General features: G+C 47.8%; 3 protein-coding genes across 3 annotated transcripts; 1 reads left to right on the top strand and 2 right to left on the bottom strand.

Annotated features, from left to right (window-relative positions):
* The first annotated feature begins 493 nt into the window (after window positions 1-493).
* Window positions 494-87887, top strand: LOC100678171 (protein O-mannosyl-transferase TMTC1). Its single transcript, XM_031923123.2, has 15 exons — window positions 494-1268; window positions 23339-23516; window positions 34103-34176; window positions 36704-36835; window positions 37317-37389; window positions 44102-44205; window positions 63339-63528; window positions 68625-68746; window positions 68835-68999; window positions 69707-69820; window positions 79259-79399; window positions 80532-80731; window positions 81068-81203; window positions 84755-84887; window positions 86355-87887. The coding sequence occupies exons 1-15, from the start codon at window positions 901-903 to the stop codon at window positions 86577-86579; spliced, it is 2355 nt and encodes a 784-aa protein (XP_031778983.1). The 5' UTR covers window positions 494-900; the 3' UTR covers window positions 86580-87887.
* Window positions 57861-58724, bottom strand: LOC100678201. The gene has a single exon (XM_003424611.5). It carries the CDS (start codon window positions 58368-58370, stop codon window positions 57948-57950), a length of 423 nt encoding a protein of 140 aa, XP_003424659.2. The 5' UTR covers window positions 58371-58724; the 3' UTR covers window positions 57861-57947.
* On the bottom strand, window positions 65996-66749 carry LOC100302002 (venom protein M). Its single transcript, NM_001161558.1, has one exon. The coding sequence runs from the start codon at window positions 66741-66743 to the stop codon at window positions 66186-66188; it is 558 nt and encodes a 185-aa protein (NP_001155030.1). The 5' UTR covers window positions 66744-66749; the 3' UTR covers window positions 65996-66185.
* Window positions 87888-121896: the final 34009 nt, after the last annotated feature.

Raw genomic sequence — 121896 nt, 5'->3', positions numbered from 1 at the left:
GCGCCGGTAATCTTTTATAATCTCGTCTAATTACTCCCCCTGATTAACTGCGATTCTCATTAACTGTGCTTTAAACAGACTGCCTGCGCGCGCGCTCGAGAGTTTTTACTACCGCGCGCCGCGGAGCTTAAACGCATTATTATAACCGGTTAGCGCCGAACTCGACCATATATTGCGGGATTACGCGGCATCGGAATAACCGTACTGCATCTCGAGAGTTGATTTCGCACGGCAAGAAACAACGTCTGCATACACGCGTGAGCAAACAGCAGTATATCCCGATATCCCGAAGCTGCAGAGCGCGGAGAAAGCTCGTCTCTCTCTCGCGCGCGCGTGACACTCACGGCGGCGGCGGCGCCGCAGCGAAGGAGCGGGACGACGAGAGAGGGAACGCGAGCGATCGCGAGCCTGCGCGGCGCAGCTCGCTTATGCGCGGGCGCGGCTTTGCGGGTCAGAGTGCGGAGCGCCGGGTATATAACCGGGCGGGTGCTTGCGCGCCTCAGTGTCTCGTGTAACGCGCTCCCGCGCGCCTCGCGTCCTCCTGAACCGCAGCCGCCGCGGCGCTGTTTACCCGCTGACTCTACACCTGATATCGCGCGCGCGTGCAGTGTACGCGGATCCGTGCGACACGTGCGTGAAATTTCACCGCCGGTAACGAGACGTTGCAAAAGTACAGCCGCGCTGTAAGGCAAGATTGCCGTGTGCGAGCAGCGCAGGGATAGAATGTAGGTCGAGAGCTTGCGGCGGGCGATACGCGCATACACACACACCAGTGCGTCGGGTGTGATATCGCTGCACTTCCCTGCAGGCGGACTTGTTACAAAGATGCGGAAGAGATTCGCCGACGATCGGCGCTCGGCTGCTGCCGCCGCTGCGAGATAACGTCGCAACAGCACCGGCATGAAGAGGCGCAACAACTACTACCAGCAGCAGCCGGCTGGAGGCGGCTGCTGCTGCGGACACCGCAAGTCCAGCTCGAGGGCGAGCTCGAGCTCGAGCCGCGGCAGCAGCAGCTCCGACGTCTCCTGCGCCGGCGAGCCGCCCAACTGGTGCATCTATGCTGCTGTCGGTCTCGTCGCTCTCGGAGCCTATCTCAACGCCCTCGGGGGCGACTTCGTCCACGACGACATACCGGCTATCGTGAGGAACAAGGACGTGCTGGCGCAGAGCTCGCTGCTCAGCCTCCTCAAGGACGACTTCTGGGGCACGCCGATGCACGACCCGGCGAGCCACAAGAGCTACAGGCCCCTCACCACCCTCACCTTTCGGTTGGTTCCCTCTCAGCATGCATTATGTAACTTTTTTTTTCCATCTCCCGCGAGTGCGCGACGTAATATACGCGCTGACCCGGCGGAGAATGTCGGAAGTTTCACGCGCGCGTACAAAGCTAAGCGGCGACTTTTGTCCGTCCGCCTCCCTCGACTCGAACTCGGGAGGACAATACGCGACACTCGAGGTATTTCAAAATGCGCGCAGAGCCGAGCCGAATCGCAGTACGCCTGCGATTGATGAAAAGCGGCTCGGAGTGTGCTCGAAGAATCGAAGAGTCCATACATCGCGGAGATATACGAGAATATTTAACGCGTCGCGTCCCCAGCTTGCAAGCTCGCAAAGTAGATGCAGTGAACTGCCACGCAGATGCATTGCAGAGAGATGCATATAACGGGCTCGGGACGCGTCGGCTCGGCTAATACGGCTGGCTCAGCAGCTGCAGCAGCCATGCGACTCGCTTCCCAGACACGAGGGTTTGATGCATGGACGGCCGTTTGCCATTTCTCGCTCGCGCGCTGAGATAACTGCGCCGCTGCATATTGGCGGCCCATCGGCTCGATCCATCACGCAACAAGACTCCGGGGCATCGCTCATCCGCTCGATGCTCGCTATACACACACATATACATGTGCGTATATGGATGTACTGGCGGGCCGCCGCACCGCGAGCCCTCTCCGCTTTTCGCACGCGCCTGTAGCACCTCCTCTAAGCTTCGGTTGTTAGCGCTGTTCTGTAATGCGCTGAGCTCTCGTGCTTTGGACGATGGTTCTCCAGAACGAGAGGGCCGCTTGAATTCGAGGTGGGACTTCGTGCGCGCGCGAGGGGGGAGCTGTGAATTATCGGAGCGATTAATTTTGCTCGGTCGTTAACGCGGGCTCGAGGGCGCGGCGTAGAATATTGGTGCGAGATCCGCTCGGCCCAGACTCACCTTGGATTTTCTCGACCAGCTACGATTAGCCGTGGTGTACGATGTGTATATTGTTGCTCACGTATACACGCGATATTATCAAAACGCCGTTCGCGCGGAACTGCCGAGCTCTTGTTATTAACGAGGCATCGACGTACTTACAAAGTTTGGGTGGCTGGGAGGCAGCTGAATCGTAAACTTTCGTATACAGCTCACAACGGAGTTAACGATTAAACCAATAGATAATTCACAAACGGTAGAGGATTAATCGTAATTATTATTCGTGTATAAGTAAAATCGAGTAACGTCCTTTAAGCCAAAATGTTTCGTCCACGACGCCATTCAGCGCTCGCTGCTTCGCAAAGAGGTCGAGAAAATTTTAATTTGACGAGAAGGACTTTCTATTTCCACACACACACACACAGCCTCGTATATAATATTTAAAAATCGACGCTCGCGCGCAAGAAACCCGCGGTAAGTGCATGTACTTCACAACTGCGAGAAAAAGAGTAAGAGCTTTGAAACTTTTTTCGCTCTTAATGAAAGCGCTTGGCTAGCTTTACGAACCTTATTTACTCTTACCCATGTGAAACTTGAAAGACTCAGCGGACGCGTGTATTTGCATGCTCGAACGCTTCAATGCGTGCTCCGGAGCAATTATCGTGAGAAAAAAAAGCTTTTTTTGGGATAAATGTCGAAATGCCATATGAATATTACCTCATCGTCAACTCGAAAATCAGTGAATTGGACTGCTCGTGAAAACCTTCGTCTTTGGATGATGTAACGAAACGTTTGACCTCCATCGTTGATCGACATCGCATAGATGTGTATTTTTGAAAAGCTGTGAAGTGAAGGATGACCCACATTCAGAGCAATGGAAAACAGAACCGGCGATTTCACAGAAGCATCAAAAGCTTGAAATTTTCATGCAATTCACATCGGGCTGTGCACAGCGTTATATACAGTTGTAGAGCTCTTTGACAACTCGGCCGCAGCTACCGTTGCTCGGCCAATGTATATATAAATGAAAATCTCATTGCAGGGTCCGTCTGAATTATGCATCAGCACTGGATACACCCGTCGCTTTTTTCTTCGTCCGTTTCAGTTTATTTCTCGCTCGGCGCGACTAAGTCACCGTGTATTATACCGTCGCTCTTTTTCGCCATCTCTCTCTCTCTCTCTCTCTCTCTCTCTCTCTCTCTCTCTCTCTCACTCGCTCCTTTGTGCTCGCGCCGCTGTCTCCCTCGACTTTTCTTCGCAGCGCGCGCGCGCGCGACCCTTCTTGACTTCATCTCGTTATCGACAAAGCGGCCAAGGTAAACAGAGAAGTAACGAGTCTGCAACCTTTGCTGTATGTCGAGCATTCGCCCGTCTTCCCTCGGGCCACTCGAGCTTCTGATCTCCCGGCGACCGGTCGAGAAAGAGAGCGGCTGTATTTTGATACTCTCGATAGATTTCCGTCCTTTTTTTGCGTTGCTCCAAAATCATCCTGCCTCTCGGATGTTTGCTCGGGATCCTTTCTTCACGATAATATTACGCGGCGAGCGTTCGCCTGGAATATACGAGTTTTTCGTCCCTTTTCCTTGGCTGGTAGCATATTACTTTCTTCTTACTGCATCGGCGCGTAACCATTTCGACATGGTTTGGAATGTGTTCTCTCAGGACGTTATATATACTTTCGGCATTCGGCAGTCTGAATTGATTTCGAAAATTCGAACGCGAGACTTATAGAGCTACCATTATATCTGCAGCAGGGAGAGAAGAAACTACGTCGCAGTAAGGAGAAGTAGCTGCGCGATCGGCTTTCCGTCAAATTGCCACTCGAGAGCGAGTTGAGAGAAGCGCCTAATTTGCCGCATTTTCAAATCGTCGAGTCTTTTTTCGCCCTTACATCGCGTCTATAGGTACGAGAGGTATATACACGTGTACAGGCTTGGATATAGATCGACGGGTGTCGGCGTCACTTAGCGTTGCGCCCGACGCGGATGATTCCGGAATTTCGGGCCGACGCGCACGTCACTCCGAGTTTGCCCGGAAGCGCGTTATATCAACGACGAGTACGCGCTGATGGCTCCGGCGCCCGTGTAATCCCGCGCCCGTCGCGCGAATTCCGCGGCGCACGTACGCGCGCTGCTGCTGCTGCTGCTGCCACCTCGAGCTATAACCCTCGTTAAAACTCATTTCAACTCCGTCCAACTTTTATTATATAAACTTCGCCAGGACGCCGGGCCACTTTGCTTCCCACTTTCCTTTATTTATACAGCGCTTTTATTTTGCATAAATATTGCCTCGCGGTTGACGCGCCGCTGCCGTGCTCATGATCGTTGGAGACGATGGTCAACGGGAGGATGTAACGTGTGTATGTGTGTGTGTAGGCGATCGCATTTCGAGAAAAGCCTCGGCCGATATAGCCCGCGGGCAGCCGAAGCCTCGACCAGCACACGTCCCTCTCGTTCTCCTCTTACGAAATCGATCGCAATCTCGACTTTGTAATTCGCAGGATGAACAGCCATTAGTGGCGCCGCTGCCCGCAGGGGCCGGGTATCGCTTCCTCGGCGATTTAGCGCTCGCGTTACGCGCGTTACCTTGACGACAATCAGCCCTGCATAATTCGCCCGCTCGCGCGCACGAGCTGCATGTATATTCTTCGCGTGTAATATGCAGGCCGCTATAGCCGCGAGCGAGCAAGACCTTGTGAGATAATTGGCCGCGCGCATAATTTTCACGCCAGGCTCTCGTCAGCGCTACACGTCGCTGCCACTTCAATTTCCTCTCTCTCGCTCCCGGCGCACGTATACGCCCGCGCTCGCGCGCGCGTTATATAGCCGATCACTTTTCTCTACCTCTCTCACGATCCGCAGATCATTAGAGTATACCGATGCCTTATATTGCTTATTTGGACGTTGCTCGTTTACACATTACGCGGAATTTCAAACATCAGTCGATTCGACGTGCGCGATACCGCGGCTGAACGTTTTCGGAGAATCGCATTCAACTCTTGTGCGAGATTATATACTTGGAGTGTTTTTGAAAAATCGCCATTATACCCGCACGGATGATATCCCACGTGAAAGCTCGATCGATATTGCCAGCCTATTATGCATGTGTATTATGCATCCCGAGTGTCCAATTACTCTCTCTCCGCAATCGGTTATACATCCGTCGAACAAAAAATTCCTTTTCGAAAAATACAACTCGAAATTTCTAATCAACGTTGCAAACCGCACTTCACGGCAAGTGCGGCCTGGTGTGTAACAAAAGTCTCGGCTCTTCTTTTTTCTTCTCTGCAAAGCGACACAGCAGCGACATCCCGCACCGCGGACACGACACGCCATGCGGCGCTTGATACAAGGCGCATCGCTCGGGCCTAAAACTGCATCAGCCGCACGCAAGGCCATTCAACACCGGAGCGAGAGAAAGAGCTTGCGGCGGATGTACCGCGCGCTCGCTCAGCCCCTGCACTGGCGTGTCTTTGTTACATTAATGCGCGCGAGACTGTGTACGCAATTTACCTCGTCGTCTAGCGACTATACACTCTTTTTTATTTTGCCCCCGCTCGGCCGCGGCCTTATTGGAGTCATTATATATATATGTTCGGTGTAGTGCTGCTGCGTGAAAACTCCCCGTCGATCTTTATTGACGCGCCAAGTTTTACGACTCCCGGGCACACGTACTTATACACACAGCCGCTCGCGCTTATTTACGTGTACGCGCGCCCGTCTGCTTAATTGGAGATAGTAATTGCGCCCCGAGCGTATATATATGTATACAATGAATGCGGAAAATTGCCCCTTCTCGCGAGCGCGCGCGCATACTGTCGCGTCGTCACTCTCTGTGTGGATGTGAGCAAGAGAAGCATCGCTGCTGCTGCTGCTGCTTCTGCTCCTGCAGATGGTTAATTACTTAATTATACGAGCGCAGGAGGGGGCGTAATTAGCTGCGGCACCGCACACGTGATTGACGCTGGCTTACTGCGTATGTGTGCGCCGCTGTTGCCGAGCTGAGCCGTATGAGACTGCGAAAGTATATACTTTGTCTTCTTTAATCGGTTTTTGATTTATGGATTTCCTTGTTTTAACATAATACAATACTCTCGTTACTCTCGTTATGCTACGAAGTAATCGTTCGTTTTGTCTTGCGACCTTCGGGACAAAATTCGGGACGAGGCCAAGACAGAGGAGCAAGACACTATTCTCGAGTCTCAATTGCAGCAAACGTCCACACATTACGAGCAATATCGCTGCAAACCGAGCTGTTTGCGCAAATACGCTGCGCGTTTGCCGTGTAATTCAATTAGTGTATTTGTCCTCCGCGTCCTCCTTGCGTCTCTCTCTCTCTCTCTCGCTCTCTCTCTCTCTCTCTCTCTCTCTCTCTCTCTCTCTCTCTCTCTCTCTCTCTCTCTCTCGTCGATGAAGGCATACCCGCATATACACCTATAGCTACGTCTGCGTGTATTCCCGCTGCAGCGGTTGAAATCAAGATATTCTCCCGCACTTAACGACGCCATTTTTCAGTAGCGCCCCTCGCTCGGAGCAGCAGCAGCGACGCAGAGAAGAGAGAGCGCAATCGCGAGATTCATGGGGCAACTTTCGAGCGCGGTCTAGCTTTTTGCCGGCTCGCGGATAAGGAAGGGGGCGAAATCAATTTGGAAACAATCAAGGAGCAGCAGCTAGTTTTGCGCCCGGCGCCGACGCCCACATACACAACTTCCGGGCAAAAACGGCGAGCAAGCGGCAATTTACGTTTAAACTGCGCGCGGCCCGCGACGTAATCTGTTCAAACTCCCGCTGGCGAACAATGCCGCCGTAGTATAGCGAGCGCGCGAACGTTATCTCGGGGCGATATTTATCAAGGCGCGGCGCCATACGCGACTTCCCAGCTTGTATATTAAAACAGCCGATCGGCCGCATATGGCTGCGATTGCGATCCGTCTCGCGAAATCGATACGCGCCGGACTGGAGTGCCACACAGAGTGAGAGAGAGAGAGAGAGAGAGAGAGAGCACGCGAGAGGTGCCCTTTTAGGCTTCGGTAATTGTTTTTGCGCCCTTCTCTCTGTCGAGCAATTATCGGGCCGGCGCGTTTGAGGCGCCGGGACAACGCAGCGCACGGGCTGCGCAGATGCAATCTGTTATTCCGAACAGTGCACGCTATGTATATACCCGGCTTATTCACGCTCGGAATCCCAGGGATTTCTCATATACTCGTTGCGGCGCGCGGAATCCATATTTCGATGCATGCACACGCCGAGCGAAGCGCTCGCTTAGAGCGGCCTTATAAACGAGCCCTATGTATGCACGCTCGTGTATGCGGGCGTGCTTGAATTTCGCGCCTCTGTTGTTGCGCATCTTTGTCGAAATCGGATTTTCACGCAAGTGTCCGCGGATAGCCTGGCGTAATAACCGACGCGCCCACGGCTCGTTGAAATCCGCGAGAGGAGCACAAGTGCAGCGCGCGTGCTCATCGTCGCCGATATCGATCGCCGGCGCGCGAAGGATATATTTTATCCGAGAACGGTCCGACTCGCGCTGCCGTTCTATTATTCAGCCGGGTAAATATCGGCTCGCGACTACGGCGACGCCGCGACTGGGTTCAATGGACCTCGTCGATGGAATTATTGACCGACTTGCGCGACAAGTTACTATACGAATAGAAAGCTTCGACTCTGCACACATATCATTTCGTGGATCGAGACGATACTCGAAACGCGCGTGTGCTGGAGAGCGCGAAAAATAATGACCGGTCGTTCGCGGCTTCCCGGAATCCCCGATAATTGGATGTCGTAATTGCTGGAATCGTTCCCCGCACCTCTCTTCTGCGGTATCGGACAGTGATTCGCGAGCCGTGCGCGCGATACATCGCTTATTCGCAAACTGTGCAGCGCTCGCGCACGTACACACACGCGCATACGTGCCCGCATTGAGTTTCAAGGCTCGTCTAGCAACTTTTTATATTCGCCGCTGCTGCTGCTCGCTTATGTTTCTCGCGGCGAACTAATGGAAAATTAAAAGTTCCCAGCGCTCGATCGGACTTTCGCTGCAGCGGGCCGAACAACATTTGTTAATAGGGCGTGAGGTTTTGTTTTGTTATTTTTTCGAGGCCTACACTGATTTATCATATACGTGTTCTTCCACGGCGGCGGGTACAGTAAATATCCATTAAAAAGTTTCGGCTGGCGCGCGAGCGCCGAACTATTTGGCACGTTTCGCCGACGCGCGAGAACTTATTCCTGCGTTATGCTCGTTTTGCGCGCTTGCACTCGCTGGCCATTATCGCGCCTCTCTAAATCTCTTAGAGTGAAAAATCACTCTAAACCAGTGATAAATCACTCTAAGCTTTCCGCCAAAATTCAGTCACTCAGCTTCGAGTAATTCCTAACTTTTGAAAAGAGTGATATTTTCACTCTTTGCCATGGGTAGGGTGGTTTTAGATTTGCAGGTTATGGTTGAGGTTAGGTATTGCAATTACATTCGAGATGATAAAAAATGTTGGAGTCTAGAGCATCACACGCATCTAAAGTTTCCTAAAAACACAAAATATTTGTTATTATTGTTAATGTCCTAAACTAACTTCTTTATATGTATGCACGTATACATGCACATTGCATACGTATACACATATATGTATGTACATACGAATCGTAAATATATATTTTATAGACTTACTCTTTAAAGAGTGATCAAACAAAGACAATAGAAATCACTCTACAACGAGTAACCTATAGATAGTGATTTAATAGTTTTCAATCGAAGGCGAGTCATTCTATGAACTACTCTTTTTTAGAGTGAAAAAATCACTCGAACAGATTTAGAGAGGCGGTACGTGGGAAAAAAGTTCGAGTCATTTGCGTATTTTTTTTTTCCATACACGTATGCACGTCGGGGCTTACTCGTACTTGGATGAAATTAATCGATCGATCATATATGCGCGATAATAAGTAGGTTAATCTGCGATGTAGCTTAAATAATTTGATACGATTTATCAGCGTGAAAATTACACGATGCTTTATTGCAGGCACTTCATTATTTGCGTGCACTCAATCGGAAACATAATTTTAATGTCCTTAATGAATTTTCCGCTCGTCAAAAAACGATCCAGGCTCGCGTCTGACCAAACTCGCGCTCATCTACTTATACATCGCCGTCGAAGAAATCTGCGACAATAATGTATACTCGTATCGATGCGCGAAAAATTCGGCCCATCGGCATTCCCAGAGCGCGGACGCGTATATCCGGCGAACTTGCCCAATAGCTTGTTAGCGGCTGTTCGAGGCGGAAACAAAGCTCTCCGGATACTAGCCTCGAGCCCGCGTCGACAAAGACCGAACTCGAGGAAAACAAAGACGCGCTTTCGCGCCATGAAGCCCGCAACAATCCGCTCTCTCATTCTATCACCCTCAAGAGAGAGAGAGAGAGAGAGAGAGAGAGAGAGAGAGAGAGAGAGAGAGAGAGAGAGAGAGAGAGAGAGAGAGGGGGGAGAAGCATCTCTCCTTCTTGTAGGTACGCAGCAATCGAGTAGCCCTCTCTCCTGCATTAGGGAATCCGCAGCGGGCTTCTCGCTCTCCCTGGCAGTTCGTAGTTAGCCCGACGCTCTTTCTCTCTAATTAACTGAAAATTACCTGCATTGCGGCCAATGCCATTTCACGGCCGGAGGATATCGCCCTCGCACATACTGCACCCATACGTGGATAAAGTGAATGTGTGTATAACAGCGCGCGTATACGTTCGGCCCGAGACTTGGCTCCCGTTCGGCGCGTCAGTTACGACTTACGACTGCAGTACAATTAGCGCGCGAGCGACTATCGACTCCCGGCCGTTCTCTTCTTATTTCATCGGCGCTTTTTCACTGACTTCCGCAGGCCCCGCCGCGTAATTGATGCGCGTCTCGCGTTGATTAATCGCGAGCGTCTTATTCTTCTCTCCGATACGCTTTGTCCAGAACGAAGGAAAATGAGTTCCGCGGGGGCGAAAAAGAGAAACGTGCGCGCTACTGCTGTAAAAAAAGAGAGCCGCTTTAAGTTGACCGCCGAGCGGGAAAGGGAGGGAGAAAAAAGTGGCCAGTCCGTCGGATGAACTTCGCCGGCGGGACGTGAGCTCGTGTCTTTTATTTTCAGCCGTCGTGTCTCTACGGTCGAAAGTTGCGCGGAGGAGCTGCTTGTTTATCCCGGACACTCTTGCGCGCGCGGCTCTATACTGCTGCACAGCAGCTCGATCGTTAGTTTTCACTCTTGATTTTCTCGGCTCGGCTTTATATAGCTTGTTCGCCTGCGCTCGTCAGTGCGGCAGCGGCGGCTCTCTCTCTCTCTCTCTCTCTCTCTCTCTCTCTCTCTCTCTCTCTCTCTCTCTCTCTCTCTCTCTCTCTCTCGTCGAGGGAAGAGAGGAGAATCTTGCGGAGACTCACGCGAGCGTACGTGAAAGCTTTGCTCGATGCGGCTTCCGCTCGAGATTCGAGGAGTGTATAAGTGCTCTCTTTTATTTTTCGATCGAACGGTAAACGGATGCGCGAAGTAAATGTCGCTGTACAGCCTCGTTTCACCGTGCTTTTAAATAAAATTATCGAGAGCTGCGTACTGGATTGTCATTTCTGTGAAGTTTACCGCTGTTTCTGCTCTCGTAACAGAATTCGAAGAATCACCTTATAGCAAAACTCCTCCCCCCACACATAATAGCAATAAAATCGCCCGTCCCCTTCCGCATTATATAGCGCACGTTCTAGCTCTCAAAAAATACCCGAAAACTCCCATATAAATCGAAGCCCGCAAGCCCATTACCCATTATGAAAATATCCCACCCTTGGCGGCGAACGCCCTTCTGAAAAACTTTGCCCATCGGCTTCCCCGACCACCGACCGACATATATGTACGTATATACTTGTTGCTCGCGTTCTCGTCGACGCTGAAATTTACGCCCGCGTTCAGGGGATGAAGATTGAGGAGCGACGCGCGGCTTTCGCTTTATTGCTCTCTCTCTCTCTCTCTCTCTCTCTCTCTCTCTCTCTCTCTCTCTCTCTCTCTCGTGCGGACTGAATGCACCCTCTCATTTTTCACGGGGTCCTTGCGCGCAATCAGGAACAACAGTAGCGCCGATATGCGTCGAGGAGCAAAAAGTACGTCTTCGCGCGGGGGAATTGATTGCGCGACGCGCGCGAGCTCTCATTAAAAACTTTGCATTCGTGCAAGCTCTCGCCGGGTATTGAAAGCTCGCACGTCCGAATCAGGGCTAGCTAGAGCACTGTTTATAACACGTAGTGTGTGTGTATGTGTATGAATCAAGCGTTTTCATTTTGCCCTCATTTCCCGCCCGCGCGCACGTCGACTCGTAATTCTCCGTCGGACCATTTATAATAGTTCTTCGCTCGCTCTTTCATTTTTCATGCTCGGCTCTACTGAAATGCATGCGCGCTCGTAGTTTCTGCGGCTCGTTCGGAGAGCGGACAAAGCCGGGGCTCAATCTTCGCGGAAAAAGACGCCAGCTGGGTTATGCATAACGGCGGGCTCTATTAACGCGAAACGACGAGGGACCAAAGTTCTTGGCTCGCTCGCTAATTTGACGAGTGTCAATGCGGCAGAATACAATGGGGGGAAAGTCTCACTGAGGAATTATACTTCTAATTAACTGCGCGCGCGCGTTAATATGATAATGGCTTTTAAATATGACGGGACGGTCGATCCATTATTCGGATAATACGAGATTCATTCGCTCGCCGCTGGCTGATAGATTTCGATTTATCCCGCCGAACTGTCCCTGCAGGGGGTCACGCTTGAAAATCAATCGCTGCAGCGTCCGATGCCCCTGTTTCAAAAATAGAAGAGGCGAAAAGTGCCCGACGCTGCGGCTCGAGCCTGACGAGTCTTGACTTTTTCGTGATTGCGCGGTGAACACACACACACACACACAGCGTCCCTTTCCCGCGCATGACAACTTTTGATAAGTCGCCCGGCAAAAGCGGGAAAAAAGCATCCGAAAACGTGTCCGACGCTTTATTTTCGTTGCCGCACAGCCCTCTCTCTCACTCCGTCACAAGCGCTCGGGCCGAAAGAGAGACGTAACGAATCGCGTGGCCTTTCCTCTGTCTCGGCGTTTCCATTTGCCTTTGTCGTCGTCGCAGGCATGCGCGACGAGGGCTGAGTAATTAAAATGTTTCTCGCTGTCGTGGACGCGCTCCGTGTCGAGCTCATGCTTCTCCCACGACGACGCGCGGAAAATTCGCGCCAGCTTGCACGGACAGTCCTCTCTCTCTCTCTCTCTCTCTCTCTCTCTCTCTCTCTCTCTCTCTCGCTCTCTTCGGGCTGACGATCGCATGCGCCGCCGAGCTTATTTACATAATAACGAGAGGGTCAGCGCAGCAGCGGCAGCCAGGGCGCGTCTCCGGCTCTCGCTTCTTTGTCTCATTACAAAGCGGGCCGCGATTCTCTCGCTTTTTTCCTTTTATCTATTCACCTTGAAATTAGGTCGGCTCTCTCGCCGGCCCGCGAACGGAATACGAAACGAAGCGGCCGCCTCGAGAGTAAATTATGCCGCGCGGACACAAAAGGCGAAATGATCGCGAGAGATAAGACGACGGCGGGACGTACGGAAGGAAGGTATAAAAAGGTGTGCGCGCGCCCGCGCAAGCCAGGTCGAGAGAGAGAGAGAGAGAGAGAGAGAGAGAGAGAGAGAGAGAGAGAGAGAGAGAGAGAGAGAGAGGAAGCGAGCAGATGTTAAGTCAGCGTCTTCAATTAAGGATAATCAGTAAATTAGAGTAGAGACTCGGGCGCCGCTTGTTCCCTTCCTCTCTCCCTCTCCCTCTTGGCCAGGGCCCGCTTACCCGAGATACGGCACGAATTCTACTTCCGCCTCCGCGCGACATTTGCATGCATTAGAGCTTGCAGCGGAGCTGCTATCTCCGCGGAGCGAGCGAGGCCAGCCTGAATCCGAAGCGGCACCGAGACAATTTAGGATCACGCAAAAAAGAGGCGGGGGGAGGCAATCCTAGCGCGAAATCACGCCAGACCTGTGTGTGCCACTGCCGTGTTTGCAGGAGGAGAAGAATTACACGCGGCTTATCTCGATTGACCCGAGCGGAGAGAAACAGTGCGTAACGTCGGCGAATTATGCACGATTTTGCGTGACTCTCCCTTTTTCTTTTTATTATACACGCGGCGCTCGAGTCCCGCGGCGGCACAGTTTCAATATTTGACGAGAGTGAGAGAGAGGAAAACTCGCTGGAAATTACGACGAGACAGAGCCGGTCAAACATTTGCGTCGCTTCGCTGGCAATTAGATTTCAAATAAAAGGAAATCGCGCGCGATGATTGTTAAGTTGATGCGCCCCGGGCGGTATAATGCTGTATAATATACTCGCTCGTGAAATCAAGTATGCAAAACAGCTCCGAATTGCGTGTGCGCTCGTATAATTTCACGAGGGCAAAAAGACAATTCCGGATAAAAGGCATAAGCCCGCATTCGGAGCGGAATATCGCACTTTTAACGGATGACGAATGGCTCTCGCGCTCGAGACTTGGAATTCCTCGAAGACACCCGTCAAAATGCGCTCGGAGTAATAGCGATGAATGCCGTGCTATATACGCATTATATCCGCTGCTGAAGGGTACAAATAGTCGTCTCGTCATTCATGCGCTTTCTGCCCTCTCGTCGCTCGCTATATACTCAGAGTGAGAGCTGAGAGAGAGAGAGAGAGAGAGAGAGAGAGAGAGAGAGAGAGAAAGAGAGAGAGAGAGAGAGAGGGATGTAGAGACTCTTTTCCGCCGACAAACGCGTCTTCTTAATAGTATCACTGTGCGCCTCTCTTCTCTCGCCGCCGTTGAGAATTGGCAGAGCGAAGGGAAATAAAGAGAGAAAGAGAGGGAGAAGGAGGAAAATGAATGAATTATAGCGGCCCGTACACGGAGAGATTGCGTATACACAAGACGCTCGCAATTCGAGAGAAAGCTCTAGACAAGCAAAAGCGAGCGAGCAAAAAGGACGAAAGCAACAACGACGAACGAAATTTATCGCCAGGTGCACACTTCCTCTCCTCCATTTTCCCGCGATTTGCGCCTGCGGAGCTTAAGAGCCGCCGCCGCTGCTGCTTCTGTTTTTCCTATTTGTCTAGTGCCCCCCGACGGCGATTCTTGGATTAAGCGTTCTACAGCTTGTCTTCTCTTTCTCCCCTCACACACCCTCGCTCTCGGGCTTAATCCTTTCTAACCGGTTCTACTCGCGCACTTTTTTTTTCTCCCCGTCTTTTCGCTCGCTAAATCCGATAGAGATTAAGAATTACGAGGTAATCCGATATGTATATATTTGTATGCATGTGTATAGCCGTGATTTATCGCGATCTTTTAATAAACCAACGAGACTATGACGAACGAGCTGCGCGTGTGCAGCGGCGCGGCCGAGTCGAATCGATACTATACACGACGTTTACGACAACTTTCGACTCCCAGGAGAGAGGGACTCTAATCTCGCGCCTTCTTTCCACCATTAGCGCCACTCAATCATCGCGTGATCGATTGTGCCGGTGCGTGGTAGAGCCGTATCAGCGAATCGAGCGTGCGGACTATATACTTTACGGCACCACTTCGTTAGGATCGCCAAGCGGAGAGGAAGCTATCCCCTCCCCCCCACGAGCTTGAATAATCATCTCCGCAAGCTACAGTCTTTAAAAATATCCGCGGAAGACAAGCGAGAATACTCGTATTAATTCGGAGAAAGCTGCTTTCTTTTCCGACAAGAGTATACATATAGGAGAGCCTCTCGCGCGCGCGCGCGAGATTGAGAAAGTTTTTAAGCATCGGGTTTATCCTGCGCGTGAGAGGCTCGCTGCGGCTTGCGCTGCGCACAGAGAAAATCGCGGCCGAAGAACGACGATCCATCATTCCTCGCGCAGCAGTCGATTCGCTCGTCTTTCACTCGGCTCTTTATTTCCTATAATCTTTCTTGATAAAACGGGGCTGCTATTTTGAGCGGACGACGTATATATACATACACAACGGCTCTCTTCTTATTTTCCACGCCTTTTCGCGGAAACGTCATTTGGCGTCTTGAATAATTACCGTGGCGCGGCTGATTGATTTTATTTAGCTCATTGCGCCTTTCGGTGTTTATGCGCGAGCTGTCACTACCCGCGCGCTTTCGCGCCATCAGGAATCGCTGCGAAGATACATTTAATAAATGACCTCGTTCGAGCTGTGAATCGAATCGAAATGACTGCGGATCGCGTGCGCGCGATGGATATCGACGAGTTCCGCTTCGACAGTTAAAATTTTAATAAAAACGCAAAGTCTTTGCGGCCTTTGAATACAGGAATTGAATAGGGAGCAATACTGTGAGCCGAGGTAGAGAGAGAGAGAGAGAGAGAGAGAGAGAGAGAGCAGCTGTTTAGATATTGATTGCGGGAGCATGTACGGCGCTGCATCTCTCTCTCTCTCTCTCTTGCGCGCGCGCGCCCGCGCATTTGTCGCGGGCGCACACGCGTATCTGGCAGTTCGTAGGAGAAGAAGAAAATGAAATCGACAGCGCTGCAGCGCGAGCAGATATTCGCCATAGGACCGAGCGAGAGAGATCGTGATATAAGATGTGTGCCTCTCGACGGCGTGCGGGTGTGTATAGCGGCTGACAAGACAACCTTCGTATTTTCCGTAACACGGATAGAACGGGTGGTAAGAATGGCGAAATTGCGAGCTTTGTTCATGTCAGGAACCCAACTTTACTCCTCGCGCGAGCGCGCAGCTTTGTCGTCGTCGTACTCGTCGTAGTCGTCGCGGCATCGTTTTCTTTCCTTTCATTCGCGCTGCTGCAGCCTCGTTCTCCCTCTGTCTTTGTTTTCTCTTTTTCCGCCGTTTTTCATTACCGGCGCACGAGGTGCGGGTACCGCAAAAAATCCTGATTCTCAGCTCGTTGTTTTTCCTCTCGTCCGCGAACACGCGACGACGATGAGTATACGCTAGAGAGAGTTCGACAATGCGAGCGGAATTCAACGTGGAACCGATGCGAATGCCTCTCCTTCTCTCTCTCTCTCTCTCTCTCTCTCTCTCTCTCTCTCTCTCTCTCTCTCTCTCTCTCTCTCTCTCTCTCTCTCTCTGAGGCTCGCGCGGGTTTTCCGACATTTTTACCCGAGCCAAAAATGCGATTCGGCCTGGATAAACTGCGAATGACTCGCTCCGCGACGCGAGCTTGCGGGTTCGCCAAATCATCGAGAAAATTCAATTATCGGCTCGCGGAATTCAAATAGTCCAGCTTGTTATACGCAGCAGAGCGTTTTGTTTGGCTGTGTGATCGAGGCTTGGCCAGAGTCTCTCTATACCTTTCGGCGGAAATCGTCAAGTATTAAAAAGACGCGTAAATTGCATGGCGGTTGCGCACCTGCTCGCGCAATCATCCCCATACGCGTGTTTCTACGGCGATGTAAAACTTGCCGAACACGTAGACACGATGTATTCGTGTCCCGTTATACCAGGCGTCCAACCGATGGCTCCTCTAATGACGCCACCACGCCGGTTTATCACGTCTCGGTATAAAGCTCAGAATTTTGTGAAAAACTCACTTCCTACTTGCGTCTCTCTCTACAGTATAGGGTAATCCGATCCCCCTTTTTCTCGGCGCTCGTGAATTTTTCAGCAGGTGCGGCCGGGAATTATACAGCCCGGTGATTCCGCGTCGCCTTGTAAACGCTTTGTTCGAGTTTTTCCCTTCCCCGCGCAACTGCGTCCGTGTGCGCTCGCAGTGATATAAATAAGCCGCGCACGGGTAGACTGTAGTCGACTCGTAATGCCGTTATACCGCGTGCGTTGGAAAAAAGCTCGCTCGCGGCCGTAATCGGGAGCAGCTCTTTTAATTGGATAAACGAACAATCGTTTGTGTTCAAAGAGCGTCGACCACTCGCGGAAATATTTTTCAATAAAATTTTTCCAAATCCCGAGCGAGGACAATCCGGCCCAACGGCGTTATTCTTTCCCCCGGTATCTCTCGGTCAAAATATTTTTACGTGCGCAGATACACCTTTATACGCGCGTGACGCCGGCAAAATACAGAGCTTTTCGTGGCGCATCCGATAAACTGCAAAGTTCGGAGCCGCGTGTAAGAGAAAAATAAAAGCAAGTCCCGGACTTTCATCGGCTGATGCCGCAGAAGAGGCGGAAAGATCACTCGAAAGATGGTATTGTAATATAACGAGAGTCGCAAAGTGCGCTTTGATACTCACGGGAGAGAGGCGGCTTTATCTCCCGAAGAGCAGCCGTAGGATCTCCTGGGGCCCCTCGTTGCCAAAGCTCGCGAGAAAATGCGTGTCGCTTTCTCGCGCGCCTGCGAAGAACGCCATTAAGCGTATTGTTTTTCTCCCTGCTGTCTCCATCGCGTTTCGAAAGATAAGATTAGAATCCCCCCCTCTTTTACTCCCGCCGTCTCTTTATAATCCGAAAGCTCTTTGTTCGCTTATTGGTCCTTTTTCCGTTGCGAAATTCTCGCGGTACACTGCGGCGCGGAGACATTCGGAATATTCGCGGGGGCGTTAACGCGCAGTCATGTATATAGGGCGGAGCTGTGGGCAGACCGCGCGGGGAGAATAATAAACCGAGAACTGTCCGGCGCTCTGTAAATATTCGAAATTCTCGGGGTAAGAAACGTGACCGAGGAAGAATTCGAAAAAAGGCCTTCGGGGGGCAGGATTCTCTCGGACCGGGGGTACGACGTCGACGAGGAGGAGAATATGAGCAACGCGACGAGTCGTGCTCTTTGAATATGCCGGGCACGCCGAAGCCGCCCACCCGCGCTCCATGTAGCCGGATATATCTATATGTATAACATGCAGGCCGGGAGAGCTTTTCTAAAGTCAACTCTCTGGCCTACTAAATATTATGCGTTCTTCAGCTCGCGCATGCAGAGCGTTCGTATTGTTTTCCGTGACTGGACTATATAGCCTGTTTCTCGCTGCGTGTACGCGTATATTTATACGCTCGACCGATTGTTTCGCGCTATTTCGTACTCGAGCTTTTTACCTACCCGTTTTATGCTGCATTGTCGGGCGATATCAAAGTCCTCCTAAATTCTCATATACAAACGAAGCTGCTAATTACTAATTCGTCCAGTATATATTTGCTGATTAATGAGCACCAACATCAGAGAGGGGTATATATAGCGAGCGGAAGGAAAATTAAACACGGAGCTAACAAACTTCGCTAACTCCGTACATCCACGCGCGAGAAGAAAAAATGTTGAATTAGCCCGGCGAATTCGGGCATCAATCATCGGCCGCGAGTTTTTCGAGACGCGAACGCACAACGACTCTTTGTAAGGGCTGTCCGCTTGCGCTCGACTGAGAAACAATGGGCCGTGAGATGGGCGTGTTAGCCGTGGCTCTCAAACACATTGAATTATAATTCAAGCGGGTCCATATATATATATATATACACACGAGCGGCTTTGTCCATCAGATCGGGGCTCTGACGTCCCGTATTAATTCCCGAGGTGTAAAAGGTGAGAGAGAGAGAGAAAGAGAGAGAGAGAGAGAGAGAGAGAGAGAGAGTCGGAGAGCTAGCGGAACACGCGTGCGCCGACTGAGGCAATATCGCGCATCGTCTAGTTCTCTGAGATGGCGTGAATGATGAGCGATCGCTGTACGTAGTCGAGCTCGAGAGAGGCGCTCTTTTTTCGGGGATCGAAAAGTGTGCAGGAATACGAGTAAATCATTGTGTTACAATACCGAAGAGCCGCGTTCCGGCGGCTTTGTGTCCGATATTTCGATGGATAACGACAAGAGGGTGAGTGTATATAGATAGCGGAAAGCTCGGAGGATCGTCGCGAGGGTCCGCGCAGGGAAGCTTTATTGGCCTCTCCTCTGCTTTAAAAATGACACACGAGGGGCTCCCGCCTCGATTGAAATTCCAATTGTCCGCGACGAAAGCCGCATTGTTTTCCCCAGCCCTGATCCAGCCTCAAAGAGGGATGGCCGCGCGCGTAATCCGGAAACCCCATCGAAATTTGCTCGTCCACCGAGCTCGAATCGACAAGCGGGATATAATACGGAAGGCAGCGACCAATCAATGCCACTCGAAAATCCACAGAGCGATATCTGTCCCCCTTCTCGGAACACCTACATCCGCTGGGAGGGTCAATCCGATCGCCGCCGCCGCAAAAGATCGAATTGACAGAGTTAGGGTGGAGGCCGAGACCGAATTCCGGCCAATAACTTCGGAAAACCGAGGACGATGACGACCGCTTGCTCCGCGCGTGGGATCCATCCATGTGCGTGATATATACATAATTGAGCTTTCCGTGGCTCGCGGTGGTTGAAAACTTCCGTAAATTGCTACTGCAACGGCCATTTTTTCTTTTTAACGAAGCCGTGTGAAAGTTGGTCAAAGCGCTTTCTTTTTTTATTCCACCCCGGAGGAGAGCTGCGCACATTTTTTATAAGCTCATCGTAATAAAGTCGCGCGAGCTGTACACGCGCTGATAAAAAGAGAGGGGTCCGACGTACCGCGCGAGAGTACAAAGAGATTCCGAAATATACGAGCAGCTCGCGCAGGTAAGCCCTTGATCGATATACGCCGGCGGGCTATATGTACGAAGCAGCCATTAACGTCGCGGCGAGGCGGAATGGGCCTCTTCCGGCAAATTATTAATTACCCATCGACCAGCAGCGCTCGTCGGAGATAAAAGCCATATCGGCCGATTTCGCGTATATATACGCGTTCTGTTGCTCCTGCTGCTTCGAGCAAAGGATAGCTGATAAATCTTTCAGGCGCAGCTCGTCCCAGCGCGAGCGCGCATTATACCGACGACGCGTATATCCGAACACTGCTCGAGATGGAAACTTTCCTCGACGCGATTGCCTGTTGATTCTGCTGCTTCTCGCGCGGCGAATTTCAATAAACGCAATCAATAAATAATTCAACGACGACGAAAGCGCATACGGCGTCGACTGCCACTAGGGCTTCTCGAGACTTTAAATCAGCGAGAGAAAGAGAGCGAGAGAGAGAGAGAGAGAGAAGAAAGGAAGCCGGATCTCTCTCTCTCTCTCTCTCTCTCTCTCTCTCTCTCTCGGCGTGAGCTGTATACATAGGATATTTCTCCGCAGGGATACGTATAGCAAAACTAGCGCTGCAGCTCTCTCGGTGAAAAGAGCGGCGACGTGCGCCGTATATCTATACGCGTGTCCTCAAGCTGGAAACGGATGTCCTACGAGCGCGTATCGACCTTTCTTTACGAGAGAAAAGGAGCACCAGTGGCAGCAGCGGTATAGCGCGAGGTGGAAAAAGCGCCACGCCCGTCATGCCTAACACACGCACGTACAGAGGAACGTCTCGCGCGCGCTTCCGGTAATTGGGAGGGAGTAACGCGCGAGGTGGAAAAACATGGAAGAGGGTGGCCAAGTTTAAGCATAAAAGCTACGCACATAAGAGAGTGAATGAGAGGGATATAGGCGAAAGGGCTAGCCGCCACCGCGGATAACGAGCCAACTGCGCAAAGGGAGGCTGAGCTTTCGAACCACTTTCGCGAGCAAGAGCCACGATTTAACGACATCGTCCGACTTTAATGCCTCGTTACGGCGACGAATGGAGAGTAGCGGGACATGCAGCTCGAATTACCGGTCAAGGTACGCTTTTTTAGACGGGCTGATGTATGCGACGAGGACCACTCGCGGCTGCGTTATCCAGCGGAATTTTGTCTCTCGTGCGGGAAATAAACAAGCGCCTCGAGTAGCTGAACAGAAATAAAAAGCCGGCATCGATCCGCGCCCGCGCACACACGTTAAAATGCAATATTCGCTGGGCTGCCTATAACGCGACGGAATACGGCTGCTGTGTGTAGATTGAGAGAGAGAGAGAGAGAGAGAGAGAGAGGGTGCGGGCGGATGCGCGCTGCGAAAGTAATTTTATTCTTCCTGGCGTAAAATGTAATCTTCCATGCGCGCTGGCTGCTACGTGCGGAATACCTTCGTTTCGCGACTCGACGCGAGAGAGAGAGAGAGAGAGAGAGAGAGAGAGAGAGAGAGAGAGAGAGAGAGAACGAGTCGGGGGCTACGTGACGTGTGTTTCGACGGGGCTATAGCGGAAAAGGCGCTCTTTCTTTTTCGGCGTCCATTAGATTGATTAGCTTATTGCCAATGAGCTTTCAATTAAGTTTTAATTTTCCGTTTATACGATGTTATATCGATGATGCTGCGGCTCGCGCTAGATCATCGGGGCGGCCTTTTAATTGCGATATTTAATACGGAACATAGTTCGAAGCGTGCTCCATCGGAAACCTGGATGATCGATTCAAGTCGTTACGATAACAGCCCGCATTAATGCACTTCCGCACATGTATACAGCTATAACGCACACGCGTATAATAATAGTGGGCTAGCATCCGCGCAGAGCTTTAAAGCCGACTTTATTTAGGTCCACAAAGGCACGCGCCGTGCGAAAAAGTAGAGATTCGTCCGACGGCGGCAATATAAGAAAGCAGCGGAATAGCCATATAGGTGGACGAGTAGAGGGAAAAGGAATCACGAGTTTTCCGCGTTTCCGGCTCGGAGCCGCCTCGAATCCTTGACACCTGGAAGCGAGCCAAAGTCGAAAGCCCCCACTAGCACACGACCATCCTCTCCTGCACACTGCGCTGTACAGAGAACGAAGAAGACGGGGCAGCGCAGTGCTGCAGAGAGAGAGAGAGAGAGAGAGAGAGAGAGAGAGAGAGGAGAGAGAGAGAGAGAGAGGAGAGAGAGAGAGAGAGAGGAGAGAGAGAGAGAGAGAGAGGAGAGAGAGAGAGAGAGAGAGAACGTCGACCTTACGTGTGCGCGCGCGCCACGTCGACGGCAGGCGTCCAAAATTATTGCAACGCTGCGTCAGCATGCTACGATGTTTGTTTTCGTCGGAGAGCACTTCCCCCTTTTCTCTCTCTAACTTTTATTATCTCATCCCTTATTATTCTCCGCTCGCCCCGTATTTAGCTGCGACGTTTCTTCTCCCGCCGAGGATTAACGGCCGCTCGACAAATGTCCCCCGGCGAGCTTTATTTCCTTTAGAATTCAAATAACGAGGCAAGAGCGAATCGCCGTCATTGGCGAACAAGGAAAACGCGTGCGAGGCGAAAAAATAGAAGCAAACGCGAGAGAGAGAGAGAGAGAGAGTTTCTAAATCCGATTAAGTCGAGTTCGTCTTAAGCGGCTTTAGCGTCAAGCGTTCAACTTGGCAACTCGTCGCCGGCTCGCAAGCTTCGACGCTGCTAACGTTCGCCGAAAATTTGACAATACTTTACAGCTCTGTATATAATGTATACAAACCCCATAGCGACTGAAAGCACTCCGCGCGTTTTTGTTTTTTCATTCCTCTCCCTCTCGGTTTTCTCATATCAAGCTCTTGGGAAAAACAAAACTCGCGCACTCGAGCTTTCAATTATCGCGCCGACCGTTCGAATCAATCGTTTACGCCAACTATTCATTAGGAGCGCGCGAATGCACTCTTGGCAGCTCGGGATTGGAGATCGGCTGCTGGTCCTCCCGCCGCATTCGAATTAGCGTCAGTCATCCGGAATTCTATTATCCGACGCTGCAGCGGCTGCAGACTTAATTTCAGAATGTGTATCGCGCGTTTGCTATCACCTCCAGTTTCGCGCAGCTTTTAACGCGATTAAACGTCGTCGCCGCCGCCGAATCGTGTGTACTTTTTTCCCTCCTGCTTGACTACCACTGCTTCAAGGTTGGTCGTTTGGGAAATTATTTTCTGCGTAGGCATATGCGTTGGCGTCGTAAGGTGCGGCTGCCTGAACCTACTGCGAGGTTCACTGACCAGGCATACGCGCAGTAGAACGAACCAAATATGGTCAGCCGTGCGGCTTTTGATGCATTCACCAGGCTCTGGTTGAGAATAATAGCTTGCGAGAATCGTGCAAGTCTCCGCAACTCAGAATTCGATACTGCTCTCAAGCTTGTTTAGATTGGTGCAAGTAGTGCGAACGCGATACGGTCAGAAAGGTGTCGCTTGATGACTTTGTAAACAGTAGCAACAACAGTGGGGGCAGCTTTTGCTGCCACTCTATATTTTGACCGATAATGCACTGTTTTGCTTGCAATAAACCGTTCGAAAGCTTTTATGCAGCGAAATATTATATACAAGGCGCAAACAAAATATCACGTAAATCAGTGTTAATCAAACGATAATGAAGTTTACAGCGAGCCTTGTGATTTTGTGATTTCAGATTGAATTACCTGGTGGCTGGGCTGACGCCGTCCTGGTACCACGCGACGAACGTCGCTCTGCACGCAGCTGCCTGTATGCTCGTTACCCGAGTGAGCCTGGCTGTGGCTTCGCTGCGCCCTGGATTCGCTGCCTTGACCGGTCTTCTTTTTGCTGCCCATCCGATTCACACTGACGCCGTAAGCTCAACTTTCATTCACTCCCAAACATTTACACTAATTTCATTACCTCCTCCCTGCCCCCTATCTTTCGCAGTCTCTCTTCGTTCGCGCGCGATTCTATCCAGCCCCGAGAGGAGATATAGGGAGGAAACTTTACGATATTTATCTTCATTTACATATTCGTATTACCTTATTTCACGCTGGGCTTGTTTTATTTTTCGCTCTAATTGTGTTTTCCTTCGCCCGCGAACTCCATTTCTTTCAAGAGCTTGTCAAACACACAGAGAGTTTGCTTTATCGGATTTTCCGAGAAAAAGAATTCAGGATTAAGTATTGAATTTTCATCCCCTTTGGGTTTTTCAACGATTTTGTGAATACTGGACTGGGTGAGATTACACAGTTACCGCATTAGATTGAACTGAAAAAGAACAACGTACATGCATTGAAAGCATCGAATTTACCTTTCGTCGTAACATTATCCTTTACAATAAAAAAAAAAGCTGAATAAATCCTGACGCACAGGCATAAAAAAATATCTCCGATCATCGTCCATCCTGCAAGATTTATTTTTCCAATCAAAGCGACTCTCATACTGGCAAAGTAAAAGAGGAAAAACATACGCGAAAAAATAATGGACGTACACACAGGCTCGCCAATAATTGGCTCGCGTGCGCTTCTTGATAGGCTTTCGCCTCTGGAACAAAGCCTCGAAATTAAAGCAGTGCCGGCGCCGCCTCGCGCGGCAACATACACACACACACACACACACACACACACACACACACACACACACACACGGAGTCACGCAGTATAATCGATCGAGATCGTGGCCTGACACATCGGCCAATGTTTACAGTTCGACGTTCTCACCGACGAGCTATCTGCTATTTCAGAGGATGTGCTGCGCAGCAGCAGTATAGCAACAGTCACCTGGCCGATAGAGTATAAGGCTCCAAATCTGTCCTCTGGGTACACAATGCGCCAGCTATTACAATGGATTAGGGAGGCTGGAGCCGAGTGAGAGAGAGGGAGAGAGGTAAAATATCGCGACGTGTTCGGTTTGGAATTCTCATTCGAACGCGAGCGACAGTTTTTTACTGCTTTAAACAGATCGACCGTCTGATTTTTCCGCTACTTCAGCAGATTACAGCACTGCCTGAATTTTCAAAGAAGCGATGGACACAGAGTAGCGCCATCAATTGGATAGGCTGCAAGCACGTGGTGGCCATCCCCCCCCCCCCCCCGAGACGTGCGCGCTCAGTCCACCAATTTCAGGGACTCGTATGTGCACATGCACGCGTATATAAGGTAGCTGCGCCGTTAGATGGTTCGAAGGCGGGGAGGCAGGTCGTTTCGACGAGAGGATCCGCTGCTAGTATACACTACGTTGGCAATGTGTTGTCACATCATTGCTCATGCCGGACTCGAGCGCGGCTTGTATACTCCTTGTCGGGATCAGTTTGCGCTCACGCTCACCTGGGCAGAGGGCTGGCTGGTGCTGCTGCTGCTGCGCACAGGGTAGACCGGCCGCAGACTGCACGGAAGAGCATCTGTTGACGGAAATGATCAAGTTACCCGGCGAAGGTCGTTTGCTTGTACGATTGAAAGGAACGACCTTAATTAAGTTGTAGCGCAGGCATTGTGCTGCGTTGAAGATACTCGAGGGGCCCTTTCGCTTGCGATTGGGATACGCGCCTGCATGAATCGTACATGAGTTTGTTCTCGCTGTAAATGTACGCTAAACTACTGGGTGTGTTTGTGACGCTATGATAGCTTCACTCATCTAGAATGTAGCGATCGATTTGTCAATTATGATAAAAGTCGTCCCGACCTCGAAGCATCGGCGATATTGGATTAACGCTCGGTTCGATAAACTCGTAAAAGTTTCACAATGAAAACATTGACGGATTCGTCAATAATCGTAGAAGTGTCTCATGGTTAATCGTTCGTGAATAATCAGCCGTCGCAGAGTTAAAAAGGCACGAACACAAACGGTATAATAAAGATGTTGCCTTGGAAAGCTACTGGCATGAATTTTGATGAACGTTTCACTATACACTGTACATACTAATGCGTGGCTGGAAGCTCATTTTTCAAAAGACCTCTCTCTCTCTCTCTCTCTCTCTCTCTCTCTCTCTCTCTCTCTCTTTCTTGCGCACTCTGGCAATTTCGCGAAAAGCCAGAGGGCTGCAGCGATTCATCGGGTTCATCCGATCGTCGCGGCAGACGTTACGCGAGTTATTTCATGCCTTAGTCCACTCGGAAAACATTTATACGAGCCGCCACAAGCTCGACTCTTGTTTTTCAATTCCCGCCGAGCCGCAGATAAAGAAGGGAGTCGAGTTCCGAGATATTAGCCATTGTCTGTCGGGCTGGGGGAGTCCACGCGAATTATGCAGCAAAGCAAAACGGCCCGCAGTAAAATGAAGATGAAGGGCTTAAACGCTGGTCACAGAGGCTCGTTTACAGCTATTGTCGGGGGCGAAGTTTGGACAATGAGGGAGAGCGCGCGGATGTGCAGTCAAAGACCGGCACGTCGAGGGTGCTTCAAGCTTCGAGCTGTCGCTGGTTACTGCGTAAAGAGTGAGACGAAGTTAGAGGGAACGATGGACTGATCCGCCCCTCCTCTTCCTCTTTGCTTCGTTTCTTTGTGCAACCACTTTTGACTCTGCGAAAATTCTACTATCATTCAATAGTAATTACTATCGTATAAATATAATCCACTCATGAGGCGACGCGCGAAGATTGGGAGAAAAAGAGACGTCCAATCGGAGATTTCAATCAGTCGGGGCGAGCGCGCGCGCGATCGAGGGCAATAAAAGTCGCGCGCTAGTGGAGCTTCTTTGTTGCGAGAGAGGGAAAGAGCCGAGAATGTTGATTACGCGCTTAACCGGCTCGTAAAACCCTCGTCGATCTCGGAAGAGACGCGGAGAGAAAGTACGCAGTCGTCCGCCGAGCGGCTAAAGGATTTAACGCCCACCGGAAGTATGTACGTGTGAGCGTGCGTGTCTGCGTGTCTCTGTGTGCACATCGTCTAGTTTCTCTGAGCGCAGGGCAAAAGCTCGAGAGTTGCCTCCTTGACTGATGGCGACGGCGGTAGCTGCAACCGCAGCGGCAAAGCACTGCAAACGCGTACGCACGGCTTCTTTTAGCATCTCACGGCTTACTCTCGGCTCCTCCGGCTCTCGGTGTGTGTGTGTGTGTGTTGCTGAAGCTGCCGTCGGGATGAGCTGGCTCGAGTGCGGAGGAATGCAAGCTCGGCTTGCGTCGTTATTGGATGGGGGGACTTTCTTTATTCGAGGGGAGTTTTTTTGCGACTTTACTACTTGGTTAGGGATTCGTCGCGCGACGCGCGGTCTTATATCGCTCAATTATAGGAGTGCAGTGAATTTTGACGGTTCCGCCGCGGCAGAGAGCAAGTTTAAGCGCGCGAGGTCACCGCAGAAGCCGCTTAAGTCTGAAGCATTCATACGTTGCGTCAGTCTTAGATAAGTCTCTGGCTCTCCCCCCTCTCCCGCGCTACTTGTTTAATATGTACGTAGATACAGCGTTGTTCTGTCAAGTTTAATTGAAATCTCTCGGATTTCCCAAGAGCACCGCTCGCACGTCCGATTGTTGCTTAATATTTACTCGCGCAGCGCACCTATATATGCTCCTTCACTTACGATTCCACGCCAGCGTATTGCAGCCCATTTCGCGCAGCCATGAAAATCTAAAACGCGCTCTGTGCTGGTCCGAAGTCTCTCTCTCTCTCTCTCTCTCTCTCTCTCTCTCTGCCCATATAGATATACATCAGTGAAGTTGGGCTCCGAAATAGCGAGAAGAGAGAGAGAGAGAGAGAGAGAGAGAGAGAGAGAGAGAGAGAGAGCTGGAGTGAGATAACGAACGGCCGGAATTCCTCGAAAGATGTAAATTATTTGACGGGGCGAAAGCGAGTGAGAGGGTGAGAGAGCGAGACTCAATCTAGCCGGAGAATTTTTCCCTCGCGCGTTTACGCTCCGTTGAGCAAGCTACGTAGTCGTCGTACCTTCATTATCGCCGACTATCGATTAGGCTGCCGCCGGAAATGCTCGCCCGGGTTAACAGTGCGGCAGTTTAAAGTGATTTATCTCTGATTTATGGAGCTTACACATATATATGTATAGACAGAACTCGGGAAGAAAAATGCCCGCAGCTTCCTCCTATAATTTGTGACTACACCCGCAGCGAGCGAGCTGCGCAAGCTCCGAAATGGAAATTCACGTGCGACGCGCGTAAAGGAAGCCATATAGTTTTTGATTGTTCCGCGCGCTATACAGCGACATGCGCTCGTACACAAACTCGCGAGAGCGTCTTTGCCCGCGGGCTCGTCAAAGGAGATCTTTCGTCGCTCGATGTATATGAATCTTACATTTTGCAAGAGGGTGAGAGAGAGAGAGAGAGAGAGAGAGAGAGAGAGAGAGAGAGAGAGAAAGAGAGTGAGAAATTCCGGGGAAGAAATAAAGAGCCCAGGAATCCCGCGTATTATTTATTCAGCCTCGTATAAATAGAAGCGCTTCGCCCCGTATGCGCGTGCATATATATCGATCACTCGGCTCTCTCTAACCGCTGGAATTCGCCGAGAGCGGAAAAATCTTAATACTTAACGATATGTACACAAAGACCGCGCCCGATCTTCCCCTCTGGCTTCCTCTTTCAAGTAAATAAGAGGAGAGCTACGCGCGCGCTCGGTGGTTAGGTCGTCTCTCGCACAAAAGAGACAAAGCGTATATAAGCGAGTTAGCCTCTCGCGGCAGTAGCGGTGGCTCTGTGTAAATGTTTGAGCCCTTTATAATGACGCGCACGCTCGAGAGAGAGAGAGAGAGAGAGAGAGAGAGAGAGAGAGAGAGAGAGAGAGAGAGAGAGAGAGAGAGAGAGAGAGAGCTTAGGCTTGTAAGGTATACGTATATAGCTAGAGGAGTCCACATTACGAGCTGATAGGATCACCCTTCAAACCGCAGTTGAATCGACTGTGCGCTCTGCACCCTTGACGCCGCTCACGGCTTTCTCTCTACCCTCTCTCTCTCGCGAGGCCCTTTAAAGCTGATATGAAGCTGTACAAGCTCGTGTCGCTGCGCTTACCCGCCCTCCACGTCGTTGCGGCAGATACGACTGCTGCAATGTACACACTTCTGTGCGAGTCGTGCTTTTTTTGCCCTTATACTGCCGCTAAGTGCAGTTCGCTCAGCGCGAATTATGACGCGGCTTTACTAATTGCGCGCAGGAAACGCTTGTGGCTTCCGATACGTGATGTTATCTCGTTGAATGGATTACAATGAAAATTATAAAAAAACTACTAAGTTACAGTTACATTCGTTCTCGGTAGCGATAAGAGCTTGCAGAACTAACGCGTACCAACTGACGAGATTTCCTCAAATTAATTTGAATGACCTCTGCCCGCCTACACTCATATTTCTCGCGATGGCTGCGATTTCCGTGCGAAAATTGTTCCAAGTTCCAAGATTTCTGCGCTAACGAGACAAAAAAGCTCGTGGAATGCGTTATACGCCGGGGAGTACCGGTCATAAATAGCCAACTCCTGGCAACTGCTAAGAGGAAGAAAGAAGACGAGTTTCACACGTGATACGTACACGCCCTCGATTGCGGTATTGAGAAAAAGAGAGTGTATGTGTGCGCACAGCGCGGCGGCACTCGACGCGACGTTCAGTTTCTAAACCTTTAAGCTTTCGCCACAGCACGGACAGAAATTGGCTATAAATAGAAGTCGGGATATATATATATATAGAAAGAGAGAGAGAGAGAGAGAGAGGTCTGCACAAATGGCGCAATAGTGCAGCAGCCGCATGGACGTTTCATTAAATGATATTGCCGGCGACTTTTCGCTTGGAAAATAGTGTCTTCCTCTTACTGCGAAGCACCTCGACGAGAAGAATTAACGCGCCGCCGACGGCGGCAGAGGGACAACCGCATCCTTATATCTCGAACTCAATATCGCGCGTTATTGTGGTGTGCGCACGTCCGCGCAACGCGTAAGGCTCGAAACTCTCTCTCTCTCTCTCTCTCTCTCTCTCTCTCTCTCTCTCGTTTACCGCTTTTTAATCCTCGCGCACTCTCCTTCCCTCCGCGGTATCGGAAAATTATCCAAGCTCGCTTGCGCGCCTTTTTATTTTTATCTCGTCCTTTAATCCGCCGAACTTCAGAGTGAGAGCGGCTCTTTTTCGGCTCGCCCAGCCACTACTTTTTCTTCTATCCTTCTTTCAGCTTTATTGTTCGCGAGCATTTTTCCTCGCGCGCTGTAAAATCCGAACTCGAAAAGGAATGGAAGCGCCGGCATAAAATTCAAATTTCGACGAGAGAGAGAGAGAGAGAGAGAGAGAGAGAGAGAGAAAGAGAGAGAGTAGCGCGCGACTGCTTTATTGCGGTTTTTACGGCCGCGCCTATACTCGCGACTAAATTTAATTTACGAGCGCGAGCGCGCGCGGGGGAGCTTTGTAAAAAAACGTCTCAATTCTATATATCGGCAAGCGCTCGTCGGCGGTGCGGAGCGAAGTGTGTATACGTATTTCCTTTTACTTCCACATACGCGCGAACGACGACGCGTACGGGCTGAGAAAACAGAATCGTATAACGGCCGAGTGATATATATACACACACACACACACACATATATATATATATATATATATATATATATGTCTGCGAAGCTTTTTTTTTACTGACCGAGTATATCAACTGGCTCTAAATTACAAAGATTAATGACGTCGCTCGCTGTACGTCGGAGGAGCTGGAACGCGAGAAATAAACGAGCTCACCCTCGGAATCACCACATGCGCTCTACTGCGGCATTAGCGCAAAAGTACAGCTCCGCGTGCGTAGTGAGAGTTGATTCGGAACGATTTAATCGAGTTTCTAGTGGGCGCACGTGTGTGTGTGTGTGTTCCGAGTATATATGCGCGCGTCGTGTATCATGCGCGCCATAGGGCTTATACTTATACTCGATCATAACCACTAGTTGAACTCGTAAGCCCCCCGAAGATAACTCGTTCCACACTATGCTCATTAGTCGACCGGGGAACAATGAACCACGACGACGACTCGACTGTACGCGCCGTCGTATACGAGCTAAATAAGCGTCGGAGCTTACTCCGATGGCTATATATATTACCCGACCGCGAACTCTCTCTCTCCCTTTGTTGTACAGGTGTGTCGGGGAAGATTTGCTCTGCCGTGTAAGGACCGGATTTGAACGGATGTTATCGGGCTCTCTATTGGATGCGAGAATTCCGCAAAGATATAAATATCGCTGAAGAGGAGCAGACAGTAAAAGCTCGAAGAGACATCGGCAAAAAACAACGCTTCCTCCTTCTCTCTTGCTGTTCCTTCGCTTTCGCCAGCCGTCGCGTCATCGATATTTAAAATGCCCAGCCGTTATTGCACTCATGCCGGTACAGTTCCCGACGTATAAATAAATATTGAAATCGCGAGAATGCGAGGGAGAAAACACAAGGCGGCGTAGCAAAACACGGTAGAAGAAAGAGAGATCGAGCCTCGGTTTTATATCGTTATCGCTTAGCGCGGATAAAAGGGGGACTGTGCGCGCGGTGGACGCAGTAAAACGAGTCCAGTAGCGGAGTAGCGCGAGAGAAAAAAATAGGTGAAGAAAGAACGTTAGCGGCGCTGCCTCTCTCGTATTATACTCGATATCTCCTGGTACTTACTCTTCCCCAAACAATTCGAAATCGCGCCCCTTTCTGCCCGTACGCCGCACTGGTCTGTGCAGTCTGTGTGTGTGTGCGCGGGGTACACATAAGCTGCAGCTATATCCGGCGATAAATTACGATCGAAAGTCCGGCGCGCGTGTATCGACGATTCGGCCCAGGGAATGTGTAGGAGTAAACAGGCACGCGCACGCACACACGTTCATTATCCTTGGCAAACGAGCGTGCGGAGATTTTCAGCGAAATTATCGGGGCACGGGTATATAAGGACGCTATTATATGGAGAGACTTCATTAGCGTCTTTATCGGACGGCTGTTTCGCGAGCCCGAAAATACCGCGCGCATTCATTTTCGCTGCTGCTGCTGCTGCTGATGCGCTTTCTCTCTATCCTATTTGGATTTCCGCCGAGAGGACTGGCTGCCTCGCTCCGCTGCTGTCTCGTAGTTATTTTGTGACGCTCGCGCAAATCGAGAGTTGATTAATTAATTTGCAAGCCGAGTTATATATATATATATATATATATATATATATATATATAAATTGCTTTCTATATCGCTCGCTCAAATATGCTTTCCGCGCTAAGAGTCTAATCGACGCGGGCTATCGAGTATCACACTTTGAATACATCAAAAGAGAATAATAACGATTCATCAGTCTCCGTCGCAATAGCGCAGTCTTTCAAACGATCGTATAATCGCATCGTTAAAGTCGAATCCGTGTCGCGAAAAAAAATAGCTCTCGTGTCGGAAGCGAGAAACGCAGGGATATGTGCCAGCGGTAATAGGTATGCGCAGTGTTCATCATTGCGTCGATGGGAGGCATTGAAAAGCTCGCGGAGTGAGAGAATACCGGCCTCGTTTCCTCTCTCTCTCTCTCTCTCTCACTGGCGCGCGCACAATTCCTCCGCAGCCGAATGCGAAACGCGAGTATTCGCGGGTCACTGATCGCGCAGACTCCGCTGCGCGCACGTACGACGCGACAAAGGCGATCCCCCTGAAAAATAATACTGACGAGAGACAGAGGCGCACCAAACGAGCGGAGCTCGTCATTTTTTTTTTTTTGGTTTTGTTCGCCGAACTACGCCGAGGGTTTTAACGATTTCAGCGCGATGACTACGCCCGGGACTATGCGCATTCTCTCTCTCTCCCTTTGTGCGCACACCCGAAGCACATCCGCCATAATCAATTAGATCTCGCGCGCGGTAATGGAGTTACAGCCGGGGAATATAAACTGGAGCAAACTAACGGAGCACTAAGAGCACACGGACGCGCGCGGGCGTCGATGCAACCGATAGGATGTAAATACGTTGGGGATCGCCGCGCGCGGCTCTCTCGAGTTTCGTCGTATTATACAGTCCAAGCGGAGGCGGAGGCCCATATGAGAAACTTGCCCGTTATACACACTCGATATTACAATGTATAGCTGTGTAGCGCTACTACTCGAGAGCTAAAGCCCCGACTCTCTTTCTCTCTCTCTCTCTCTCTCTCTCTCTCTCTTTCTCTCTTATAATTGTTACGGCAATATATAAATCTGCCGTGAAAAATGAAGGCTCCTCCCGTTAATAAACAGAGAAAAGAGGGAGATGTCGGACACGTATACCACACGCGAAATTGGATTCTTCGCGCGTGCGGGAGATAAATCCGCCGGCGGCGTATCAAACGCGTGTCAGTCAGCGGCGGCGATTTATCGCGCGCCCAGTATAGTCCAACCCGCGTTATCTCCGCTATCTTAAGTACAGAGAAGAGGCCTCGAGGAGGATCTCCTTTGTCTCGGACACTGACGAAGCGCCCAGGCGTATATATTACGAGCGCGATTTTTTACATCGCACACCTTGCAAGCTCCTATATCTGTGCAAGCTCCTCGGTGAAAAAAGTCCGCTATACACGAGCGCAGCGGGGCGTGAATTAATATTGCACGGCGTGCGCCCGTATATAGTTTTTTGTGCGCTCGATCTTTCATCCTTTAACCAGGACGTGTTATTCGGATGGACGGGCCTCGGAGTGTGTAAAAATAACATCGACTCGAGCGACGGCCATATACGCCGCTCTCCTAATTAATCGAATATTCACTCGAATTGCTGCGGGGAGAGCTTGGTGTAATTTCGGCGATTTGCTCTGCAGGCGACGCGAGTTCGTTAATAATTGCATTCAACCGCGGGCTCGCTCTACACCAATTACTGATAATCGCGCCAATAATAATCGTCGCGCGAGTGGAATATTATCGATAATCATTAAAACGCACATGTTGCCGCGACCAATCGTCCTGCCGTCGCACGCGCATTGAAATTGCGACTGCGCGTTTATATGGGTCATTGTAGCAGGAATCGATGAGTGCATTGCTTTGCTGGTGGAATTAATACACTGCAGCGAGTCGAGCGCAAGTGGGAGGCTCGATTTTCATTGTTTAATATAACTATACGAATTATGCCAAGGCAGCTGGCCAAAGTTTTCTCGATTTCTTCGACGATGTTGAACCCATTGTCTTCCGACTTCTAAGAGGATCGAACTTCTTCCCTGAATAGGATTTCCTTCGGGGAAGGAAGTTTTTTGCTGCTTCTGTGCTGTGTGTTTTATTTGTTACTGCGAACCTGGAAAATTGTTAATCAAAGAAACTGATTGATATCGCAGTCGACTGGTGATGATTTCCCGTGATATTATTTTATTAATCCTGTATAGTGACTGTGATGGATGGTACGTGCGTTATGAATTGATGATATTGGATAGTATCGAGTGGATTTTCAAAATGTTATATACGGATTGATGGTATTGAACAAAGCTAATTTACTCAGTACGATTGCATTGCATCAAAGTTTTTGATAGTTTATAAGTTAATAGTTGATTAATAACACCGATCCAATCAATCGTGCATTCTAAATGCAATAATGAAAATCTGAATTTCTGTTACAGGTGACCGGAATCGTCGGGAGAGCTGACGTACTCGCCTGTATTTTCTTCCTCCTCTCATTTCTCGCTTATCATGGGTAAGTTGTTTTCATTACTCCACACAGAAGAAAAGTACCCTATAGCCGCATTTATCGCGCAATACAATGAAACCCTATATCGCGCGAGGAAAATAACCAGCTGCATTAGCAGCATCACCTCCGCCTGTCTGAATATTCAACCCGCAGCAGTACCGCAGCACGTATATAGGCTATTGTCGTCCGAACAAATGAGCAACAAGCCCCGGCAATAATTGGAAAGAAACGCGATAAGGAGTTGAAAGGGGAGACGGAAACAGCCCTACAAGAAAGTCGAAGAAAAACAAGCGCTTCCTTCTGGCGCCGCGGACGAGCGACTTGAGTAATGGCGCGGCAACGGCGCACATATACATATCAGCTCCCTCCGCCGGCAAATGTGTGAAGTGTCGCCGCACTTTTCAGTGATGAATCGGCCGTACCTGGTACACAGGCCGAGAATACCAAGGCGCGGCTCTCGCGCGTTATTTAGCATTTCGATTCGCTCTGTCATCGAGCTTGCGCGACGTATACATATATTCTGCGCTATTCTTCTTTTTATCATCGCCATCTCCTTCTTCTTCTTGTTCTTCTTCGCCTATCGTGCCTCGCTTTTATACACACTTGACTGATAATGGATGTTCCTTTCGAAACTTGCCCGGCCTCCTTAAGTGCACGTTTTTAATGACCTTTACGACGTTATTATAGCCGGCTTTAATTAACGCCGCTAATGCATTATGCAGCACGAAGCAGCGCGAGATTTTTTCCTCTCCCCCTCCCCCCGCGGCTGGAGCGAATGAGAAAACTGCGAGCGAGTATTTATACGGGAAGTTTCTTCTCTCGAGAGCCGGGGCGCGCACTTGTCGCGAAAGCTTGTAAACCACCGGTCGATGGCTTCGATTAATCTTGTTCTCGCCTTGAGAGGGAGCTTTGATACGCACGACTGGACGGGAGAGAAATCTTTTCCGGTCGACCGAGTGGAAGCTGCTGCTACTGTTCGGATGACTGCAACCTATTTTTTCACGCGCCGGTGAGAGCTGACGCTGCTCGTGCGAACTGTACGGGGTTGAGAAGGATTTAGTATAGCCGAGGGGAGTGAGGTGACGAGAGAAGTCGGGTGAAAGAGAGCGAGAAGGAGGGGGGGGGGAGGAAATTAGGACTGATTGGCGGAGATTTTATTACGGTATAGAGGGGAATGAGCTTGATAAATTTTTGCCTTCACTGGCTTTGATGTACATCGCGTTTTGAAAGAATTCATCCGGAATTGAATTAGCGGTGCTTAAGCGAATCTGGGGATCGTCCGCTCGTGACCGCAGTGGAATACCTTTTGAAATTTTAATTAAGCTTTATGGTACGAGCGTAAAATTAGCAGTGCTCATAAAGAGAATTAAACAAATTGTCGAAAATTTTTGCATTTTACAGGGAAATAATGCTCGAATTTGCATCATAATTAGCTTTGCAATGCAAACGGATGAAAATTAAATTTTGACGCTTTCGGAAAAAGAAATTTACAGAGCTATTCTAGCTCAATGAGTTTCATTACTTTTATTAGATAATTCGAAATGAAATAATACACGGAGGTGCGTTTGGAAATTGTACATTGATAACAATAATTTAACAACGATAACTGATTTACTTTTATCCAAGGTATCAAAAATAATTTATGGAGTGATTCGAAAGCATATAGTAATTAAGTTTATTCGTTGATTTGTACAATACGTACGAATGAACGTATCTGGATTTGTGTGCACTTTCGTTTGAAATACCAATCGTATTTCACGACAGTTGAAATAGCGTCAATACACACAATTCGAATGAACTCCAGCTCGCGCTTAAAAATTGCTCGCCGCGATAACGGTTCGATAAACGTAAATGGTCGTATTAATAAAGCGCATTTGTCGGAGTTGTGTAAATAGAGGCGCGATATTCTTGAAATCGCATTGAGCGCCAGCTGGTGTACGCATTTTATTAAAATACGACTCCAGTTAGCGGGCAAAACACATACGAATGTGCTGCAACTGTTCAGAAAGTGAGCAACGACGCGAGCACAGTGCGCCAAGGTATTAACATTTCTGTATTTCACGCGAGCGAAATCGTCTATATGTATAAATTCGGCGGGGCGCGTTAGACGATTAATTTCAGCGGAGGTCGGGCGACACGAATGTTCCATTTGGGAGATTAAAAGGATAGATTGAAACGATAGAGATGCGGATTCATCTAGAATCGATTCTCCTCCTCCCCGTCTATCCAGCTCTCTCTCTCCTTTCTTTTTCAAAACGCTCCGGCGCCGCCCGACTGCAGTCCCGGCGAATAATGATTTAGCACTTAATCGTCGAAATGGAAAGAGATTCCACGGCTAACTTTGATAGAATACACGTATCCTGAGCGTATAGGCGAGAACCGTTCAATAGCTTCGATAGGCTATGTGAATTTTGCGGGAGCTTGAAATAGAACGCGCACCTTTCTCTCTGTGATAGATGCTCAAGTTTGCTCGAATAAAATGTATCAAATTGTAATCAAATACCTGATGAACTTCTCTGATTTTTCATTGCAGACAGCCAACGGCTTACGTCTGGAGCAGCGTCGGTTTCGGTGCCCTGTCGATGCTGGCGAAGGAAACCGGCGTCACGGTTTTATTGCTGAACCTTCTCTACGACCTCTGTCGCACTGGACACTCGATTAAGAGGTAAGGCATGCAGAATTCACTGAATTCCCGAGCTTGCAAATGAATCACGCGAGCCAAGTATAACGATTTTTCACTATTATACGATTCCAAAATTCGCGCATAGTTTTACTCCATCCTATATAGTTGGTGGGATAGATCAAAGCCGAAGATCCCTCGCGCGGTTTACGGCCGTATCCTCCTTGAGGCGTTCAGCTAAAATACTTTACGATTCATAAACGAAACGTCAGGCGAGCATGACACAGTGTCTATAATAGCTCCATCTCGGTCATAAAGATTACCATACACCGCGAACGCACACAGCTCGTGTGTCGTAAACGCGGTAACTCTCGCGGCGGCGAAATCTCAAAAATCCATATTTATCCGCGGCCGTCCCGCGCGATCTTATAAATATTGAAGCGCGATTCGCTCACTCGCTTCATAAAATATTCATCCGTGAAAGCTGCGCGCTAATCGATACTCACATCGCTCTCGAAAATTCCAGATCCGTTTTCGAGGCCAAGTGGAACGACGAGTCTCGGCTGTTCACCCGTCGAGCTGCTGTGCTGCTGGTCTCGGTAAGTCTGCTACTATACTCTGTAATGCGCAGTGCAACAACCCCGACGTATATATGTATATATAGACTGCGGAATCGGAAATCGTACAATTTAGCGAATTTCAGCCGCTGCTGCGGTATTTACAAAACACAAACAGACCTGTACATACCGACCCCTATACGCGTGTGCGTATGTATAGGCAAGCCGTACAAAGTCGCGAGCGACTGATCGGCCGCTCGTATAGAGGTGTGTTATATAGAGCTGCACAAATAGGGTATACTCGCTGGGCAACCGCAAATCGATGGGTATTGGAAATATTGGAAAGGGGGTGAGCGGCGAACGGACTCTTTTTTATCATCTCGTTTAAGATGTGTCGTTTTACGTTTATGCCTCTGCTACGGAGGCAGACAAATCCCATTAACGGCTGTCCACCCTCCCTGAAGTCTATTTCACTCGTTGCGAACGGTCTCTCTCTCGCTCTCTACTCCCTCTATCGTTTCGTCCGCGCGCATAATAGAACCATTCTCTCCAAGAGAGAGAGAGAGAGAGAGAGAGAGAGAGAGAGAGAGAGAGAGAGAGAGAGAGAGAGAGATACAGCCACGGAGAAAATCAGTCGGAATTGTTTCCTCTCGACGGAGCGCTCGCTCGCATCAAATATTCATGCGCGCGAGTCGACTCGGCGTTGAGAAAAAAATTCGGCTCCGCGCAGATTGAGCGAGAAAGAGACAAACAAGGGGCTCGGCGTCCTGCTGGTAAGCGAGGAAGAGCCTGTGCGTCGCCGAGACAATAATGGTGCTTAGAGCTCGGGGGTCGTCTAAATTAATTCTCGGCCGTAAAAAGCTCGGGAAAGTGCCTGCGCGATTCCTTCTCCGCTGCAGCGGCGGCATAGAAGCGAGCAAGAGAGAGAACAGCAGTGCTGCTGCAGGGGCCGCTAAAGCGCACGAAGATTTAATGGCCGCTCGTAAAGCCTTCAAGGGTCACGCGCGGATTGTCGTAACGTGTGATTGGCTTCTCCTTTCCTTATCTTGCGGCGGGAGCGCGCGCGGAGCGAGCTTCATCCCCGATGCACAAAATTCCCGAGGACGGCTCGGCTAAGGGAGGGTGAGATCCATTTTCGCGATTACTTCGCCTATCTCGAACTTTCCTTCCGCGCGAGCTGGAGCTATATAGGCGTGCGTATGCGTTGTTCGGAGAAATTCGTGAACGAGCCGTGCACGGTGATTTGGGCAAGCAGATCCTCCCGTAGATAACACTTCTGTAGGGGCTGTGCGTCTGAGCATGTTCTGGACGATCTACCTCGTACACATTTTCGACACTCCTCTATATACGTTCCGTGTGAGCTTGTATCATAGCGGTTGTGGCCCTCTTTCAATAACGCGTATAGTAATAATTAGGCCGAAGCCGAGAAACGCGGCGGTTTTCGCGCGCATAAATCCATCTCTTGGGTCGCCGCAGCAAACGAGCTAAAACGAAACCATCCCAACGACCCCAGGTCCAGGCCACAGCGCGACACAGCGTGATAGCCGGAGCATCAGAGGCCGTGTACACCGACGACAGACACACACTTGCGGGGGTGTGTAGCTCTGGCGCGACGGGGTGTATGTAATATCGTAACGCTGAGCAAACCGTTCAAAGGCGGCTCCGGTGCATACGCACACACACGCTGCCGTGCGAGTGGAAACGTCGACGAGCGAGCCAGCCGAGTACGAGCGATTAAGAAGCGCAGCATCAAACGGAGCGTGTTAAACACGAGAACGCTTTATCTCTCTCTCTCTCTCTCTCTCTCTCTCTCTCTCTCTCTCTCTCTCTCTCTCTCTCTCTCTCTCTCTCTCTCTCTCTCTCTCTCTCTCTCTCTCTCTCTCTCTCTCTCTCTCTCTCTCTCTCTTGCAAGCGAAAGTCGTGAAAGCGCCGCAAACGCGTGCGCCAGGCCAAAGCAGTTAGCCCCCTCTCTGTATACGCGCGCGCGTGTATACATGTGTGCGCGTAGAGCGAGATCCAACGCGCGAGGCACGAGCTCGTATAACCGAGCAGACGGTCCGAGTCCTATATCCGCGCCCCTAGAGTTATGCTAATTTATGCCGGGACCTGCGGCTGAACCGAGCGATATCCACAGCGCTGCAGCCTAGCATCAGCTGACCATTCCCTTTAATATGCCCCGAGCACCGAGTGCGGAGGAGCAGCCAGCGCGAAGAGATCCGCCCCATTTCATTTTCACTTCGGCGGCCGGCACTTGCTCCGCTGATTCTACTGCCTCTCCCTCTCTTTTACAGGCTTCTCCAAATCTCTTTGCGGGAAGAGGGAAGCGACGACGACTCTACGACGAGCCTCATCTCTCGACTGGCAATCTCGTCCACTTGCGTTTCCGAAAAAGCTCCTTCAGAACGCGACCTTCTTCCGCGCATTTGGTATTCACTGAATTACCGCCACTCGAATTTACATGCCGAGCTGCGCGAGCTCTGATGTCTGATGCTCGCGCGCGGGAAGCTTATATTACGGCGCGTCTCGTTTTTCACTGCGCCGCCTTTGCCACTGTTGCTGCTCAGCTTCTTTTTTTTTGCGGCGTGAAAACTGCCCCGGCGCAAGAGACTCGCTGCGGCCGTTCATTGAAACGAGCGACGGACTGAGCAAAGCTTCACAAGTGGCGGCTTTTTTCTTGCGCAAAGTGAAGGAGCTTTTTTTGCCGGACCTAATGGAATTGGCTCTTCGCTGCACGATATGACGCACGCGAAGCCGTGTTGAGTGGGCTGGCTGCATGAAAGGGAGAAACGTTATCGATCATTTTTACCGCGAGGTCGGTCGGTCGTTAATTGTATTGTGTTTGTTATACGTTGTTGCCTGTATACGTCGTTTGAACGGTCGACATCTCAGACAGACCTGATTTTGCAATCGCGAATTTAGCCGAATATGTAGTCTATGGTCCCGTTGTTACCTCCTCATGCTGCTTCTCGGTACACAAGTACTGTGTGTATATACGTAAGTCAATTGTTTGTAGGCGCTGCGTAATCTACGTCGCTTGCTTACTAAACGCTGCCGCACGTGACGGGAATTTGAACGCTCGGTCCCTCTCTCTTGCTCGAGGTACACACGCAAATGCATATACGGAATTTGCATCTTGACTGCGGCCGCGCAGATGAGACTTTTGCCGCTGGACGCGTCCACCTGCTTGCTCTCTCTCTCTCTCTCTCTCTCTCTCTCGAGAGAGAGAGAGAGAGAGAGAGAGAGAGAGAGAGAAAGAGAGAGAGAGAGAGACGCCGTGTAATCGCGAGACGAGGCTTGCTGCAGTATAGAGGTACATGGCGGCGGATATATATATATATATATATATATATATATATATATATATATATATATATATATATTAATGTCCCTTCGTGCGGTCGGTTTATAGGGAAAGGGTAGGAAATGCGGCGAGTGTGTGTATTTTTTGCGAGAGAGGAAATAGTAAAAGGAAGTGATAAGTTTATCTCGATTCGGCGAACCAGCGCATTGTCCGCATAATATACTGGATCGGCCTGGAAAGCCGCGTCTGTAGTGAAAAATGGTACAGACATTATTTTCGCAGAACTACACGGAAAAAATGGTTAGTTGTGATAACCAAGTACTTGGTTGGGATAACCAAATTGCTTGGGAAAATACGCACCAACTATTTTGTTGGTATCATTAACCAAGTGGACTTAGTTAAGAAAAAATTGTAACCATAACCAACTATATGGTTGTATTTTGTGTAGTCGCGAGGAGACAAACACTATTTAATCTTGGTTATCTTAATCAATATATTGGTTTGTAATACAAACAAAATATATCGACAATGATAATCAATTTGTCAGTACAACCAAGATAATTGTTGGTTAAAGAAATAATTTAGTTCTGATTATTAAAAAAGTAGGCAAGTTCAAGTTTCCAGAACGATGAAGAAAAATTTTTTTCTGATTTTTTTACTTTTTTTTATTTATTATTTATTGTTTATTTATTTATTATTAATTATTATTATTTATTTATACATGCAGATTTATTTTATAGACCCGTTTACAAGTGTGCTATTATTTGTTACATTTAATTTACATGTTTACAATTGTATAATACAATTATTATATCTGAAATAGTACATTACGATACGTGTGACTTAAATGGTTCTTTTTTACACGGCGCAGTTAGCAGCCGAACGTAGCGAGGGCGCTAAGCACCGTGTAAAACTGAACCATTTAAGTCAAGAGTATCGTATACAATTTTATAGCACAGACTGCTAAAGTCCGCAAGTCTCGCCTATTCGTGACTAAAGTAGTCCTTATTGGCACCGTGAGGTTAGCGCACAAGCGTAGCGAGTGTGATAAATACGTTGCACAAAAGTACTACTTTAGTCACAGATAGGCGTGACTTAACAGCGGGTTTTAGCCACACTGTGCTATAAAAATTTTCTCCCTCACTGGGAATCGGGTAAATAAAAAAATTTTTGAGAATATAAGCTGCAACTCGGATTTCATCTAATATTTTGGTAATTACAACAAAAATGTTGGTTGACCCACTATGAAAACAGTGATGTACCAGAAAAATTGTTGTTCTTGCCAAGTAAATTGGTTAGTAACCTATAAAGTTGACTTTTTCATTGTAAAAAAGTTGGCTTGGTAAAATTAACCAAGCACCTAGTTCTCATAACCAATTTTTGGTTAACCAATTATCACTTGGTTACCACAATTAACCATTTTTTTCCGTGTATGCTCCGTGGAGTCGTCATGCTGGAATAACAAAAATATTTTGACCCACCGCGTTGCATAATATCATGCACGCAAACGTTAATCCCGACTGAAAAAGTACAACCCGTCGAGTTCAATACTGCATAAATAAACTTCTCTTACACGGAAAAAAATGGTTAGTAACAGTAACAAACCACTTGGCAAAATACGCACCAACAATTTTTTTCGTTACCAAAAAAGCAGGTAACTTACCAATAAAATAATTGGTAAGTTACCTGCTTTTTGGTAACATTTATCAAGTTATTGGTTAGGTTAACCAAAAAAATAGTTGGTGCGTATTTTGCCAAGCGGTTTGTTACCGTTACCAACCATTTTTTTCCGTGTACGTAATAACGAGCAGAAGCTCATTCCGACTTGTATACAAGGAGCTTTCCAGCTCTGATTTCGCATAAATTTCGAGCTAAATCCGCACTACCGCCGCTGTCTCGATTGTTTATTAAATATTCTCGTGAATTAATTGTGCAAAACTGAAGAATTGCCTACCCGGTAAAAATCAAACAGGCGGACAGCATGGTCGCGAATATAAATGCAAATTCGTTTTTAATTTTAATTAACGATCCGGCATCAGCTGTGCGTCCGCATCGATTCGTCATTTACATCCGGCACGCGAAAAACAAAATATATACATCGAAGCGACGGCGAGGGGAGGATGAAAAGAAAAAAGAAGAAAGAGAGATAGCGGGAAAACGTCGAATAAGAGATTCGGCCGTAACTGCTGCCGCTGCATATTTACCAAAATTGAATTTTCCCGTCCGATATTATTCAGGCACACTCGCGCGCGGTAGTGTCCACGCAGACGTAATATCGTATATACACATACTGGGCGGCGCGATCGATTCGACTGCAGCATCGATGTCTCTCTCAGCTCTCTCCCCTCCCGAATCTCCGCTTATCGTAATCTCTTATTTTTCGCGCGTTTTATTAACCTTCTCTCTTTAGATACTTTGATCTCGACAATAGAGGGATGCTCGACTTGTAATACGTTTTCTTCGCGCTCTCCGTGCGGGATTAGGTAAAAAGTGGATATAAGCTCGAGCTCCGTCTCCGCCTCGGATATATTCCGATTGAATCGCGCGGCTTAGCCTCCCCCTGCCGTCTCACGAATTTCGGATAAAAAAGTCCATACATGTAGAGATATAGGTATATACCCAATGAACGTCGGCTACTTTCTTTCCCGCAGCTCCTTCTCTCTGTCTCTCGCGCACTGCCATATTCAATACTCGTAGAGATAGAAGAAAAGAGGAGCGAATAAAATCCACGGTTGACCACATCGCTGCGCGGCCGACGGAGCGAAATCCACTGGATATGAATAGCTCTCGGATTTTCAGATATTGTCCTGTCTTCCCCCCCCCCCTCCCCTTCCCTCGCTCGTTCATCTATACGTATGTGCGGCTGCGCCTCGCTCTTCAGTCTTCTTTGAGGGGTGAGAGTGAGCGCGCTGCAGGCCAAGTCATCGCCGTGAGAGACGAGAGAGAGAGAGAGAGAGAGAGAGAGAAAGAGAGAGAGAGAGAGAGAGATGGGGACACGCGACGAGAGAGAAGAGAGAGGACGTCTATTAGGTTTGCGGGACGTGACGGCAATGCCAGCAGCGACTGCACAGCCCGCACTTGTATACGTGTCGCCAAACTTCTCTCCCTGTAGAGCGAGAGGGAGAGAGCGAGCCAGTGAGACGCTACTACTCCTATACGCACGTATATAGTATATACGTTTAAGTGCTTCGGGGCCTCTTTGTCTTCCAAATGAATTTCCCGCTCAACCGAGAAGCTTCGCGTGCCGCTGCCGGGCAGCTTTTTCTTGCCCTGCTCCGACAGCTGAATGCGACGTCCGTCGTTACGATTGTTGTGCCGGAGATGATGGAGTAATCCTGTGGCAACACTCGATAAATTTCTTATAGCGATGAGATATGCGCTCTGAAGAATAATCGAATCACATATAATATCACGATTATTGAGAATAATATTGGATTTTTATCTTTTCCGCAGTTGGGCGTTCTGCTGGTGGTACGACTGGCCCTGTTGCACGGAGCGCTGCCCAAGTTCTCGCCGCAGGATAATCCGGCCGCCTTCCACCCCTGCTTCCACGTGAGGTAAGCAAATCTATATTTTGATTTTGCCGCGTATCCGCGTTTCGATTGAAAATTTAAACTCAGCCAAGCCTGAGCCAAAGCTATATACATACGTATACGCGCGACCCGAATCCACCTCTCTCACTCTCTTCCAACTTCTCCTACGCTTCTCCCGACGACTTACTCTCTCTCTCTCTCTCTCTCTCTCTCTCTCTCTCTCTCTCTCGTTCCCTCGGCTAACTTTTCGTCCTTGCCTGCAGTTTTCCCAAGACGCGTATACTTATATAGCGATCCGTAAGCCCTCGCCGACCTTTGTCCTTTTTTCATCCGCTGCAGCAAGCTCTTCTTCGCCTGCTATCTCCCTCGAGAAACTTGGCTCTCGCGCTTTTTAACTTATATCGCGCAATTTCTGCTGCAGCGATACAGCCGCTACTTCGAAAATTCGACTCGATCGGAAAGCTACTGTAGACGAGGAAAGTGCCTATCTCGCGATTTTCCCGCTTCGCACGCACACCCATACGTAACGCTCGCCGTGTGTGTGCGGAAGAGGGAGCGTATAGCTCGGAAATAATTCAGCGATCGATATACACCCAGCAGCTTTTTAACCTGCGGCTCATCTTGGCTTGAGTGTGCTATACATATTAATGTCGTCGAAAGTGGCCGATGCTTCGATTTGCATCGGGCGGAATCGAAGCTACGTGTATATACTTATACATTTTTACACAGGCAAAGCTCGTCCGCTTGTTGTACCTGCCATTCATTGCATCCGGTGTCGCTGCTATACGCATTTGTGTTGCGCGCGGAGACAAAACTCATAAATTCCCGAGGGCGACGTATAGTATATACGTATAGCGGAAAGTTTTCGTCGTCATAGCGTTTGGCCAGTGGTGCCGGGGAATGTGCGCAGATCGTTGAGGGAATTTGGTTTGTAAAATGGAGTTTGTTGAGTAGACCGAGTAGCCGAGAGAGAGAGAGAGAGAGAGAGAGAGAGAGAGCCTGATGTGCTGGATCGGGGGGGGGGGGGGGATTATCACTCGCGTTTCGGGCTACGAGCTTAATTGCGAACGTTACACTACACACACACACACACGAGCTTGTAAATGTAAAGTAATAACCGACAGCTCGGGGTGACTGTGACATTGCTGCAACTGAAAATATCAGGCTTGAATAATTATTCGTTGTTGCGGAACTTCGAATTGGGCGTATTTCAGAGAGATGCGTGAAGAGTTTCTAATAAGAGTATAAAAATTAAACGCGCGCCTGTAAACGCCTCTACCTATATACGGGCTGCCAGCTTGTGTAGAATGCCTCCGCTACACGATACTTAAAATTTTCAGCGATGTTCGCATACAGACCTTTATACGCACGAATCCCGATGTTTCCTCTCTTGCTCGCGCCGTTTTCGAAAATCGAGATATTTCTCTCTTTGGCGGAAATCGGCTCTATTGAGGAGCCAGTGGCCCACACTCCCTGTGTCCATGAAAATACGCGAAAAACGGTCCCTCCGATGAATAGCCCTTATTCTCGAGCTCTTATTTCAAGCGTTATTTCGGAGTGAAAATTTGCAAGTACAAAATTCCAAATCTTTTTCGTGCAATGACTTTCGAGAAATATACGTATCATTCATATAGAGCATGGACCCTGGCTCAAGGCGAAAGCCCTCGTAAGCTCCTTATTAAAAATCATCGAATAAGCTGTGTTCTTGTAAATATTATTCCATATGCGCATAATAAGCAAGAGCAGGGATAAAATACGCACGCACACACAACTATACGATTGTCTCGTAGTCGGACAGCTGGCACAGCGGATTTCAGCAAAGGAAGGAGTATACTTTACGAGCTTCGTATAATTTCAGCAGGAAAGCGAACGCTTTGCTTATAGGTATATACATACACGCGCTGCTGTATATATGTATGGCGACTCGTGCAGGCGAAAAAACCGCGGTTCCTTCCGCGTGGGCCAATCGCTCCCGACGTCGGTGTAGACTGAACTTTTTCATGCTTCTTTGCGCTTGAAAGCCGCAGTGGCCGACCTTATTTTGGTTTGGCGCCGGCATAGAAGCGCTCGCTATATTTTCTTACGATGAGAATTTCCATATAGTTCACGAGGCGCCTGCAGATACGCGGGAGACGCTCGCTCCAGAGCTGCCGGTTAATTGCGTCTTAATTGTGCAGAGTATTTAGCTAGGGTATTAGTTCGCGGCAAGACTGATGGGAAAAGCGTCGTTTAAAGATCGATTCATCATTGCGTTTATAAAGTAAAACGGATCCACGCTCGTCGGGAAGAAATTAAACGAGAGAGAGAGAGAGAGAGAGAGAGAGAGAGAGAGAGAGAGAGAGAGAGAAAGAGAGAGAGAGAGAGAAGCAGGTAGCGAAGAAAAGTCCGCCGCGTAAAAATCGTCGGCTAATAAATCATTCGCGAAAAGAAGAGAGGCGCGCCGTATAGCTGCGTCCATAAAAACCCAAACACCGAAGAAAACATCATCCGGTGCGCAGTCGATAAGCAGTAACACGCAGGGCACTAAAGCCGGAAAAGAGCCGCAGCACAGCTATATCCATACTGGCGCAGCAGTAGTAGCAGTAGCAGTGCAGCGGCGCGGATGATAAAAAATGTAATACAAGCTCGAAAATGAGAAGAAGAGCTGAAGTTCTTCCACGCATGATAGGCGGCGAACATCCCCCGGCCGGCGGAAAATGGAAAAAAGGAATACATAGCGGTGGTAGTAGCTGCAGAAGTACCTATCGCAGTGGTCGCGGTACAGGGAGAGAGAAAGAGAGTAGTAACGGCCGGCCTTTACTCGCTCCTAACGCTGGCTCGTCGGCGGCTTTTCGCTCTCTCTCTCTCTCTTTCTCTCTCTCTTGTCGACCCGGACCGGAGAAAATAGCTTTTTACTGCCTGGCCGTGAACGAGCGCAATACGAGAAGGCCGGTTCGATTCGTGCGTACAGAGAAAGAGCGAGAGAGAGAGAGAGAGAGAGAGAGAGAGAGAGAGAGAGAGAGAGAGAGAGAGAGAGAGGTTATCGCGACGGCAGCAAACCGATCCTATAAGCCGCAAAACCGCGAGCTTTCTTGGCGCGGCGTGTATAAAGCACTCTGTTTTATTGGTCGGCTTTACATTTCGAGGGAGGGAGAGAGCTGCGCCTCGCGGCTATTTCGAATTTTCCGCGGATAGACTCAGCATTTTTTCTCTCTTTCCGCCCAGCCTCCGGCTGATGCTGCTTTCTTAGGAGAGCTGCGCTGTGTGTCGAGAGGCTCATTTTACTGCGCGCCTTTTGTTTTATAATGCACCGCGCTCCCGCGCTCGTATAGCGTGCGGGCAGTAAAACTATACAGACGCGCGCTATTTTCCTAAACGTTATGCCAGTAAGTACTACTGTGATCGTTGGCTTCTTTCTTCTATTTTTTTTTGTTTTTTTTTCGTGTACGCGCGGTTAAATCGTGAATCATTACCGCACTAGCGGCGGTGGAGTATCGCTGAAATATAATCCACAGCTCGTATAGACGACGACGGCTGATTTATAACCGTCGAGTACACAGACTTGTATCGATTCCGAGGTGAGCCCGCTGAGCTATTTCATTAACTATATTGGGTTAGAAAATTCCCTCCGCGCGCGCGATCTTGAGAGGGAGTAACGAGCGCATTATGTTATTCCAAAAGGCAGTATGCCTCGTCGATGCCGCCGGCAACACTTAAAGCCGCACTTTAATGAAAAGACTTTGAATCGAAAGAGCATGATGCTCTCCGAGACGGAGTCCGGGATGATCGAGCAGTACTGCTTGGCTATCAATGAATAATTCATTAAATATTGTAGATATATCGATTAAACGCCTATAGGGATGTATTTTTAGGTTCGATTATACTCTGATTTTCCGAGTGAAATCCACGTATCCCAAGGAAGCAACGCGTATAAAATGCAAAGTGAGATATCCTCGGCCATCATCTCTTTACAGAATTTATACGCGCCCGTATTTCGTATACGCGCAATCCATCCATAGCCGCAGCTTTCGCGCAACGATTCGACAGCAGCTGCACGCGCGGGCGCGCATTAATTTCGCACATGCAGGCTTATGTCGAAAGTTTCGCGCCGATTTCTCCTTATTTTTTCTCCATCCCTCCATTATCGTTCGACGCAGCTGCAGCGCGTGCTATACGCGACTTTACGCTCCCTTCATGTGCTGACATCTCGTCGTTGAAACTTGCCGAACGTTGCTTATACAACATGGGCGTTTACTCTGGGCGATGTATATACGTATAGGGGAGCGGCGTTACAAGACTGCGGCTTAATCTTTCGTGATTCTTCTTCGGCAAAGTTCGCTCGTCGAGGCGATTCCTCCTCAATGCCGCGCTGATGACTTTCGACGAGTTTCGCGCCGACCTCCTTATAGCCGGGAACGTTATATGTATGGGGCATAATGGGAGAAAAAATTACGCCCCGACCCACCCACGCAGTTATACTGGGATGTATTGTGCTCGGGGAAAGTTTTTTGTGGGTATTTGAAGGATTATTTGTTTTTTTTTCTATCTGGACGATCTCTTCGGCGATATTTCTTTAAGAGGTCGTTTGGCGCGTCTTCGAAGTTTGACCCATACTCTTTAGAAACGTTAATGCAATATAAGATTTTATGAATCTTCATTTATAAATTAAAAGTTCGCGATAGTTAATGGGAATTAAATATTAACGATTTTTCAAGCTCGTGCCACTGTCTCATACGGTTAAGGAAATGAAAATTAATATCCGTTCCATCGATCGCGTGTATTTTCAAGAGATCATCGTTAAATAGCCAGCGCACGCATACCACGACGAACTACAACATCTCCGACCAATAAAATCCGCTCCATCCATCAGAAAAGCTCTCTCTCTCCCCCGCAAAAGAACTGCCATATCGATTACCCGAGCAGCTCCTCTCTTTTTCTCGGTCCGCATCTCGAAATCAGATTCCGCGTTTCCCTGGAAAAGAAATCCAAACACCCACACACATACCGAGCGTCCCAGATGTCGAGGCGGTTACGCCCGAGATTTCGTTCCGCGGAGGATCGCAACATAACCCGGCGAGCTTTACGAGCGAGACGCGATCCTTTCACTTAGCCGCCAGCTCACCTTAGCCAGCCGAGCTGCGCCGAGCGAGCGGCACGTGAGACGCGCGCAATCGTTACAGCTACACCGGTACCTGTACGTATAGCTATACGGAAACGTGTATCGTTTATACGAAGCTCGGCATATGCCCGATGATTAATTCCAAGGGGAAATTTCTTCTTGCTGGGGCAGTTACGGAGCCGTTGTTTTTTCGTTCGCTCGTACTCGACGAGAAAGGAGGGTACTGCGATATAATGGTCGAGAGGAGCGGCTTTGGCCATTCAGTGGCGCGACGAAACTCAGATATTAATTAGTGGAAAATTCATCGAACCCTAGCTGCTCTCGTACATTATAATACTGCGCAATCGTTACTCGCGTTTCGACGATTTAAAATTCATACATACGCGCTTTGTGGGAATTCATTCAATCGAACGCTAAATCGTGTCTCTTGATTATAAATATACGCGAGACGGATTTGCCGTTATAGCGCACGCTTGACGCTTTATTTCGTCCTTTCTCGATTAATAACTCGTATATAAACGCCTTTTATTCTAATCATCATATCCGTAAAAAAATTCAAAGAGAACATTTGAAAAATTCGATTCATAATGTACTGCACGTTACAAGCCCTCGCGCAACGATTCGTTCCCGGAGCAGCAACGCTGCACGGAAACGGCTTTGGCATCCTTCCGTGTGTATTCAGCCGCAAGCTCCCTTTTGCGGAAAAAAGCTCACGCGTTTCTCCAGCGCCACGGTGAAAGTGTCAGCAGCTTCGCTTTTGCCGCCGGTGAATTGCGACAAATATTGACAAGCGTATGTATTTTATTCCAAACGTTTTAGCAGCTTTCAAATATCAATGCCGTGTCGATCTTATCTGCACTATTTTCTTAGTGCCGCATCCCTTTTCGTTTTAATGCTTTTAAATCAACGCGTGTTGCGAAATACTGGTCGCGGGAATTAAAACGAGGTCGAGGTCTTTTTTCCTTTTGGATGCATTCACAAACGGCTGCACAGAGCCACAGTAGAAGAGCTCATCTCTGTTATTTATTCAAATGCCGCGCAAGCTCACGCACATCCGAACCTCCTCGACACCTGGTAGCGTAAGCTTCTGATGGTGATAGTCATCGCAAGCGCGATTCCTCTCTTTCTCTCTTTCTCCACTCGTCGTAAGCTTGTTATAAAAGCGCTGTCGAGAGACGCAAAAACAGTCTCTCGCAATGTGGAGAAAGTCGTTGGCAAAGGGAAGGATAATTACAAGGAAAGACGACTACGGCGAAGGGTAGAAAGTAGTGGCGAATTAGGCTGCACTCATGTCCAACCGCGAGTCGCCGCCACCGCGGGCCAGAGACTGGGTTAAGACGCCCGCGGCGTTCTTTCTTATATATTCCTCTATATACTTCCTCGAGTCTCTCTCAACTCTTTCCCTCCAGCATTACGACTACACATGCGACGCACACTCGCTCTGTGCCCAAGCTCTGATACACGGCGTTTCTATTTCCTACCCTCCGTCGCCGGCGGCAGCTCTCGTAAGTCGCGTATGAAGAGCCCGCTAATTGGATACTCGTATACTCTCTCTCTCTCTCTCTCGCGCTCTCTCTCTCTCTCTCTCTCTCTCTCTCTCTCTCTCTCTCTCTCTCTCTCTCTCTCTCTCTCTCTCTATACACGCGCGAGCTTTTGCGGTATTTTTATGCAGAGCTCGCCTTCCGACGAGTGACGCGCAGACCCAGGGAAATCGATGCCGGAGAAAAAGAGAAATAGAGAGAAAGAGAGAGGCGCGATCGGTGCTTTTAGCGAGGAATTACGGCCAGATTTATTATAAATGAAAAGTACACAAAGGGAAGGAGAGAGAGTATGAGAGAGAGGCGCTCGGGCGCACATGGCAAAGGCGTAAACATTACGTATGCGTATGTAAAGTTATCGCTCGCATACACACACACAGTCTCCGCGTTGCTCGGCTGCACCGGAGGTGTGTGCACATCCGCAGCAGAGCACTGCTCGAGAGGAATGACGCTATACTGGTGGGTATATATAGGGGGGCGAGAGACTCCACGGCTATATATATATATATATATATATATATATATATATATATACGGATCTTCCGCAAGTTGATCGGTGATGCAGGGAGTTGATTACTCATTCCCTGCCTTGGCAGAGATTAAATTATCCATTAAGCGCCTCGGTGGACGTTCAGTCAGCAGTTGGCTTGCGAATTTAGTGCCGAGCGCGTTTCTCCTCTGCTGCTGGGGGAGGAGCTCGCCTTAAAGATGTAGGCCTCATTTAACGAGCCGTCCTTGCGCCGCGGGCAAACGCGCAGCCACAGCAGCGATGCACTTGCATAAATCCTTTGCAGTGTATACATATACCTTTATACGTTTATGCGTGAATAATACACGGAAAACTCATGCCGACGAATTGCAAAGCTCTAGTTTCGCTGCTGCTGTGCTTTCGCTTCGATTCGGCAGTCTTATCGCTAGTATAATATATATATATATATACACACACATATAGTAGTTGAATAAATTGACATTTACGCGAGTTTCGCGAAAAATGCGCACCAACTCGTGCAAACGTGCAGCGGGTTGGGTAATTTATCGACCGATGAAAGCTTAGCCGTTATTTACGCGCTAGAAAAAAGCCCCGTGTAGCAATATTTACCAAGCGTAAACTCTGAGCCCCCCTCCGCCACTACTCGAAAAATTTCGTTATTTACAAAGTCGCGAGAGCAGTGGAAGCTTTGTATTTCCGAGGAAAATATTACGCACACAAATAACGCACGCGCGCTCGAAAACAAGCATTGCCCGCGAGGCAGAACGCAACGCTCACTCAAAGAGGGGGAGAGAGAGATACCTGTATCCCAAGGAGCACGACGACACGGGCGAGTTGAAAATTGTTCGGCGTCGTGTGACGCGTGCGCGCGCGTTTCGTCGAATACTTTTTTCGACTGCATATCTCTAGCCCTGCCGCAAAAAGCCAGGGGCGCATCAGCGACATACCTCTTCGTCGAAAAAGGAGGAAAAATAAAAGCAGGCTCGTGCGCGAGGAATCTTTGTCACATCGTACTTTTTATTCGAAAGTCGTAAAAACATTTTATTTTTGCCAGTCGTACATACATACGCCGCGCGTATATCTATATAGAATAGCTCTAGAGGGAGGGAGAGGGACTGGAAGAAAAAGGGTGAAATAAAACAGCGCTGGATCGGTGCCACAGCTGCGAAATCCTCTTTAGAGTAACGGACACCCCCGTGTGTGCTTTCGGGCTACCCCCCCCCCTTACGTATAGCACACACTCACACTATAACGAATAAAACACACCAACGCAGAGAGAGAGAGAGAGAGAGAGAGAGAGAGAGAGAGAGAGAGAGAGAGAGAGAGAGAGAGAGAGATCGAGTCGAGGACGTGTGTCTGTGTGCGACCGATGCGTGCGTCCGGTTCTGCGTTATATAGTTACGGGCTGCAGCAAGACGCGATAGCCCCGCGCACTCGCTCGCTCGCTGTATTCGTCGTGCATTTCCGTTGCCATGGAGACTGACGGGCCGCATCCGCTTCGCCTTCAATCAATCAAGATTCGCTTCCGCCGTCGAGTAAATTAGCCGCCTCGAGGCTAGCTTTTATGTGCAGCCGCTGCTGCCGCTGTTTCTTTGCCCGTTACCGGGTTCGTTGCACGACCAGCTATAGCATGCCGCAAATTATACGCCGAGCTTGCGCCGCGCGCATACCAATTCCTATGTACAACTCGCGCATGTGTGCTTGCAGTGCTGAGGGCTCAAGTTCAATGTAAATTTTCGATGCTATCAACGCGGCTGCCTGTTTCGCCTTTGATCGAGGCGGGAATGAAAGAGAGCTGTATTCCGCGCGAGAGTGCGAGCTTTTTTCAGCTCGTCAAGGTTATACCATTCAAATGGATTGGGCTACGTCTGCCGCTGTGGAATTGTCGTTAATGCGCAAGAGCGCTTCGGATGAAAAGCTTTTGCTTTTTGCAATTAGTGCTCTTTGTGAATTTGCCTTGAACATCGACTTTACTTTACCTTATTGAAGTCGCTCTCTCTCTCTCTCTCTCTCTCTCTCTCTCTCTCTCTCTCTCTCTCTCTCTCACTTTGAAGATTATTTCAATTATTACCAAAAACGACCTCGGAAAGATCAAACGATTCCCTGCTTTGCCTCATTGGTTACTTTTTCTATTATAAGTATACTGCGTGACGCACGCGAATAAGTTTAAATTAAAAATGTGTTCTGGAAGAAACTTCGTACGAACATTATAACCGTTTTATTTTGAATGCTCTGCGACCTGCATCGATTATTTGTCAAAAATGTTTTTTATATTACATACCCGTTCCCTTTTAGCTCTCTTTCTGATTATAGTATCGTACGAAGTATAAGAATAAATCTTGCCTTCAAATTTGAAATCCTGACGCACAACATAGAGCTACATTTCGAACCGTTCTACTCGAGAAAGAAAAAGTTGTCCCACACGAGCGTACATTATTCGAAGCACAGCGCTTTGACAATCTTAAATGGCGAAGAAAAAGGTGCGGCCGCTGAGTGCTTTTAAAAGCGTCCACTAAACGTCGCGGGCGAGTGTTCGACGACGCGTGGGAATACGCGAGTGTTATACACACGCAGAACGAGCAAAAGCCACGCAAAGTTTTGCGAGCGCATTCGTAACTTCAATTGAATGTTGCTTGAAATTACCTGTGTCAAGCATTTCCCCTGCCGTAGTATACAATGCATAATGGAAGCGACGCACGCGCTCGCGCGGGGAGTTGCGATTGAATAATAATGGCGACAGCGAATGTGAAAATAAGCTGACAATGCTTTCGTCTCGACCTATTGCCTCGTGGTATATGAGCAGAGAGACGCCGATAAATTATCAAATTTATGGAGTGCTATTTTTGTAAACGATAAAACTCCGGTATGGTGGGCAACTTGTTGAGAAAGCTCTGTAGAAAATTAAGAAGAAGTAAAACTTTTGAACGGGTATTTACACCCGCTCAATAATTTAGACAGCTCTCTGAGTAGCTACAATTTTTCAAATCCGATAAAAGCAGCTCTGACGTCGGCCTGTACTTTTAGAAGATTAAATGAAAAAACAACAGCTACTTGCATCAAACTCAGCCCGATACCATTACTCACGGTGAAAGTAAGAATAGCCTTCTCTCCAACTCGTATTAACAGAAAAAAAGTCTCAAATATAACAGCCCATCGGACGACTGGCAATTTCTCAAGCGGCATCAGTTAAATCCCAAAACACAACACGCACATAGAGCGAATGTCCAGTCGGGGAAATTTGCATAATCCCGCGGCTTGACTTCCTACCCCAGAAGACGAGTCTGATCTGCTGGAAAGCTCGAAACCACGCCGCAACACGGGCAAGCAGTCCAGGCTAATGGATGCAGGCGCAACATTTCTCAAGAGGATCCATCACCCCGAATTATGAGCCTTCAAGTTATCATCGCTCGACTTATCCCTCTTGCCTCCTGGGAAAGAGCTTTCGGGCCTGTCCAATCGGATGCGGACTTGGGGTACTGCCGCACCGCATCGAGCCTGATGACTTTTCGAGCCGTGTGAAGCTTCTTCCATGCTGTTGCGCCGCCTTGTTAAATCTCCGCTCCTTCGAACGGTGAAAATTCAAGTGGCTCGTTATCGATCGCTGTGCCAGAATTTGAATTATCACGAGTTGCCAGTCGTATAATAGGTTCAATAGCGCTATTGCGATTAATTATTGTAATAATGCGCTAGTGAAGCGATAACACGGCTCTAGTTTTAGTGAACGTTGAAAAAGCTCGATATCGTGAAAATAGAATAGAATAAGATTTATGATTTACGTCAGGCACGCGTTTATCGTGACGGACGCGATAACTCTTGCAAGTAGAGCCATACGAAACGGCCGTAAAGCTAATTGTACCTGACTGACGGCGCCTGACGCTGTCGGGCGAGTATCATCCTCTGGTGATCTCGGGCGCCAATATGGAAGCGAATTTCTCATCTGCCTCCGTAACTATATATTCAATAAAAAAAATTATCTCGATAACTATGCAGCGCAGTCGCCTCCTGCGAATGAAAATAAACGGAGAGAAAAAAACCGCTCGTGTCGATCGATGAGTCCAGCCGCGCGCGTAAACGTACAGTCGCGGTGCATCGCGTTTTCCTCTGGCGTCGTTATGGCAAAGTTCGGTCGCCTGGTGGTACCTCTCCGTAATTTCCGTCGCTGTGCAGTGCGGCGCGGTTCGCGTGTCTCCGCGATTAACGTAATCGGGTTGCGCGCGCGGCAGCTATTATAATCGATCGGGAAACAGCCCTGGGAGTTTAGACTCGGGAGTCGTCTCGCTCTTCCACCGCACTTGTACGCGAAAGGGTCATCAGCAGAGGCAGCAGCCAAAGTTACGTTCGAAAATGCGACGGATCGTTATCAGCGCTAACTACTCGTCGCGGGCGACTCGACCTTACTCTTTCTCTCCCTCTCGTTCGCTCTTGAGATTTATCTGGGATTCCATTTTATTTTCCGACGACGTGCTGCTGCGCTGACTCTTTTTCGCGATCTCAAGTGGCTCTGCTGCCGCTGCAATGAGAGGGTGTGGAGGGTGCAAATAAAGGAGGCGAAAAAAAACGAAGTTGCAGAGAGGAAAAAGAAGGATGCGCGCCGATCGTGAGAAATTGCTTTTACAGTTGAATTCAAAGTATGCGAGAGATCAAAGTTCTGAGAGGCCAGGCGCGATAAAGGAACACGAGTAGTGGCGGATCGTCGCCGGGGCCGAGCGAGCGACGATGGCAAAGAGCCGTATTAAAAGGACGTTTTTCTCCGGGGCCGCAGAGGGGAAAGACTCGCTCGAAGCTTCTTCTGCTACTTCTTCTTCTTCTTCTTCTTCTTTGGCACTTTGTCGATGTTTCTTATAGGTATAAGTGCGCGAGCACGGCTGTAAATAGATTCGAGGAATCTGACGAATGTGCTGTTAACTACGCTTGTCAAATTTTGCCGAGCTTTCAATAATTTAGATCCTATACAGAATCCTCGTTACTTTGCAATAATTGAAAATCTAGATAATCGGATAGAATCGGATGATTGTGCGCGTATAACTGGATTTGCAATAGAGCTGCTTTTGAAATATCAACCGACGTCCTTTGCGTGCTCGCATCTAGTTATACAGTCTGTGTAACTTTGTAATGCTGTATAAATACGGGTTACGCGCAGCGAACCTATGCCGGAGCTCCGTACAAAGGCAAATGCAAGGCACTGGAATTTTAATAATAATAGAAAAAAAAAAGAAACATCGGCTTAACGTCGATATTTGATATTAATAATATTTTAATGGATTTTTGCATGTTTTACGCATCCAGGTGAAAAGAGCTGCACGAGCTCATTAATTAGTTGAGAACAAATAATAATTGCATTTCATCAACGTGCACGCCCGCGCACAATGTTCTCGACGAGCGTGAACCTGATGCATACTTTACTTGCTCCTCTCATTACAACATATACAATTAAGTAAAAATAGGTATACGTGCGAACGATATAAATATCCCCGAAAGCAGTGCGATTCATGATGAAACGAATGGCGAGCACTTCTTCGGCAAACGATTCCATGAGGCCAAAGTCATCGCATCAAAGCATCAGCTGGAGAGCTGCATTCTCCCGAGCATCGCATCTTTCCAAACAAGCGAGGAGCTGCAGATGCGCCCGCATTTAACACGAATAAAACGAACTTGCTTGCCGGGGCTTCCGAGCGCGGCAGCGCATAGTCGAGAAGGAGTAGGAGTCTGGAACCTCCTTAAATTGCACTTAATAAAGTGCGAAGCAAGAGTGTCAGGTCTGGGCCGGTAAATAACGAAGTTTCTCGACGCCATAGTTGAAGGAGATGAGGGAAAGGAGTACAAGCCGACGCATCGCTTAGGCCTTGAGAGAGAAAGAGGGAGAGAGAGAGAGAGGGGGGGGGAGAGGAGGAGAGACACGCCTCAGCGCTAGTGCAGCCCTCGAGAACTAGAGCTCTACTCTCGCGCAGTGGATAACGAAGAAGCCGACTGGCTCCGAGAGACGTATCAATTACACTTGAAAGATTAGCTCTGCCTCTCGAGAGGCCGAGTTAGTTCCGGCGAATTTTCGCGGAGCACGCGAGTCGCGACTCTCTCTCTCTCTCTCTCTCTCTCTCTCTCTCTCTCTCGCTCTCGCTCTGCCGTGTATAAGGAGCTTGCAAGCTTCAGCCGGGGCTCGTTTATTGTCGGGGAGCCGGGGAATATGGATGTCTTCATATCCCCCGGCATTTTTCGGGCTAGTTTGTGAATTTTTTTCCCAGGGGGGGGGGGGGGGCAGAGGTGATTTAATTAAATGCACCGCGCTCTGAAAAATGTACAGCAGAATGGGATTTAGTTTCGAGCGCATTCGGGGTATATAAGAGGTGCTGTTTGTCGTCATTCTGCTAAAGCGCTGCCTGATACTTACGCATCTTTTGTTTTCGACTTTCCAACTTTCATATTTTCCATTCTAGGAGCGCCATTTGCGCGCCAAAATAATTCAGAGCTGAAAGGAGCGCGCTTGATTCGCGTGAATATTCGCTTATGAAAAATGAAGGAGTACCTTACAAAGAACGTCATTAAAAAACGAATACTCTGCATAATGAAACTTCGTCCATTCTTCGCAAAAGGAGGTTTATTTAACAAAAACTAGAATGTTTATTTACAACTGGGTGCGACGACGTTATCCCTGAACGCATACGCCGTTTACGCATATGTATCCCGGTCTGCACTTGACAGTGAAGCACCTCACGTCGATGGGCTTCCGCTTGACACACCTGGCTGGCTCCACGCAGACGTAGCCCGACCTGCACCTAACTCTGTCGCACGTGATATTCGAAGGGAACTTCTTGACGCACTTGCCTTCCTGACAACCATACCCAGGCTGGCAAAGGATCGTGGTCGTGGTGCAGCCGGTCTCGGATCGGCAGTTGATCGCTTCGCAGGTCTCTCTCGGTAAGCACCTGCCATCCTTGCAGAAGAAGCCCGGACTGCAGTCGCGCTTCGAGCAGGTCAGCTGTGCTTGGACCTGGTAGACGGCCAGCAGGCAGACAATGAGTACGCTTTTCATTCTGAGAGTGCTAAGATTTGAGACTGTATTAACCATCCTAATCTACGCGTCGCCTTTTATACCCAAATGCTCGACGAGTCTCTTTGAACTACGAGCTTATCTCTCCCGATGTTTTTCCGTCTTTGTTTCCTCGTCTCTCTTTTCCTTCAGTGCAGCTGATGCGTAATCCATTCCAGCTTATTGAGAACAAAGAAAGAGCGATATCTCCTCGCGCGTGTTTACGACTCTCGATCAGGCGATAAGCGCATGAAATCACAAAACAATAAAGCTTAACTCACCTAGATCTTCTACGGGAAAAATACACTTTCTTGACTTCAAAAACGGCGGGAAAAATTATTGGGGCACGCACTCGGACCATTTGTTTTCTAATTGTACATGTTTAGAACAATGCAAAACCACGTTCCAACGCGGAAAAAGAGCCTTGCGACACTGTTTCCTCGGCCGATCACCTGGTAGAAATGATAACGGTTAATAAGCTAAGTTGTAAGACACTTAGCTAAGTTGTGGTTAACGATTTAACTAAATAAGCGTTTAACCGTTATAAATGCATAGATATGACACATTAACTCATGATCCTCTCTTTAAAAAATGATGGCCTTTGTTGTGAAGCATTTAATATGTGATTCTGATTGATTGCTGGTTGGTTGCCTAGGCAACGTGATCAGAACCGCGCTTTAAATTCATAACCCTCAAAACAGTCATAACTCATAATCCTGGTAGAAATGTTTGAGGTGTTTAAAATGAAATGTGGAAACCTTGATAACAGATAAAATATATGTAATATAACTAGCAAGGAATTTTAGTAAAAATTAATCATAACCAAGAGTATGTAGTATTACAACATGTGTATTGAAAAGTGGCACCCTAACCCTATTTGAAGTAGTAATTTATTACTAGTGTGTGTGAATTAAATGTATTAAAGTGTGTGAATATTATTTAGTTTTTTTTTAAATGCCAGTGAGAAGTTCAATTAAAAGAATAAAGAGTTTGAAGATATACTGTGTCTCTGTGCCCAAAGTCGACCTTGGTGAGGTTTAAGAGTTGAATTTAAAGAAAAGTTCAGTACCGAGTCAGTAAGTTTAAGTCTATCATTATACAATGCTCTTTGAATTGTAAAAAGTCTACTAGACAACTAAAATATGACACTGCCACTTCCTATGTTACCTAGAAATATGTAACCTAAATGGTTCTGATTTAACTATTTTCGTTCATATTTTCACATCCAGGCTCATGCGAATTTTTTAATTGAGCAGGTCAAATTTATCTTATAGCCAGTTACGCAGAAACTACTATCTCTAGCACATTGTATTTCTGGTTTCTAGCATATTTTTACATGGAGAAAGTGATAAATGTTTTGGCTTTTTGTCAAGGTCATTAGAATTTTGACTTTTAACAGTTGTGAGAGATTTTGAGACCGATACCTGTTTTTCCATTTTTGCATTTATTCTCATTCAAAAACTAACAGATCTAGAGAGCTCATATTTTGCATATAGATTTCTTTTGTGATTGTGGAAAGATATTTAAAGTTGAATCAACGTTAACTGAAATACTTTTGTGTTCGACTACAACACCCATGATAATTATTTAGTCGTATAGCATGAGTTTGCATTAAAAGTCAAAATTCTAATTAATGCCTTGACAAAAAAGCTAAAATACTTATCACTTTCTTCATGTAAAAATACACTTTAAACCAGAAATACTATGTGCTAGAGATGGTAGTTTCTGTGTAACTGTTTACAAGCAAAATTTGATACGTTAAATTAAAAAATTCATATGGACCTCGATGTGAAAATATGAATGAAAACAGTTAAATCATAATCATGTAGGTTACATGTTTTCTAGGTAGCATAGTAAGTATCTGTGTAAAATTTCACTTGTATGGCTTTTTTATAATGCAAATAAATGGCATTGTAATGATAGACAAACCCTGACTAACTCTTATACTGAACTTTTCTTCAAATTCACTATTCAAACCAATGATGACGACATTGAGCATTATTAATATATTTATTAAAAAATAGTTTTGAGGGATTTAGTAACATGTTACATGCTTATAAAATATTAGCAGACGTTAGTGTGACGCCCAACACTTTTGGTAGATTTTCTACCAGTGTTATTAGACAGAGATAGAATCAAGAGCGCGCGAAGCGCGCCTTCATTCCTAGTAAAACGAAACTTTTGCTTGAAATTTGTCAAATGACTGTTATAATCCAAAAATTGTAGAAAAATACGTTACAATCGTAAAAAATCAAAGTATTCGTAATAAGACATATATACGTTTTAATGTCAAAAAAAGGGAAAAACAATTTTTAACTTAATAATAATACTGATGTGGTATTATAGATACGCATCACTAAAATATTAGCAATATTTTAATTAATTTTTTTACATTAAAATTTGATAAAACTGGCTAATTAAACGAAACTTTTTAACGAATTTCAACCGTTAATTTTCTAAAAGGGCAAATTCGTCGAAAAATATCCATTGTTCAACGGCAGGTACCTAATACATGAGGGCACAAACAGAAAATTTATATCAGAATGAAAGAATGGGGAAAGAGCTTTAATTAAAAAAATGCGTTAAAAATGCTTGATTTGGTCAAAAGTTACGCTTAATTAAAAATGTGTAAAAAGTCGCGAAAAAAGGTACAAATTTTAATGATTTTTCCGCATTTTCAATTGCAGGTAACTTTTAACCAAATCAAGCATATTTTTTTCAAAATATAGCTCTTTTTTCCGTACTCTCATTCTACTATTCCATATTAAATTTTGTTGCCTTTGTTCAATGGCTAGTTTTCGACAAATTTGAGAGGTCGAGAATACAGTGTCACAAGGCTCTTTTTCAGTTCCAAATATGTACAATCAGAAAACAAGTGTTTTGGGCACGTGGCCCAACAATTTGTTTTCGCCGTTTTTTAAGTCAATAAAGTGTATTTTTCCCGTGGAATTCCCCATATATATAAATGGCTACGCGATCTAATTATAGAGTAAAATCGCCGCATACTGAAATATAACGAACGCGTCTGCATTGTATACGAAAAGTGACGATGTGATACCGCCGCGGCAATATAGTCTAAAATTTCGAAATTTTCGCTCGCGCTTGCATACAAGATAATCAATATCTCAGCGCGTCGTCAAGCTTATTACGGCAATATATTGACTCATATAGCCGGCATGTTTTATCCGCAGTAATTAACGCATATTATAATTCATGCACTCGCCGAGAGGCAGACATATAATATACAGTCTCGCGGCCGAATTAATTTTTCACTATTTATGTTCGCGCGCCCTTTATTATTGAGATTTACGTTCACTCGTCGCGCCGATCTATATTTCACTCGCGGCAGCACAACAGCGACGACTCTTGTGTGAGTATGTGTTGCGTATACAATCTCGCCCTCCCTCTCTCTCCCTCTCTCTCTCTCTCTCTCTCTCTCTCTCTCTCTCTCTCTCTGTTTCGATCCGTGTTATTATACGGAAAGAGCACGCATCGGCCTTACGTATATGCTGAGCATTTTTCGTGCATCCATTATGTATTACGTAAGCCTCGGCGCACGCGCGAGCGGCCAGACAAAGAAGGCATAGAAACGTCTGCTTGGCCGGGAGAAAAGGTAGAGGCGGCGGAATAATGATTTCTTGATAAATGCCCGGAATTATTATTTTGACGTACCGTTCAGAAGCTCGCTCGTCTCTGTCTGGGAAAAGTCGCCGGAGCCGGGCTATTAATCACGTCGACGAAATAAGCGCGAGGCAAGAAAAATTATTCCCCGCGTCCTTTACTATACTACAGCGCTCGTATATACGAGAATTATAGCTTGAAAGCGGCCAAGAGCCCTCATTGTTTCACCACTTTCCTCTCGACTTTTTTCCGCCGGCTCCTCGCTTTTTCTCGCAATTACACGCTCGAAATTCAATTGGAAAAATAGGGCTCTCTAATTAAATGCTCGCGGCTGCTTCATCAAGGGTAAACACGAGCGCGCTTCTCAATTAGGAGAAAAAATTCGACCGACCTGGAGAATGGAGAGCCGACTATTTTTGTATACGCAAAGCTTTCGTGTGCGGAGAACCGCGCGGGTCTATTCCCGGGCGACTTTTAATTTATTCCCGACCTTTTCTCCGATAAATGTTCTCCGCTCGCGGAATATAATCGGAGTCGGCTGATTGTAGAGCGATACGCCGCCAGAATGCAGCACACTGCATATCGGCTCGACATCGAACAATGCGTGTGTACGTGTGCATATACGAGCGCAGGGTTTCTCTCTCTCTCTCTCTCTCTCTCTCTCTCTCTCTCTCTCTCTCACTCGTGTGTGTGTGCTCAGTGCGTGGCAACGGCTGCTGCTGCTTCCTGTCATAATTTCTCCGGGGCAATAACAGCGGCCAATTGTTTCTTCATTACTAGCTCATTCGCGATATTTGATAATGCACCGTAAAATTGCGATTAAATGAAGCATTGCGAGCGAGTGGTAAAATAGGCTGCTGCTGCTGCTATACTGCTGCGAAATCGATATTGTCGCGAGTTGCAGCAAATTTTATAGGTGTTAATTTTCCGTGGGATCGCTTTGTCCGCTTATTGGCGCGAGCACATCATTTTTCTTCCTCGGAATAACGACGCTATCGGATGAGCACATTCTGCTTCACGCAAAAACATAAAAACAAGGCTCGCGAGCTCGGACAAACGATGCCGCGCGTTACACACGCAATCAGCCACACTGCGGTGTAATTATGACATTGTCATAACAATGGCTTCATTAATTTAGCTATGCGGCAGGAGTTAGCCCAGGCAATATAACTAAATGTCATATCAATATACGCGCGTACAGCATATTATTATACTGTACAACGTCATCAGGCTTGGCAATCAAAGCTACAGTAAAAGTGGCCCCTGGCGTGCCCCGTATAATACATAACGCAAATATCACGATGGATAAATTGTATATATCATTAGAATATTATGAATACGACGATCGAAAGGTACATCATCAGACTCTGATTTTTCTGTTCGCAGACTGCTGACGTTCTGCTACCTGGCGACGTTGAACTGCTGGCTGGTGCTGTGCCCGGCGACGCTCTCGCACGACTGGCAGATGGGTTCCGTTCCTCTGATCGCCTCCCTCGCGGACACCAGAAACTTGGCGACGTGTCTTTTCTTCGGTGGCTGTCTCGTACTCACGTACCGGGCCTTCGCGGACTTCGAGGTAAAAATGAGAGCCCTAAATCAAAGGCCGAATCAATTAGCCCGCCGCCACGTCGATGTAGCCTTCTTTCCGCAGCGATATAACCTATATACATGAGTCTATAATCAATCGGCTCTGGCTCCACCCTCTCGCTCTCCCTCATAGCTACATAATTCAAGCCGAGCCCGCGCGGAGATCGTAAACATCGTCCCTGGCTGCGTGCGTGCGCGCAGGTGTATAAGAGCGAGCGGACACGACCGCACTTTAGGTGCTATATATGCGCGGCCGGCCGTGTCCTGCGGACCCCGACTCTGCTAAATTCATAACGGCCCGCACTGTACCTATATATACCGCGCTGAGCCTGGTATATATCGTGTATAGGCGACTCTGCGGCTGCGGCGCGCATCCTCTCGACAATGCGCGTAACGCGGGTACACTCGCTCCGCGCCGAAAACCTATGCATTTTCCATTACATACTCGCGGATATGCGACGCGTTCTTTCGCTCTCCGTTTACCGCCTCTAATGCGGTTTCTTTGCCGCACGTGCAGTTTTCCAGCGCGAAGTCCCTCTCTCATTCGTACAGAGCTGTTGATTTTGTTTTATTACAGTCGTTATTGTGCACTATGAGTTGTTTGATTCGGTATTGCTGGTGCATGGTTCCTGCACGTCAATAATTGTCAAGTTATACGATGACCGAGCGCATTGCATTCGTAATTAAAGCAGATTATCGTATACGAATTTACGAGTATATTAGCATTATGTTTATTCGCGTGATGTTTAATATTTATTACGAAAATTCGAAAATTGGGAGACAGCTCAAAACAACACGAATGTGTATGTCGGTCGTCGATATAAGCATCGGAAAAAAGAAATCGGTTGTATGTAGGTACAGCTTCTTTACTACATTCCGACAATAGAACCACTTCGGCTCCACACAGAGGATATATCTAGTTCTGGCAATAACGCCAAGTCACGCGAGTCGATTTGCCGATGTTTCAGAGCTCCGCAGCGCCGTCGGGGCTCCTCCTTAATCCCCGAAAAATAGGAGAAGTCTCTGGGGTGTCTGTTCGCTCATAGATGTATAGGTGTATATACGCGCTTTGGAAAACACGAGGCGTTCGATACATCGCGTGCTCTCGGCGAATCTCGCTTTTTAAATTGATTCCAGCTCGCGAGGCAACAACAGCTTCATCATCGCTTCGACTGCACGGCTGTGTATAGAGAGTGATGACCTAGACAATCAAGCGGCGGAGGCAAGCCGTGCGCAATAATTAATAATCGTGGACGGGGTGAAAATTCGCCGAAGCGCGCGAGAGTCTCCGGAGTACAGAGAGCAAAGTACAGCAAGAGCTCAGCGGCTTTGAAAGTTGCAGGCGATGATGATGAAGTCTCTCTTCTCTCTCTCTCTCTCTCTCTCTCTCTCTCTCTCTCTCTCTCTCTCTCTCTCGCTCTCTCGAGGTCATAAAGGAAGTTGCCGGGGCAAAAACCATAGTAGTGTGCGACAGCGCGTTCATTATGAACTTCATTTAAGCTTTGAGCATAATCTCGTTTTATCGTGCCGTTTCAACTACTCTCGCCTATATTTATTCGCTCTTTCTCTCTTTTTACCCAGGCCGTTCGCTCGTGATTAACGCGAAACACTCCAACCAGCTCGCTTTTGCATTCGGCTTCGCCTTCTTCTTATACGGTTCTCCGCATAATCTATATATTACGACTGCAGCGATCTGCAGTATATACATATCGACACGAGGAGACTCGCGGAAAACCGATAGGCATCGAGCGTTTTGCCTCTCTTGCGCCGCGGCTTTCGAGCACTTTGAGCGACGAAACTTTCCGAGTAAGAGATCGAGAGGGGGGGCTGTTTGCCCTCGAGGGGATGAGAGAGAGAGAGAGAGAGAGAGAGAGAGAACGGCCGCTACAGCATTTATATGGAGGCATTCGAGAAATTCACCGAATCCAAGAAGTTCACCGGGCGCAACTATTTTACCATGCGAATCGCTGTTTGATCCGGCGCCTGTACTATATGCGCATTTAAGCTCGATGGATTCGCGCCGGGCCTGCGCGAGCGGGGCTTTTCCCAAAGTTTTTGAAATACGCAAAAGTTCGCTTGCGCGCCCCGAAAGTGGCACTTTTGCAGCGGGAGATTCGACTCGTCGACGAGCTTTTATACGTAGCCTTTGGCGCATACGTGCGGATTGTCGAGTGGTTGCATAATTAAAACGTCGATATGGGTGGGAGTTAATCTTTCCACTACTGCAGTATGCTTTGGAACGATACACGGGGAGCTTCGAGAGAGCGAAAGGGAAAAATTGCCTTTCAAGGAGAAGAAGGAGGAGGTGGTGACGAGAAGGTTAATAACCCGCCACGTGGGTAATATGTCAGTGTCAAGTGCGCGACACTTTGCGCGCACGTGGAAAAGTTATAGCGTCATGCTCCGGCTCTATAATACTGTGATGCATTGTATCTGTACACACTCTTTTATTTGCTCACGATGCCAAAAAGGCCGTCGAATAATCGTAGCGTCTCTTCAATCTATCATCTATTTTTCCTATTTCTATATATTGGCAGTACACATTCAATAACTCGAGGAACACAGAATCATAAAATGAAGGAGCGTAAAAAAAGTTTTATTCGGAAACTAATAACGACGTGTTACAACGATGTGCGTACGACGAGTTTATCCTTGAACGCAGACACCGTTTACGCAGACGTGTCCCGCGCTACACTTGACGGTGAAGCATTTCTCGTCGAATTGCTTGACACACCTGCCCGGCTCCACGCAGACGTATCCCGACATGCACTTGACGTTGGCGCACGTGATACCTGACGGCGGTTTCTTGAAGCATTGGCCGTCCCGACAAGTGTATCCCGTCCTGCAGAGGATCGTGGCACAGGTCAGTTTAGGTATGCACTGGCCGTCGATGCAAATGTCGCCAGATCGGCAGTCGATCGTCTCGCAGGTCGCTTTAGGTATGCACTTGCCGTCCAGGCAGTAGTAGCCTGGCCTGCAGTCGATGGTCGAACAGGTCAGCTTGGGTGTGTTGGGCAGGCACTTGCCGTCCTTGCAGTAGTAACCTGGTCGGCAGCCGAGCGTCGAGCAGGTCAGCTTGGGTGTGTTGGGCAGGCACTTGCCATCCTTGCAGTAGTAACCTGGTCGGCAGTCGAGCGTCGAGCAGGTCAGCTGCGCTTGGACCTGATAGATGGCCAGGAGGCAGACGATGAGTACGCTTTTCATCCTGAGAGTCGTGAGATTGGAGACTAGTACCGATGTAATCTCCGCAACGTCTTTTATACCCGAATTTTAACTTGTTTGCACCGCGCCTGTGTGCTCGATGAGTCAGCTCAGAGCAACAAGCTTATCGCGCTCTCTCACTCGGCGTGTTTTGCACGACCGTTTCCTCGTGTCTCTTTTCCTCGAGTGCGCGAATCTCCTGCTGCGGCTGGTGGGAATCCCCTCCGGCAAACAAGTCGTGCATGTGTAATCAAGCTAGTTGAAATTACATTGACCTTCGCTTGCCCTGTGTTATAGCCATCAGCGTGGGATTCACATCAACCGCGCGCGCTTCTAAAAATAGACGCGAGCTAACGTGCGCTATTATACAAACGAGTATCCTTCGCCGTGTGAGTTGGACAGGGTCGCTTATCTCGTTGTTTTTTTTCAATTCCATACACTATGCGCTGTGTGATTGCACGCGTGCGCTTCGCTCAACAACAAATTTCCCGCCTCCGTATCGTAAACAGTACGCGTTATCGCGCACCTATGACGCGCCTGCAATGCGAGAAAACCCGTTGCAATAAACTTACGAAGCATTTCCGTATATATATCATACGCAATGTCGATAATTTCGAGCTCCCGGGAACTTTTAAAGCGATAATGAGTTTACAATACGACTGGCTGTTGCGCGTCGGCTTGTTCGGAAAAATACACGAGTTTAAAAAATCTGGCTTCATTATTCGGGACGACTACTGCTGCTGTTGCCGGGGGTGTATATGGGGAATTCTACGGGAAAAATGCCATTTTCTGGTTGGAGAAACTTACTTTTACGTATTCGTACTTTTATATAACTTCGTTATTCCCTTTGATTGCGAAGCCCGTCAATGTTCCTGATGGAAAGTTGGAAATTGGTAGAAACGTCAAACGCGCAAAGATCGTATTATAATGCAAGCGAACGTGCGAAAATTGTATGTGCTTATATTTCATATTATTTTAGCGTCACACGTCGGTAAATACGAATTGTTTCTCGTTCTCGCGAAATGCAAGCATACAGTGAACGCATAATAATCATATCCTATACATCGCTGCTGTCGCAAACTGCCACCACGACCTCCCATTTCTCTTTGACCCTCTTGTCATTTGCTTTCTCTCGTATCTTATCAGTCGAATAAATCCCAACTTTTCGTTTCGGCAATTTTTGTTTTTTTTTTGCAATCCCGCGAACAGTAGCGCTGGCACGTTATATATAGCGCGTTGTCGCGACGAAAAAAAGGACAGAAATGATTGTTGCGTTCGCGAGCTCTCGATCAGCCCGTCGGAGCACGCGCGAGGCCACATCTATAGATACATACGAGGGAGGGTGAGAGACGCATCCAGCGCGCGGATTTGCCCGAATGATAAATGGCTGTAATTCAGACGCACAAAAGCGCACTTGGGTACACTGGAATTCTAATTACGAGTCGGTTGGTCTGGCCGCGTCGCTTCTCTCTCGCCCTCGCTCTCGTTCTGTGGTATATATGCGAGAGGGCATAGTCTGTGTCGCGTGGCCAACGTCATTTTATACGTGTGTTCGTCCCGAGCCATTGAACCGCGCGCTCGGCTGCAATAGAGAGATGCATCGATATGAGAGAGAGAGAGAGAGAGAGAGAGAGAGAGAGAGAGAGAGAGAGAATGCCGGCGATATATCCAACTGGTTTATAGGACTATTGGCCGGGCCGGTTTTACCTTCGACACTCGTCAGTCATCCGCATTGAATGGGGCATTTCATTGTTCCGCAGTTCGTCCAGCTGGCTATTAATATCACACAGACCGAGACATTGCTCATTTTCTCTTCATTCCGCGCGACGTTTTTTCCATCGTTCTTCCTCGACTCACCGGCTATCTCGCTCTTTATGCTTACAGCAACAAAGGCATCCGCCCCTTGTCCTCGGTTGGATGTTCCTAGTACTGCCCTTTCTGCCAGCTTCCAATCTCTTCATCACCGTGGGATTCGTCGTCGCCGAGCGGGTCCTCTACATTCCCAGGTGAGTTATTGTCGCCTCGGAAGGGCCAGAGGTCAAAATTTAGCGCGAGAGTGGAGATTCGTAAAATGATTATTTCCACCCGCTGCAGCATCGGCTGGATACTGCTGGTGGCCTACGGAGCCCAGCTCGTCTGGACGGCGATTCCGCGGCGGAGGGGCATCATCACGAGTGGATTGGTGCTGCTCTTGGTCCTGGGCTACTGCCGCACGATCATGAGGAATCGCGACTGGACCTCGAGGGAAACGCTGCTCAGGTATGCGCAGTTGCATAGTTTATCATCGTTCAATCGATCTATATACATGGTTTATATAGGCAGTGAACGCATACCTTCCTTTTTTTTATCGCGTTACGCCATGTACGTATAAAACTCAATCTTCTCATAAAAATTGTGATATTTCGTGTACCTCTAACAAGTCATAAAAGCAATCTCACGTCAGCGCGCGATACTCGTCAATTTTACGGCTGTGCTGTATTTCAGCGCGAAGAGTACGGAATTGAGAACACGAAGAAGGCACGCTGATAGCCGTGTATATGGTAGCGAATGTTTTCAGCAGTCTACGTAAACACGCTTTATTACGTTTCTGTTTGCGTTTACCTTTCCTGAAAGCAATAAGTCAACGAAACTTTTTATCCTATATACGTGCGGATATCGAAATAAGTTATCCCAAGCAAAGACAAGCTCAACTCGAGTAAAAGTCCCGTTTGAACAAGCTGTTATCAGAGTTAAAATAAATAAAAACTTGAAAAGAACAACCTAAAAATCCTTCTTTTTCAAAATTGTTTCTTAATAGAAACCAACGACATCAAGTCACATCCGTCATCGCTACGGAAAGATGATATTTTTAAGTAGAACGAGTCGAGCTTGATCAGGCGCCATAGGAAAGAGCCGAGCTATACCATACAATAATTATATCCTCTAGCTAATGAAAACATTGAGATTAAAACGATTCTCCTCAACAGGGCGGGTCTCCGAGCCTTGCCGGACAACGCGAAGATGCACTACAACTTCGCCAACTTCCTCCGAGACACATCGCAGCCGAACCGGGCGATTCTCCACTATCAATTGGCCCTGTGGTGAGTAGAACTATAGGTTCATCCCCCACTAACTAAACCGCGCGTGGGCTCGGCAAAGCCTTTCATCTGGAAATTTTATTTATGCACCGACGAGCGCGCACGCTGGCCGAAATAAAACTGCGAAACACGGCTTTGATGCAGCAATTTTTTATGAGCCTTTTAAAAGCGCCGCTCGCGGAGAGTAATGCATACAAAGCGATTTCAATTTTCCAGTCAAAAGCACAGCGCAGCCATTACGCCGACCATTCTTTATATGTCTATACGCGTATACTTGTTTCTCGGTCTCTCGTTCTTTTTTTTTTGCTTTTTTTAGTTCAGCTCTTCGTTCATTTTATTATTGCCTCGTTCGAGCGCCGAGATTGCTCGAACAATAACAGCGAGAGAGCGACGAGAAGAGAGTGGCGATGATAATGTTATTACTCTCGAGAAGTATCTTCATCCGCGTTAGCGCTTTCATTAAACGGAGAAAGCTGCGGGAGAGAGAGAAGTTCTGAAATAATAAATTAGCCCGGAGGAAACGAAGAGGAATTACCACCGGCGGCGGCAGGCGGCAGACAAGAAGAAAAAGCAAAGTTTCAAAATATTTCGTAGTTTAGCGCGAAACAGTGCCGGGAAAGTCCGCTAAAATATATTTAAATGCTCCACCTTTTTCAGCGCGTACACACCTTCCCCTCGCTATCTATCTCTCGACTCTCATTGTCCTCGACGCCGTTTTTCCGATCTCCAAGGCCGATAAGTGTGCGCATACCTACCCCCATTTGCCGGGGCACGTGGCGCACGCAGTGTAGTAGTCTCACGAGACCATCTGCCGCATTTTTCGGAGCTCCGCACTTTTTTTCCGCGCAGCCTGTGTGTGTGTGTGTGCGTAATGACCGGCTTCCCTCGATTCCAGCCTTATCGCGCACCTGGGCTCTATTTCCTACTAGCTGGCTGCGGGGGCAATAACGCGACGGCTTTCTTCTTTCTTTTTCTTTTTTCTTCTTCTTTTTTCGGCCTCACGAGGGGGCGCGGGTATACATACACACGCGGGCGCGCTGATTAATCTTTGCCAGGCTGTATCGATGGGACTCGATTATCCTAATTTATCGGCTCGATGCGTATTGGGGTGTTTATTGCTTCTCGGCGATTGACTTTTGCGCGCAGCACATCGGATTCTTCGAGCTATTTCACGCTGGAATACGAGGCCGTCGTTGTTATCACTTTTCGTAATTTATTATAAGGACGAGCATTTCTTTTATGCGTCGCCCTACGCGCGGGTCTGGAGGAAAATCAAGGTTACGAAAATCCGCAGTGGTTTCTTATTAACTTATGCGGATTTTCGTTCAATCAAGACACGCGTTACAATGCGAAAAAATCGAACAGATTCGAAGATCGTATATCGAGCGCGAGGTGCACACGATCTATATCATGAGATTCTGATACGGATAGCGCATCGCACAGGTGAAAAAAGGCCGGAAGCTTGAAAAGAAAAGTCGTGGAAAGGGAGAGCTGGTACTTAAACACGATTCGCTGATGCTTCAAGATTCTTCAAATATTCTTGATGCAGCGCAGGACGCTCGAAGATGTCAGAGCGCGTGCTGTATGGGTGCGCCGGTTGATATAGTCTAGTACACAGAGATCAATGAGCTTGCGAAAGCTCCGCGGGCAAATATGAATATGGGATTTTTTAATTAAAACGTGTAACGAAGCGCTAAAACGAGTAATTTTGTATTTCGCTGAAAAACCACCGGTTTTTTTTAAGCGCAGAGAAATGCAGTTTCAACGCAGCAAAAGTCGTTTCGGCTTTGAGTCGACAAAGAGATTTCGAAACGCACTTTTTAATTCACACAAAAGACTTTAATATAGCGAAGGAGAGATTGAAAGAAAAAAAGCAGATTTATAAAAAATGCGTCTATTTCTCTACAGCGCAAAGTATTATACATTTTCATTTACAGGTATCACAAAGAGCCCTCACAAAGAGAATACGACGGAATCGCAAAAGCTTCAATGAAATCCTTTAAAACATTTCACCTATTACGCGGATAAGAAAATGAAAACGAGGAAAAGAAGCTTGCCGGCGGGCACCGCCTGCACATGGCTTCGGGAAATATGCAAAAGCATCAGCGCAGCCTCCGGTTCAAAGCCCGGGCCGTCATAGTGTTGCAGCTAGCCTGCACATCCATGCCTGAAATGCTCAAGCCGTCATTTGGCAGGCCTTGGCTATCATAATGCAGAGGTAAACGCGCTCGCGCGGCTGCAGCGGAGCATAGCCGCATATAGTGACCCGCGCGCGCGCATTATCTTGGCCGAGTCGACGCTGATGAATACCTTGGCTCCCTTAACAAGTATACGTGCGCGCGCCTCGACTTTCCGAGAGGCGCAGTGGCCGCGTAATCCCGTGTGGGACTACGCGGTGAACCAACAAAACTGCATTAATTAGCCGGGAGAGATGAAGTGCCACGGTGAATAATGAAATAGAGGGCAAGGGACGCTCTATGCGCTGCGGATAATAACGCAGTACACCGCGCAGGGAGAGAAAGAGCTAGATAGAGCTAGAGGAGAGAGTAAAGGAGTGCGTACGTATGCATATTATAGACTGTTGCACAAAGGAGGCAAACATACTGCTGCACTTTATAGCCTTTGTTTTTCGCGAGAGTAGAGCGATATCGCTCGCAAGCTCGCGTCGATTAAGCTCGCTCTGCTCCTGTATCGATTATCAATCAATTCGAACGCGTTGTATACGCGCGTCCAAGAAACAGCAGCATAGTCGGGGGTTAAATGAGCCGCGCGGCTATTTTTAGCCGCAGAAAGGTGCGACGCAGCTCCGATAAGCCGATATAAAAGCTCCGGCTAAATGGGAGCCTATTAAAGCAGCATATGTACTACACACATAATGCACCAATCAACTTTGTCACGTACACTCACACAGAACCCATCGAGTAGAGTATAGTGAATTCGCCCCAACGAAAATGCAATCAGCTCGACAAACAGCGACGAGAGGTGCGGAAATATAGATACGCAACGCTGTATATACCGGACGCGCAAAGTGCGGCGGGCCGGAGCGAACGACGTGCATATCAGAGCTACACAGCGTATGTATGGAGAATCGAGAAAAAGAAACGCGAGTCTCGTGAAAATTCCATTTCGCCGATATAGGCGAGGCTCGCAGTAGGCGCTCTGATCTTACCCCTGCGCCGCGTGTGTGTATTTAAAACTCGTCGTTGTCGCTCTCGCACCGCGACGGCCTGCACGTGCTGTTTGTTCCTCCTTTTTTTATGCAGCCGACGATCGATACCGCGCGCGAGGACGTTTTTTTCGCTCGTCCGTCCGTTCGTTGGAAGAAGTAGGCAAGAAAATAAGAGAAATAGACGAGCTAACGAGATTGAAAATAAAAAGCGCGCGAGCGAGCTTTTATATTTGTATACGTACGAGCGTCTATCTATAGGCGAATATCGCGGAGAGAGACGGCGACGTCGTCTGAGGACGAAACAGATAAAGCATGAAAATTTTACGCGTGCGACAGGCGCGCGCGCGAGCAGGCCTTATGTATTTACGATAATGCATTATTTGATTGGTGTTTTACGACGCCCTGCTTTTACCATTATTCACTCGCTCTCGGCGCATATAAAACCCGCGCGCACGGCTTCGGCGCTCTCCCAGCACATACGTGTATGCATATAGATATATAATATGTACAGGCATACACATATTGTGAATATATAAATATATGACGTGTACGTGGAAGGGAGGTCGGCGCCGCGGCCTATCGGGCAGTAAATCAACCCCGAGGAAAATCTCTCGAATGTGCTGATACGCCGTAAAAGCGCGTTGCGAGAGAGAGAGAGAGAGAGAGAGAGAGAGAGAGAGAGAGAGAGAGACAATCATTTTTTCGGAAAACCGATTCGCGCCTGTATCGCCACATACAGTCACGCGACGCGAGACACTAGATACATAGCTATATGTACATGTATACGGCGTTTTTACGCGCGACTCTTCTATATATACTTTCGCGCATATTGGAGACTCGGCTGTGGCGCGCTTTAAAATACCTCTATATACGCGAGGGCGGAATCCGGTCGGATATCGGGCTCTGGTATCTACTGCAGCGGTGACCGTCTCACGAGGGAAATCGGATACACGCGTGCGCGCGCTCGTCGACGTTGTATTTGTCCTGATTGTTTAGAGGTGCTTTTTATCGGGAAGCTCGCGATCAGGGACTCGATAAGGCCCGGCGCTCGTCACCGTTTGACTTTCTATATATAGTACACTCCGGCTCTTGTACAGTGACTTTCCGTTTACAAAGTACATAATTTGAAGTGAGGCGCTGTGACCGTTTTTAATCCGTCCCCGCCTTGCTCGAGAAGACTCATTAATTATATTCCAAGCCAGATTCTCGCTCGGCCGTCCGTATAATTATTCCGAACAAAAGAGCCAGAATAAAAGCGGCCCGAAAAAGGTGAAAATTCGCCCCGGCGCAGTATAACCCGTCCCGCGCGGAAGTAAAAAACAATAGAAGACCCTTCAAAATACCGGAAGCTTCCGGCTGATCAACGCGAGCAAAAACGTCCGAAAAAATATCCAACGCGACCGCAAGCCCAAAGGGTCAATAGCATCGAGGAAAGAGAAAGAGGGGGGAGGGAGGAAAGGCTGCGTACGCGCCGCGCGCGTCGAAACGAGGTCACGTCGAATCAACTGCGAGTAGCCCGTGCTCGCCATGCAGGCGCAGCTTTCGGGAGAGAAAGTCGGGATCAGTCAGTTTCCGATTGCACAGAGGGAGAGAGAGAGAGAGAGAGAGAGAGAGAGAGAGAGAGTGAGAGAGAGAGATAGCTTGAATGCGCGACGCTGAGAATAGAGCGAGCTTCGGTAGCGCCGCGCTGAATAACATCGCGGCTGCGAGAAAGATAAACAGGGGAGCTTTCGACGAGAAGAAAAGACTTGGAAAGTTTTTGCATTATTACGAGAGAGTGCAGTTGACGGTTTCGGCCTTATATATATATATATATATATATATATATATATATATATATATATATATATATATATATATATATGCGCGTTGGCCATTTATTGCTGTTGAAACGAGGATGTCTGCGTCAGGGGGATAAAAATAATCTGCGCGCTCGCGGCGCGGGTGAATTAATCAAGTAAAGTTCGCGGAATTATATTTATCTATTATCAGTTATCTATATCCGTAAATAAGACAATTAGCGATGCGCTGCCTCAATAATTCAAATCGTCTGCTGAAAACTCGGCTGCGCTACTTCTGGATATAACAAGAGCATCGATAATCCATGCTCGTCCCAATAATTTCGATTAGCCCGCGTCCGTCGTGCAAAATTGAAGGAAAATCGCGCGAACCTATTTTGAAGAAAATTCGCTCGCCATTGTCATCATCATCGGCGTCGCTGCAGTTTAACCTTTGCACGCAGGCGGATCTGCTCTCTCTCTCTCTCTCTCTCTCTCTCTCTCTCTCTCTCTCTCTCTCTCTCTCTCTCTCTCTCTCTCTCTCTCTCTCTCTCTCTAGCTCGGCAGGCTGTAGGTGGGCCGGCGCTGGCTCATAAAGCTGGTCGAGCGAAAATTACGGGCTCCGCGCAAGAACGGCCACACCGCCTACTTTATGATCCGCGGAAGTGCACGCGACGCCGCGCTTCCGTATAATCCGCCGCCGCCGCTGCTGCTGCTGGTATCGGAGATTCGGCCGCAAAACTGCCGCGCGGCTCTTAAATTATCCCCCGAGCTTTTTTACCGGCCCCTAAAAATGATCGATGTCGCAATCCGTATAGCCCCCGTGCTCACTCGCGCGCCGCTAGTCGATAAACCGCGCGCCTCTGCGTTCGACGGGCCTAAACGCATTCGTCGCACGGCCCTCTCGGATGTATATGCTATATACGCACGAGATTTATAGCCGACTATACTCCCTCATCTCTGTTCTGTTCTTTTCTATCTCGCTTTCAAGACTACGCTCTGTACGTTCAGTGGCGTTATACACGCAAGGGAATTGAAAGTTAATGTCGAACACGTATGTATGCTCATACACATAGCGAGGGAGTAGTCTCGCGAGGAGGAGCAGCGTCGCGGCTAGCGACGAATCTGTGTTGCTGCTACAGCCAAGTATGAATATAGATGAAAGGGGGAAGAGAGAGAGAGAGAGAGAGAGAGAGAGAGAGAGAGAGAGAAACGCGAGTTTTCTAGCTCGGAGGCTATAGAAAATGCACGAAGAGACGAGTCCCGCATGTCGTCGGATGTTTCGCGACTGCTTCCACTTTCGCGAAACTTCCTCTCTCGCTCGGAGCTAAGCGCAATCCTGGGAAGATGCGCTGAAAGCCGAACGAGCGCGTGGCTCGGCTTCTTGCGCACTGCAGCCGGTTGTCGATTTCTGAAGGAGGCTCGTTCGTCGCGCTCCGCAAAGTAATAAGAGCCGCGCTGGAATTTCGAGGAGAAAAATGCCGGGGGAATTCGAGGTGTACACGCACGAGAAATCGAGCTTGCAACCGATTTAACCCGAATCAATTATATGGTTGCTTTCTACTCTTTTTACTTGCTTAGTTTTTTCTCAGACGACGACGGCGTGAAGCTTTCTTTGGCACCCCATTCTCTCTCTCTCTCTCTCTTCTTCGTCCATTCTCGCAGCTGCGCGAGGATCTCGTAATTACCGGGGCGTGACAAACCAGCAGTGGAGGAGTCTTTTTTATTCTCCGAGCTTTCACGGAAGACTGCAAGGAGAGCGATTGACACATTAACGCGCCGGCAGCGACCCACTGGAAATTTTAAAAGATATCTCGATATACGTATACACCTATATACAGCTTATTCCGAAACGCTGATGCCAAAGCGTTTAATTATCTCGATATACACAGTCTGCGAGAGATATCTGGCTGGGCGATCGGGCTTTATTCGGGAATTTCCATTTCCCCGTCGCGTCTATCTCGCTGCGCATATCGGACGTCCATCTTTATCTCGATCCTCGCGCGCGGAAATTCGCCGGGAGCTTCGATGAGCGCGCCGAAGAGAGTCCCGGACAGAAAACTCCCTATCAAGTTAAGTTAAAAGTAAATCAATCAGGCATGGTCGCGGAACTTATTTAAACTTTCCATGAGCGCGGACTCGCGCAGTTTCGAAGCGCCCCCAGGCATTGGAAAGATGTCCGCGGCGTCTCCGCGAAAAAAATTCCCCCGAGAAAAGGAGCGAGAAAAGTATATAAAAAACAAAGCGTCGCGGACGCGGCCGGAATTATAAGAGCGATGCGCGATAAGCAAGCTTCTTTGAATTTTAATTTTAGACAGACCATTTCAATTGTGATGCGCTAACCGCTGATGATGTAATTTCTCGGTATGGATAGACCAAAAGCGTTTACGATCTATTTTCAAAGGGCCTGATTTAATCGCGGTTAGCGATACTGTCATTGAATTTTTTTCTCAATCCTCTGCCTCGCTCTTATAATCAGACAGCAGATGAGCTAGTTCGCGTGTCCGCGCAATAATTAACAAAAAGCGGATGCGGATATATTCTCATCCTGTCGCGGTGGCTGACAGTAGATGTGATTATATCGAATCTTTACATTTGCCTGCAGCTCACTCACGACTCGACATCTTCTCCGCGCGACGGTATATCCCCCCAGTCGCATTGTCTCTGATTTTTCTGATAAGACCAGAGGAAATGACTGAGTTAGCCAAGAGAAAAATGTGACGCAATATTCCGCGCTGAGAGTCTCTCGTCTTATATACCTACTGGATAATAAAAAACCTGTTTTTCATTTGTAAGTAGCAGAGAAGACCGGTGAATACATATTTCTATTCGGTTGGGGGAGGGGGGGCGCCCCCTCGTCTTTACTGAGATAAACCCCCTTTCCTCGTTTCTGCAGCGATCCCCTTGATTATCAACTCGCTGCACTCACTCCACAGTACACTCCTTTATTATTAAAGCCCTCATCCCTCCTGCTCTCGTACATTCGTAGAAGCTCACAGCAAAGCGCAGAAGCGGAGAAAAGAAACAGCCCGAGTAGTTCGCGCACAGAGCGAGGGGCAAACAAGCGATTCCAGTGCGTAGCCTCCCGTTTAAGTGCAACGACTCCGACGGAGGCCGTAGGCAAAGCCCGACGATGTCAAAGCCCTGTAAGAGCATTGGTCGCTCCATCAGCAGCTGATCAGCATTGATTATCGCCGATCGCGTGTATCTTCTCCTGGTTGCTTTACCGCTGCAGTTCGCTCCCCAGGCGCTATATGCGAGTAGCGGCCCTTCGCGCGAGTCTGATTATTCGCGAAATAAGCTCTATGAGATCGATAGCTCGAGCTTGCACAAAACCGCGAGGCGACCGCATTAAAAGCGCCCTCGTGACGCGACGCATTCGAATCTGACGCACATACGGTATACACATAGGTATTACGGGCTAAAGGCTAATCGACTACGTATAGCGGCAGCAGCAGCCGACGTCAAACGTCACTGCCAAGTAATCCCTGCGAGAATGACAAGGTGGTTTGCGGACATCTGCGTTGCCAAGCTACGTCACGCGTAAGCAGCTTCGCCGCCTCGGGCTTATTATTATATGCGTATACGTGTGCGGCTGTGCGCATGTGTAAGAGGAATAGACACGTGTATGTGCATAGATGAGGTTGACGAGAAGGAGATGGATCTGCCCGAGTTTGCCACTGTCGAGGTGCTTGCAAGCTCGTGTATTATATGCGCAGAGAAATCTCTCCCTCTGTAGTCCAGATAATACCATTCAATTTCCGAATCTTCGGACACGATCGATCCCGCGCGTGATACACATCAGCGCGCGTTCCGCCGACGTCAGAAATCGGGTCGGTCGAGGGAAAATATGCTCTCAACCGGATGGACGCGGTACGCTCTCTGCACCGCATCGACATGGGGGAGAAGAGAAAAAAAACGAGCGAGCAAGGGAGAGAGAGAGGGAGGGAGAGAGAGAGAGAGAGAGAGAGAGAGAGAGAGAGAGAGAGATTGTTGCGGAAATCCTGCGCGAAATTTCCGAGCGTGATGGACTGACTATACGCTGAAAGATGGAACGATGTTGTCGAGTCGTTATTTTATTCCCGTTCAACATCGAGCACGCCCGCGCCGGTCGATATGGAGCTTCTGGGAGATAATAAGCACAGCAATAGTAGTGAAGCTCGACGTTTTTATGAATTGAAAACGTGCGCGGAAAGGTGGGCAAATTAAAGAGAAATAATGCGGAAAATGAGGACGGAGAGCGAAGGAAAACAATAGTGATGTATATAGCGATATCCGAAAACTCAATTAAGCGCGCACTATTATATACATATACATAGGAGTAGTGTACGCGAAGGTCTTGAAATGCGTCGTACAATGTAGTGGCCGACGTTAATTAATATCCCGCAACGCTCGGCACACGCACACACACACACACACACACACACAAATATATATACACGCTATACACTACACTGGTGTCTGTGTGTATGGAATGTAATCTCGTGCTTGCAGGTTGTGGCCGACGTACGCGAGCGCGCACAACAATTTGGGCACGCTAACAGCGGGGGATCAGGCGGAGAAACACTTTCTGGCTGCGATTCAGGCGCAACCAGGTCACGTAAACGCCCACTACAACCTCGGACAATTGTACAGGTGAGTGCATACGTACTGTCGTCTCATTCTTCATTCGCGATTTCACACCTCGAGTATCGGGAATTGCGATTGACGTTCCTTCGTTGATGCATACCTGATTAATTATGTGATATGGATCGTTTTCAAATTCTTTACATTAATCGATCAATATACCTACCGCGCATATTATACATCGTCGGCAACATCAGAACTAATTAAGCTCCACCGCTTAATCTCATTGTATAGGATTATACGTTACAAACTTCCTCGCGCGCATGAAAAAGCGCATCAGTATAAGGTACACACCGGGAACCCGGGAACTATAGACGCTGGCAAAACGCGCGAGAGCAGAGACGGATGCCCCCACGACAATTTCGAATCCTAATGAGTTAGATTGCGCACGCACGAGAGCGGAAGATTAATAGAAGGCCCGGAGAAGTTTGCCGAGTTGGCGCTGTCGCGAGCGGATTAAATTTCTTTGCGCTGCATAAAAGTCCGCCGCCGGCTCTCCGCACTGCAGGCTGAGAGAGAGAGAGAGAGAGAGAGAGAGAGAGAGAGAGAGAGAGAGAGAGAGAGAGAGAGAGAGGCAAAGAGAGAACACTCGTGCGCGAACGTTAATTACCAAAGCCTTTGTTAAAGTCAAAGTCGATTACATCAGGCTGCTCATAACTCAGCGAGACGGCGGCAAGAGTTTCGCGCGTGCATGAGGCGGTTGAAAGAGCAGGGAGAGATTGCCGTTCAATTTATGTGCCGCCGGCGGATTTATGATGGCGGTGCAAGCTCGTGTATCGGCTTTTTTAATATCCGCACCGAGCCTCTGATCCTCGCGTTGTCTCCCCCCCCCCCACCCTTCATCTTTTTCTCTCATACGCCGACGCTCTCTCTCTCTCTCTCTCTATCTGTGCACATAGCGCTTCTTCGCGTCTTCTTCTTCCTATTTCATCCCGCGCTTTCGGCTCCCGCATGCGTGCGTGAGCTTCTTTCTTATCTCATAACCATCGTGACTATACTGATGTCACTGCACCGACGAGCTTCGTTTATGAATTATAGTATACACATAATAATGTGAACGAGAGACGCATGCTTATTATTTTCCGAGCGACGTACAGAAAATATAATAACGTTGCACGATCCTCTCTGTTGAATTTTGTAGAAAAACCAACAGGACGGAGGAGTGCATACGGATGCTGCAGAAGTGCGTCTCCCTGGATCCAGCCTACACGCCGGCTTACCTCGTGCTCGCCAGGATGACCAGTGGCCCGACGACGGGGGCTTTGCTGAGGCACGTCGTGCGCCTGCAACCTAAGAGTCCTGATCACCTCGCCGAGTACGCCTCGTGGCTGCATCAAAATGGTGAGGCATTTTTTACGATCGCGAATTTTAACACTTGTTCAGGGACAATTTTTCTCCGACGAGATCCGAGTTATCTATCCAACTCATTTGCTTTTGGCATCCACTCGATCCTTATTAATCCCCCAAACACACACACACGCTTGCGTGAATTGTCGCTTGTGTGCGAATTCGATGAAAGCGTATCGTTTGGATGCGATACAAGTACTGCACTTTACATGCAATACTACGCGCACTTAACAATATTCCCCGCTGATGTCGGAAACGAAATGTTAATGCACTCATATTTATTATATAATAGACGAGGATCTAAACGGCTTCCGTCCTTCTCTCTTTCAGGCAAATGGCTTCCAGCGTTGAAGTATTACCTGAGGGGACTGTCGCTCTCTCCGGTGCACAGGTCCTCGCTCCTCGGTACCGCGAGGATTCTCAGGTCTCGAGGACAGTGGCCTCGAGTTCACCAGCTAATAACGAGGTAATCTCTTTTGAACCTTTTATGCTCGTCGCTGCTTCTGCCGCTGATGCCGCTTCCGATGCCTATATGCATAATGCAACGTCGAGCAACACCTTTGAGCGTAGACCTAGCTTGAATTTTGATTGTACCAGGAAACAATCTTCATCAAAGTTGAAACATTCGAGCAACCAGCCCGTGCTGGTGGCTTCTTTTACAGAATTGCGCGAAGGAAATTAGATTTTCGCGTCGGTGCACCTCGGAAATGAACAATTGGAGGGACGAGATCATTGCCGAGCGCGCGTTTATTATTATTGCAAATTTGCGCGAAAAATTTGAATTAGCGAGATGCTTAATGAGCTGTATAACGTTGAGAGTATTCTGTTCGCAAATAAAAGGGAACAATTGCCTCCAGTAGAATTTTAGCTTAATTGTTTCTATGAATTCCGTTAATACAACATTAACTTGTTTTATACGCACATGAGAAATGGTATACAGTACCATTGTAAATATATGTTGTTTCGGTTTTGTTTTCATTCTTCCTTTCCATCGGATAATATTCCACGGCAAAATAAAAGCCGCATTATCGACGTTGATCATAATATTATCATGATATAAACGATCATATATTTGCGCGCAAAAAATATATACGCACCAACATTATATAACATTCTTACACAAACAAGCCGAGTACGGTACTGCTTTTATACACCGAGTACGAAGCATAAAAACCAATGTATATAGAATTACGCATTATATACGTACGTCATCATTATCAGCGAAAGCCGTCGATGAAAATTGTTTACTTTAAATATAATTAAATCGCGGTTCACGAGATATTTGGTATTAAAGGCAAAAAAAAAATAACTTTACGTATAATTCTCGGTACAAGTCCGCGCAGCGAGATTGAAAAGCAAATTGTGTAACGAGATGAAAAGGCAAAACAATGGAAAAAAGCTCGCCCTCGCATGTGTCGAATAGCCGACGAGATTTCAATATGGAACAGCCGCGATTGACGCATGCCGCGTGACAATTTTAAATGTAGTCGTATCGCACGCGAGGCCTCTATCCCGCCCACGCGGTCAGCGACATCGCAGGCTTTTAATGCGCAAGAATCGAAGTGGGATCCGTATGAATGAAAAAACAGAAAACGTAACGACAATAAAAATTAATAACAACGCGGGGGCGTATGTAGGGAGAACGCGCCAGTGACGCGCGTAATGGAAAATCGAAAAGAGAATGTGCAACTTCAAGTAGATTACCCGCGCACATGTATGCGCCGAAGCAATATTTGTCGTGTACTCGATTGCTTTGGAGGCGAGTCAGGAGATAAATGGAATAGCGGGACCAATCAACGAAAACCGCGAACGATTTATGAGAAATTAATCCGGTCGTCGAGGGTGAGGGACCGCTCGAAAACTGCTCATGCCGCGCGGTTCGCGCGCATGTCTGCGCGTACGTGTGCTATATATATATATATATATATATATATATATATATATATATATATATATATTATATATATATATATATATATATATATATATATATATATATATATATATATATATATATATATATATATATATATATATATATATATATATATATATATATATATATATATATATAGATGAGCTCGCGTTCGCCTCGTTGCAGCTTTCGATCTGCGGCGGCGCTGAATAAATGAAGAACCACTTGATGTGAATCTCCGAGAATCCGGCGGCGGGAAAGCTTTCGAGATGAGATGCGCTTTTTCGACGCGCTCTTCGCTATATTTTTATGCCCGATTATATGTATCGATCGTATATGCGCTCAATTTCGTTGAACGACTATTCATACACCTATAAATGGTGACCTTTATTCAAAATAATATATAGCTTCGATACGATATAATCAGCCATTTTTGTAACTAGATAAAATAAAGCTTTATGCACACAACGTGCACGATTTAGAGTATTAAGATATTTTTGGCAAATCGAATGCATTAGCGAAATGATGCAATTAGTGTACAGCAGGGGGTTGGGAGGTGGCACGTCGAAAATACACACATCAGTCGCGGCGCTACGCGGCCCCGAAAATCCCATAAATTTTCGATTTATCAGCTCGCTGAGCGCTTAATACAACGATGCAATCGCACTCGGACGTTATATTGCGGACGCGCATATATACTCATCCCCTTGCCCGCAACGCAGGCTTTTAACCTGTTTGTATTAGCGCTAAATTTTTCAGCTTCGATGCGCCTGTCCATGCGCGATATTCGCTGCGTTTTGAAAAGCTGCGCTCGCTCAAATTTCAGATATATAAGCAAATTAAAGTGGAAACATAAAACGCGACTCGTTTTTTCGAACAGTCGCGCCGAGAGAATCGCGCGCAAGAGCGGCTACACTCGCGCGCGCGGCAATCAATGAGAAATTCATGGCCCAGCGCTGTGTCCGCGCGTATTTGTTTGTTTTTCCGCGCCACTTTCCCGGTATTAATTTTCCCAAGTTTTCATAGCGCGCGGCAATAATCAAGCTGACCCATCAGTCCAGCGCTGCGCGCGATTGTTTGCCTTTAATAACTTAAAAAGTCGCAGCAGCTATGCACTGGACGATACAGACTTTGGCTTTGTCGTCGGGAGAGTCTTCTTGGAAGAGAGAAAAGTTGAGTTTCGCTCTTTTACTGCTTGACCGTGAGCTTACAGCGCAAGTTTTGTCCGCAACGTCGACTGTTTCTTCGCTCGAGAGCGAAAGCTCTTTCCGTTTCGTCTCCTCTTGCTACGGTCGAACAAGAGTGCCGATCCGCCCTCGTACGGCTGGCGCAGAAAAACAAACTCATCATTGCCTCTGGGCGAGCTTGCAGTGTTGTTGTTGCTCTGGTAACGTGTATTATTCATCGGCCGCTGCGATTGATCACAACTCTGTGTTTATTTAGTATAATTAATGTTTGTTCCCGTAATGCACGTAGGGATATGGCGTTTCGATTATTTTTGTACGTCGACTCGAGTGCGAATGCGCTCGGCACACGCACATTTCATTGCGCGTAAATATGGTGACAAAATTGAAATATCAGTATGTACTTTCGTTTTTTTTTGTCGTTTTAAATACGATAAACATCGCGACTGCCTGATTCTCGAGCTCATGTGATTTGCCAAAATTAAGCTGTGATTGACACGATCCTTCCAAAAAAAGGATGTAAATACATTGCGAGTTTCAGCCTTCGTGTAAAGTCTGAAAGTCATCATCGTATCATTAAGCCATTTATATACATATTTGATTTGATTTTCTGCAATACGAATAACGCGTGAAGCCCGTCCAAAGTAAAATAAATTCGCATTTTATTCGACGGTGATTTTCATCCGTCGCATGAATGATTCTCCTTTCCGGACTCGCTCGTTAATTCTAGCGTCAACTGCTTGAAAAAGGTGAATTTAAAAACAATTTTAGCAAGTCGAAAAAATCGGTGAAAAAGCTCTGCAAGCGACGCTCTCCCAGCGGCGGCGGCAGCCGTGAAAATGCTTCGAAAAGTGCCCTTTGCCGGGGCCGATTCCACGGAGTGTGCAAGCCGTAATTGCTCCAATCGGATTTTTGCAGGTGGCACATAATGCTGCGAGCCCGTCGGGGCGGCCTCATCTACCGGGGCGACCTGTACATCCAGGCTTGGCAGTTGCAGCACCAGTCGCGTCAAAGAACTTATCAGCGGCAGCAGCGGAACCTTTGTTTGTTGGTGAGTCCCTCTCCCATTCTCTCTCTTTGTAAATAATTTATAACGACGCGGAGCAGCGTGAAAAAACAACGTGAATTTAATTAAAACGAGAGCTGGCGAATTAGCCGTCGTTGTAGTCATGCAGCGTTAAAAAGTCAGCTGGAAGCTTTGAGAAGCTTTAATTAAGTAGTAGGCTGACCGCGTGTGTAGCGCAAAGTAGCTCTTTCGCTCGGAGGCGCCGGTATAGCCGCGCACGGTATATATGTATATACAGGGTATTTTGAATTTCATCGGGTACGTCGAGGGGATTCCCCCGTTTCGAATTCACTCGGCAAAACGGCAGCGGACCCATACGACGCACCGCTCACACGGCAAGAGAGTTATGCGCGCAAAACCTACTGCGGAGGTGTGCGCAGGCATATGTGGCTCTCTATATATATATATCTTTCCGTGTGGAGGTAAGTCTCTCTGCAGCGAAGCCTCTCTGGAGAATTAATTAAGAGCCGGCGGCGAGGTCGTCATAATTCCAATTAAATAGATAGGTTCATTTGGAAAGGGCGGCGGTGGCAAGCGGCGAGATCCTTTTCCCGTGCGGCGCAAGCTCTCTCCGGTTTCTCTCTATCCCCCTCCTCGCGCGTCTCTTGTTTCCGTAACCTCACGGGCCGGCTCACGTTATATCCCGCGCTCGCGCTCGCACTAGAGACAGAGAGAAAGAGCTAAACTTGAACAAAGAACTCGCTAGCGCTGTATACCCTTGCTCTTGATCGATCATCTTGTGCTAATCCCGAGCTCTACACTCGGCCGCGCTGATGGCTTTAATTTATACTCGCTGCAGCAAAGGGAGCGCTCGCGCTTTGAGGATTGCTTTTTTTAGAGAGCTATAGCTGGGGCGGGCCCGCAGCTCGGTAGAATTGAACTTTGCCGGGAGTAGTAGAAGAGAGTCTAGTTTCTTTATCGGAAAAGCGCGAGTTTGATGGATGTCTTCGTCGGAATAACGCGCCCGGCAATATATTGAGATTCGCTTGTTTTAGAATTTTTCCAGATACCCCGTTATACAACGTGGTTTCCCCGCGCGATGCGTGAGTTACTTTAGAGCTACATTCGGGCGAATAATTAATTTTGCGGCAACGCTCGGGAGAGTCGCGCTGGTGAGTATTACGGCCGTATAACGACAATCGCGTGCGCTCTGGCGCTGCGCGGCGTAAAGCAGAACTGCGATGACATGTATTTAAAAAGATGCATATCGAGTTAATTACACTGTACACGGCGAGGCGCAGCCGATGGTCGTTAAATTTCAAAGTACATAATGCACGCATCGACGGTATAATCCGATTTTATTTTAATTTTTTCAATCCAAGATAGCGCGTTCCTTTTTCAACGATAATATAATATAAAAATGCGAATCCATCACGAGCATTCAGGGATTACAAAATAATGGAGAAAAACAAAACAAAAAAAAATCATAACGATGAAATCATGTACTTTCAGGAGACGGAGTGCGGCTCGCGTCCACGGGTGGCTTCGGTCTCGGTTCAGCTGGAGCAGGACAGCAACAAATCCGAGCAGCTGGAGCGCGGCTCGCCGACCCGTTGCAGCATGCGGGGCTGTCCCAGCAGTGCAGCCCGACAGGCCCGCAAGTCTTCGGAAGCTGCCGGCAAGGCTCGGGTCAGCGCGCCGACCCTCCTCGTGCAGAACCTCCTCGAGACCCTCTAACTCGAGCCCCGGAATTGCGCCCGGCTTTTCCGCTGCAGGTGCTGCAGCCTCTAGCTGCATCTTCTTCCCTACGAGACAGAGCGCGAAAAGTAACGAATGACAAATGAAGCGTTGGGTGAGTGTGTGTGTTTGTGTGTGTGCGGGTATATTTTTTCTCGAACGTATTGTACGCACTGTATCGCGAGGCTATACGATCGATTTTGTTGATGGAGAGAGACGTGCAGGGAGTTTATTTTTCACACGAGACATTCGTATATTCGTGTGCTGATGTATCAACTGATACACAATAAATTCAAAAAGATGTACGCGAGAGAGGATCGTGTGTGATTCGAGCCGGCGCATCTGGCAGCGCGGTGCAATGATGTTGAGGCGTTATATTATAGCGGATTAGGTATAAAGCAGAAGAGAGGAAAAAATTAATCACACGACGAACGCAAAGGTGCCAATTTCACATTTGTAGGGGGTATGCAATGATGATCAGGCGCATCGCTCTTGTATACACGTACTTATATATACCTATACATATAGAGGACAACATTTTCTCAACGAGCTTCAACCAACGTCGTTTTGCGTTTCACCTGAGATACTGCGTGTACACCTATATGTATCATTTCGATATTTTTTTTCTTTCTCATGCGTCGGAAGCTGTCCAACGTGAATATATAGAAATACGCGTGTAGTGCTGCACACGACAGTATCTTTTGTATGATATCAAAAGTTTATGCGACGATCGTGCGACGCGATGAATAATAATTATAGACGTGTATTTTTTATCGAGCCTTCGTTTTTCGAATCTCAAAATATAATATACATATATGTATGTTTATTGATGGGCGTGTATAAGCGCATGTAACGACAAAGGGATAGGGTCGCGGGAAGGAAAAAGAAAAACGTCGTTGGAATCCGATGGAAGACCAAACAAATAAAAAAAAAACAATTGTAAATAAGTGTAAACAATTTACATCGAATTACGCGCAATGCTTAATTACATAACATTATTCTTCTTTAATTATGATCTATACATATATGAATATATTGTCGGAAGCGATTGTATGGAGAGCTCCGTCGGCGAGTTTTTTTCGGAAAAGCTCCGACTTATTACGTTGCGAGAGAGGAAGAGAGAATTGTCTCTCGATGGTATACCAAAAGTATACACAGCTGATGTGTAAGAGAGTGACGAGTCGGAACGAATGTGTGCGCGCTCATCGAGATATGATTGTCGGACTCTGCGGTGCGCTCGAACTATTTGAATAAGAAAGACGATAAGTTAAAATAAATATTTTGAGAATTGTGTAAAACTCACCGAAAGCTCGCTCTTCATTTTCACTCACCACCTCGCATGTTTACTTCTCACACCTATATAATTATGCTCCCAGCAAAAAACCAAATTCCTCTGGCTCGTCAAATGGATGTCAAAAAAACATCTGCACGCGCGAGAGAGATGCACGATCCACGAAACTGGCTACGGCGCTGCAGCGAGTAAATAAGAAAACTCATGAATAATTTAGGAGTTAGGTGCCGCAGGTATGTATAGAGCATAAAACGAGAGGTTCAAAATAATATTTGCATTAATTAGCATCCGCGCGTGGCGCGAATTGCTTTCCCGGCGCGTTAATATGACTTTGCCGCTGCAGGAGATGCGCATGCGGGCAACTCCGTCGCCTGGAAAACCGAAGATACGTCGCTCATTGTTTCGGACCCGCTGCGTATATAGCATACTTTCTTTTCAGCTTGCCCAGGGGAACGGAGGAATAATGGAGTCGACACGACTGCTGCTGCTGTGTGCTATGCATAGAATTTCGGCGTAAGTATTGCGTAATTTCGCGGTAATTGCCGTAGCTGCCGGAGCGCCGCCACAATTGAAATAGCCCTTCTGCGGTGCGCGCAAGAACAAGGGGCTCGCGTTGGGAATTTCTATATACAGCTGCGCTCTCGCCTTTCTGGCTCTCCATCCCGCCGCCGCGAGCTTTATAATTGCCCTATGTTGCGCGTCCGCGGCGAAGAATGTCTCGATTTTGCTCTCGCTCTATTTTCCTCTCCTCATTGCGCAAGCTCTGGAGAGAGAGGGAGAGAAGTGGGGGAGGGACACGGCCGATCAATTAGTAGTTTGCGAGCGAGGAAGGGAAAGAAACAAGGTTATAGTCGGAAGGAAGAAAAATTAAGTGGCACAATATAACGCGGCGGAGATTATCTTCCCAGCGCGGTACATGTATATATATATATATATATATATATATATATATATATATATATAGAGAGAGAGAGAGAGAGAGAGAGAGAGAGCGGAGGAAGCCGGGCGGGAGAGGGCGCATTGTTCGCCGAGTCTGATGCGACAAAAGGGCATATTCTGAATTACACCTTCTTGTATAACTCTCTCGCTCTCACTGCAGCCTTGTAATTAGTTCTTTTGAGCGTGCGTGCGGGGGAAAAAAGCTCACAGCAGTCCCTCGTCTCGTTGTACATTTTCAAGACAAAGCCGGAATAAGGAAAGAGGGACAAAAGTCGACGCCAGAGAGGCCGAGAGAGAGCCAAAAGTCCTCGTGCAGTTTCGTGATTACCCCCGATGTACATCAGAGTCACGGATTTCCCCTATATACACCTAAGAGAAAAGTTATACACCTACCTACATGCGCATAGGTATATAGATATGGGCATAAAACGAGGAGGTTTTAGGAGCTTTGATTTACGCCTCGCACGTACCGACGGCTCGCTGCAGAGTATAGACATAGACGGGTGTAAGACACACAGCGAGAGCCGATAATGGCGGGCCGGATCTGCATGATCCTCTCTTCTTGCCCTGCCCTCCAGACAAATCTCGGCATCGCGCGCATTATGTGGGCTAAGAACGAGAGAGAGGTTACAAACTCGCGCCTCGCAGTCGAATTTCAATAAGCATTCATCTTGCCACGGCGGCGGCTTTTATTACACGCCTTAGCTCACTGCGCGGCTTCTCTATGTATATGCGTGCTCGTATAATAAATCCAATGATAAAGAGGCTTTATATGCGGCCTGTCGGTGTCGCTCCATACTGTATAGGTGCGTCTCCGCGCATAAGGTGTAGTACGTACACGTCGGGGATGAGGATCGCAGAGCCACCATAAATCAGTTCTCGAGAGCGCTATGGCAGCCATAACAATAACGAGGCTGCGCAGCGAGCGGTCTATATGTATAGCTATGGCTGTAATTAAGAAGGCGCCGCAGCAGCGCGCTGGAAGCTTATATATAGGTTGGCTACGTTATAAAAGCTCAGCTAGCTCCCGCGTGTATAAAAGACAGAGAGAGAGAGAGAGAGAGAGAGAGAGAGAGAGAGAGAGAGAGAGAGAGAGAGCGGTGTCTTTTTACAGCCAGCAGTATAACCCGCTCTCGTCGTCTTGGCCGAAACCAGCAGCAGCAGCGAGCGAGCGTCGAGTCGTGCGCCATACACAAATCCACGAGAGTTATTACCGCGAGTAGCTTTTATTGGCCGAACGCGGAGAGAATACGTTATCGGTATCGACGCCGATAAAAGCGACCGGCGCAGTGTACACTCCAAGAGCTTTTTCCTTGTTTTCCCTTGCGGGCGGACGCACGCAGGCTATCTACGCTCGCTCTTATGCTTTATCGCGGCGCACGTAGACTGCTTCTTCAATTTGCTTTTACCGCCCGCGCGCGGAGCTTAATATCGCTGCTTCGAGCTTTCGATATCATTTTAACTGACGGTAGAGGGAAAGAGAGAGAGAGAGAGAGAGAGAGAGAGATTCGCTGGTACATACAGCGGGAGAAGTGGCCTTTTTTTATTGCTCTACTGGACTCGCGCGCTCGGCTTCTTTTATCCGCAAAGAGGAGAGAAAGAGAGAGAAAGAGAGAGAGAGAGAGAGAGAGAGAGAAAGAGAGAGAGAGAGAGAGAGAAAGAGAGAGAGAGAGAGAGAGAGAGAGAAAGAGAGAGAGAGAGAGAGAGAGAGAGGTATTGTTTCATCGGTGCACGGCTCTGCGTTACGCTAATGATTCTTTATTCCGGACGGAATTGTTGCGCCGGTTCTGCGGCTTTATCTGGAAACATTGTACTAGAATCGATAAATGAAGTGCTCGTTTGCGACTCTTGCCGCGCATAGATGGGAGATGAATTTTTCTCATTTCGTTCCGACTGGCGTTTTTCGTTCTGTTTTTCAAGGAAGGCGATGATGGAGTTCTGCTGAAACGGTATTGTTGGATTTCCGCAAGTTTGGATGCTGATGTTTTATTTCATTTATTCGATGCAAGCTATCCCAATGAATGAAAATGGAATGCCGTGTTTGACATATGCGCTTGCAAAGCGGCTTACACGTCGCAGTGCATTATTATAAGCATTATTCATAGGCGTTTATTCAAATCGTTTGGATTAAATTCTATTTATAACGTTAAATGTATTCAAAATATATGAAGTCAGCGTCGAATTAACATAATAGCCAAGCTCATGAGTACGAAATAATCCGCTGTGTTTTATTTATAATGCAAAAGTTAATTTCGAATTGTAAATAACATCGGACGATAAGAGTTCCTGTAATATAGATCATTATTATGTAGCTCGATCAGTCACAGATTTTACATTTACAATAAGCGTATAATACAATCCGCATAAACAACAGGGGTTTGCTGTGATTTCTTACATTTATGTTTTACACAAATATTGCACAACGTACAGACTAATATGTATGAGGGCCGCTTTATGAATGCGAGCTTCGTGGAACACCCGATGACACAGGTGAAAATAGCGAAGAGATCGATTCTTGAACTCTTACAAATAATAAGGTCTGTTGATTTTATCCTCGCATAATTTAATCCTCACTGATAGCCAGAAAGTCATATATTTAGTGAAAAGGTATTTCGAGCTCTCTTGGAGTCGCATTGACTGATCAAATGAGGCTGAGCTTTCAGTTCAAAATTTGATGCAAATATAACAGTGTCTCGCAATTCTCCGTAAAAGATTCGTTATCCCATTCGGTATACACGTATATAAAACGCGAAAGACGTTCATAAGTTATGCCCCATAGATGTCACGCGTCCAGGCGTGTTGATGATTGATCAAACCGCGGGCGCAGAAAAGCAGCCCTGAAACTATCTGCGCGCGCCGCAACTATCCGACGACTGTGCGGCTCTTACGCGTCCGACCACACAACGCCGACGACTCGGGTGTGTCCCGTCCGTTATACCTCTATTTTTCAAGTCTCCGCATTTTCGTCGGCAAAAATTTTGGCTGCCGGCGGCGCAATCATAATGGGATTTGAGATAATTTAACCGGCGCTCGGCTGCGCGGATGAAACAATGCTCGCGCGCACTAGCGAGCCGTGACGCAACTGATAGATGGTAATGCCCGGAATGACACATGGACCGGTCAAATCGTCCAGCCATAAATTGCCAAACGACCGGCGGCGGCGGCGGTGGTGGCGGTGGCGGACCCGAGAGCCAAGAAAGCGCCGCCGACGATTATTTACGGGTAAACGCTCGCGCGCACTATATAGTTATATGTATAGCCGCCGCGACGCTCCTGCGCGCACACACACGCCGATATGTGTGTGTATACAAAGTTTCGCGGATTTTCATACTACACGCACGCGAGATAGTGCGTGTGTATTGTGCGGCAATATGACGCGGTTGTCGAAAAATTATATATGAGAGCCAATCGACGTGCTTTAGGGATATTGCAGATCGCTCGGTCGGCTGGAAAATTCGCGATTAGTTTACGAAAATGTATGTGTATGCTGATTCGTTGTTGAAAATATCTAGTTGAATTTGAGTATTATTTTAGTATGGAGAAGCTTTTTTGATACAGAATTGTACTGATAGTTAGAATTAAATGTACTCACAGCAGGCAAAACATAACGATATCCAAATGTGACTATTGTCTTATAGACTGTCAAGCGTTTCAATGTATTGGTTATTTTACATGACAATACGCAAGACTTTATGTATCGTTGAAATCTATATTAAATTAAAATAGAATATAAATAAGGCTGAATGTGTTCCGGACGTAACCGAGGACTACTAGGGATAAGAGTAAGTGCGGCGTATTTATTCTTTATTAATAATATATTCTACCTATTAGTAGTTTTAGCGAACGTTTTTCCGTCATTTGACTCTCATATGCGCGAATCGACAAGGCGATTCGTGGCTTCAGGCCAATACGGTTAGGAGTGATTTTATAATCATTCCTAGACTGCCACGACCCCCTCGAGGAGTTTTACTCCGCGGATTTTGAGGGTCACTTTCAGTGCGAAGAGGCTAAAAGGGCCGATCTGTGACTGCCAGGCCAGAGAGTCGAGTGGCGGGAGGCGTTCGCGTGAACACATGATTGCGTGTGTATAGCTATAGATATAGAGGAGCGCGCGCACTGCTTCGAGTCCCTTCGGTAGTCCTCGTTTAATGAGTAGAGAGTCAGTTCTCGGCGACAACTTGTGAGAGAAGGTCACACCAGGACCTGATCGTTAGGAGATTTCAATAAAGTCATAATATCTGATCAACAATGATTTCACAGATTATTTTTGAACCTCAATGTAGTCTTGTCCCCTACAGAATGATTTGCCGTCTTGTTTACGAGAAAATTTTCCATTTTGCCTCTACAATGCAATATATTATATATGGCGGGCACACCGCACGATTTTGAATATTGTATACCATCTTCTAAAAACAAAACACCTGAGTATTCATGTTGAGGATTATACTTTATTTTAAACAATACGAATAAACGAGTGAAACAGATATCAGTGATAACACGTGCTCGCTGGTGAACGCTCTATCGGGTACTGCTACCCTCTCTGAGAGCTGCATGCGAACATTTTCCTCAAAATAATATACGAATCGAAAGTCGACTGCCGAATCACGAGACGATATTCATCGCTGAGCATTGTAAGTTACTACGAAAAAATCGTTGCCAAATTCCATCGGCAGTGAGCCGTGATCCTCCCTGGAGGTCCCATACAGCTGTAATTGCAGCTGTATAGACCTCTCGCGCATTGAGTCCTGCCAGCAACAGCACACACATACAGGCAGTACAGCGACGAGAGGACAAAGCTCGCTCATTAATCAGCGGCGACGCAGAGCTGCGACGTCGCGCGGCGTGTCCCGCGCGACCAGCGGCAGCGTCTACTCTATGCTCCATTTATTTACCATTAACGGCTCATTAGCGCCGTCCTATACGATTCTTTGCTTTATTGCGTTGATTGTATCTAATGTCTGGGCATATACGTCGCCCATTATAACAATATCGCGGAATTCTCGAGCGCCCTGTTCCGAGAAGCGATTGTATTCGCGGCGCTGCGATTAATAATGCAGACGCGATGGCCGATTATCGGCCAGTATAAATGGAATAGCTGAACGAGAGCTTCTACCTCTCTCTCTCTCTCTCTCTCTCTCTCTCTCTCTCTCTCTCTCTCTCTCTCTCTCTCTCTCCGAGCCTGATACATATAAAACGCCCGAGCAATCGATTTTACGACAAAAGTGTCGTGTGCGCGCGGCGCTGCGCCGGTACTGCCTGCACTCTATATACTATATACACCAGAATACATCGCGGAAAAGGCTCATTTCCTGAGGCGTTATTATTTGCGGCTACCTGCGGCCTCGTAAAACAACGGCTTCGAAATGCATCAAAGTTTTATTGCCCCTCCCCGCAGGAGTATAGCCGCGGGTCCTTAGTGTATTCTTTTCCCGCTGTATCTACGTTTATGTGCTTGTGTCGCTTCGGGGACAGCACACACACACACACACACACACACACGTCGGTGAGAGAAAAGAGTCTATCGGCGATTCAAATTTTACGGGGCTATACCGGATAGTTTCGGCTCCCTCTCGCGCGCACGACTTGCGCCCCTCTGCGCGTATCTAGAGACGCCTGGATCTTGATGCGATTATATACCTATCGTGTAAGAGCAGTGTGAAAACGAGCGACTTTAGAGCGAATGAAAAAGACGATTTGACGTCGAACGCAAATATTTATGCGTAAACAAGAGATGCGACTAAAAATATATACGCAAAAATGTGTGCGCGAAAGTTTGCTAAGCTTCGGACAAAAAATTCCAGCGCTTTCGATATGAAACGAAAATGAGAAAAAATATTCACGAGTAGCCACAACGAATAAAGTTTTTTCTTCCAAAAGAACTGTTGCATAGCAACGGTCTTTGCAAATTCATCCAATGCTCGTGCGGCCGTTAGTCCAAATTGACGCGACGAAAACACTTGTACGTAAAAAAGGCCCGCCACGAGTGGGTATTAATGAGTAAATAAATATTCATGACGAATCAGTCGGCCGCCGTCTCGGCCAAGTTGATAGACGACTAATTACAACTTTGAGCGCGGCGACAACCTTTGAGGACTGCGTGATTTCGCCGTCTAAATAATTCATGGCCGGAGAGGCGTCCGCACGCTCGTAAAAAGCACTGTATACAATAATTACACACATATATTATAGAACCATCTGGAGTCTCGTGGCAAATAGTTTGCTGGAGGCGCTGGATATTGGGGGGTGCTATGCTCAGGCCTATGCAGATGACTTCCTAATACTGATCGAAGGAGGCGAACGAAAGTGGCAAAATGGTGCTGCTCGACGTGGCTCTGGGTCAACCGCAGGACCAAATTGAGCTAGTCAACTTGACACGCAAGCACAAGTCTGGAGGTGAAGGACTCAGCTAAATGCCTCGGTGTTGTCCTTGTTAGGAAGCTGTTCTATAATTCTCCTATGGTTCTACAGGGCCGTACTACTGCCCAGGCTTGCATGCGCCGCATTTGGTATGGTGGCCTATGGTGGAGCATCATATAATAATAACTATAAATCACTTGACCGTTTTTGCATTATTTCCAGCGAAAGCTCGACTCGAAACTACTCCATTATACGCACAGCTTGTATACGCGCAGGGGAGGGCAAAATTTAATTATCGATTTGTCGGCGGCTTAAAAGTTTCTTCAGTCAGCTTTGCGAGGCTGACAAGCCAGCAAGCAGAGCTTGCGCGCAGAGAATATCGGGCGAAATTTCGTGCGCTCGGCGTAATCCTTGAAAATTTATGATTCTCCCTAAATCAGAACTCGGAGGATCCTTTGTCTTTCTTGGGGGCGGGGGGGGGGGGGGGGGGAGTTTCATGCACTGTAGCGGTTAATGCAGTTTTCACTCGTTCATCATTGCGCTCTTTCTCCGTCTCGCTCGCTTTTTGACGCTCGACGCAGCCGCAAGCTCTCTTTTCCATTCCGGCCTCGTGTACGCGAAGGAGAGAGAGCTGAGACTTGGTTTCCAAGAAGAAACTGCCGCGCAAATTCCTAATGCAAATATACAACGCGCTGCGAATGAGAAACGGCCAGCAAGTTATAATCTTTGGAACGGCGGGATTTTACGCAGGGTAGAGAGCCGCGCTCTGTGTATACGATAAATAAGGCCGCGACAAATTCTCGCCGAGATCTCGTCGTATACACAAACGAAGATAACGCGCGCGCGCAAGTATTTCAATCGGAATAGGAGAAAAAGCTGCGCTTCGAGAATGACGATTGGCTCGCGATGAAGAGATTTACGAATTACGACCGTTCCAAAGCCTAAGAGTAGAGGGCGACATAAAAGGCGCGATCCCGATATCAATTCGGCAATAAAAGAGGAGCCAACTGGTAGATAAACATTTAGCTGTAGCCCACAAAGATAGCCTTGGCGTTCCAAGATTTACAATCGCTCTCTCCCCGATAAAGGCTCGGCCCGAGAGAAGGATGAGGAAAAATACGCGCAAAAGGAACAGCTCGTCGTTGGTGGGAGAGGCATGTATAATGCACGCTGCCTCTTGATTTGCGAGCCTCCTCCTCCGTATGGTAGCACACACTTTGCAGCCGCCTCTACTTAGTCCACTTTCGGCCGAAAGCTTCTTTACAAGCTCCCATTCTTTTTTTCCTCGCTCCCTAGCTCTCGACGCGCGTAAATATTTAAGGCGAGATCCAATACCGTCGAAACTCCTTTCTAGTTTGTATATCATATAAGCGCGTATCAGAGAGCCCCGCTGTAGACAGCCGCCCGGCGTTCGCCCTATGAATATATAACCACTTCGTAAATTACGCGAGAGGTGTAGAGCGCGGATCGAGGGGCTGGTTGATACATTTTTCTGATGAAGCCCATGGATACATGTATACTGTACGCGCTCTAAAAAAGAGAGGGAGGGAGAACGATGGATCCGATCGAACGAGAGAGCTGCGTCGACGGGAAATCTTGCGTAACGGAGTTATTCAAATTCTGCATAGCTTCGAGAGAAAGCGAGATGTGCGAGATGTGATTCCTCGGGATTTTAAAGTCGCCTGTGTGTGTGTGTGTGTGCGTGTGTGTGGGTGTACGGCAAAACATTTTTTAGAATCCTCAGCGATCGAGGTTTATAACAGTTTTGCATAATAATGTACCACTGTCAGCTTTGACGCGGCGTGCAAACGTTTTTCCATTATACGTCTTTTCGTTTGTCGATATGTTTCAGCGAAATATATCGCGTTTATTTTCAGATGAAATTCTCTCTATACGCACAGAATCATTAACTTAATAGTAATTGGCACACAGCTCCATCCACACGTCAGTCTTAATTAACACATGAACCTATTCGCATCACACGAAACAGCGCTTCTCCATCAGGCATTTTTTACAAGGCAGAAAAGCTCTCCGCGGAAAAAATAAAGCTACATACACCGCAGACTCGTACGATCCGCGAACTATGTACAATAACACGAAAGCTCACTTCTCCTGACGGGTATATATTTTTCCCGTCTATTCCACAGCTATATACCTCGTAGCGCGCGCACTTATAGCGGTCGAGAGACGTACGGCTCAAGACCGTCGCCGCGTTACACCAGCCGACACGAGGAATACCTATGAAGTGCGTCCGCAATTTCCATTCAGATGAGCCTCGATACTTTCTTCTTCTCGAGCCGCGAGGACTTCGGCTAATCATTTCTCGCTGATTCAATTTCTCAGCGCGGGCTCATGTTTTTGCGTTTGCAATAAAAGCACTATATTATACCGCGCGAGAAAGATAATTTTTTTATTCGTCCATCGCGACTGCTCGAGAAAACTTTCGCAATGTCCACGCATCTGATGCGCGCAGCGAAACAAGCAGCCGTGTATAATTATATAAAACGTTAAAAGTTGCCCCAATGACACAGAGCCGCAGCTGTCTTCCCTCCGTAGCATCCATTATTCTTCCCACCGGGTCGTCTGGACGAAAATTCATTCGCGACGAAATCGAGCGGCTCTTAATATAGTATGGTGTGCGTGAGACTCGGATCTTTTCCTTACGAGCGACGATTTGTCGTAGACAATCGGAAGGACGAGTAAGTTTTGATAACTGATCCCGAGAGCGAAGAAATCTCATTAAGCTAATCGTCGGCTTGTTATTCGCCCTTCGTAAATTCAGCCAAGAAGAAGAAGGAGAAGAAGAAGAGACGTCTTGTTTACGCGCCGATATATTTGCCCGCGTAAAAGTAATGGCCGCTGCAGTTTCTCGGGCGGCGATCCAAGTATCTCGCAAAGTAGAGCAATTTGACCGGGAGATAGTCGACGAAGACTATCGTCGCGTTGCTACAGAGCCAATAATCAATGCGGACTGATGAAGTCTACTGAATCATGACGACGGGAGCAAACAGTATGCCGCGCGTCAAAGGCTTCTCTTGGCTTTCTCTAGGAATTAAGTATTCTCGATTGTGCTACGAAACTTCCTGGAAAAGTCGATATTACTCTGGAAAATTTTGCGAAATAAAAAGGTCATTTACATCGTCCGAAGGAGTTTGCGAACATCCACAATTGCAGTGCGCTTAGCTCTCGAATGTACATGGCTTCAGAATAAGCAAACAACGAAAGCGATTGTATATAGATGTATTATTTGTATCGTGATATGCGTTGTTTGACGAGAACCGGAGTTGGCTTCGTAACAAGGGGAAACAACGTTTCCCGAATCAATAATACGGGCATTTTGGAGTATGCAACATATTTTTTAATATATTTAATAGTATTTCCAAAAGTTTGGTTGATACACTCAATGGGAGCTAGAGATAGCTCATACCCTCACGCGGAAGCAAAAGGTCTCTTTCTCTCGCTTGTCGTACAATACACCATTGATATTGTTTCTTCCACCATTAAAATCATTACTCATTTTAAAGACTAAAATTCACACTTCAAACGAGTCGATATAGAAGGGAAACGTTTAATACTTGACACACGAGACGAAACGAGCATTGCGAGCGACTTCTATAGAAGTTATACAGCTATAGAGTTCTCTTATATAACACGACTTCATAAAGCTATAGGTATTCGGAACGCAATTAGCCCCGATTATTAGCTCGACCCTCGTACGTATAGGCCTATAGGCCTCGCATTAATCAAGCGACTCTATGTCGCAGCTCTTCTGCTCGTCGGCATGCAAATAGCACTGCTCTCTTACGCTTTTGAAAGAAGAGGAAAACATATAGCGGGGTAACGAAGGAAAGAAGAGCGGTTGGAAAACCAAAATCGAGTTGAGTTCAATGAATCTGAATTTTTCATGCGTGCTCGGAAGAAAGTTGCCTCTCGGGCCCGTGCGCGCGAGCGCGCAACTTTCCGAAGCAGCCTCCCCTCCCTCTGATCCCGCAAAGCCCTGAGCTTGAGGCCGACTCGTCAATTATTCAAGGATACTCCTGGCGAGTATAAGGTAGTAGCACCAATCTTTCCCAACTAGAAGCGCCTTCCCTCTGCCTCGTGCGTATGCGTGTACGCGAAACTTCCGACGCTTTGGAAATAATCACGATGCTCTGTACTGGAGACAATGTATAGGCGGATGTGACGCGTTCACGACATAGTTTCGACGTTGTTGTGGCTCGAATCGTACTCCCTTCTCGAAAACTTGTTACCTCATTATACCCTGCACTCGTGTGGCCGAACCCCCATCAGCCGGACTCTTTCTCGACAGAGCTCTATACTCTCCCGCCCAATATGCCCGCACGCACACGCGCTGAACTCTCACTACTCCGTATAAGCCGCTGCCTAACAAGCTTTCGGCTTAAAACTCCGGTTTGTGCACACTGCGCTACAGCGAGCTTTTGGCCCTCTCTCTCTCTCTCTCTCTCTCTCTCTCTCTCTCTCTCTCTCTCTCTCATAGCTTATTATCTCCACAGTCATCTCAATCTCACCTCACTCAACATCATAATTTATTACTTTACTACGTAATTATTTTTTATACATTTTTTTATAAAATCTAAATCTCACTCGCGCGCGCGAGCGATATTATCAACAGTCGCCGCGCAGCTTTATTTCCTTCTTTTCTCGTCTCAAGCCTATAACGTTCGAGGGGTTAACTGTGCGCGCACGTATACGCAGTCGAGCGGCTTTGAATTATTGCGATTATGCACGGCGCTACTGGTATTAGGCGACGAGGAGACACTGTGCGAACCCTTTATCAAAGTCCCTGGCACTCTGCCACGTCGCACCGCATAATGAAGCAGCGCGCCAGCTTGGGCTTCGACTACAAGCCCTGTACTGCCGTTACACTATAGTTGACCTGTCTATATGTATATACCAGGGATGTACCTATGTGTGCGTATATACACACGCTTTGCGCGATATACGTATATGGTGTCGTCGTGTTTTTCGATTGCTCATTAGCTGATTTAAGAGAGACAGTCGGCTCTTTTTCCAGGAGCTAGAATAAGCTGTGAAGAAAAAATTAATCTCGTCTTCCGGATTAAAAGAAAAAACGTTCGTTATCTCTCGCGCGTCTCAAAAAGAAGTTAGCGCACTGAGAGAAGTATTTCTGTATATTAAACTCTCTCGCTTTACTCTTAATGCGTACGGCTTTAAAGCTGCGGTATAACGAATATTCATTAACAGTTAATACACGAGCTCTTTATAGTTAATCCATTTGCAATATTGAAGTTTTAAAAGTTATAATAATATAAACAGTTGTATTGAAAAATACCTTCGAAGCTAGGAGACGATCCTGGGACTATAACAGGTTACAAGTCTACGGCTCTCATGATCAGACGCACTGTAAACATTACTCATGTAATACATAGCAATCTCAGATGTGAACCAACACTTTAATATAATAATTTATATTATAAATAAATAAAAAAAATAACATATCATAAACGAAAATGATATTGGAGACAGTCTAATTTATTCAATTTTTTTATCTACATTATCATAAAACTTAGTAGTGTGTCCATGCATACGTATATTATGTTATAGAATAGTTTGGCTGACGGAAGCGTGGAAAAATCTCACCTGATCCCGGATCTTTATGATAAACCGTCGCGCCACTGCACAAAGAGCTAGCTGAGTCGCTGAGCGCTTTGCTGGCCGCGCGACGCGGACGCCCCGAGTGTCGCGAATCTTGATAGTGACCGTAGACACACTATATGCATATACGTATAAACCCACATACAAAGGCGACTCTACGTCAAGCGGGAAATCCGCCGCCGCCGGTCTTGACCCGCCACCGGTGTATATTTATTCTCCGGTCAGCTTTCGCCGGATTAAGCTCCGATCTTCCGTCCCAGATTGACCTCGATTATTACAGCACGCCTATATACTACGTGTGCCGTAGGACGAAGAGACTGGTATGTTTTTTCCCTCTTATACTCGCGGAACTGCGTTTTGAGAGGATTCCCGGGGATGTCACATCGTAGATTGACTCGCGCTACTTGAGCTCTTGGGGACCTGATTTCTCCCTGTGACGGATCGTTGGGGCTTTTCGCTGGATTAATTATTTATGAGCTCTGGCGACGTGTTTATGAATGATTGATGGATAGAAGGAGATACTTCTGCGTATGGTATAGCTTGCTATCATTCTCTGTAAGTATGTGTATAATATATATATGCAAGTCGGTTTATCTTATTAACGAGTTGAAAACGCCGTGAATTGATATTTCACCGCATACAAGTTTCGATCTGAACTTTCTTGCCCAGCTATATACGCTGTATACAAGGAAGAATATTGTATTCGAACATTTTCAGACTGCGGATATTACGCTCGAGAGGACTTTCAACTTATTCTTACAGTGTCGGGTTTTAACGCAATTTCCTTGATGCCCTAATTTAAAAAAGTTTCTCGTTCACATAAGTAATGAGCGTATGTTACGAAGCCGTTAATGAAATGATTAAATGTTATATTTCGATAACACTGATGCTGATTTGGTATTTCGATTTGAATCAAAAGAAATATTTATACCATTCAACTTTAATGCATTACACGTTTAATAATATAATTATCGATCTGAATAGAACAGCGAGTCACACGCTCGAAAGCTTCCACAACCTTACATCAAAATCGGCTGCCTCTGAAGCGCTCAACAGTCCTCGCGGCCGCTCGGCAAGTGAATCAAAATCGATGTGCGCACCTAGCCACGGACGAGAAAATCAAAAATTCACCAAAGAATGACGAAAAGCTCAATTCGAGCTTTACGCCACCGCAACTACACGCAGGCGAGCCACCTTGGTTTCCGAACTTCACACAAACATACATACACACATAGCTATAGTCATACATGCATGCATATACACGCATAACGCTGACCGACAGCAACGTCGTCGCTGCGCTTGACACGGATCCAAAAGCTCTAAAATTTAACGCGTTGTGTGTCCCCGCGCGCGCGCGAATCGATTTTCCTGGGCATATACGGACCGCGCTGCTCTTGCGGTTCCTGCGGCCGTATATGACGCTTGCCGAGGAAGCCATTCGCGTGTCGTATTAACGACAATATTGTGCAAATTAACTACTCCCAAAATAAACACGCGTCGCTGCGCGCACACACACACACACACACACACACACTGCGAGCTCGCGCAAATTCTAGTACAGAGTATATACGACGTTTGCGTAAGACTACTGTGTTTCACCGGAGAATTTCGAACGAACGACGGATAAAAAAGAAGCGAAACTGAGAGAGAGGAAGTCCATTAGCCGCCAAGCGGACGTGTTGTATTCGCAGCATTGAATGAACGCGTGTGCGGCCACTTTTCGGCAAGTTTGAAAAATCCGCCGGAGCGGTCGAGCCCGTCGTGCCTCTCTCCCAAACAATGCCACGTGTATCGGCTTCGAGCTTTGTACTCCTTTCAACAGTGTGTGTGTACGTGTGGCTCCGCGCGTCTGCGGACGAATTTTACGATCGATTTGATACAACGAATGGGAAGCGTTATCGTGTATACCGCCGTGTCGAATATACAACCACTCTCTCGCGCGCGTGAATCATTGATCTATATATAAATCGGGCTGATGTCGATGTCGACAAGTCAATGCTAGATTTGGAATTCCCGTTCGGTTGATAAAACTGATTGAAGGGGCGAATTCGAAATTACGTATACACTGGCGAGCAGCGTTACATTGATGGCAATAAAGACTTGTATATCGTATTACTCGAGTTATAATGTGTCCAAAGAACAACTGCCGTATATAGGTCATCAGCTCTTCAATGTGGTAATGTATCGTTGATGAAATGACGAGTATTGACGATAATATTGGGAGTAGGTTTGACATGTTGGAGCAAAGCTTTACTGTTACTACTTGCGGCATTAAAGGCAGCGTTGCGTTTACAAATGTCGCGCGTAATTGCAAAGCGCCAAGACTGACGACTCGACGCTTTGCTAACCGAGTTTTCTCGAGCACAGCACTTGGCTCGGTAATCTAGTTAACGAGTATACGAAAAAAATATCGCCTTCTCAAGGTGAACAATGAAGCCCTATATCCAAATTGAAGAAAATTTCTTCGCATGTTATACTATACCACATGTAAATAGAATAGGCAAACGCAGAGTCGAGAGCACTACAGCTCAAGTGTAAGTTCGTATATAACGTGGAAAATTCTGAATTCGAGCATTAGCATGGCATTAATACCCGCGGCGCACGATGGCATCAGCCTCGTCGTGCGCAACTACATCGCGATCCCTTAATGAGCGTATAATCTCGAGTAGGGGCTCGAGACGTCGCGAGTATATTTCTGCCTCGTCCTCTTGGAAATATAAATATAAATAGAGTTCGCGAAAACCCGAAGTCGCGCGCGCGAAAATGCATGTAAATAAGGTTTAGCTATTCCGGTAATGCGCGAAGTACACACGGCCGAATTCTAATTATGCAAAGAACCGCGACGTTCGCGCCTTCGAATAACTATTCCAAAGATCTCGAACTTGGGAATTCGGAATCCCTAACAACTTTTGAGGCTCTGTACCAACGTATATGTATACACAGATACGGATGCGCGGTTGAAGAGCGAAGGAGATGAGTGCTGGAGTCTGCCGCGTAATTCCAAGGAGACTGCAGCGCAGGTCGTTTCTTCGCGATATGGCTACCGAGCGTCGAACAATTAATCATTTCAAAGCGGCCGCTTGAAAACAGAATCTCCCGAAGTAACGGCGGCGTCGAAGGGGTTTCCAATTACCGGCAAGTATAAACCGTAGACTCACTTTGGAGCCTTCGCTGCTGCAACAATGACTCGGCAGACGTGGTGGTCCGATGATCCTACATACAGATACGTCGCTGCCCCTCGACCGGTCGACTGGAAACAATGTCGATCCCATCGTTTTTTTTTTTGCTCGAGCGAGTGGAAAAAAGTCTCGGATAAACATTCGGAGGCGATGAATTAATCCTTCCGCGAATAAACCACAAGTAAGCGCGTGTACAGTCGCGCGAAACACGACGAGGAGATTCGGGATGAAATTAGACGACCAAGAGGAGCTGGAGAGGGAGAGAGAGAGTACAGTCGCTCCACAGGTGCACAAGCCCCCGCGTCGTATTTTCTCCTGAACGACGGCGGTTTAGCGGCCGGTTTAACAGCATTCCATAAACAAAAGAAAGTGTACTCATAAAGAATTGGCGGGGCGGCCGCGCACACGTAACGCGCAGGAAACAAGACACTCGGCGTTTAAATAATGCATGAACCGAATATTTACTACACACCGGCAAGTACTCTGATGTGTATACCTTCTGACCCGCAAGCAAGCAAGCGCGCTCCCCGTCGTCGTCGTCTCTCTCGCCCTCCGGAACCGTTAGACGCGCTTGACTGAGGTCCCTTTATTTACAGGACAAAACATTTCCCCCGGCTCTCTCTCTCTCTCTCTCAAGTGTGGGGAATTCCTGGGAGGGCGCCGGCCGACGTCGTCATTTTTTTCCTCTTCTTCTCCTCTCTCTCTCTCTCTCTCTCTCTCTCTCTCTCTCTCTCTCTCTCTCTCTCTCTTTCTCTTCGTTGCGCCCGACAAATTTTCGCCTTCACCCTTGGACGGTCTTTCGTGACTTTGCGCATCCTTTTTCGGAGCATTTTTTTCCCTCTCCCTTGCTTGCTTTTACCTCTTTTTCCACCGGCGGCTAGATTAAATATTTCGGCTTTTACTCGCGTTTTAATTGAGCAACGCGGGAGTAGGAAAATTTCAAGCAATAGAAACTTTATTTAGCAAAAAATACCCGTGTCGCGATTGGATGTATACTTAAACAGATAAGCAGCGCGATCCAAATTCCAAATGAAGAAGTAAGCAAACTGGGATGTGCCGCGTAAACACACACACACACACACACACACACAGATAGGGGGTATATTATATAGCAGTAGTAGAGGCTGCGAGTAATCAGATTTCGCTGTAAGACGTTGGCAAACATGTCAGCGAGGTTTACCGAACACTCGCCTCGGCACTTGTACTACTCGTCTGCAGGCAGAGGCCGTACCAGCAGCGCGCATACATTATACTACAAAGCTCCTCCTCATCGGTTTTCCCGGAAGAGCCCCTAGCTCCGCAGTTTTACTAACCCGGATTCCCGCGCGTTCATCGTACACCTATATAATACAATCGCGGTATAGCCCAGATGCGCACTCGCTCATTTTCCCTTCTCACCACTATCAACTGAACGTCTTGTTCCCCGTTCTGTATATATAATACATAAGTGAGCCAGTATAGATATCGTTCGCTCTCATCATCATCATCATGAGGATGTACGCACTGTTTTCCCTCGGCGTCTCAGCTGCGACGAGGTTCTTGCAGCCAAGGCTTTGTGCAGTCCGCCCGTGGTCGGCTCTATATAGCGGCTGTTCTTGTGCCGCTGCTGCTCCCATTTGCCGTACGCTTTAGCGCTTGATTCATCAAGAGCAAGCTGCAGACACAGGGCATTCGCGTTATAGCTACCCTCCCTCACTCTGCAGCTCCTGTCTCCTTTAGCCGCCGCCGAGGCGCTGGCAGCTGACTGCGATTAACATTGTATTAATGGTGTCTCGGTATGCAGCGCCGCCGAGCGTTATATCAAGCTGTCGGGTCGCGCTGATTTTCTTAGCTGGATCGTGCTGCTGCCTCTGGGATGAGATTTCTTGCAGGCAAACTCCGACCACCTGGATGTAATTGTCATCGTTAAAAAAAACGTTGCCTCCTCTGCAGGATTGAATTTCGAATGTATATTGGAAAAAAAGCGCGTATACAACGAGACCATCGACGCACGAGCTTTTTACATCGAGAATGAAAACAAACAAGCGACCGCATAGACGCATCGCGTGCGCGGGGGTGCATTGATGATAATTGAAGATCTCGTTTTTCCGCGCGCACGCGAATCACGTCCCGAGGCATCATTGCTTTGGAAAACAGCAAGCTCTCGCGGAAAAAGTAAACTCCTCTTATCAGACCGTATACATCATACTATAGCCGCGGTTCTATAGTCGGCGGTACATTATTTTACGCGACTACGCACGCGCGCGGACATCCTGATTTCGGCTGTAAAATAACATCTCGTTTCGCGCGATCGTTATTCTCTTATGCCACGCACACCTCGGTAACAACGCAACATAGACGGCCTAGCGTGTGTATTGTAGAGCTGACATCAGCTACATAAAATAGAGCAGACGAGCTTGACTATCGCAGACGAGCTTAATGTATTCGGCGCCGGGGTATATCGACTCTCTCTCTCTCTCTCTCTCTCTCTCTCTCTCTCTCTCTCTCTCTTTTATGCACTCGTCGCAGCGCGCGATAAGCTTCGGATTCCGTATACATGTAACTAGCGCGCGCGTTAACAGGTAACTGGAACGCCGCAGCCGCATATACGTGTAAAGTGGCCTGGACTGTCCCTCTGCTCTGCACCATACCAGTACATATCAGGTCTAATTCTTAATTGAATGATTGAACCGGCCGCGTCCTTTGTTTCTCGCTATATACGACCGACGTCGTTTATTCGCGGAATAGCAGCGAAATGTACTCGTCGGACGTGAATTTTTAATCGCGATGTGCAAACACCAGGAGTTAGAAAGCAGCGAAAGCGAATCAGCGTACCGCCCATTGGATTTTCATTAGCCGCGAGTGCCTGCAAAAGTTGGTACTGAGCTTGAATAATTATATATAGGCGAAGCCGAGCGCGCGCCTATATATAATTATTTTTACATGTTATAAACTTGCGCAAGTTTTATGAGAATGTATAATAGAGAAGGGCTGGGAGACAGATGTAGGAATCCGCGAGTCATGAGCAAACGGAAATATCGCCGCGTTCAGTGCCGCCGTTACACCTGCATACTATAGTACATGCATTAAACAATCGCTCGATAACGCGATATGCACGATGCAACTTAGATTTCTATACATAATAGAACTTAGAAGCGCCCGCATATCGGCACATAGCAGCCCTAAGAATCATTGATAGCCGCCTTATTCGATGGTTATGGAAATTGGCATCAGCAGCAACAGCAGCGACTCGTCCGGCGCTTGACGCTATATTCATGATTTAATGGAAGCCAGGGCTAGATAGGTGTCTCGGCTAGACGCTATATGCTCGAGCTGCGCAGAATATAGCGGCTCGTCGGGGGAAGGCGACGCAGCATATATAGTATAGCCGAGCTTTTCTTGCCCGGCATCTCGGAGCTTGCGCCATGTCGCGCGCGATAATCGAGAGGATCGTCGAGCTAGCCGATAAATAATTTAGTCCGTCCGCCAGTATGTGAGCGGCTGCTCGAGTCTGGTCTTGACGTCGGGGTCGGCCTCCCGATAACAAGCAGCCGATGGGTTATTCAGAGGGCTCCGCGCCTGCAGCCGCCACAATTTCTATCACACACTGGAATTATGCATGAGAGAGAGGGCCATTCTCTTCAGTGTATATCTGACCTGCCGAGCGTATAGATAGTGCGTGTACGTTTATATACGTTATACGTATAGCTGATGCGGTAGAGAACGCTATTGTTCACAGCTATAGATTCACGGCCTTTTTCCATTTCTTTATCTACGCTGTTGTCGACTTTGCGGCAGCATCTCTCGGCATTGTATTTTCTGACATCGGACGCGCAAAATGAAACCTTTCGAGAGCTTGAAAGCTGCTGTCGAACAACTGCACGCCTCGCGCCTTCCCACATTACCGTATGTATACTAGTCCAGTCAGATTATACTGAAAAGGTACTGTTGAAAAAAAAAACGATGAGAGGCAGTTTCTCTGCAGAAAATCTTTAGGGAGGGTGCCAGGATATAATCCTGTATAAATGCGGCCACGATTTCGGTCTCGGTCATATTGTTCAACTTTTGAACCTTTGTTGTATAATCGACGCCGACGGACAAAGTGAATAAAACTGATCGCGCCCTTATTAGGTATTTGGAAAAGTGAAAAAAATCGTGATACCTCGGAAACTACTAACCCAATCATGAGCTGGTTCTTTTTTTAATTTAGGGTAGCGTAAACAGTAATAACAACAACCAGACTCGATTTTCAAATTAAAAGTTATTTCAATGGGAAGTCTTACATAATGCATGACTTTGTTGATATTTAAAATAATACCGAAAATAATATTTTTAAAGTTACAAGCAAGAAACCGGTTCTTTCGTATTTTCTTTTATTGTTCAAACAATGGCCGAGACCGGAATCGTGGCCTCATTTGTATAAAATTATATTCTGTCAATCTCCTCAAAAACTTTCTGTAGAAAAACTGCCTCTTATCGTTTGTTTCTTTGCTTTTTATTTCGAAAAGTCTACTTCGACAGGGCTATACATGAGGAATGAGCCGATGTCTGAGACGAAGAAGACCCGCGTAATGGATTACTCGTTATCCAATAAGTCGAACCTTCATCCTCCAGAATAATTTAATCCCCGATGTCTACAAGACGAAAAAGCACCTTTGACGGTTAACTTTCAAACAGCATCGAAAAAATCATACCGACGTCCTAATGGCAACACCGGCGTGCACAGAAAGAGAGAGCTGTGTGCATAGCGTCTTCGCACAGCAAAGGAATAAAGAGCGAGCGACGAAGGTCGTCGTCGTCGTCGTCGATAAAAGTGAAATAAAAGTAAACATAAGTTGCGCAGCTGCCGCCGTAGCCATAAGTGATTCTAGTGGAAAGCCCAGAGAATCGCTTTGAGAAAGCCTCGAGAGAAGGAGTTTCTTCGGACGCCAGAAGCAGTAGCGAAGGAGGAGGAGCTCTGTGCAGAGCAGCGCCGGCCTTTTAACCCTGCTCTTCATCCCCCTCCCCCCTCTATCTCCTTTACCTCCTCGTCCGCTGCCGCTGCTCTTCTCTCCGGTCAATTTCTTTGAACTTTGCTGTGCGTAAAGTCGACGCCGTGCAGCCGCGCTTCCGTAAGCTCCCGAGCTTTATTTCGACGGATGTGTAGACAGTGTAACGAGGCTAACGAGGCAAGAGGGCACGCACGCGTGTGTGTGTATACGTTCAATCATTTTGACGCGAGTTCGGCGAAGTTTCGAGAGCGTTTCCCGCACAAGCCGAATTTAATTTCCGAGAGCTGATTCGCGGATGACGGTCCGAGAATTCACGAGCTGCTGTTCCTTCGTACTTAGCGGAGACGCTTTTTCTGCACTATTGCATTACACTGATGATTTTATCGGCTTACATCGGGCTTATATGTATTATGTATACACATAGCAATACATCGTCGTAAGCCCCCGTCGATTATGTTTCGGTTAATATTGGTAATACCTGTGGCTTGAAGCGCTCCCGATATCGAATACATATTAAATCGTCTTCATAACTAATTCATAGGGGAATACCTTACGCCATTAGGCTAATGACGTATAACCCGAACGTTAATAGTCGAAGTTGCGTCGACAACGAAAACATCGCGACGTTTGTAGGACAACATCCGAAGGCCTGCGAACGAGCGTAAACGACGCGTAAGCGTATATGTAGCCTCAATAAAAGTAACCGCTGTCAAATAATTTCCGGTCGATGGTGCGGGCTGCCTATATACACGTGCTCGCAATATACGGAGTCGGAACTGCCAGCCAGCCGTAGGTACATCCGAGAAGAGCCGCAGAGCCGGCCGCGGATCGATTAATTACGTCATCAATAATGCAGAGTACTGCGGTGTGTACACAGCATTAGCCAGAGCCTGTTTAATCTTTCAACTAACGGCGCGTACTCTCGGCTCGCTCAGCTCCGAGTTTCCTGTGCTCACGCATTCCCATTCGCCGCCACCGCCGCCGCCGTTGCTTCTCTGTTTGCACGCTCGCACGCGCATACATACGCGTATGCGCGAGCTTCAGCCCTGTACGAATCGGCTGTATACGTTTACACATACTTCGGTCTAGCCGGCTCTCTTTTTGGGTGCCGAGCCTGCTATCCCCCCTCCCTGCCCGCGCTTTTGTCACCTTAGCAGAAAGAGGGGCCAATACTTTTTACTGCGCTTTCAACTGGTACGGCTAGAGAAATATCGCGGTATTTTGAATTTCGCGTTCTTTTGTCTGGCGATGAATGCGATCGAACCGTACTATCGTACGGGTGAGCTTTTTCAAAATGCCGCGAAGCGGATTAACGCACAGCTGGAGGTAAAAATGGAAGGGTTTTTATTTTCGATTACGTTTCGCTATACGTTCACTGATGTGACTCGCAGGCGAAAATGCTCTTCACGCCCTTCGCGATAATATCAAAGAAGACATTTGAACGCGCAGCGCTTTAATGAATGAAAAGCTCCCGCAGCCTGAAGAATAATTCAAACGAACGAAAAAGCCTGCCTTCATTTTCTATACGAAGCCGAAATGTAAAAACGTTACACCATATCACCGCAACGACCTGTACAATGCACGTGTACACACAGACAGCCGCAAGCTTCAATTATCCGGACTACGCAGCCGCAGACTGAATTATTATAATGGCAATTATTACTAGGCGTCCGCGGGAGCGGCCGAGTCTCATTCATCCCTCGTCCTCGCTGAACAGCTATCTCGCGCTTGCGCTCGTTATTAATTTAGCGGAGCACCGCGCACCGATGCAGTAGCAGCAGCAGAGCGACGTGTGTGTAATTCACGCGACTGCGTCGTCGACCTCAGTCGCGGCTTTAACGCCTCTGACTCATTAACGTGCCGCGCGTTTGACTCGATAGAATCTTCAGCGAGCGTGAACGCGATCGTTTTTTTTGCGCTCTGTTGACACACATACACACGAGGGGGTGAAGGGAAGGTCGTTTTTCAAAATTCAATTTGTGCGATCCGGCTCTCCACAGCGCTGCTGTGCGCAGCCTCGGCTGTTTCAACTTCGCGGAGGGGGCAGAGGTGTTGGCTGGCTTTGACGAGGCGCGATTCGAGAGGGAGATATTCGACGAAGGGTGGAAAGAGTCTATTACGCCGCGCTCGTGAAATTAGGCGGGGCTTATCGGGAGATCTCTTTCGCGTGATTGATGTAGTGCGAACGTAACGAGCTTTCTTCCTTTTTTTCCTCTATCTGGAGAAATTAATAGTGCGATGTATCGAAAGCGCATCGAAATTAAACGATCCACGCAAGTGCGGCCCGTCAGTTCGTATACATATAGCAATATAATGAAGCAGTCTTTTTCGCGATGTATTTATACGAATACGCGATGTTTCAAATGGTACAGCTACCGCAGAGCAGTGGATTCGTTTCGAGAGCTCTTGCCGCAGCGGGTAGCACTTGAAATGATTTCAGTTATACCCATATATTACAGGGGCTGGATAATGGTTCATGAAAACCGTTCGTTATTCGATATATTTGTAATTACTCGCCTGACGCTCTATTCGAACTGCATATCATTTTGCTGTGACGGGTTTGTTGAACGAATGGAATTAAGAGCAATTACAAAGCCATGTCTAGAATTATCCTAATGAAGACTGACACAACGACATCTCTCTCTCTCTCTCTCTCTCTCTCTCTCTCTCTCTCTCTCTCTCTCGGGATGTACAACATCGATATGCAAATTAACGACACGACCACACAAGCGAGGCAGGCGAAATAAGTTGCGAGATGGCGAAACTTGCCGCGCGATGAATTACCGAAACTTTTCCTATGCAAAAAGCTCTCGCCTATTTACTCCCCATTTTATCTCGGCAGCGCAAATGACGATGCACGATGAGCCGCGCGCTTCCGGAAGGAAAGAAAAAACTTGGAAATTCATCTTCATATCCCCTTCTAGCTACGGAGAGTATTATACATTAGTCGATAAACAAGTAGTGCAGCTCTCGGCGCGCGTGCGCTGTTTTTACACGCCGCAGGCGGCCGGTAGCGGATAAATAAAAAAGTTCGAGCGACGTTGATCCTGCGCGAGCGCGCGCGAAAGTTTGAAATTGATCACTCGCGATGCCTCGAGAGGAGGTGTTTTGAAAGTTCTCTCGTCCGGCTTAAGCTCGGCTTGAGTAGGACGCGCGTTAGCTTTCAGGAAAATGTAAGGGATTACCGGGTGGGAAGCATATTACCGCGCGTCGGAGCGGGGGGAGGGGGAGAGCATATTGGATAAATGGAGATTTACGCGCTTCGTACAAGCCTCGACGCTCTCGAAACCGCAGAGGCGTAACCGGCGGTCGGGAGCCCTCCGATAAGATCGCTTAATCGACTAATTACTCAATCGCTGTATCCGCCCGTGCTGGCGCGCTGTACACGAATGATCGTTAAGGTCGGCCGACGCGAAAGTCCGCTCTCGCTTTCGTTTATAGGCTTCCCTCCTCCGCGAGATGGCCGTTAAAAAGGTTAACGTGTCACCAGGCATCGATTCATGGATTAAATTCGGACCAACTAACACCTGTGAGATTTATCGCGGATGCCTGCTGTGTGTGCGTATGAGAATTGATGTTACTGGAACGCCCGTTGGATTATGCATGAGTAGATGCGGTCGCGCTGTAGTCAGACGCGCCAAAGTCGGCTCGATTGCTGGTGTCGACTCTTGCAAAATAAATGCGCACATGGACAGGAGTTATTTTGCGATGATTGCTCTATTTTCGTGGATTATTGAAATACGATATACACGCTTAGTGTGGAGTATACCCGCGTCTACTTTCGCCGAGCGATTTTCAATTTCGAAACAATTTCGCCCGCAGCCCTATGAACTTGGCCAAAATCTGCGAGCAACAGCCAATCCGTTGCCCAGCGAAATTCAGCCGCATAACGAAATCCAGTCCGTGCGCGCACACCTCGTCGAGTGAGTCGAGTATTTCCGAAACAACAATTTCGCTCTACACTCTTGCTTCGGTACGTCGCGTCGCTCTATACGGTATGGCGAACTCCAAGCTCATAGTATATAGAGAGGGGGAGGGGGAAGGGGGGTGAGAGAGTGCGACAGCGACGACGGCTTCATAGACCCAGCGCACACCCGCTATATTTGAACAGGACCCTTTGAGTGCTTTTCGCTCTTCTCATTTCCTCCGCGAGCTCTCGCCGCCTGTACCAAAGACTCGAGTTTGATTTGCGAGAAAACGAACGCGGAGATTAAATTCGTTTCGCCCTGCTGCGGTCGGCTGTGCGAAAAACGACTTCTTTACGCGGCGAAAAAAAAGTACGACGGATCGTCCGATCGTGTCAATAAATCGAGGGACGCCCACGCGCTTACATGTAACGCTTACTTAATATGATGGAGAGCCTGACACTGATCGATCGGACACCCCCGGGCGCTTCATCCGCGCGCGTGTGCGTGCCGTCGATGTAACGATTGCTCCACAAATATACGCGGCGAGATAATAGTTTCTCAAAAACAACGATTACCGCCTCGTGTCGCGCCTCGTTACATTCGTAATGAGGCTTGCGTCGAGGAGGGGGCGGGAAACGGGGAAAAAGTCAAGCACTCGAGTGAATGCCGAATCGAGTAATGGTGTTTGCCGGACAGGTGTGCACTCTTATACGAGACGCTGCCTTTGCAGTTCCCGTGTGTGAGCGCGTGTTTATACATAGAAAAGCTTTATTCCCTTCGCTTTTTCCGCGCGCACGCGAGCGAGCAAATAATTGAATTACATAGCCCGGTGTTGATTGCGCGATGAAACGCAAATAAACAAAGTCCGAAAGGAATTTCGCGAATAAATAAATCCCCCCGCGCGCGCGTGCGAACATTTGCGATCCCCGCCCAAAGTCGAAAATTAGAGGAGCTGCAGGAAAAAAAGCAGCCGAGCTAAAAATAAACTTCGGCAAACGCACTGCGAATTAAGTATTATATATATATATATATATATATATATATATATATATATGTGTGTATATACACCATCGACGTCGTTCCCCGGCTGTATATATTTACACGCTGCGCGCAGTAAATTTCAACTCGGCGAGGCGCTAAACTGATTTGGAGAACTTAATGCCGCGGAGGTGATTGCAGTGGTGTGGTGCCGGCCGAAGTAACATCACGCAAAGGTGCAGGCAAGAGTGAAGACGATGGGAGTGGAGTAGGGGTGGTGGGGGGGGGGGCAGAGGCAACCGCAACATTGATTACATCTATTCTCTTACGCTCGACTTCTCTCGTCGGCGGACAGGCTCTTCTATGTAAGTTCCTCGCGCTATGGTTAAACTTGTATGATCGTATTTCATATAATGCTTCGGGGCCCGCAGGCAACTTCGTAATACCCAATTTTGATGAATTCCGCTCTCTCGTCCTGCGCCGCGGATAATGTTGCTCCAAGTTTTTAATAAAAACTTTCCTCGTTGCCTGCTGCAATGTTTACGCGCGCTTATCTCGTCCCTTACATTTCATCGCGAAAATTCTCCGACGAAAAAGGCACACACACACACGATATAAAAATCTCCCGAAAGCCAAGATTAGCGCGTTTCACGAGGACGTAATAAGCGATCGCGTTCCTCCTTTTCTCCATCTGTCCCCCCCCCCCCCCCCCCCGAGCGATCTCGCACATAAAACGAATGCGGGAATACGATTCCTTCCTATACGATGTAAAGCGCCCGACTCGAATTGAAACTGCATATACAGGCTATTGGAGAGAGAGAGAGAGAGAGAGAGAGAGAGAGAGAGAGAGAGAGAGAGAGACTCTTTGTGTGCGGCAGCGGGATCTCAAATTATCGTGGCCCAAGCGCCGAATGGCTTTCCAATCTGAAACGGCTGCGTGATTCGAAGCCGACACGTCCGCATACTCCGGAGCCAGCTCTTCTCTCTGTATGCAGTCGCGCAAGAGCCGCCACGCGCACATACCAGCGCGCGGTTTAACATGCTCCGCTGACTTTCGGCAAAACTAACGGCTCGCGTTATTTCTTTTTTTGAGCGTCGGGTAGTTTTTTTTCCCTCGACTCTTTCCTCGAGTGAACGCAGAGCGAGAGATCTTTTCCGTGATTTAAAGCGAGCGGGTATAATGTTTACCGAGGGACGATCGTTTTCTCTCGAGTTCGGCAAATTTTCGCGGAAATCTATGTTTCAACGAGGATCGAGAAAAAAACCAGCGACCGCTAACTCAAAATATCCATGGTTATTACCGAGTATTCGAACGACATACGCCGGTATTTTCGGTTATTTATATAGCGAGCATTCCTCGATAAACTCGCTAACGATGCTTACCAGAATCGAAAAATAAAAAATACTCCCAGCCGTTCAATCGCCGCCTAAACCAAATGCATTTTCACCATATAGGACGCAAGTCCATACGAGTCTATATACACATATAATATAGCTGCGCCACGACAAACATCACGCGTGTTTACAAGCGCATGTACGCAGCGGCGGCGGTGAAAAACGAAAGAGAGAGAGAGAGAGAGAGAGAGAGAGAGAGAGAGGCGAGAGGTGTACATGTACAAATATACATACGCGGGTGTGCGCAGCCTGCGGCAAAAAAAGCTCGTGCCGCCTGTAGGCCACTGGCGTTTGATCGGCTCGACTGCAGCTCTCGCCGTACACACACCCAGACACACAGCTATACGGTCTCCCGTGCCCGGAGATCGGGTGTACCTCACATTAATCTCGGGCCGGTAAGCTCGCATCAGGAGCGGAACAGCAGCAGCAGCAGCGCCTTGTCGGAGGGAAGATACGCGGGCGCAGGCAATGTGTCCCGGCGATATCCTGCCTTCGTGCCCCGACCAAAGTAGGTGACACGGCGCATTACCCACCAATAAAATCGGAACATCCGATACTGCACGCGACCCTTATATACCTACTATACAGCGCCACATCACCGCTCTGCCTTGCTTTTATTCTGCCTACCTATATAGCCCAGCACTCCGTATCAGGCCTCGTAAAATTACTCTTTAGCGCAGGACATTGATTCCGGCGCGCTCGCTGATAAGTGCGAATATTTCCTTTTTCTTTTTATCTCCGTACACGCAATGCCGAGTATGCTGCGATTTACGATGCGTAAGTAGCACCGCTGGCTCGGATCGACGCGCTAATTAAACTTTCGCCCGGAAGAAATAGAGAGAGAGGGAGAGAGAGTGAGATAGAGAGAGATACAGAGAGAGAGAGAGAGAGAGACAGAGAGAGAGAGAGAGAGTCGGGGTAAGGAATTTGCTTAATTTCGGCGCTTCCTATACATCCTTTCCCTCTTCCCGGAGAAATACAAACGCCTCGTACGCGTCGCTACAGCAGCTGCACATTCAGGGGTGAAAAATCACGCGCGGAAATCGTCTGTGCGCGCGCGCTCGCGAAGAAATATCGATGCTTATAAGCCGTGAAAAGGCGCGGAAATTGAAGGGCGCAAAATAGAAAACTCGAAAGAGAGAGAGAGAGAGAGAGAGAGAGAGAGAGAGAGAGAGAGAGAGAGACGGGGGCAGAGCGCAGCCGAGTGCGCGGGAGCTTGAAATGCTAAGCAAAAGAGGGAAAGCGCGGGCTGCTGTTGCGCTCCGGAAACAAAATAGAGGATTCGGCTGCTGCGAAACTCGAGGTGAACTTTGTAAAACGAGCGAGAGGGCGGCAGGGGGCAGGAATCTCCGGAGGCAATTTCGCCAGAATCGTTTGGCTGATTGGCTCCTTTTTGTTTTTTATTAATCTGATGAGCGCATCGATATAAATCGTCCGCTGGAATATTATTCCGTTCGTCGCGGTGGCGGCTGATGAATGACCAAACTATGCCCTCTCTTTTTCGGTCTAATTAATGAAAAAGCGAATTTTCCGCGCATAAAAACATGCGGAGCGCGTCGCGCCATCAGTCTTATTGGGCTCTATACGGATATATGTATACCTATACGCGCGCGAGAGTTCCGGCTCATTGATGGCCCCCTCCGTCCTATCAATCACCTTCCGCCTCTTCTCTCCGGACGAGAGAGCAAATCTTGTACTCGCCATTGGGCTCTTTTTTGCACGAGAGAGAGAGAGAGAGAGAGAGAGAGAGAGAGAGAGTGAGAGAGAGAGTGAGAGAGAGAGAGAGAGCTTTTCTTCCTCCTCCACTTTCTTTATGGATGTACAGCGGTGGCGGTGGCCAGTGTGTATAAGGCCATTCGCTAATGGATTAACTGCGCTTTACTGCGCGTTTTAGGTGTATATAAGAAAGTTGGCGCGCCACTGGCTCTTGTCTTGGCTGAGATGCTTCGCCGAGCTTTATGGGCGGGGCGGTGATTCCTACATATATATATAAAACAATGGCGCGATCGTTAAGCTTAATGATTCAGCTTGAGGGAAACGGATCCTATCGATTTTCATCCGGCGATTCGTCGTAGTTAATCACATTTCCATATTGATGTTAAGAATAATAATGTAGAAGCTGTATCGATCATGCCACATGGAATATTCAGCCATGCAATATTAATCTAAATTATATATGGACTTTATACAGCGTTTGATTAAAACCAATTGACACAAGCGAAATATATATTAACTGCGGTTCGTAATAATCACTGTGATGAGCTACTTTACGATTCTGTTGTTCTTTGAGGCCGCACACGTGCTGTTACTCCGTATCGATATTTTTAATGCGCAAACAGCCCCTTCGCTCGGAGTCAGTTTGTTTGCAATGATACACTACCTCCTCGTGTGTACTCGTGTGGGCACATTGTATGCTTCGACAAAGACTGAAAATTATGTACGACGATGGCGCTGATAAGGCGGGTATCCGGCTAAACGCACGCACACACACACACACACACACACGTAAAGCGAAGCGAAAATTCCGCGGACGATGTGAAAAAAACTCGATATTAAGGGCGGCTTATAAAAATGCTCTTCTCTTGTGCCGGACAATGAGATTCACACGCGCTCGCGTTCTGCAAGTTTAATCGCGCGCGACGTTCATCAGCGCGCACCGACGCGTCCCCGAAGCTATATTAGGGATTCCGCGAAAAAAATTCAGTCGGCTGCTTCGATCACCGAGATGGAAAGCTAAATTTTCAAGATATACTAGATTCGTTCGTCTCTTTATTATTGTTTAGATTTCTTTTGATGTGAATTTTAAATAAACGAATAGGAATAACAGATAGTCTTGAAAATCTCATTTGGAAATGGTTTCCATACAGTATAGAGATAGTGATGAGGAAATAGATGTGCGCTGGCTAGAGACTCGAAGATCTCACAAAGGGAGGGAAACTCATTGATAGTTTTTAATGAAAATTTCGAATGCCATAAGCTTAAAATGTTGGTCAACTTAATGGTCTAATGCCACTTACATTAAACCAACATTCATTTTCGCCAAACTTCATACGTGATTCGGAATGTTTTTTGTGGAACTCCGCATATACAAGGTTGGACAAGAGAGCTGGAGAGAGGGAGAATTTCAAGCAAGAAATTCACAGCGAGCACAGAATTTATCATCCGTAATGCGGACTTTGGCCAACAAAGAGAACGATAGGGGAATTGAAGTTAATCGGCCGTGCGCAAGTTCCTTGGTGCTTCTCTCTCTCTCTCTCTCTCTCTCTCTCTCTCTCTCTCTCTCTCTCTCTCTCTCTCACACACACACTCTCGCTCTCTCGCTCTGCTAATGTTGGCCAGAGGGCAAGAGTAGGAAGCTATAGTGGAGGTCGAAATATTATGTATACGTACATGTACTCTCTCTACAGAGGCTTATCGAAATTTTGTATGATTATTCCGGTGGAGTGTCTGCGGTGCTTGTTATGGCGAGTTCTTAGTCGGAGTTCACCACTATGCTGTACTGCTGCTGGACGTGTCGGCTGATGAGGGAGAAGTATGGAATACATTGCGGCTATGATTGTGCATCGTTAGGTTTCCCGCATGCGAGGTACGTCAATTTGTGGCTTGTTGCGCTGTTGAAGGAAACTTTTGGGAATTAAAATAATTTATATTTTTCTTCTAAAAGATTCACACTTGAAACAGTACGCGGTACTTATCCACTCTCTCGAATCCCCAGCCACCTTCAGGCCATTTGAAAAATCGTCGAATCGATCCATATACGTCTAGCTAACAGTGTGGCCTCAGAATTTCGCGGGAAGAAGAACGAACGAGAGAGTAAGCGAGAGAGAGAGAGAGAGAGAGAGAGAATATACACGAACGAACGAGCCAACAGCCCCTCACGTGCAGGTAGAGCCGTAAATGAGCTTAGTTGTAAACTGCAGCTAGCCGGCGGCGTAGCAGCCGATTCACTGGCCGCACTAGCGCGCTATTCGATTTGCATATAGACTGCAACAACACTACAGCAATACAGCGTCATGTTTCACCATGTGGAAGCCTCGACTGTCTTGCAAGGCAGCCTATATACGTGCATATATTACGCGAAAGCTTAGTTCGAGCTTAATTTTCAATTCAGATATTCAGATATCAGAAAAGAATCGTCTTCTTCTTCCTCTCCACGAGCCGGATCGATGGATTCACCGCGCATCAGAGACAAAATGCCCGGTTATATTCGCGCTGTTTGGCCGGCAAAGACTACTCGCTTTCTCTATCTCCGCCTCTCGCGAGCGGTAGAAGGTATCGTATGTCGATATTAGCATATAGCGATTGTCAGCCCCGCCGAAACTCGAGAAAGATGGAGCGAGAGCTAACGTCGCAGCAGCAGTAGTAGAAGGCCCGGGACGATCGTATATCGACAAGCTGCCGTGTAAATAGCGTAGAGCAGCGCGCACTCGGGGAGAGAACTCGAGTGACGTAAGTTGGCGAGAGAGAGAGAGAGAGAGAGAGAGAGAGAGAGAGAGAGAGAGAGAGAGAGAGAGAGAGAGCGGATGCAAGAAAACCACCGCAGCCGTGCTGCTGGGTGTATGTATTTGAATTCCAGCGGGAGATCCCCTTTGTCCGGAGGAAAATCGAGATTTTCCAAACTGCTGTCAGGTCGGGAGAGATTCCTGTAAGGCATGCGGGGAATTTTCGCGACGCGACGCTTTTCTGCTTATAACTGCCGCCGCAGCAGCTCGGCTAGACTCTCGCTTCTCCGCAGACATGCAGCGCGTATGAAAAAGTCCCGCGGGTTAATGCATGCATTCAATTGTTCTGCATTGAGAAGCGATTTGATTATCGAGTTGCTTCTAGGTCTACTCTGTTATTTGTCGTCATGGTTATATTGTATTAGTGTGCTTTGCGCGTGTATACGAGGCACATGTATAGAAAATCATCGCAGAAATTGGGAGAGACAGATTTATCGCGCGGATAAGTGTACGGAAAGCAAGAGTGACAAGTGTGACGACAGCCATTTAAACTTGGGCCGTTTTATGCGTCTGTCGCTCTCTGTCTCTCGCGCGGGGGTCGAGAGCGAGAGAAAAACTTTGCCGGGGATCAGGTTGCGGCCAGATGGACCACTGCCAGGATGCCATTGTTCCGTTGATTTTTATTTATTTGCAAGAAGCCACTAATAACAGCTCGCGCGCGCGCGTGTGTGTGTGGGTACTTTTTGTCGCCGTGTCTCACCGCTATACATACCATAACGCATTATCTCTTTTTGCCCCGCGACTATACTACGCTGCGCCGTATGAAGGATTATATACGAATGAATCTGGAACCGATGCGACCCTCGCTACTAATGCTTATACATCTCGGGACACGCATGATGTAGCTCTCGCAGGAAATCGTTATCCACGCGAATACACGAGCTTTCGTCACCGCCATATAGTTATATCACGGCCAGTAGCCTTTGACGTTTCATTGTCGTTCCCAGGCCGCTCGTCATCGAGTCGAAAGTGTACATTGCCAGCAGCAGCAGCAACAGTAGCGAGAGTCTTTCGAGATCTGCAAAATTATATTACAACTTTGAAATCGAATGAGAGAGACGGTCAAAGGGAAGGAAAGAAGGAGAGACAAGCCTCAGGAGGTAGCTGAGCGCATCGGCTTCTGCTCGGAGGAAACTCCTCTCTCTCTCTCTCTATCTCTCTCTCGCTCTCTCTCTCTCTCTATCTCTCTCTATCTCTATCTCTATCTCTCTCTCTCTATCTCTCTCTCTCTCTTTCTTTCTCTCTTTCTTTCTCTCGCCGGTCCATCTCGTGGCGCGCGCGGACGCGACCGATGAGGGGAGTAATCGAAAGGCATTACTCTCGGGAAATATACTTCTGCAAGCTCTTTCTCAGTAGTCTCTCCGCGGAAGTGGCGCGGTATTGCCGGGGAAAATTGCTCGCGCGTACAGCCACCTTCATTACCGGATCAATCTCGTTTTCTTTTCGCAGCTCTTCCTCCTCCTCCGAGCAAGACTCCTCCGTCGAATACTGCTTATTTTCAATATATTAGCCTCGACGCGAAAGCTCGAGCACCTATACCACACGGAGAAGGAGAATCAACAGACGCGTCAGCGAATAAAAATCCCCCTCAAGCTCGCGGATAACGGACAAAAGAGCGGGAAGAGCGAACATAACGCCCGATGAAAGGACATGGGTCGGCTCTTTGTTTCTGCATTTGCAAGATGCATCGAAGGAATTTGTCGAGCGCTGTTTAATCCGTCGCGCTGGATTCCAGGCACGCGCTTTCTCTCTCTCTCTCTCTCTCTCTCTCTCTCTCTCTTGGCTCCGCATATCGAGAGGCGCGGCGACGCTGCAAGCGGACAAAGACGGAGAGAAGCGGCGTGTATGGGGAAAGCTCGCGAATTAGGTATTCCGCTTCGCCATTCCATTCGGTTCACTCTTGGAATTCTCGCACGTCGAGACACGCGCCGCAAGGATGAATAAGAGAGCTTTTTCCATGTTCCCGTTCGAGAGGCGGGCGTATCAGTGATAATCTAAGTGATATCGCCGGGAAGTGCGAAGTTCCGGCAGATCACTGACGGGATTTCTGAAAGCTCGACTAATTAGCGAGAGTCGCTAGGTCTTACCGAACTCGGGCTTCTACTACTTATTTGCAAGTTGCTCCCGGTTCGCTGCTTATGTCATTCGAATCCGTAGGAAG

This window comes from Nasonia vitripennis, chromosome 1, assembly GCF_009193385.2.
Source record: "Nasonia vitripennis strain AsymCx chromosome 1, Nvit_psr_1.1, whole genome shotgun sequence".
NCBI lineage: Eukaryota > Metazoa > Arthropoda > Insecta > Hymenoptera > Pteromalidae > Nasonia > Nasonia vitripennis.
This window is presented reverse-complemented; position numbering and strand designations above follow the sequence as displayed.

Bases quoted from the DNA above. Each gene is read 5' to 3' on its own strand.
- LOC100678201 (XM_003424611.5), bottom strand. From the start codon at position 58,370: ATGGTTAATACAGTCTCAAATCTTAGCACTCTCAGAATGAAAAGCGTA.
- LOC100302002 (NM_001161558.1), bottom strand. From the start codon at position 66,743: ATGAAAAGCGTACTCATCGTCTGCCTCCTGGCCATCTATCAGGTCCAA.
- LOC100678171 (XM_031923123.2), top strand. From the start codon at position 901: ATGAAGAGGCGCAACAACTACTACCAGCAGCAGCCGGCTGGAGGCGGC. The intron at 23,517-34,102 runs GTAAGCTCAACT...TTTCTGTTACAG, and splicing joins ATCCGATTCACACTGACGCC to GTGACCGGAATCGTCGGGAG. The intron at 84,888-86,354 runs GTGAGTCCCTCT...ATGTACTTTCAG, and splicing joins AGCGGAACCTTTGTTTGTTG to GAGACGGAGTGCGGCTCGCG.